At 36.7% G+C, this 144,179-nt stretch overlaps 5 protein-coding genes, 3 long non-coding RNA genes and 2 pseudogenes across 8 annotated transcripts; 3 read left to right on the forward strand and 7 right to left on the reverse strand.

Moving 5' to 3' along the window:
- The first annotated feature begins 34,192 nt into the window (after nt 1-34,192).
- Nucleotides 34,193-35,026, forward strand: LOC126721759 (uncharacterized). The gene has a single exon (XM_050424821.1). The coding sequence runs from the start codon at nt 34,193-34,195 to the stop codon at nt 35,024-35,026; it is 834 nt and encodes a 277-aa protein (XP_050280778.1).
- A 6,419-nt stretch (nt 35,027-41,445) lies between these two features.
- LOC126721760 (uncharacterized) lies at nt 41,446-43,266 on the forward strand. Its single transcript, XM_050424822.1, has one exon. The coding sequence runs from the start codon at nt 41,446-41,448 to the stop codon at nt 43,264-43,266; it is 1,821 nt and encodes a 606-aa protein (XP_050280779.1).
- A 2,184-nt stretch (nt 43,267-45,450) lies between these two features.
- Nucleotides 45,451-47,424, reverse strand: LOC126724426 (SUMO-activating enzyme subunit 2-like). Its single transcript, XM_050428965.1, has 4 exons — nt 47,342-47,424; nt 47,053-47,271; nt 46,490-46,591; nt 45,451-45,711 (listed from the first exon to the last, which is right to left on the reverse strand). The coding sequence occupies exons 1-4, from the start codon at nt 47,417-47,419 to the stop codon at nt 45,466-45,468; spliced, it is 645 nt and encodes a 214-aa protein (XP_050284922.1). The 5' UTR covers nt 47,420-47,424; the 3' UTR covers nt 45,451-45,465.
- A 474-nt stretch (nt 47,425-47,898) lies between these two features.
- Nucleotides 47,899-63,236, reverse strand: LOC126721150 (uncharacterized). The gene is made up of 3 exons (XR_007653850.1): nt 63,006-63,236; nt 50,156-50,222; nt 47,899-48,140 (listed from the first exon to the last, which is right to left on the reverse strand). It is a non-coding gene; the product is annotated as an uncharacterized LOC126721150 (long non-coding RNA).
- A 1,430-nt stretch (nt 63,237-64,666) lies between these two features.
- LOC126721761 (uncharacterized) lies at nt 64,667-66,392 on the reverse strand. Its single transcript, XM_050424824.1, has 3 exons — nt 66,093-66,392; nt 64,874-65,047; nt 64,667-64,784 (listed from the first exon to the last, which is right to left on the reverse strand). Exons 1-3 carry the CDS (start codon nt 66,236-66,238, stop codon nt 64,667-64,669), a joined length of 438 nt encoding a protein of 145 aa, XP_050280781.1. The 5' UTR covers nt 66,239-66,392.
- A 17,487-nt stretch (nt 66,393-83,879) lies between these two features.
- On the forward strand, nt 83,880-87,373 carry LOC126724427 (uncharacterized). The gene is made up of 3 exons (XR_007654980.1): nt 83,880-84,057; nt 86,999-87,056; nt 87,292-87,373. It is a non-coding gene; the product is annotated as an uncharacterized LOC126724427 (long non-coding RNA).
- Nucleotides 87,374-89,429: 2,056 nt separating this feature from the next.
- On the reverse strand, nt 89,430-95,800 carry LOC126721767 (putative protease Do-like 14; annotated as a pseudogene).
- LOC126721151 (uncharacterized) lies at nt 95,790-97,266 on the reverse strand (annotated as a pseudogene).
- Nucleotides 97,267-99,472: 2,206 nt separating this feature from the next.
- LOC126724428 (uncharacterized) lies at nt 99,473-101,932 on the reverse strand. The gene is made up of 5 exons (XR_007654981.1): nt 101,761-101,932; nt 101,534-101,645; nt 101,289-101,425; nt 100,541-100,645; nt 99,473-99,523 (listed from the first exon to the last, which is right to left on the reverse strand). It is a non-coding gene; the product is annotated as an uncharacterized LOC126724428 (long non-coding RNA).
- Nucleotides 101,933-104,200: 2,268 nt separating this feature from the next.
- On the reverse strand, nt 104,201-104,843 carry LOC126724429 (uncharacterized). Its single transcript, XM_050428966.1, has 2 exons — nt 104,620-104,843; nt 104,201-104,352 (listed from the first exon to the last, which is right to left on the reverse strand). The coding sequence occupies exons 1-2, from the start codon at nt 104,800-104,802 to the stop codon at nt 104,233-104,235; spliced, it is 303 nt and encodes a 100-aa protein (XP_050284923.1). The 5' UTR covers nt 104,803-104,843; the 3' UTR covers nt 104,201-104,232.
- Nucleotides 104,844-144,179: the final 39,336 nt, after the last annotated feature.

Consider the following 144,179-nt stretch of genomic DNA (forward strand, 5'->3'; position numbering starts at 1 on the left):
AAGTCATACATAATAACATACATAACATCATACAATAGGATTTAAGGGTACTAATCCTAACACTTGTAGCACTGCCAGGTCTACTCAACACACCTACAAGGGCTGTCGGTCAGCGTTGATCCAATCAACGTTGATTGGTTGATCTTTGACCCCAAAAAAAATACAGTGTTTCTTGCCAAGATCTGAGGACTAAGTCAAAGAATTTTTTTGGATCAACTATAAAAACTCAACCTTGTTAGGTAAAAATGGTTTCAACCCATGAATAGCACAGTTTCCGTATGCAATTTTGGGGCAAAAAAAATGCAAAATCAGGTTCTTTATCTAACACCTCTCATTGCACTAGAGATGTCAGATAAAGAAGGGGCAACTGTAGACACCATATTTTGTCCGCCAAAATTCCAAAAATATTATCTCTTCTCCACTAGGCCACAAAAGTATCTGATTAACATGGCGCAACCCATTCAAGCGATAGAGCACTCGAAGTGCCATTTCAGGTCAAATTGACTAAAAGGCCCTTGGTCAACCCTGGGTTGACCAAAAGTCAAAGTTGGTCAAAATTATTCCAAAATGACATTTTTCATATTTCTACATTAAACCTAAGCTATTCGGTGATTTTCATCAAGTTTGACCCAAGGTTGACTCCTAAGGGCACCAGAAACCCTAATTTTGATCTGAGTGTCAAAATGGGTTAGAACCACCGCCATTACAAAGATTATCGAATTCCCTTTCCAACGACTATTTATGGGTCAAAATCGAAGTTAAGGTTGAGATATCTTGAAAACTGTGAAAAGCGCATCAGCGCGCTTCCCAGAGGCATAACTTTTGATTCGACCATTAGATATTCAATTTCTTTAGTGTTCTAGAAACTAGACATCCAGAGCTTTCCAAGATCATGAATATCAACTCAATCCAAGTCCGAAGACCTTCAAATACACATTAGAAGCTGGACCAAGAAAAGGCCAAAATTGCTTATGTCAGTAGGGTGGCCAACGGCTCTTCAAGATGCCCCAGCAGCTGAAGAGTCACTTTTCCAATATAAATAACCCCAGACCCCTCATTTTTAATATATATATATATATATATATATATAAAATGTTTTGGGCAATTTACCTAGGCAGATTCTTTCTCTCTGCTCTCTAATTTCTCTCCCAAACACATCCAAACACCTTCAAACACCTTAGATTCTCCTCTCTTTTTTTATAATCTTCAAGGTAGTGTTCTTGCACCCAACCTTCCTCTCCTTGGTTCCATACCTTGGATTTGAGGTTTAGGGATGTGGATGTAGCTTTTTTGTTACAATCCACACCCCTTTCTCTTTATAGCTTTTCCTAGCTTTATCTTACTTAATAAAATGCTTTTATTTCCTTTCCTAGCATGTTCTTACTTCCTAGCATGTCTTTATAGTTTTTCAAGCATGTTTTCTTGCTTATGCCATGATATATCACTTTGATGTTGTTGGCCTATCTTTCTTCGGTTAGGATATGTCTAAATTTAATGTTTGCACTTAGATCCACATGATTTTAGGTTCCTTGCCATGCGTATGCTTAGATCAACATGTCTATGTGGTCTTTGCCATGTTTTTCCTTAGATCTACAAGTTAGTGCTTAGATCTGTGTCCCCATGCTTAGATCTATGTGTTTATGTGCTTTGTGCTTAGATCTATGTTGGTTGCTATGCCATGTGCTACTTTAGCCCATTTTTTTCCCTTGATATCTCTCTTTATTGCACTTTGGCCCTTCCGGTAGGGTGTGGATCTAGATCCTATGGTCTAGGCCGACATCCATAAACCTAGGCCTATGTTAAAGGGTTTGGATCATTTCCTTTATATGTCTATGTTTGCTTGCTTGCTGCTATGCTTTATCTCCATGTTAGCCTCTCTAGATCTAGGTTTTTCCATGCTTTGTGCCTTCTGTGGACTTGTGCTTGTATGGTCGCATCTGTCCCTCCTAGACCCTTGGACCAGCTTAGACCCCTGGACCATGCACAAATGCCTGGCTCTCATTAAACCTTAATGCTTCTCTATACCTTAATGCATTTCTTGATGCAGTTAGAGTTTCATTTGTGACAGTCCCCCTCCTTTTCTTCTTTGGATTAAAGGTGTTCCTGCTTGGATTAGTGGTGGTAGCATTGGTGGTTGGAGTATTGATAGTTGGTGGATTGTTGGCTGCAAGGTTGCTACTTGGTATTTACTGGTTGGTTTGTTTGTTGGCTTTCTGGTTGCTACTGGTTTGTTGGCTTGCTAACACACTTATAGCATTTGGTTCATTGGTGGTGGGTCCTCCACTTAGTCCACCAACATGGCCCCTGTCATTTGTCTACAGGCAGCATATATAACTAAGTTAGCATTAATACACTGCATTTTAGAACATACAACTAAGATAGGTTTTACCTTTTTTGGTCTAGATCTCCCTTGGTTGTGGGCACCAGGCAGGGAAGAATTCCCTCCAACCTCACCTTTGTAGCTTCTCTTGTTGTGGCCTATCTTCCGACAGGACTTACACCTCTTAGCAATACCCAAACCCTTGTTGTGACCCCTTCTTGGTTCATTGGGTTCCAAGGCTCTCTTCTTCTTGGGCTTGTTTGGTGGCCTTCTCTTTATAGGAGGATGCATAGGTGGGAGACTAGTTTGGTTCCACATGTTGGCACAATTGATTAGATTAATCATAGGCCCATAGTAGGCTTTGTATGTGCTGACTTTGTAGCAGCCATCAATGTACTTCTGTACAGGCTCTCTATTGAAGAATATGCATGAATTTCCATGGCAGCATGGGGTACCAGTGATATTGTAATGCCCTAGCCCAATAAAGAGGAAAAAAAAAAAAGATCAAATATTTTTTAGGAGCCACACATGCCCATTTACCCCATTCACTTCCGCACCACAAATATCTCTCCTCATTTGGTAGGTCAACTAAGAGTCTTTTACATGTTTCTTTTCTTTTCTTTTTCCTCACAAACTCTCCTTTCTTCACTCCCTTACTCTCCCGCCAATATCCTCACCCCTTCCACCACCATTTTTCAGCAAGATCACCGAAAAACTCCATAGGAAAAAGGTAAGGCTCACTCATCTCTACTATTTGAGGTAAAAAATTTCTAATATTTTTGGTGGGTTTATATGCTTTTGCTTAAGGTTAAGTTCATCTAAGCTTTAGTAATAATACCCATGTGATTTATGAGCATTAGAAGTGATATTTATGTGTTTTTATGTATGGGTTTTGTCTTGGTAGATTTATTTGATGGGTGGGTTTATAGTTATTACTATGGTTGTTAGCTAACTGGTGAAGATTTTGGGGTTTTGGCTTTTTAATGTGAAATAAATGGTGAATATAATTTTTATTGATTATTTGGAGCTAGTTAACTATTCAAATCATTTGTCTTGGAGGATATTATGATATTTGGTATCATGGGTCTCTTGTTGATGTGGTGTAAAGCTTGTGGGAAGTACTTAGAAGGTGTTGAAGTTAATTTTATAAATTGGAGTCTATGCCTTGTGAATGAATTGGTTGAAAAACTTTGGAAGTGGAAAATATTTTTGTGAGGCTAAATACTAGGCTTGCCTAATCAAAGTGCTTATTTGACAATTCCTAATTTCTAGCTAGATACAATTTCAAGCTTTATGCTTATTGTAATAGGTTTGCTTGATATTGTTTAGGTTCTAGCTAATCTCCTTTGGAACTTGGAGAGTTAAGCTTTTTGAGGGTTGCAAGGTAAGTAGCTTTTTAATGGGATATTTTTGAAAATAACCATGTTGCATAAAGCATTTTTTTTGGGTTAAACACATTTTGGGAAATTATTTATGGAAACTATATTTTCCTAGAAAGCTTTATGTTGTAATTTCTAATGTATGTGATTATTTGTGAAAAGGGCATCATATTTGGTGATGTATATGGGGAAATGCATGATTTGTTGGCATGGAAAAGATAAGCATCTTTTATAAAATTCTTGGGAATAAATTTTATTAATTTATTGCATTATTTGCAAATTCTAAAGATGCTTTATCTTAGCTTGTATTATTTAGGAAATTTACGCAAAATATTTATGACAAGAAATAGTTTAGAGGACTTTGAGAATATTTTGGCTATTTGGTTATTGAAATATTTTGTGAAACTACTTGGAAGTGAATTATTTATTTCAAATACATTAACTTGTGAGCTTTTGAAATGGTTTTGTCATTGTGCCATGATATTGGTGATTACTCCGTCTGTGTGATGACCCTGTCTGTGTGACAACCCGTTTGTGTGATGACCCCGTCTATGTGACGACCTTGTCATGTGGCCTTGGGTAAGGTTTCTGGATTTGAAATGGTATTGGATATTTTATGGCTCACAATAAATAATATGTAGTTTCATAGTTACTTTGAGAAGCTTGGTGCTACAATATGTCTATCATTCTTGTCATGATGTCAAGGAAATTTATTTTACAGAATTCAAATGGAAATTCCCAAATTTTAGTATGTTTGTAAAATGTTCATTATCATGAAACTTACATTTCTACTAGCCCCATTAACTATGCTACTTTCTGGGCTCTATCTCATTCTATTATTTTACAAACATTTTTAGAGTAGGCAACTATTGTTTTGAGATAGCTTTTTGGTGGCTACAGTAGTTAGACTAATTGCTGATGGAGGCTAACTTTTGTGATGGAGATAATTGATGATGTATAACTTAGAGTAGGCTTGACCCAATTCTTTTGTATCTAATAGTGGTTATGCCTTTATTTCCACTATTGGGACAAGTTGATGATATGTAATTATTTATTTAGACCTCCATTCTTTTGTGACCAATGGCCATTGTATTTATTGCATTGAGCTCTAACTTACTTTGGGAGTATATTTAATGGAATTATTATGATAATTCTTGATGTTGGTACTTGATATGATTTTATTTGGATTGAATTGCCAAAATGAACAAAATCTACCGGTACCTTTGAGATGTTTTTCTCATGATTTAGACCCTTTTGGGTTTGGGGCGTGACAGTTATGGTATCAGAGCTTAGGTTATGATTTTGTAGACTTTGAAAATAGGAATTGATTCTAATCTAAGTTAGAGCATTAGGGGTTTGATGAATTCTTTATACTGTTCTTTTGTTTCAACTTCCCCCTGCTATTCCTTTTTCCTTATCTGTTTTTATGCTAACCTTCTATGTTTCCTTGTGATTTACTTGCTTGTTTCTTAGGTATAGGTATAAGTACCTTGGTACACTTTGCCTCCTAAAAAGAAAGCACGTAAAGTAAGGCATGTAGATGAGGTTACAGCTCCAGAACATGGCCATAAGCAACGCCAAGAGCATGTGAGATCTGTCACTCCTGATGGTGGTGAGATTGATGAAGTGGCAGATAGGATTTATGCTAGGATTGCTAGAACTGTCCAGGGTGGTGAACGTAGGAAGGAGGGTTGCTCTTTTGGAGAGTTCCATAAGCAAAACCCTCTAACATTTGATGGAGAGCCTGATCCTATGGCAACAGAGAATTGGCTGCTAAAGATGGAAAAATTACTGAGAGCCCTTGAATGCACTGATGCTCAGAAGATGGTGTATGCCACTTTTTCTCTTCAGGGTTCTGCTGAAAGATGGTGGTCATGCACTGAACCATTGTTGAGGATGGAGTTGGGAGGGAACACTCTCATTACTTGGGAGAAGTTTAAGGAAGTTTTTAATGAGACATATTTCCCTGATGTAGTGAGGGACTGAAAGGCAAGAGAATTTTCTGATTTGGTTCAGGGGACTATGATTGTAGAAGAATATGCTGCAAAGTTTGTGGAGCTTTCTCACTTTGCTCCTTACTTGATTCCAGATAAGCCCAAGAAAGTAAGTAAATTTCAGAAAGGTCTTAATGATAGGATTCACCCCCACATTATAACTTCTGGAGTGGGCAATTTTATTGATACTGTGAAGTAGGCAATGAGTCTTGAAGAAGACTTTAAGTGCAACCTTGGCTCCAAGAATAATGAAAAGAAGCAAGAACCCTCTAGTTTTCAACATGGAAAGGGTCAGGGGAAAATTTTCATGAAGGGGTTCTTTAAGAAGTTGGGTAATGGGGATCATTCTAATGGGCAAGACAAAGGTGCCTTTCCTCAGTCAAGTGGAAAGAAGCCTTGCTCCTATTGTGATAGATTTCACAATGGTTATGCTTGTGGTGGAGTTAAGTTGTGCTACAATTGTAAGAAACGGGGTCACTTTGCTAAAGAATGCCCAATTACTAGGGGCTCAAGTTCCTCTTCTTTGCCTCAAACTGTTAAGGGTAATAACAATGGAAAAATGGTGCAAGGTAGAGTGTATGCATTTACTGCTCAAAATGCTCAGGCCATGGATACAATGGTGAAAGGTATACTACCTTTGTTCTCCACAGATATTAGAGTTCTTTTAATATTGGTTCCATGCATTATTTTGTTCCTAGTGCTTTACTAAAAGTTGTGACAAGAGCTTGGAACTACTTGATTTTAAATTATTAACTTCTACCCCAATTGTTGATATTATATGGAATAGTTTCACGCTCAAGTCTTGTATCTTTTATCGGAGGTAGAGAGTTATTAGCTAAAATGGTGTTGCTAGATAATCATGATTTTTATGTTACCCTAGGCATGGATCGGCTGGCTTCTCGTTATGCTTGTATAAATATTTAGGGAGAATGATGGGTCTATAAGGTTATGTACCAACTACCATGATCTAAATTGAGTTACCATTAAGTGTACATATTCCTTGCTTTGCATTGATGACTTGTTGGGCTAGTTGCAAAGAGCACAAGTATTTTCTAAGATTGATCTTGTTTTGGTTACTGCTAATCGAAAATTTGGAAATACCAAAGATAGCCTTTTGGGCTAGGTATGATCATTATGAGTTCTTAATGATGCTATTTGGATTAATTAATGCCCCTACTACCTCTAAGGATTTGATGAATGTGGCATTTCATGATTAACTGGATCAATTTATCATTGTGTTCATTGATAATATTTTGACTTATTCTAAGAGTCTAGAAGAGATGAGGAACACTTGCGGATTATTAATAGAAACTAATAATACTAAGAGAAAATAAGTGGTTTGTTAAATTGAGGAAGTGGGAATTATGGTTGGATCAAGTAGTGTTGTTAAGTTATGTGATCTCTAAGGATGGAATTACATTGGATCTTAGTAGGATGTAAGAATCATAAGAAAGATTTCCCCACATGACTTGGAGTTAGCCGCAGTTGTGTTTGCTTGAAAATTTGGTGACATGATTTGTATGGATCATAAAAGTTTAGAGTATTTATTTAACTACAATGAGCTAAATATGGGACAACAGAGATGGCTTAAATTGTTTAAGGACTATGATTGCTCTATTAACTATCACCTTCGTAAGGCTATGTCATTATTGGTGCACTTAGTAGAAAGTCTCCGGTTATTTTTTAGCTGCTTTGCATACAACCTAAAGGAAAATATTATTGATCTAGAAAGGTTAAGAATTGAGGTTTTATAGGCCATTTAGAGGCCTACTTGGCTAGTTGAGAGTTCAACCAACTCTAGTAAAGAAAATTAAATTGTTGCAAGGCAGTGACTCTTATTTGATATGGATAAGGTGCATAATGGAAAGAGATCTAATGTTACTATGTGCAATTTTGGGGACGAAATTTTTATAAGAGGGGGAGAATGTAACGCCCCAGCCCAATCAAGAGGAGGAAAAAAAAAAAAAAGATTAGATTTTTTTAGGAGCCACATGTGCCCACTTACCCCACTCACTTCCCCACCACACAAATATCTCTCCTTATTTGGCCAGTCAACCAAGGGTCTTTTACATGTTTCTTTTCTTTTCTTTTTCCTCACAAAACTCTCCTCTCTTCACTCCCTTACTCTCCAGCTGGTACAACTCCTCACCACTTCCACCACCATTTTTCAGCAAGATCACTGAAAAACTCCATAGGAAAAAGGTAAGGCTCACTCATCTCTACTATTTGAGGTAAAAAATTTCTAATATTTTGGTGGGTTTATATGCTTTAGCTTGAGGTTAAGTTTATCTAAGCTTTAATAATAATACATATGTGATTTATGAGCATTAGAAGTGATATATATGTGTTTTTATGTATGAGTTTTGTCTTGGTAGATTTATTTGATGAGTGGGTTTATAGTTATTACAATGGTGGTTAGCTAAGTGGTGAAGATTTGGGGGTTTTGGCTTTTTAATGTGAAATAAATGGTGAATATAATTTTTATTGATTATTTGGAGCTAGTTAACTATTCAAATCAATTGTCTTGGAGGATATTATGATATTATGATATTTGGTATCATGGGTCTCTTGTTGATGTGGTGTAAACCTTGTGTTGAGGTTTTGATGTTAGAGATAATACCTTGAATGGGTTAATTTTATAAATTGGAGTCTATGCCTTGTGAATGAATTGGTTGAAAAACTTTGGAAGTGGAAAATATTTTTGTGAGGCTAAATACTAGGCTTGCCTAATCAAAGTGCTTATTTGACAATTTCTAATTTTAAGCTAGATACAATTTTAAGCTTTATCCTTATTGTGATAGGTTTGCCTAATATTGTTTAGGTTCCAGCTAATCTCCTTTGGAGCTTGGAGAGTTAAGCTTTTTGAGGGTTGCAAGGTAAGTAGCTTTTTAATGGGATATTTTTGAAAATAACCATGTTGCATAAAGCATTGTTTTTGGGTTAAACACATTTTGGGAAATTATTTATGGAAACTATATTTTCCTAGAAAGCTTTATGTTGTAATTTTTAATGTATGTGATTATTTGTGAAAAGAGCATCATATTTGGTGATGTATATGGGGAAATGCATGATTTGTTGGCATGGAAAAGATATGCAACTTTTATAAAATTCTTGGGAATGGATTTTATGAATTTATTGCATTATTTGCAAATTCTAAAGATGCTTTATCTTAGCTTGTATTATTTGGGAAATTTACGCAAAATATTTATGACAAGAAATAGTTTAGAGGACTTTGAGAATATTGTGGCTATTTGGTTATTGAAATATTTTATGAAACTACTTGGAAGCGAACTGTGTATTTCAAATACATTAACTTGTGAGCTTTTGACGTGGTTTTGTCATTGTGCCATGATATTGGTGATTACCCTATCTGTGTGACGACCCCGTCTATGTGATGACCTTGTCATGTGGCCTTGGGTGAGGTTTATGGATTGGAAATGGTATTGGATATTTTATGGCTCACAATGAATAATATGTAGTTTCATAGTTACTTTGAGAAACTTGGTGCTACAATGTCTATCATTCTTGTCATGATGTCAAGGAAATTTATTTTGCAGAATTCAAATGGAAATTTCCAAATTTTAGCGTGTCTGTAAAATGTTCATTATCATGAAACTTACATTTCTACCACCTCCATTAATTATGCTACTTACTGGGCTTTATCTCATTCCATTATTTTACAAACTTTTTCGGAGTAGGTAACTATCGTTTTGAGACAGCTTTTTGGTGGCTAGTATTAGTTAAACTAACGGCTGATGGAGGCTGACTTTTGTGATGGAGATAATTGATGATGTATAACTTAGAGTAGGCTTGACCCATTTCTTTTGTATCTAATAGTGGTTATGCCTATATTTCCACTATTGGGACAAGTTGATGATATGTAATTATTTATTTAGACCTCCATTCTTTTGTGACCAATGGCCATTGTATTTATTGCATAGAGCTCTGACTTACTTTGGGAGTATATTTAATGGAATTATTATGATAATTCTTGATGTTGGTACTTGATATGATTTTATTTGGATTGAATTGCCAAAATGAACAAAATCTACAGGTACCTTTGAGATGTTTTTCTCATGCTTTAAACCCTTTTGGGTTCGGGGCGTGACAAATATCCCATTTCCTACAACTACACATTCCTTTAGGCAGGTCCACAATAAAGTTTTGCAATCCATTCTTCACCTCGAATTTTGTGTTAGAAGTCCAACAAGCTAACCACCTACCATGCCAATCTTCTCCCTATGTTTACAAACTTTAGGGCATAGTTCAAACTCAACCCTTAGAATACTGCATCTATTTTGTTGGAATTTGTTCATTAGGTATAATCTGATATCCTCAAGCTGCAAATAGAAAAGGCACACATGTTAGTGCATGAAATAATGTAAACAACAAAGTCAAGCTAACCGAAACTCTTAAAATATGCATACCATGCTAATGATAGCCTTCCCACTAAATTTCAGTATCCTGCTATTGAAACTTTCACACATTTGTTGATGACAATATCACTCAAGCCATCAATTTTGAACATGTGTCTAGCCCATACTGTTTTGGTATGCCCTTTCAACCAATCATGTGCACCCTTATCAATGTCCTTCATCTCATTCATGAGCCTCTCAAATTCATGTGCATATGTTGCTTTGCTACTTTCCAAAACAACTCCCTAATCAGCAAACTAGGATGGTGCTTCCTCAAGTTGTTGTACAAATGCATACAACAAATCCTATGCTCATCCAATTATCTGCAAAAGTCTGCACCAACCCCTACCAAGAAAGACAACAGTGGTTAACATATATATACATGCTTCAGCTAGTTATTGAATGCAATTAAGTTCAAAACCAAAATGTTGGAGATACCTTTTATTGGTTTGATATGAATGTCCACCTCCTCTCATCACCAATGTCTGCCAGCAATAAATTTATAAACCAAGTCCATGAGTCCTTGGTTTCAGCTTCTACCACTACACCTATTAGAGGAAAATATTCCTCATTATGATCTTTGGCAACTACAACAATCAGTTGGCCCCCCACCTTGGTTTTTAGATGGCAAGCATCCAAAACAATTATTGGCCTACAACCTGCCAGAAATCCCTACTTACACCCAAACCAGCAAATGCACAACCTCTCAAAATATGGCACCCCAGCATGTAAGTCCATCTCAACTGCCAAGTCACCTTCATTGAAGGTGTGTGTCTTCATTAGAACTGTACTACCAAGACTAGATCTCCTCAATTCTGCATAGTAATCCCATAGCTAATTGTATTGTTTTAAGTAAGACCCATCAACAAACTCCTAATCCTTTTCCCTAGCCCTGCTGGCCTTTCCTGCACTGATATTTGCCACATACTTCTCATGCACAACATCTTGAATGGCCTTCAGCTTAATATCAAATTGCTCCTCACTTTTTTCTTCAACTTCCTTGCAAGGAACTTAGAAAAACACCTTGGGTTTTTGTAGCTCTTGGTGCATGTGTGCTCCAAGTTCAGAGTCAAGGTAAGTTGGAAACTTGCAGGGAAGTTGGCATTTGACTCTAACCCTAACTTTATCATTCTTCACAAATTTCACCCCCCCCCCCATTCACCATTCACTGCGTACTCAATAATAGCATCCTGGAACTGTGTAGGTGAGCTAAATAACATGTTCTTCTCAAATACTAGGTTTTCAGGATTGGAAACTGGTCTAAACATAGGGAACTTCTTCCTCTTGGGGACATTGTCCACATTGGACCTATATCTCTGATTGATGGTAGCACCACCCTCACTGTCACTATCACCATCCCCCTCAAACTCACTATCAGATGATGACTCAGTTAGACTTAAAAGCTCCTTAGTTGTGTAGTCTGAGTTCATTACACCAACACCCATCTAATCAGGCATGTGCATCACTATAGGACTATCACTCTCTGCACTATCTTCACTCAAATATCTCTCGTTGGTGTTCATTGATCTAGCCCCTTCTACATCACTATCTTTAGAATTCTCATTACTATTAATGGTGACAGCCCCATCTTGTTGTGCTTCCTCAACAATTGGTTCCTTCTCGGGTCTCCTACACCCAAGTACTTTCACTTCTGAGTCACTTTAGTTGTCAAAGGCACTAGTGTAAGTAGCAAGGCCTTCACCAGCATCCCTTGCACCATCCCTTCTAGCCTCATCTCCACCATTATAGCACTCCTCATCCCTACCACTATCCTAACCACTAGAATTACCACCATCCCTACCAACCTTAATCAATTAAAAATGACTATCCTAATCATCATCACCATCATAACACTCCTCATCATTAGAACCACTACTACAAAAATAGCCCTGCCCATTATACTAACTATGATAAGCAAGTTCAAGTTTAGTGGAAATGAATTCATTAGTGGACGTGTACTCATTGCTAACATCCACATGCTCTACATACTCAAGTTCCACAACAAGATCCATAGTCACACAATTACCATCATTAACAAGGATAGGCTCATGTACTAGACGCTCTACATACACATGAATCTATCCATGACCCTTCACCAAATGAGTCAGGAACATTGCATCATGATCATCATTAATTAGATGGAACCTCCTACCCTCCTCATTATCCCTAAGCCTTGTGTACCATAGCTGATTCACAGATGTATACCCAAACTCTTTACAGATTGCCTCAATTTCTACCTTAGACCACTTATCAGGATCACAATCATCTACTCCCCCCACATCACCCCTACATACTTCTTAGGATTTTCATCAAAATACCCACCATGATGCACATACAAAGTAAATAACTTGTCCATTTTGCATGCACGAAATATATAGTCAATATTATTTAATCCAATAAAGACAAAACCAAACCAAATAGTTAAACATGCACTGACACTGACACAATCTTAAACAACCAACATTATTCCTCCAACATGGTGTGAGAGATCGGGAAACTTGGCTCTTAGAAAAGAGTTTAGGCATCGGCACCTTCTCTTTTTAGGATAATATAGAGTCGCCACTTATTTTATAAGAAAAATATACAAAAGATTATAAGATTGTCTTGAATAATACACATTCTCATTAATTTAAATGAATACACTTTGATAGAAGGAACTATACATGGCTTTATATCAAAGAAACTATACATGACTTTGTTTCCTACTTACAATCTAGTAAAAAAGAGTTTACAAGGCCTTGTTTCCTAGTTACAATCTATAAAAAGAAAATAAGACACTATTCTATGAACCAAAAACCTATAGTTGGAGGGCTAGGTTATAAAATGGGAAGGGATTAGACACCCATATTACCCAAACAGAGTCTGGTCTTCTAGACTTTAAATGACCATTTAAATACCCATTAAAAAAAATGACATGCAAACTGTTGTGTTAATATTCCTAGATCTATGGTTGGTTACTATGCAAAAATCATAGATCTGTTGCATTCATGCAAGAAGAAATCATGTCTGAATTTTACTTATAGGAAAAGGATTTTTAAAGAGAAGTTTCAAATCTATTAACAGACAAAATGAATTTTTGATAAAAAAATTCAGATATAATTTTTTTAAAAAAATAAATAAAAAGAATGAATTTTAAAAAAGAGTTTTCAAATCTGATTTTTTAATTAAAGAACAGAATGAACTTCCAAGAGAAAATTCAAATTTGATTGTTTAATTAAAAAACAGAATGGGTTTTGAAAGGAATTTATCATATCTAATTTTTTTTTTATTCAGAAAAAAGTAGAGATTTTGAAAATAATTTTCAGATCTGGTTTTTAATTTAGAAAACGATAGGGATTTGGAAAATAAATTTCAAATCTGATTTTTAGTTTTAGAAAAAGAATGAGATTGTGAAAAAAAATTTCAAATCTGATTTTTGGTTTAGTGAAATAATGAGATTTGGAAAACAAATTTCAGATCTAATTTTTGGTTTAGAAAAAGAATGGGAATTGGAAAAAAAAAATTAGATTTGATTTTTAGTTTTAGAAAAAGATGGGATTTGGAAAATAAATTTCAGATCTAATTTTAGTTTTAGAAAAAGAATGAGATTTTGAGAATAAATTTCAGATCTGATTTTTAGTTTAGAAAATAGTAGTGATTTTAAAAATAGATTTCAGATCTAATTTTTGATTTACATAAAGCAACAGATCTAGGATTTAATCATATGTATTATACATATACATGATCAAACACATGCACATAAACAAACAATCATAATATATTTACTTAACATAAAGAAAAATCCAAAAACAGAAGAAAGATCATGTTAGAAAGGCATGGAGAATTAAATTGGATGCATATATATGTAAATAAAAAAGATAGAAGCTTACCTGCAACAATGCATCAATGAATTCTATAAGGGAATGGCGAAATCACTTCAGAGTTAGAGAGAGGGTAAGTCTCTCTAAGTCCACAAGAAATTATACTTAACAAAAAAAATGTCTTAAAATTGAACTTCCAAAATTTCTTTAATGTTAAGTGCAGAGGGGTGCTGAATTCTAATTTTAGTTTTGTATTTATAGAGGTGTTGTGTTTAAAAAAAATGTTAGGGTTGCTTAGAAAATCAGCAGACACAAGTTAGGTCGAAATTTATCCCTAAAAAATAAAATCTGGTATGTTTTAACCTGATCTAAAAATTTCTAGGCCGGATCTCATCTTGTGCCAATCAGCACTGTGGAAGTGCCAATCGACACTCTATAAGTGCAGATCGGCACATTTGAGTGCTTAGCCCATTTTCCTCTCTTGGTTCGATTTGGACTCTTTTTTAGGCATTTTCTGACTCAAGAATTGCACCTCGACGTTTTTTAAACTTGTATTTCAAATAAAAACCATTTTAATTTAATAATTAAGTCCTCAAAAGAATAATTATTTGAAAGATAATTATTTTTAAAAAGCTTAATTATCCTCAATTCCCTTATTATCTAATTATCCATTTTATTCCTATGCAACCAAGCTTTATTTTGATCAAATCCAACAGCCAATCACATAAATTACTTACTTAATTTTAATTAATGACCAATAAAAATTAATTTCAATTAATAACACGGGATCAACTTCACCCACACAAAATGCATGTAGACTGTGAAAACTTGATCTCGTGATATCTTTCAATCTGATGGTCCAATTTAAGAATCAGGCATATCGTCGCAATCGTTAGAGTCTCAAGATAATTTTTATGATATGTGATGAATAATTTAATGCACAAAATGCAATTATGATTTTTGGGTATTTAGTTCGCTCAATCTGAAAATCTGGAGGCGATTAAGAACTATATCCGCTCAATCTGGCAATATGGAGGTGATTAAGAACTATATCTGCTCAATCTGGAAATTTGGAGGCAACCGAGAACTATATCTGCTTAATTTCAAAAACTTGGGGTGACTGAGAACTATATTCACTCAATCTAGAAATCTAGAAGGGACTGAGAACTATATCTACTCAATCTAACAATCTGGAGGTGACTAAGAACTATCCGCTCAATTTGACAATCTACAGGCAACTGAGAACTATAATCGCTCAATCTAGAAATCTAGAGGTGACTAAGAACTCTATCTACTCAATCTTGTAGACGACTGAGAACTATATCAGCTTAATTTGAAAATCTGGAGGTGACTGAGGACTGTATCTGCTCAATCTGAAAAACTAGGAGTCAATTAAGAACTGTATTCACTCAATCTAAAAATCTGGAGCCCGACTGAAAATTTTATTCACTTAATCTGGACTTTGGGGTGACTGAGAACCGTACTCACTCAATCTAGAAGTCAATTGAGAACTATATTCATTCAATCTGGACTTTAGGGAAACTAAGAACTGTATTCGCTTAATATCGAAATCTGGAAGCCAACTGAGAACTATATTCACTCAATTTGGACTTTGGGGCAACAAAGAACTTTATTCACTCAATTTGGAAATTTGGAAGCCAACTGAGAACTATATTCGCTCAATCTAGACTTTGGGGTGATTGAGAACTGTCTTCGCTCAATCTAAAAATCTGGAAGCTGACTAAGAATTGTATTCGCTTAATCTAGACTTTGGGGTGACTAAGAACTGTATTTGCTCAATCTGAAAATTTAGAAGCTTACTGAGTACTATATTCGCTCAACCTGGACTTCAAGGTAACTGAGAACTATATTCACTCAACCTGGAAATCTAGAAGCCAATTGAGAACTATATCTGCTCAATCTGAAAATCTGGAATCAGACTGAGAACTGTATTTGCTCAATCAGGACTTTGGGGCGATTAAGAACTATATTCGCACAATCAAGAAATCTGGAATCCGACTAAGAACTATATTCACTCAATCTGAAAATCTGAAATTTGACTGAGAACTGTATTTGCTCAATTTGGAAATTTAAAAGCCAATTGAGAACTATATTCGCTTAATCTGGATTTTGGGGTGACTGAGAATTGTATTCACTCAACCTGGAAATTTGGAATCTGACTGTGTAACATGCTATGGTCTCAACGCCCTTACGAGGTAGTGATGAGTTTCACGTGCTCTAAGCCCAGCCCGCGCGCGATTAGGAAGATTGGCCGCAATCTGAGCGGTACCACCCACCCTACCCTACCACCTATAGGCGGCCGTCCGTCCTACAGCCGCCCGAAAAGGAACTGCAGTGATCTTGAATAGGGATCCTACAGCAATAAATAGAATCCTTATAAAAATACCACTAGATCGAGCACCAATAATTTCCTATCCGGTCAAAATCTTGGCTAATTGATTGAAGTGGATAGCTCCAGTGGACCTATAGATCATGGAACAAAAAGGGTGGGTAGGCCCAACCACCACACTACACGTATAGATGCGAACCCCCCTCGTTACCGTACGTACGACTCTCACTATATTCACTCAATCTAGATTTTAGGGTGACTGAGAACTGTATTCGCTTAATCTGGAATTTTGAAAGCCAATTGAGCACTATATCTGCTCAATTTGGAATTTTGGGGCGAATAAGAACTGTATTCACTCAATGTGAAAATTTGGAGGTGATTAAGAACTATATCCACTCAATCTGACAATCTGGAGTTAATTAAGAATTATATTCGCTCAATGGGCGACTAAGAACTGTATTCGCTTAATCTGGACTTTGGGGCTATTTAGAACTATATTCACTCAATCTGGAAATCTGGAAGTTGACTGAGAACTATATTTGCTCAATCTGGACTTTAGGGCGACTGAGAACTGTATTTGCTCAATTTGAAAATTTGGAAGCCGACTAAGAACTGTATTCACTTAATCATGACTTTGGGGTGATTGAGGGCTATTTAGAACTATATTCACTCAATCTGGAAATCTGGAAGTTGACTAAGAACTATATTTGCTCAATCTGGACTTTAGGGCAACTGAGAACTGTATTCGCTCAATTTGAAAATTTGGAAGCCGACTGAGAACTATATTCACTTAATCTGGACTTTGGGGTGATTGAGAACTATGTTCTATCCTGCAATGGACAAAAAAAAAAAATAAATAAATAAAAATCTAATTAGAATTTTGATGATTGAGGCTTTATCTGCTCCATTTTTAGGGACATGGAATTTTCATTTCTTTTTTGTTTCACCAAAATGATCAATTTTATACTTGTGAAACTCTTTCTATTTTCTTTGAAAATCTATCCTTTCCCTTTTTTTTTTTTTTACTTTGAATCGTTTAGTTGATTATTATTTTTTTATTTTTGTTAATGAAATTAATGTCACAAATTTTAGAAACATTTCTGAAAAATTTTAGAAACCCTTTTTTTTTCTTTTCCTTTTTTACTTTTTCTTTCTTTCATCTTTTTTTGCAAAATCAAAAATCTCTTCTCATCTTTCTTTCTTTTCTTTTCTTTTCTTTTCTTTTTTTAATCTTTGAAGAATTCTAAAAATTTTGAAAACAAAATTTGGCCCCCCTTTTTTATTTTTTATTATTTTGCTTTAAATTTTTTGCTTCTCCCTCTTCTCTCTTCCTCTTCCTCCATTTTTACTATCCCAAGCTTCATTTCTCTTGCATTTTCTCTTCTTCCACACCATTTCTTGCTTAGAAAATCACTTCTCTAGACTTCCAAACTTGATTTTTATTATCTCCTTGAAACTTTCTTTAGATCCTTGAGTTTTTTAGTATCCTTGAAAAACCCATTTTTGAAACCCATTTTCATACCTTCATCTTTTTTATCTTCCATAGCACTTCCTCCTGGACCACCTAAGTTCCTCACATTTCATGGGAAGAGGTATGACCCATCAATTGAGTGGAATGATGAGGAAGGACTTCTTCAAGATCCACTTAATCATGCTCCATACCCATCTACCAAAGACCTCAAGGTGAGTTCATTTTTTTTTTTTTTTTGGTTAATTTGTCAATTTATTTTTGGCTTGGTATTTGAGAAATTTATGATGGGCATTGTTATTTTGTTACAATTTGTTCTTTTGGGAATTCTTGAATGTTGTTTCAATCAAAAATTATTGTGTGTAGGCAAGTTGATTTTTTGGGGTATTTTGAATTGTTGAATTTTTTGAGTTTGTCAAGTTTGGACAATGTCGATAATTTATGGAATTTTTCATTGCATGTAGCTTTGGGCATTGTTGGATGAATTTTGATTTTTTTTTTATTCTCAATGGATATGAAAATTATGAGGGTTTGATGTGTAGGCAAGGTTAAGTAAGCTCATTTTTTAAGGGTACGGAAATTTTTGTTTCTTTTTGTTTAGGGATTATTTTTCATGAGTATGGAAAAATGTTCTTGGTTGAGTGAACATTTGAGAAATGATTGAATGAATTTATGGTTATGGAGATTTTTTTTTTTTTTGAACAGTAGATTGGGGGCATTGTTAGACGAATTCATGGATATGGAAAATTTTGAATTGTTGTTTGGGATGTCATTGAACTTTAAGTTGTGAAATTATTTGTTTGACACAATGACATTTTGTCATGGCTAAATTTTTTGTGAGGGGCATTTTCATTTGGTTGCTAGGATTTTTTAATGGACATTTCTTGGAACGAGGCATTTTTGTGATTGTCATGATGACTGATAAATTTTTGGGGTTGATTATATTTTTCACGTGAGGTTTTTTTTTTTTTTTTGTTCATTGTTGAATCTTAAGAGATGGGGTAGTCTTCAGCTATTGAAACAAAGTTGGGACATGTTGTCGCCAAATATTAGAAATGTTATCAATGATGTCGGTTTGGAGACCTTTTTCCAAGCTCTTTCGAATCATGATACCACTGAATATAAAGATCTTCAACTGCTTGTGGCATTGTCTGAACAGTTCTAGGATACCACCTATACCTTCTATTTTTCGAGTATTGGTGAAGTGATGCTAACACCTTATGATTTTTTAGTCATTAATGGCTTAAAACTGGGTGGTGAAAGGATCAAAGTTCACGATACCATTTCACCAACTGAAGTTATGACTTAGGTGTGAACTTGTAGACACCTCATTTTGTACCCGATAAATAAACTTTAATCCCTGATCCCAATGATGAGCTTGACATATCTACAAAAGGTAATTGAAGTCATTTTGATAGTTTGGAAGTAATCACAACTCAAAAGTGCTCAAATCGCTTTGAAAACGATGCTGAAAAATGACCTTTACTCATTATTTTAACCATAACTTTTTATCCACAAAGAAGTTTTGAGTGAGGTTTGTTGCATTGAAAAGTAGACATCCTGTTGAATACAAAATTTACCTAATATGGACTTAAATTGAGTGAGTTATGATCATTTTAAATTGGACCATTAGAGTTGTGCATACGCATGAAACTTCATGCATACACATCCACAAACCTACGTACGCATGCACAAATCTGCATATGCGGGGCCCATTCCAGAACCTCAAAACTTCAGTTTTTAGGGCCCAAAGTCTCCCTCTTTGATGGGGTCTGGCCCCTAGACCCTTTGGAATGTCCAAAACTCTAAAAATAAGCCTGAAAACCATAGTTTAAACATATAAATACATCCTTATGCCTCCAAACTCAAACCCTAGCAAGAGAGAGTTGATGTTTCACCTAAACTTCTCCAAAACTCTTTTCTAACTCTAATTTTTCTGCACATCAAGTAAAGCACGTTTTTGGCTTTTCAAAACCTCTCTCTATTACTTATTAGGTCAGAAACTACTTTCTAATCCAAATCAAAAAAACCTTTTCAAACAATCTTTTCAAGGGCATCATTTATTTTGACTTGTGATTACCTATGAACTATTGAATGTTTTGATTCCCTTGATTATCATTGAATCTTATTGTATAGGCACTGAGGGGCCGGTGAAATATCGAACAAGTTGTGTTCCATAAGTAAGGTAAGTATCTCTTCATGGCTCTTCCTTAATTTTGGTTTTGTATAACTTGTGTTCTTGTTGTTCATATTTGATTTATATATTATATGTTCTTAGAGATATGTTTTGTTTTGTTTAATTTTGTTTTGTTGTGTCTCATTATGTTTCGATTGAAAAGTTGAATGATTTGATATATTGATGAATATGTTTTGATGTGTTAAGTGTTGCTTTCGTTTGTTGTTAGATCCAATGCATGTTAGGAATAGTTTTTGTTTTGTGTATCTTTGATATATTAGTTCTTAGTTTAGGTTGTGTCGTTTTTATGTTTTAAAGCATGATAAGTTGTTAGATTTATTGTTTTGAAGTCTTACTCTATTTTCTGTGTTGCTGTGTTCGTGGCTAGGGTTTCCTGACTAAAACCCACGTGTGCATAATCTTGGTTGCGTAAGCAGGCTGGATTATGCATGCACATGCTTGTTCATGCGCGTGAATACCTCTGCCAAAAAACCTTAGTTTGAGTTTTCTGCTTTGTTTTCTTCATTTGTTTCACATATTATGCCTTTGTTTTGATCCCTTTTTATCGGCATGACTCCTTGTTCTATGTTTGTTGTTTGTTTATCTTTCACATGATTAAATTATGGTTTATCTTGTGTTTCTTTGTTCTGATGCCATGAATACACATTCATATGTTCATGCATTTATGCCATAGGTGCTGAGATCCAGCAAGGTAAGTGAGGTAAGTCATGCATTCACATAAATATGTATCTTTGAATATGATTTTGCCTTGATGATTGAGATAAACATGTTTGTTTGGTTGAGTTCTTCTTGAAGTATAGATGCAATCACATGTTTGCTTGGATCTTTCTATGTATATGTTACAGCCTTGAATATGATATGTATGATAGTAACATGCTAAGGTTTATGTTATGCCATGATAGATGTATGATTAGGTCTTTTTGGGATGATTGATGCCATGTTGTGTGTTTAGATGTAAGCTAGTGTGAGTGTGAGTTAGAATAACTGTAAGGTTGAATTTATTCAACCATCTAATTGTCTTTATTCCGTGCCAAATTTGCTTGTAATTCAGCATTTAGTAACCCTGTATTTAGGTGGGTTTGTTGTAAGGGTAGTGAGTGAGATAGAGTGAAGATTGCTCAAGAGTGTGTAAGAAAACAGAGACTCGCGGCTGCAAGCCGCCAGAAGCAGCACACGTGCCAAGCATGCTGGAAGATGAACAGTCATGCTAGCTGGAGCACTACAGGACAAAACAGGACAACTGGCCATACGGTTAACTCGCGACTGGATCTCGCGACTTAGTCAAGCCGCGAGGTCAAGCCGCGAGCCACCCCTGTTTTGTAAAACTGACGTTTCACATTCCTCTCCCACTCCAGTATAAATACCCCTTTTACCCACGATTGAAAGAGAGCTTCCAGAGAGAATTTTGAGAGAGAAACCCTAAAGAAAAACCAGATTGTTTCACCCACAATCTCTACCTTAGAGTCTCTTCAAATTCCTCAACTCTCTTCCTCTCCATTGTCAAATCCTTGAGAGGCATTATACCAAACCTGGTTCTCACCATCATCATCACTGTGAGACAGTTGTTTGGATTTCTGGGAAGCAGTTAGGAAGGAACCAATCTTCATTGGTTGATGCTACGGTCTAGTAGCGGAATCCGGGAAGCTAGAAAAGAAAAAGGTTCGGCGCAACCTCGTTGGAGCAAGAAGCTTGGAGGGCTTAGGTGCACTGGATAGATTAGGCTTGGAGGGTCTATTGCTGTCCTTGTATCCCAACTGTATTTTCTAGTGGATTGTTCACCGCTTGGAGGGCGGCGGAGAGGTTTTTCGCCGAGGACTTCGGTTTCCTCTTCGATAACACATCGCGTGTTGTCTTTGTGTTTGCATCTTCCTTCCTCTCTATCTTTGCCTTTTTATTATCTGCTGTGGTTTTATTTTGTTATGGCCTAGATAGTATTTAACCAATTTCGTATTATAGCATGTGTTAAGTTTCCGCACACTAGTTGTTTGACATATTGCTTGTATTGGTTAAGTTGTAATTTGGGGGTCTAAACATTCAAAGGTGTTTTGTACACGTTTTTGAACTTTCAATTGGTATCAGAGCGGGTACACTGCTATTGGTTTCATTACCATTGTGTGATCCTTGACCCCTTTTGAGATGGATAGGTCTCAATCCCTAAATGCACCTCCATATTTTGATGGTAGTAATTATGCTTTTTGGAAGGTTCGCATGAGAGCTTTTCTGTGTTCTATTGATGAATCCGTTTGGGATGCTGTTGAGATTGGTTGGACCAAACCTGAGGCAGCCAAATCCACATGGGATAAGGCAGCACTTGTTGCATCTAATGCTAACAGTAAAGCACTCAATGCTATTTTCTGTGGTGTGTCTCCAGATGAATTTCACAGGATTTCTCACATTACCATTGCCAAAGAAGCATGGGAGATTTTGGAAACCACTTATGAAGGCACGAAGAAAGTGAAAGACACCAAGTTACAAATGCTGACCACTCGGTTTGAGGAGCTCAAAATGAGCGAGGATGAGTCTTTTGACTCTTTCTATGGGAAGCTAAATGAGGTGGTTGTTAGTAAGTTCAACTTGGGGGAGAAAACGGAGGACTCAAAGATTGTAAGGAAGATCCTTCGATCATTGCCGGAAAGTTTTCGTGTTAAAGTGACAGCAATTGAAGAGAGCAAGGATCTTGATGACATCAAAGTACAGGAGCTGGTTGGTTCTCTGCAGACTTATGAGATGTTGCTGCCCAATCAACGGAAGAGTAAATCCCTTGCTCTAAAGACCATTAATGAGAAGGTGGAAGATCAAGACTCATTGGGAGAAGATGTGGTTGACAAAGATGTAGCTTACCTTGTCAAAAATTTCAGAAAGTTCTTGAAATTCAAAAATAACGGCAAATTTGATGATAAAAGAAAATTCCAAAGTTCTGGAAGGGAGAAGAGGGATTTCAAAAAGAAAGATGGAAAAGAATCCCAACCCACACAAGGTGTCACTTGTTTCGAATGTAACGGGCATGGACATTTTAAGAAGGAATGTTCGAATTATTTGAAATCGAAAGGTAAAGTGTATGCCACGACCTTGAGTGACTCGGATTCGTCTGACTCAGAATCTGAAGAGAGCTGTGATGGAGAGGGGAACTATTCAGTTTTTATGACTATTGCTCATGTTGAGTCTTCGGATGAGTTAAATCTGCTTGTACGAGACCTTGGAGAACATAGTGATGATGAATCACTGGGAATTGTTGAAGAATCAGATGCTGAAGAAGATGAAAGCACAGCAAATCTTCAAGAGAATTATAACTCACTCTTGGAGAAGTCGGGTGAGTACACAAGGGTGGCCAAGGCTATTGTGAGAAAAATGAAGAAGGCTGAGGAGGACTACAAAAGTCTCCTAATTCGATATAGGGAGGCCAAATGTGAGATAGAAACACTGAATGGTGAGTTGTCCGAAGCTTACACAAAAGTGAGATTTCTTGAGAATGAGGTTGTGCAAGCGAATGTTAAAATAGAGAGGGTCACCACCAAGAAGCTAGATGATGTTATATCATCTCAAAAGAGCTTTTCAGACAAATCCGGATTGGTATATACCGGAGGAAGTAGTTCATCTGGAAATGTCACTAAAGAAGTGAAGTTTGTAAAGGCCAAAGATCCAGTTGTAGCTGACCTTACTGGTGAGAAGCTCGAGGTGGAGGAGAAGAAGAATGTGGTGAACCAACGGATGCTGAATCCCCGAAATAAGTCTGTGGGCAGGTCTGAATCTCGTGCCAAGTCACGTCCACGACCACAAAGAGGTCCTAGAGGAACTTATGTGTGCCATTATTGCGGACTTCAAGGGCATACTCGACCAAACTGCCAAAAGCTGAGAGCAAAGAACAGTGCAACTCCTCAAAGGTCAGGAGGACCCAGAAATGATAGGAGAATTTGGGCAGGTGATCAATCTAGAGATCAAAATGGAGATCCAGGAATGATGAACGTGATGAAGATGATTGGTGCATTCACCAACTGCTTGGAAAGCTTCTCACGAAGGTTTGAAAGCCTTAACTCCCGTACCCAATCCTATAAGGAAATCACCCCAAACGCAAGTGACGTGTGGGTGAAAAAGGGTACTCATGCATAAGCATTACAACATGTCCATGCATTAATACTTCCTATGCTTTGCGACAATGCTTGTTTGGTTTGCTTGTTGTTTTTTATGTTGGTTGTTTGCTTGTCTACTTGTGAATATTTTTAATTTTGTTTTATCAATCTTTTTGTTTCTTGTGTCAAAAATCCAAAAATCACTTAAAAAATTAGAAAATCAAAAAGCTTGATTAACTTTGTTGAATCTTGTCTCAAAACTTGTTTTGCCTTGTACCTTTGTGCTAATGGCTTTGTGCATTTTCGAGCATTACTTGTTTTCTTGCACTCATATCACTGTGGGAAATATCTTGAAATCTATGTGATTGTTGTAAATAGATCTTCAAACTTGTCATGAATGATTAGTGAATGGTTATGTTGATCTTGAGACATGCATAGACTTGTGTCTATATATCTTCCCACTTTTTATTTTTGTTTTGCTAAAAAGAGCTCACCAAATGTAAATCTCCAAATGAAAAGAGATATTGAGCTGCAAAAGCCTGTCGCACATTTTAGTATTCGACTAGGAAAAAGGGTAAGCGACCTTATATTAAAGTGAATGTTTATTCAAAAAGCCAAAGGTTTGTTCATTAAGATGAAATGTCAAATATCACTCTCACAATGAGAGGTGATTGCCTCAAAAAGATCAAAAAAAAAAAAAAAAGATCAAATGTTATGAATAAAAGTGGAGTAAAATGTAAAGCTCCAAGTCATGTTATCAAGTTTTGTGGGAGGTCATATATACATATTTCTATAATTGAGATAGGTCGCATGATCTAGTGCTAATTGTGTATGCCTTGGTTGAATCGATCATTGAAGCTTCACATTAGACGAAGGGCTATCTCATTGTTGATATCCACACACAACACACAAGTTTATGTTCATTAAATGCCATATTCATTTGTGTGATTGTACTTGATGAAATGTGTTTTCACATGTTCAATCTTTGTTAATTCAAGCACAAAAAGATTTTTGAGTGTTTTAGGTGCTTTTGGCAAGTATTTTATTTGAAAAATCTGAAAATTTCAAAAATCCTGTTTTGGCGGCTCAGTCGCGGGTATGTCAAGTCGCGAGCCTCAGTCGCATCTTCGCTGGTCATTTTTGGCGACTTGTTCGCGAGTGGAAGGTCCAGTCGTAAGGTTCACTCAGAGATTTTCGCGGCTCAGCTCGCGACTCACTCACAGGTAGACCTTCCAGTCGCGAAAAACACTTAGAAAATTTTTCAAATTTTTGTTCTTGAGTCCTTTGGCGGCTTGAGCTGGCGACTATGTGGCGACTTAATCAAGTCGCGAAAAACGCGTGTTTTGCATATTGAGGTTTATTTTCAAAGTTGTTTTAAAAAAAAAAAAAATTTTCATTTTTCCCTCCTTCATCATTCTCTTTGTTCTTACCTTCATCTCTTACCCTCGTTTCTCCTTGACCCTTTGTCTATTCCTGACAAAAAGGGGGAGAGTATACTCTAAAGAGTATGTCGGAGTGTTTTGTCATTTCTATATGACTCTTGTGCACATCCTTAGGGGGAGAAATTCTATTTCTCATGTACATTTTTAGGGGGAGAGATATTCCATAGGGGAGATGCATATACCAAGGGGGAGAAGACATTCTCTTTATGTTTGTTTTCTTGTATTGCATCGTGTTTGTGTTTTGGACATGCATATATCCCTATGCTATTGTGCTTCATTAAATGCTTGTTCGGATGATCTTTTGCTTTGCTATGTGATCATTGTAGTCATTTTTATGACTGTTTTGGTGTATGATCAAGTTGCTCACATGTTTCACATCATGTTTACTTGATCGCAATTTACTTATTATATTATACTTGTCCTTCTATTACTTGCTTTACCTTGATGGTCTAATGTGTTTTGTGCAAGTGTTTCAGGTTACAAGTATATATGTTCCAAGTGCATCACAGCTTATCATCATTTTGAACGGGAGAAACTTTATACACTTTTAGTTTATATTGTTTAAGTTTATATTCAGTTATATTGTAGTTTGTACCCATGTGCTTTTGTAAGCTTTTAGGGTTAATGTTTTATGCATAGTTTGTAGGCTTTATGGTATGTACCTTGCTTAATGCAGCCTTTATACTATGTTGAAATCAGTACTTTAATCTAAATGTTCTGCATTATGGTTTATGTACTGTCACTCTTGTGCCCTTGTAGGATTGTTCCTAGATGCATATGCCTTGTGTGTTATGCATTGGTTGAGTGTTGAGCATACAAGTGTCTTGCCTTGTGCTTGTTAACTTGTATGTCCTTGTGTTCATTTCAAGTGTGAATGAGCACTGTGATCACTTCCTTATGGTGTTCACTTGGTTGATCAAGCCATGGTTTGTTTATTAACTCCATCTTTGCTTGATCACATATTGCCTGTTTCATATGCATTTATAATTTTCTGCTTACAATGATCATGGTGTATTGTTGTGTTTCAGGAGTATTATGTTCATATGATTCAAGTGCTTCACAGCTTCTAGAGTTAGGTGTGAGTGAGTTTTGTTCAACTGTTCCCAACTCACATGTTAAGTCTAGAGTCTGTTTTAGGGTTTTGTCACGGAATAGCCAAAGGGGGAGATTGTAAGGTTGAATTTATTCAACCATCTAATTGGCTTTATTCCGTGCCAAATTTGCTTGTAATTCAACATTTAGTAACCCTGTATTTAGGTGGGTTTGTTGTAAGGGTAGTGAGTGAGATAGAGTGAAGATTGCTCAAGAGTGTGCAAGAAAACAGAGACTCGCGGCTGGGACTCGCGGGTGACTCGCGGCTGCAAGCCGCCAGAAGCAGCACACGTGCCAAGCATGCTGGAAGATGAACAGTCATGCTAGCTGGAGCACTACAGGACAAAACAGGACAACTGGCCATACGGTTAACTCGCGACTGGATCTCGCGACTTAGTCAAGCCGCAAGGTCAAGCCGCGAGCCACCCCTGTTTTGTAAAACTGACGTTTCACATTCCTCTCCCACTCCAGTATAAATACCCCTTTTACCCACGATTGAAAGAGAGTTTCCAGAGAGAATTTTGAGAGAGAAACCCTAAAGAAAAACCAGATTGTTTCACCCACAATCTCTACCTTAGAGTCTCTTCAAATTCCTCAACTCTCTTCCTCTCCATTGTCAAATCCTTGAGAGGCATTATACCAAACCTGGTTCTCACCATCATCATCACTGTGAGACAGTTGTTTGGATTTCTGGGAAGCAGTTAGGAAGGAACCAATCTTCATTGGTTGATGCTACGGTCTAGTAGCGGAATCCGGGAAGCTAGAAAAGAAAAAGGTTCGGCGCAACCTCGTTGGAGCAAGAAGCTTGGAGGGCTTAGGTGCACTGGGTAGATTAGGCTTGGAGGGTCTATTGCTGTCCTTGTATCCCAACTGTATTTTCTAGTGGATTGTTCACCGCTTGGAGGGCGGCGGAGAGGTTTTTCGCCGAGGACTTCGGTTTCCTCTTCGATAACACATCGCGTGTTGTCTTTGTGTTTGCATCTTCCTTCCTCTCTATCTTTGCCTTTTTATTATCTGCTGTGGTTTTATTTTGTTATGGCTTAGATAGTATTTAACCAATTTCGTATTATAGCATGTGTTAAGTTTCCGCACACTAGTTGTTTGACATATTGCTTGTATTGGTTAAGTTGTAATTTGGGGGTCTAAACGTTCAAAGGTGTTTTGTACACGTTTTTGAACTTTCAATAACAATATTAAGTGTGCCTTTAATAGCGTTAAGACATAAGATACAATGAGGAGAAGCCAACCTTAGGGTTGGGCGGTTTTGGGTGCCTAATACCTTCCCAAGATTGTACCTTGACTCCGAACCCATATCTTTGGTAGTAAGATCAAAAGGTCCTTCCTTGAAAGGATGCTATATATAGGGTACCTAAACCATTGCAAAAACTAGGTGGCGACTCCCAATTGTGTCCACAAAACCCTCCAGAGTTAGTGGTAGGAATGCGTCTTAAATGTGGTTGTTTTCTAACATTGAATACTGTAAGAGTGTGGAAACTGACACTCAGATGTTTATGCTTCTTTTCATTGGGAATCTTTTATGTCCTGACTTAGGGACTACGATGAGTCTGCATTATTTGTGGAGCTTGAGGAACATCAACTGCATCAAAGATTATGATTGGGGTGACATGGCTTATGCTACTCTATTACATTTTACGACTCAGATGTCCAGGCATAGTCTTTCAAGTCTACGAGGTGCACCATTTGTTTAGCAAGTAAGATTTAAGTTCTTGGTCATGTATATTTTGCGAAGGTTATTTGTGTTGTTGTTAACATTTGTTGATTTTTTATTTTTTTTATAGGTTTGGATGTATGAGTACTTCCAAGTTGGGCCACAACTTTTGGAAGATGTTGCTAATGAATTTCCAAGGTTCCTTTGTTGGATGCCTAAGAACCATCGATCAACGCTTCCTAAGCACTCTTTCTAGGTTTGGTGATTAATGGCTTACACATTGAGGATGTGAGTTTTTTTTTTTTTTTTTTTTTTTTTTTTCTGGTTCATTGTTGGAAGTTTGATTTGATTTTTTGTGGGTATATCTTAACCTTCTTCTTTTTTCGGACTCTTTATGATTTTTAGATGAACTTGGATCCTTGGGCGGGATGCGAGGGTTATGTTGAATGTGCATAGGCTCTGGAGTTGAATAAGCGTCAGGTCTTATTTAAATGTGGCCATGGTTGAGATTGGTATCTTGGAGATTAGGTGCTTCCATAGGTTTACCATATATCCTCCTGAAGTGATCCCTACCCATCCTTGTCCTTCAGTTCAGTTGGCTAACTTTCTAACTAATGAAGAAATAGCTTGTGCAAGGGTTGGTCACACCAATTCTGGGATACCGGGGGATTATCTTGAGTTCTTCAATGCTCATTTGCAGGGCCGCTTTGCTAATGCCTTAGGAGCATCGGTGAGCTTCTTCTCTTCCCAAATTAGTTTGCATCATAATCTGCATCATCATTGCATTTTGTCATTTTTGAAAGTATCTGAATGTTTCATCTTCAAGCTTTATCCCATGGAGCTGGGAGTCCTCCTAGCAATGTTGGTGGTCCTCATGCTTCTTTTGCAGAGACATATCCCAATTTTCTAGCATGGCAATATAAGATAATGAATCTTGATGGGTCTTACAGCTTCGTGAATTTATTCTGGCCAGAATATACTCTGAATGTTCCTTGGAATGGCCCGGTATATTTCTAAACCCTTTGGTCTTTTATCTCATGCTATTTGTCTACTTGGCTATTCCTGAATTTGGGTCTTTATGATCCAGATTGTTGTTGTCCTTGTATAGGAAAGCATGGGCATGATTGAAGGCTTGCAATGAGTTTCATGTACCCAATCCTCTCAATATGTGCTCAATGAAGTTAAATGGGTAAGAGATGATCCTCCCCTACAAACTTTTTCTTGAGATTCATAGCAATCGACTTGACACTTGTCTTTGATGATTTTTCAAAACAACCGAATGGCAAATGCTGGTGCCAACACACGAGCTTTGGAAGTGTTTGTTTGTTTAGACCCCTTAAAACAGATTATTTAACCTAATGAATTAGCCTAATGATTACTTAGGTTAAACAGTGAAAGATCATATCATGCACAACAGCAGAAAAGTAAATAACACATAGATATGATCACCCAGGAAACCAATGAAATGAATAGTTTCAAGGTAAAATCTTAGGGAGGATTTTACCTAACTATCCTCAAGGTAAACAAATCTACTAATAAAGAATTGAAGTTTTTACAAAAGATTTAATCCTAAATATATTACTACCTCCAGTAGTAACTTACTAACACAACCATGTGCAAGCTCTGAATCCACGAACTCTTCTCTCTTAAATTTGTAGCACACAAGCTCCCACACTTATGACTTTGAGATCCCACTCAAAGATTTTAGATCACTAGTTGTTGATCTTGTAGCAACAACTAGATTCCACCAGCACTTGATTATAGATCTTGTTCTGGTAGACACTTACCTCTCAGATCTCATAGGAGTAACTCACAAGTCTTCCAAGAGTCTTTAAAACATAGTTAGGGTTTTTCTTTTAGACTTAGGAGTGTTGGATTGAAACCCTAAACATTTTCTCGAGCTTGGAACTGATTTAAAATTCTGCAGAAACTACTTTACTGTGTTTTCGATTGGTCAAGCCCATTCTTTGATCGGTTGAACTTCACTAAATTTCAATTCCTTTTCCTGTAGCTTGAATGTTCTTGAGACTTGACTTGTATTACCTTGAGCAATGTCTAACACCTAATCTAGATATGTTTTTGTTCTCGGTTTTCCAACATAAACAAAATAGGACTTTAAGCATTTAATTCTAAATCTTTAGAACCTAAAAGGAATAAAGAATCAAGAATCTCAAATTTCAGGATAGGCGATAAGAACCTCAACCTTATACTAATCAAGAGCAACAAAGGGATGCAGAGGGAGGTGCTCCTAGTGGTGGGCCTAGAAGATCTTCCCGCCAACGTACTCGAAGTCTAGATGATGCATGATTGTACTTTTATTTTCCTGCAAAAACAATATATCCCTTAGTCAGATAATTTGTACTAATTCTTAACACTAGCTCTTTGACCTTTGACGACTTTGGTCTTGCAAGGATTTAGATGAGACATGTTTAGAGTTCACCTAACGAAGCTTTGTAGCGCAACAATTTGAAAATTTATCTAACCAATCTTGTCATGAGTATTCTCACCTGAATAAGGCATAGATGAATGCCCCTAGTTTAAAAAAAAAAAGTTTCTTTTAGAAATAGAGATGATTGATTTTTTTAGAAAAGGTGATGAGGCATGGCCGAATGCCCCTTGTTTAGAAATGGATGCATTTTGCAAGAACATTGAATGAAGTGTTATGTGTTAAGTCACACTTCAATTTCCTTGATGGGTAATTGGAGATGGACCATGCAATTTTATTCATATGTAAATTTCGTTTTTTGTTGTTGCCAATTTGCTTAGGACAATACTAATCTTAAAACCCAGGAATGATTTTATTATTATTTTTTTTTTTATGAATGAGCAAATTCATTCAAAAGAAATGACCCACTTTAGGCAAGGATAGGAAAATCTAAACAGTCAAACAAAGTATCCAAGAGCTGAACTAGAGATGACCCAATAGCAACCCTTCCCGTTTAACAAGAAAAAAAAAAAAAAAAAAAGGTCCAACCCGAGACCCGAGACTCGGAAAACCGACCTGATTAGAGACCCGATTTTTCAGGTCAGGTCGGGTTTCAGGCAGCCAAACCCAATTTCTATCGGGTCGGGTTTTGGGTCACAGTAAACCCAACCCAACCCGACCCAATATCAGTCCTAGCTATGGTTTAAGGGTTTTGAGAATTGAGAGAGGCAGAGAAAACGGCTTCAACGCGGAGGAAGCGACTAAGAAGAAGAAAAGGTTTATCGGGAGAGGGTAGGTTTTGGGTTTTATGTTTAAATCAGCCTTTCAAATATTGTAATGATCGGGATTTTGGTTGGATTAAATTGTAAACATTGTAGAATCGATGCAGAGTTCTTCGCCTTCCTCTGTTTCTTTCTCCGTGTCCTAGGCCTCATCCTCTATTTCATTGCCTCTCTACTTCTTTCCCCGTTTCCTCCTCACCTCTCTCTATCTTTCATCGCCTCTCAATTTCTATTTTCGTGTATGCTTTAATTGTAACCGGTTATTTTTTTGTTATTTATAATAATAGGCTTTTAAACGGTGTGTAGCAATACCAAACAATATAATTTATCGCTTTTTAAAGTGAAACATGTCTGAATTTTAGATAGGCAGTTATCCTTTTGTCGGCACCTCCTTAATTGTAGGAATCCACTTTCTCTCAGCTTCTGCTATTAGATATACTGGCCTTTAACCCATGCAATGCGTGAGGTATTCCTAACAAAGCAACTTCTATTATAAAGCCTTTTTTTTGGGGGTTGCTTTTCTTTTTTCTTTATTTTTTTTTTTATAAAAAAAGTCAATACTTTCTATTCAGCCCAATTCAAGTCTGATGTGTTTTCTAGTTACATTTCATTTTATTAAAGTATCAAATTTTCTTTATTTTTTTAATTATTTCTCTTTCTTCATACACAACAACCATCATCTACTTTCTTCCTTCATCCTCAAGATACATAAAGAAAAGAAAAAAAAAAAAATAAATGTAAAATAAATAGTATTGGTGTGAATTTAAAGGTTTGCTATAAATTTACATGGTTATATATGGATTAATGTGAGTCATTTTTGTGCAAAACTATGTAAATTTTACACATTTTTCTATTATACACTCATTGATGTGAGTACTCTAACAATGGAAAAAAAAAAATACCCTTTCTTTATCTCATATATAGGCTTCTTATAACCTTCCTTTTCCTCTATCTAAAACATCAGTAGCACCACCTTTGCAAATAGTTGGATGTCCTGGTTATTGGCTTCTTAGCTTTAGGAGCATCATAATTATAGAATGATTTCTATCCCAACATAGCTAGCTCCTAGTATTCCATCCAAACCTTTCATATCAACTTGGAATGAAGGGCTTCTATTATTAGTTTTTGCATAAGAAGATGAACAAAACTTTAATATTGAAAAGCACAAATTGAATGAAATTATAGAGAGATATTTGAGAGAGAGAGACATGGAAGTTAAGTATAGTACCATGTAACTGTATCTTTTTGGTTCTTTGATTTGGCAAGACCAAACTCCCAACTCTTTAAAATCACCATTTCTCATCAACAATAATTTTCTCAAAGAAAAAATGCAGTCATATTTGCAATGGACATATGCATTCAGATTTATATAAATAAACCCACACTCATACTTAAATTAATAACCAACTCCCTGTTCTCCTCCAAACAAATCATACACAAATAGTGCTTCAAAGGAAATTAATGACCAAAGCCTTAATTATATTTTGCATCCAATTCAAAACCAATGCGAACAAGGGATTGCCACAATGCCTGAAATTGATATAATCCTATACCACGGTGGTCCGCTTAAGAATGCCAATGCGAACAAGGGATTGCCATTTGAAGGGCCGGGTATAAAGACCTATTATACCCAAATTGATCGTAGGTTGAAAACCCTTGATGAATTGAAGAAGACTGTTATGGAAGAGTTGTGTGAGAATCCTGCTGTGCACAACATACAAATTAGTTATCGTATGCCAAATGAAATCCTGAAGCACCGGATTAATTACAAATATATGGCGATAAAAACAGACAAACATGTAAAGATCATGTTTGACAAGTTGGAAAGAATACCTAAAGTAACTAACATTCAGTTGTACATACAGTTGGAGTCGCGTGCAGTCTAGCAAGAGGATATCCAACAAAAAACCACAAACTTACAGGTTATGGTTCCGAATGCTCAATATGAGTATTCTACACATGTAGAGGATGATGATGTTCATGTCGATGGTGATGTTCATGCCGATGGTGATGATGACGACTATGTTGATGAGACTACTGCCATTAACAATGATGATGACGATGATGATGATAATGATGACGACTATGTTGATGAAAATATTGCCATTAACGGTGAAGATTTTGCCGATAGAGATGAGTATGAAGACATGATTGACAGAGGGGACTTTGGGGACTTTGAGAGGGACATTGATGACGATGAAACATTGGACAGTAGTGAACCTTATGCAGACAATGTTATTAGTGTCCAAAACATTGCGAACACAATCCCTGCCTACGCACCTCCTGCATTGTCATTCTCTGCAAATACTTGGGAAAATATGGTTGATCCTTCACATATTGAGATGCCATTTGTGTCTACTTGGAGAGAGGGGATGAATTTGTGCAAAGGGTTGACTTTTTCCAATAAAGAGGAGGTGAAGCGTGTATTAACAATTTGTGCCCTCAAGGAAAACAAACATTTTATGATCACTAGGTCGACGACGAAAAATCTTTTTGCGAAATGCGTGCATGAGTCATGCAAGTGGTATGTCTGCGCAGTTATGAAGCCCAATCTCCACGAACTATGGATGGTCACCATGTATGTGGGTCCTCACACGTGTATACCGATTGGGGTGTGAAATGATGGTAGAATGATGACTTCTCATTTTATTGCATCAGACATCCATCAGAAATTATGTGAGGATCACACTACCCCAGTTAAGCATCTCAGATCTATGATAGAGACGAAATATAATGGCCATAAGCCTTCTTAGTAAAAGGTATGGGATGAGAAACAAAAGGCGATTACGAAGATGTTTGGGAATTGGGAAGAGTCTTACCAAAGGTTGCTAATGGCATATATTGATCAGGACCTAACTACCCAGGTGTTCTATCGTATCACACCCACCAATGAAGATGACACCGTATTGTTGCATTATGTGTTTTGGTCTTTTGGTCCATGCATATCAGGATTCAAATACTGCAAGCCGATTATCAATATTGATGGGACGCATCTGTATGGTAAATATCAGGGAAAGTTGTTGGTCGCAATGGCAATCGATGCTAACAATAAGGTATTCCCTCTCACCTTTGCTGTTGTGGATTGTGAATTAGGGTCCAATTGGAGGTGGTTTTTACAGTGCCTCAAAGAAACGATTGGCCACATGATACCTGACGAAGGCATTTGCATAATTTCTTACCGACATCTCGGTATCAAAAACGCCATTGCAAACTGGCCTAGAGGGGATGATGGAAGAACTAGATATTGCCTTCGACATGTTGCTAGCAACTTCAACACCCATTTTCAGAACTCAACTCTAAAGTCAGCAGCGTTGAAAGCGGGATATGCTAATCAGGTAGTTAAATTTGATACTATAATGGAATCCATTAAGCAGGTGGAAATTAAGGCCATTAGGAATAAGAAGAAGGTGATGGGGAAGGATGGCAAGGAAAAGAATCAAGATTATCTTCCATACACATACCTAATAAGCGAGTCTGTGGATATGTGGACCCAGTCACATGATGGTGGGAGACGTTTTGGGGCAATGACAACCAATATATCAGAGTGCTTCAATGGTGTACTGAAAGGTGCACGGGGCCTTCCTATTGCCGCGTTGGTTGAGTTCACTTGGAACAAACTTGTTTAATATTTCCACGACTGGCGCAAAGAATACCATTATAAGTTGTCAGAGGGTAAGAAATGGAGTGAATATGCCTTATCCATGTGGGATGGAAATAAGTGTAAATTTAAGAAACACTATCTCAAGCCATTTAGCAATGAAGATTTGATATTTCAAGTAGTTTCCCAACTCAACACGTGTAGCGCAGGAGGGGGAAACCACAGTTATGAAGTTCAGTTACAGGAATGAACATGCAGTTGTGGGAAATGGCAAAACATAAGGATCTCGTGTTCACATGCAATTAGAGTATGTGACTATTTACATATTGATTCGACCACATATATTCACCCATGTTATGGTTTGAATAATGCCTTTAACACTTATGAGCATGCATTTGTGGTTCCTAAGTCACAGTCATTGTGGAAGGATCCCATGAGGCCAAAGTGGTTGCCTAATCTAGCATTGTTGCGGGCCAAAGGTCGACCATTGAAGTCAAGAATAAGGAATGAGATGGATGGAGTGAGGAATAAGGATCGAGAACCGGGATGGCAGAGGGAGGATGCAGATTTGATAGAGAGTCAACCCAAGCAGACATGTAGACTGTGTCATGCTTCCGGGCATAACCGCAGAAAATGTCTGTAGTCCCGTGGCGCTTCCACAAGCGGTCATGTTCCACACTAGGTAGGTAGATGGCAAAAAGTTATGCATCGGTTAAATAATTGTTGTTCATTCGATGTTTACCTAATGTTTACTATCTTGTCTCCTAACGTGATTACCCTACGTTTTTCAGGCATGCTTCCATGGATGACATTTTTGTCGTGCGAACCGCCGATCTTAGGAAAAGTGACTACGTTGTATTGGCTCTATGTGAACTTTTTGGTTTTTGTTGAATGTACTTGTAATTCTCTATCCAATGTACCTCTATGAAAATTGCGATTTGAGTAGTATAGTTAGAATTGCAAATTAAGCGTGGTTGGGCATGTTTAGAATGTTGATATATTGAGAATGCCTTTTGCTGCAATGTAAGTGCATTTGCATTGTAAAACCATGTTTATGCAGAGAGCGTAACAGTTTCTATAGTTTGGTGCCTATTGAATTTGCCTTTTGATGTAATTTAAGTGCATTTACATTCTCAGCTTCTTTTCCTCTCGATGAGTGTTTATGGATTACATTCTCAGCTTCTCTATCTCTGTTTCTTAGCAAGTGCATGCACACATTTCAGTTTTTGGTTTTCCTGCATGTATAGGAAAAAAAAAAAAAAATTCCCAGTGAATGGTTTGAGGAATGAGCAGAGCAAAACAGAGCAAAAAAAAAAAAAAAAAAAAATATTCCTAGTGGAACTTGAGTCTATGAAACTTGAGTTCCACTGGAAAAAACAGAGCAAAACAAAGCAATCTCTCGGCCTAAACAGAGCATTGAGCTTTTTTGATCTTGAGAATTAAATACTTGAGTTCTTGTTTGAGAATCTCGAGTTTCAAACACTCGAGTTCTTGTCTTTTTTTTTGTGATTTTTTAATTTTTTTAAATCTCACATTTTTTTTCTTTTGTACAAATGAGCTTTTTTTTCAAATGTAAGTATTGTGAACATAAGTTTGATGGAGGTTATTGATCATGATATTGTTATTTGTAAAAAAACTACTAAAATTGTACAAGAAGAAGCTTATTTTTCTCCCAAAAAAAAAAAAAAAAAAAAGAAAAGAAAATAAGAAGCTTATCTAGCCTTTAAAATTTAGGCGCATACAAAAAGTTAATCTAATTTTAATTTAATTATATTTATAGTATATGTATGTGCTATAGAGTATAGAGAGAAAAAGACATAACATAATTATATAATATTTTTTAAAAATTAGAAAAAGCTTATTCTTTTTCATAAAAAGCTTATTTTTATAATTCTATAGATCCATTTATTTTAAATTATTTGTTATTCTTCTATTGATCCAATTTTACTATCAATTTTCATACTAATATTATATTCTTTATCTATTTATTGTAAGGCAAAAGAATTATGGTTGTATCACTAAAATAAAAAGTAAATAAAAAATTTGTCGTTATAGAAGACGACAGTTTTTAGTAGCAGACATTTTTTGGTAGTAATAATAAATAGGTATGAATAGAACAAAATAGGGGGCTTATATAACTTTGTATAACCTTTTATATACTATCGCCCCCCCCCCCCCCCCCCCGCTCTTTTGTTCTATTCATTAATTGAATTTAATTTGTTGATTAAGGCAAAGTTCCATAAAAACTCCCGCCTTCTTCGAAATATCATGAACAGTTCCCATAGGTTGAGCGCCCCTTTCAAGGAAATATAGAATAGCAGGAACATTTAAATAGGTTTGATTCTTTAGCGGATCATAAAAGCCCACTTTTCAAAGAGCTCTTCATTCTCTTCAGCATCGAGCATCAATTGCAACGATTCGATAAACCACCCATTGGGATAGATGTAGATGAATAATACCCCCCCCTAGAAACATATAAGAGGTTTTCTCCTCATACAGCTCAAGAAAATTCGAAATTATGTCTATGGATCGAATTTGAAATTTTTAATTAGTAATGTCAAATGGATCCATAAAATAATCAAATCAATTAAATAAGAGTTAAGTATTTTTTATTATTCCTTAATAAAATCATTTGTATTCGCATCCTCATAACTCAAGTTGGATAACTTGCTAATAACCCAAGGAAACCCTTTACTTTAGGTATTTCGTTTATTGAGCGATCTCTAACCACGCACCTTTTTTTGTCTTTAGAATCTTATTTGATTCTTAATTAGATTCTATTTATTGAGACAACTGAAAGTGGTATTTCCTTGTTCAGGATTCTTTATCGTTTCTTTATCCTTAAATGGTACGTTAATTAAGAATGAGAGAAGAAAATTGGTTAGGTCGGGTCAAGTTTATTCTTCGAAAACCTAAGATCTGATAACTGTGCACTCTAGTATATTTAACGGCAGGGTGATAGAATTATTTATTTGGCACGTGTATAAAGTTTAGAGAGTAAACTATCCAAAATAAAAGTTAATTTAGGGGGTGTAATGACCACTACCTTATAGTTTAGGAGGTGTCAAGGTATTTTATCCTAAAATGAGAGATGTGTAATTCAAGTGCTAGGAAAAAGAGTTAAGAAAAAAAAAAAGGTGTTGAAGTGAATTTGATTGAGAGCATGTTCACCGCTAGACCACAGGATTTGGATCCTCTCCATGAGGGTGTCCATTTAAAGACCATAATTCAAAATAGAGTAAATTTAGAGTCTAAATTTTGCCAACTTATTAATTTTAGATTAGTTTACCATAGGTAAATTTTTACCACATTGAATGATGACTATTAAACGGACATTTCCCATTTTACTTTGAAAGGCAGAGGATTTGGATCTCGACGACGACGTAGCTCAACAAATTATAAGTTGCTTTTCATTTAGGTATTGCGTCTATTTTTCTCATTATGACCTGTAGTCCACACAGGCTATCGTTATCAAGTGGGGAAAGGGACATAAGTCATAATTAAAACCCATGTTTGAAGGTAAAGGTATATCTCTATTGATATTTATATGAAGTTATGAAGACCTTACACTTATAGCTTTCTAACCAAAAAGAAACAGAAAATAAATAAATAAATTTGATAGGAAGTTGCATACATGCATTATTTCAACTTAATTGTTTCTTTCTAAAATAATAATAATAATAATTAATTGTTTTGTCCTATTAATGAAAATTTATAGTAACGTGTCCTTTGCGGGATACAATTAAATGCTGGACCAAATTTTAGAGGTTGGAGAAGAAGGAAGAACGTGTTAGTTTAACCAATATAAAAGATGATTAGGCATTTGCAATTAGATTAAATTCCTTACACCTTGGTGCAAGTGCTAAGATCACTAAAGGAAAATACAAGAAAGAACAAGTCGTACTCTGAGCACAAAACTCCCACGTTTGCAGGTCTGAGAGAAGGGGACTTATTTAAAAAATAACTATAAAACCTATACTATATTATAAGTTAGGCAACGTTTCAAACTTATTTCATATCTAACAATTCGAGTCCAGTGGACTCAATTTACCCAAAAATCTGAGCTGGACAAGTAGGAAACCGAGTTTATTGAACTCGGTTTCTATACATAGAAATCGAGTTTAATGAACTCGGTTTCCATGTATAGAAACCGAGTTCATTGAACTCGGTTTCTATGTATAGAAATCGAGTTCAATAAACTTGGTTTCTATGTATAGAAACCGAGTTTATTGAAGTCTGTTTCTATACATAGAAACCGAGTTCATTGAACTTGATTTCTATGTCCCATCTCCTCTGACGTTCACGTGTAGTCTGAGCTGGAAATCGAGCCTACTGGACTCAATTTCTATAAATGGTCCCTAGCACTCCACGTGTTGTCGTGGGTCCCAGCTGGGACCTATTTTCCCTCTTTGTCCGTCTCACTACACTCTCAGACACATACACCTCTCAGTTCTTCACTCCACTTTCTCAGTAAGCTCACTCACACTCATCTCACACAAGTTCACAACATCTCAGGTATACTATGATTATTTGCTAGTTTTTTTATTTAAGAAAAATTGACAACATATTAGGAAAAGTTATGTTTTCTTTTTCTTTTTTTTGTTAGTGTAAATATAATTTAGAACATATTAGGAAAAGTTATGTTTTTTTATTTTTTTGTTAGTGTAAATATTGTGATTAATCTATTTGGTAGTATATTGTTATTAGTTTTTTTTTTTTTTTTTTTGAGAGTTTGATTAGTTTATTTGTTAGTATATTTGTTGTAGTGATTAATTTATTTGTTAGTATAGTGATTAATTTATTTGTTAGATATTGTGATTAGTTTATTTGTTAGTGTATTGTGATTAATGTATTTGTTAGTGATTAATTTATTTGTTAGTATATTGTGATTAGTTTATTTGTTAGTATATTGTGATTATTTGCTAGTTTTTTTCTTTTTTTTTGAAATTAATATTATGATTAATTATAAAATGCGTAATCACGTTCATAGTATGACTCATGTTATGTCCAAAAAACTAGTCATATCTTGAAATTGGTTTTGTTTAGTCCTTTTATTTTGATAGCTTGCATTTAATCATGACAAGTGAAGCTTATTTGAGTTTTGACATTAGTGCTCAATTGAATGATGAACTTGATTACTTACCGCCAAACTAATGTCTAAATATTTGGACACATTTATATAAGATCATGAATCTACTTAAGAAAAAATATATATAATGGATATTGTGAGGCCCTTATGGATATGATGGGAACATTTAGTGCTAAATATTGTGATCAATTGTTAGGAATATTTAGTAATTTTAGGTCTTTATCATGGATATGAAATGGATTATGAGTTTGATACCTAAGATATTTGTAGTCTTGTTACCATAAATTATTTCAAGATATATTTATTTAAGATTTGTAACAGAGATTTCAAGGTTGGTATATAATATTTTTGTTCATGAGAACTTATTTGAATGGGTTTTGAAAGTCATGCCCCTAGAATGATTTGGAATTTTAAAAGAATATGAAATTGGTAATGACTATTTTTGTATGTGACCTAAGGTGAGTGTATGCAAATTTGGTTGAGATTAGTATTGTTGGCATTTCATATGCAAAGTTTTGTGATTGATGTTGATTGAGTGGTATAAATTTGTCACTAACACTATTGCACTTGATGATCTATAGGTTGACAATGATCCATATAAATATATACTACGATGGACCCCTTAGCAATGCCAACCCTTATGACGGATTGATGTTTCAAGGTCTGGGTATCCAGTGCTACTATATGATGATACGATGTAAGCTAAAGACCCTGAATGATTTCAAAAGTAAAAATTATGGAAGAGTTGCAAGTGAACCCTACTTTGCATGACATACATATTACTTTCTATTCTCCACATGAAGTTCTTAATCAATGCATTAATTACATATATATGGCGATAACAGAGGACAAACATGTGAAATTCATGTTTAGAAAGATGGAAAAATGGGAAAAGGTAGCAGATTTTGAGTTGTACGTCAGTTTGCAGCCACGTACGGAAGTCGACGTAGAGGAAATTGTACAAACAACTACATCTCTACAGTTTGCAGTCCTAGATGATTGATGCACCACATTGGGAGGCTATACACCCTCTTTTCAAGAGACACCAACAACAATTGAGAGCGAACCTAGAAATAGATATGAAGATCAATTTTGTACACATCGAGGCGAATCCTCTACAGTTCCAGTAGTTGAAGATGAAGACGAAGACTGTATTGGGGAAGATTTTGACGATTGAGAGAGACAACTTTGACAGGAGTGTTGATGACCATGAAATTACTCCCATTCCTCATGTTAATGATATGGCTGAATGTGATGAAGATGATGCAGACGCTACTGTTAGAGTTTAGCATGTTACAAATGCGACCCCCGTTTATGAACCTCCTGCCTCATCATTTTATGAAAATACTTGGGAAAATATGGTTGATCCTGAAGTTGCTCAGCAAGCATTTGGTTCTTCTTGGAATGCGGACATGACTTTTGCGAAAGGGTTGATTTTTGCGAATAAAGAGGCGGTGAAACGTGCACTAACAATTTACGCTATAAAGCATAACAGAAACATTGTGACTAGTAGGTCGACCAAAAGTAGATTGTCTGTGAAATGCGTCGATGAGTCATGCATGTGGTACGTTGGGGCAGTCAAGAAGCCTGAACATGGACTATGGATGGTCACATCTTACAGGGGTCCTCATAGTTGTATACCCCTTGCCACGGCCCTTGATGGTAGAATGATGGATTGTAATTTTCTTGTAGCAGAATTTGTTCCATTGTTGCAAGAAAAACACCCGGCAACAATTTATCACCTCAGAGATTTCGTTAAAGGGAAGTATTATGGGCATAAGCTTTCTTACTATAAGATATGGGATGCGAAACAAAGAGCTATTGCAAAGATATTCGGGGATTGGGAAGAGTCTTGCCAAAAGTTGAGAAAATTATTATTGGCATACTTGGATCAAGAAACTGGCACCCGGTACTGGTGGCACACCATACCCAGGGACGAGTTCGGTGATACAATATTGCGCTATGTATTTTGGGCTTTCGCTCCATGCATTGAAGAATTCAGGCATTGTAAGCCAGTGATCAGTATTGATGGGACTCATTTGTATGGTAAATATCGAGGGGTGTTGTTGATTGCAATGGCCACCGATGCCAACAACAAGGTTTTGCCTCTCGCCTTTGCCATTGTGGACAAAGAGTCAGGGCCTAGTTGGAGGTGGTTTTTAGAACGTCTCAGGATCTCACTGGAAGATGTGATAGCAGATAAGGACATTTGCATAATTTCTGACCGACATAAGGGTATTCAAAACGCAATTGTAAACTGGCCTAGAGATGATGATGGACGACTACGAGTAGTTCACAGATATTGCCTTCGACATGTTACTAGCAACTTTAACACGCATTTTCAAGATGCCACTTTAAAGTCATTGGCCTTGAAAATGGGCTATACTACTCAGGAAGTTAAGTTTGAGTTGTACATGCAACCTATCAAGGAAGCCGAGATTGAGGCCCTTAGGAAGAAACGGAGAACCGAGCGGCAGGAAAGTGAACCCGACTCATCCATCATGCCATACACATATCTAATGAAAGAGGATCTAAACATGTGGACCCAGCTACATGATGGTGGATACCGTTATGGGGCTATGACAACCAATGTCTCGGAATGCTTCAATGGAGTACTAAAAGGTGCCCGTGGCCTATCCATTGCTGCAATTGTTGAATTCACTCATTGCAAACTTGTTGCGTATTTCCATGATCGACACAAAGAAATTACTCATGATCTCTCACAGGGCAAGGTATGGAGTAAATATGCCTTAAAAATCTATGGACAAAACCTACAAAAATCTCTTGGCCACCATATAAATGCGTTTAATTATGTGAATGGTATATATCAAGTAATTACTGCATACAACATCCATAGCTCTGGAGGGAGACACCATAGTCATGAAGTAAACCTAATGGACAGAACATGTCGTTGTGGAAAGTGGCAAAATCGAAAGATCCCTTGTTCACATGCAATTAAAACTCTTCAGCACTTGGGGCAAGATGCGACTACATATATTGACCCATGTTATAGTTTGAACAATGTCATTCGCACCTACTCACATGCATTTGTGGTGCCAAAGTCAGAGTCATTGTGGAGGGATGTGAACGGTCCAAAGTGGGTGCCTAACCCAAACCTGTTACGGGGCAAAGGTCGACCTGTGGTGTCTAGGATACGGAATGAGATGGATGGGGTCTGACGAGAACCAGGAAGCCGGAGGCCAAATTTTGACTTGAGGGAGATTCAACAAAAGCAAAGTTGTGGACTGTGTCATCAACATGGGCATAACTGTAGAAGATGTCCACTTTCTCGTGGGGCTTCGACAAGCAGTAATGATCCAAACTAGGTAAGTGATGCTTTTATATAAAATGCCATGATTGTATCAATTAGCCAAGTTGCATAGATTAGTACGTATATTTTGGCTTTTGGTATCTAACGACAATATTTGAATTTTTGTCAGGCATGTAGATACTTGATTTTGGAATGGCATTGTAGATGTAAATTAGGGTTCTCTTTATTGTGTATTTGAACTTACTACTGGGTTGTATCGACATTGACCTTTATTTTTTTTATCACTGAATGAACTTGTAATCGAAGTATTCTATATCCAATGTACCTGTTCCTAGATTGTGATATTATGAATGTTCAATTAGTTGTTAATTATTTCCATTCTAGCTAGAGACTACATAGATGGCAATCCCAAAGAAACGGACATGTACTTTAACACAAGTAGCTTAAGCTTGAAGGTGCCAGAGGGTTCAAAAGAAGTGTTGGTGAAGAACCTTTACTTACTACACTGATGTGCCCCTTTCCTACTATACTAGACTTCTTGGTAAGTAATTTGCTCATCAATTGGGAAAAAAGTTTATAAGATGGATTTGATTTTCAAGAAAATTAAAGAAACAAAATAAAAAGGATTTTACTTCATAATCTTTTATATGATTGGAATATACAATTCATGGAACTCTGGATTAAAGATGAATTTGATACTTTGCAGTGTAGTTATTCATTTATACTACATAATCTATCTTGTTCATGTCACTCTTTTCTATCCTCTACACCATCTCCTCCTCTGCATATTAGTAACTATAGATATTTTCTTTTAAAAAAAAACATTGATATAGTAAATGCTTCATCTAATTGGATTTACTTTTGCACATAAGTATGCCTGGTATGACTGCTTATGCTGGTTTCTATGAACTTTGCTCACCAAAGAAAGGACAATATGTTTTTGTCTCATCAGTAGTTGGTGCAGTTGGCCAACTAGTTGGGCAATTGGCCAAATTGATGGGTTATTATGTTGTTGGAAGTGCTGGAAGCAAAGAAAAGGTACATCAACCTTAATTGGAATCTTCTTTAAAATATTTGAAGAAGAAAAGTACTAGGTATGCATTGTTCTGATAGGTGCTACCAAGAATATCATTTTTATTCAATAATTCAATTAGATATTTGTGACAACAATAAAGTACACATAAGTTGATCTTCTGATTATATCATCACCAAACTAACATCCAGATTATATCATCACCTTTTACTAACATCCATTTTGAATGAATTTGAAACAATAGTATATATTTTGTTCTTAATTCGAACTGAATTTGCATGTTTGATATTTTTTGTTTTCCTCCTTCAATGAGTTGTTATTTATTTGTCTCTAGTTAGAAATTTAAAGTATTTTAACACAGTACAACCAGGTGCTACCACTAACACCAAAGAAAGAGCCAAGTCTTTTGAGTATGATACACACACATTTATTGGAAGACCAATACTTGCCTACTGTACTGTCCTGTACTGTTATATCGTATTATGGTCCCACTATTTTAACCATAATTCACCACCATTTGTCATTCATGCACCACCTTTCACAAGTTCTTCAGATATTTCAATTTGCATTTTCTAAGAGCTGCAATTGCAATGCCAGCATAGTGTGAATTGGTATTTTTTGTAATGGACAGCATTTTCAATAACTTAATTTCGCTTCAAACTTCAAACACCCACACACACACACAAAAGTACTACTACTATTATAGTTGAACACTAAAACTTGGAAGGGGAGAGAGAGAGAGAGAGAGAGAGATCTAATAGCGGATTTACCCCAATGACCAGCCTTAAAGTAATTGATCCTTAAGCAAACAATTCGATTGTAACAATTAAAACTACTTCCACTTGGAACAACTAATGGAGATAAATGTTTTTATAATATCATACATGTACAACTCGATAAAATATGCAGAGTAACAAAGCCTTAAAAAAGTAAAAACCCCAAGAATAAAAAAAAAAATCAGAATATCTAACAACTGTGTGCCACAAAATTAATATTCCAGCTATCAATCTAGTGTACGTCACCGTTCACAGTGGGCTGACATTCGTATCTAATGAACAACAATGACGCCAAGAACTATCTGACGGTAAAACTGGGGGTACAGGATAAAGCTTCTTCAATGTTATAACCAAACACGTGATCATATATTCTCCTTCCATACTGTTCAATGTCTTCATCTTTTATACGTTTAAATACATCTTCTACATGTTCTGATGAGCTCGTAGCATCAGTAGAACGCACATTTAAATCATTTTCCTGATTTTTGTCTCCAAATAACTTTGTGAAAAGTAAGTCCTTTGCCCATACAATACAGTGAACAAACTGCAAAAGTGAAACAAATATGCCATAGCCTAGGACTTACAGAGCATGAGTTTATCTTGAAAATGATCAAAGCAAGAAGCCTAAATCATTAACCCTTGTGACAAATGATCATTCACACATGATTATGAATGTAATTCCTATAAGCTGTTAGAAACCATATGACATTCTGCATTTTTTAACTGTTCGATCAGAAAACAAATTACAGTTGCAGTTGCAGATAATTATCTACCGAAATCTAAAAAAATGGCAGTCCCAATAACTAGGGAGCCGCAAGTTAAAGTATTTCTGTCCTTTGTAAATGGGTGTAATTTTTCTTGTTATTTTCTTCTTCCATTTTTTGTTTTTTTGTTATTTTTTTGTTTTTTGTTTTTTGTTTTTTTTTTTTTTTTTTGCCACCTCCCAGGTTTCCAAGGTAATTTTTCATTTTTAGAGGTCAACCTCTCACAATATTGCACTTGGTCCCTTCAATGCCTCTTCACTGCAGCTTGTTTTCCTCAACATCATCTTACTACATATCTTCTATTTTCGCATTATTGAAATTGTTATTTAAATACTTACAAGCCTAACCAACATAAGACCTCGACTATTTTATTAAAAACAATTGTCTAGTTAAAAGTATTAAGTAATAATTCATGGCAGACAAAATAATCATCCAAAAAAAAAAAGAATGATTCATGGCAGACAACTGCCAACTAAAGGCTCATGTTTTCCAACTCAAACATACTAAAGCAGTTGATTAAAAACGAAACAATAACAAACCAATAAGCATTTGAAATACCTTTGATGGTGTACTAGTAATAGTGCAAACAGGATAAGTTTTGGGGGCAGGTTTTGGCTGACACTCATAGCACTCCGTTCTTCCCTTCACATGTACAGTTACCTGCTTCCACAAATTAGTAAAAATAAGGAAAAAGATACCATCATCAATGAAGGAGCCACAATCTAGTACTCTAAAAATCAACTGTTCAGAATAATTATCCTATAACTGTTATAGAGAGCACCATCCTTATCAAAATAACAAATGCCATATATAATTTTTTTGATAAGTTACAAATGCCATATATATGGACAAAAAGTGCAACTACTTTCTTGTCAAATCATCTTTGGAAAAACAAACAAGAGTTATGATTTGCAATTATTTTATGAATTAATAAACCTACTTTGTGTGTGTGTGTATGTGTGTGTAGAGATACACAAAATACACTGATCAAGGGAAGGGGATATGACAAACACACATGCGCACAAACAAAGCATAACTGAATAAAGTCCATATTACAGACCTGTTTTAGTATAAGATAAATGATTTCTTTCAAATAAATATAGATACTAAATGTAAATCACCTGCCCAAGTAAGCCAGTAGTCCCACTTTCAACCAAAGGAACTTCAGCAGCCAAGCATAGGCGATTCACATGTCGTCTTGCATCTAAGTTGTCAAGGCCATTCAGAACAACATTAAATTGCTTGAAGAAGTCCACATTAAAGTCAGGATCCTTGACATTGGCATGGTATGGCGTTATGCTTATGTGAGGTCTAAATTTTAAGACAGCATCCCGAGCAACCTGGTTGAAAATTCTATGAGAAGATCATAAAAAAGAAGGTGCCCGTGCAAGATATTGGAAATGTACTAACTTTGGCCTTGGATTGCCCAACATGTGATTTTCGGAATAGAAATTGTCTGTTAAGGTTGTTGACTTCAATAGTGTCCATGTCAATCTGCAAATTAGAAGTAACAAATGCATGAGAAAATTGTTACGAAAACGATAATGTATACCAACAAATCTCCTGCTTAAAACCACTAAAACTTTGAAAAATCATCAGAAAATACAGTATCACCACGGCCACACAAATTGTAGATAGAAAATAGTTTATCAAACAAGAATGACTAATCACTAAATTATCCAGAAAGAATCAAATATCAAGTGGAGACTGGAGAGAGGAGATGGGGTATGGAACATGTCATGATCCAAACCTGTACTTCAGAGTTTAGAGCATGATCGGCATGTTAATATTAAGTTTACCTCATCAGAGACTGAAGGTACTTATCAAGAATTATTTCTTGACTTCCTACTTATTTTATTTCATAAAAGCCAATATATACAAAAATGATGGCAACCTTGAAATATCATTTCCTTCAAACTTGGAAAATACCACCTGACTGAAACTTAAGGTATTCATGGAATATTACATAGCTAAACATTTAGCGGAAACTCTTATTACAAACCTAACCCCAAAGACATACAACTGGGGTTCACAACAAACTAAGGTACCAAATTACATCTGTGCTCAAGGATCAAGTACATCTTGATTCCTTCTATACAACAAAAGAGCTAACTGCTATACAACAAAACTCTACATTCTAACAAAACGAGAAAACACAAAATCCTTGCCACCTCTAATACTCTCGCTGCTTCCAGGAAGAACCTGCGCACTGAAATATAATAGGGTGAGCTGCGAAGCCCAGTAAGGTTTTAAAGCTCCATGGGCCTTTAATAAGAATACATGTAAATCAAATAGTTTATGGATATGCCAAATTTGATAAAATAGCATTCATACTGTTCATATTGTTCTCAAAAATAACTTAAGAACTTTCAAATGAGAATACTTCATTTTTCTTTCATATAATAAATAAAATGACATAATAAGGAACTTAAATATAAGTTCAGTAATCTTATCTTTGAACAGATTATCAAATACTTTATCATAACTTCTCATCAGACTTATAACACATTCAATATATCTTTCTTATAATTTCCAAATAGCTTTATACCTCATTTCTAATACAGATTAGTTAATCCAATTGTAAGTCTGTCACTACTTTGGGAGGTTTCCAGTACAGAGTTGTAAGGTTGAATTTAATCAACCATGTGTTGGCTTTATTCCATGACAAATTTTCTTGTAATATAGCACTTAGAAACCTTGTATTTAGGTGGGAATCATGTAAGGGTAGTGTGTGAGAGAGTGTGAAGAAATGCTCAAGACAGTGAAGTGAAGCAGAGACTCGCGGCTAGGACTCGCGGGTGGCTCGCGGCTTGCAAGCCGCCAAAAGTTGCTCACGTGCAGAGCATGCAGGAGAGCTGAACAGTCACGCCACCTGGAGCACTACACGACAAAAATCCAGACTGGCCATTAAGTTAGCTCGCGACTTGAACTCGCGACTCAGTCAAGTCGCGAGGTCAAGTCGCCAGCCAGCCCTGTTTTTGGAAAAACTGACTCTTCGCATTCCATTCTCACACCAGTATAAATACCCCTCATTCCCACAAAATATGTGTGGCTATTCAGAAAGAAAAACCCTAAGAGAGGTTTCTTCAAAACACCCACCCAATTAGAGAGAGCTACTCATTCTTAGAGAGAAATCTTTGTAGTCTCTTCTCATTCCCTCTCTCATTGTCATACCTATTGAGAGGAGATTTCTATCCAAACACTACCCACACCCATTCAGAGTGTTGAGTGTTTTTGGAGCTTTGGGAAGCATTGGAAGATGCCAAGGATGGCGGATGCTACGGTTTAGTAGCGGAATCCGGTAAGCTAGAAAAGAAAAAGGTTCGGCGCAACCTCGTTGGAGTAAGAAGCTTGGAGAGCTTAGGTACATCAGGTAGATTAGGCTTGGAGGGTCTATTGCTGTTCATGTATCCCAACTACATTTTCTAGTGGATTATTGACCGCTTGGAGGGCGGCGGAGAGGTTTTACGCCGAGGGCTTCGGTTTCCTCTTCGATAACACATCGTGTGTTGTTCTTGTGTTTGCATCTCTCTTCCCTTTATCTTTGCCTTTTATTTTCTGTTGTGGATGTGATTTATAATTGGCTTAGATTGATTTCCAATTCTGTTTATAGCTTATGTTCATTTTTCGCACACTAGTTGTTTGACATAAAGCTTGAATTGGTTATTTTGTATTTGGGGGTCTAAACGTTCAAGGGTGTTTTATACACATATTTGAACTTTCAAGAGTGCCAGGCATTCAACATTCCCCACAATGCCAGGTAATTCCAGAATCATATCATAATACATATTTTCTACCATGGGGGTAGGTTGACATCCTCCACAAGTTGGGTGTTACCAACAAGGGCGGGTACAGCAGAGCCAGTCCCACTTTTAATGGCCAATCAGAATTTCCATGGAAATGCCAGTACTACAACCCCTACTGGCTGAGTTCAGAACATAACAATGGAATAACCCGAAACTACATTTTTCTGATAACTTTGCTTTTACATAAATGTTTCAAAACAGTAGCATATCCACTTCGTTTTTAAATAATATGTTCGTGATATAAATCATAGCATCAATATGCTAAAACTATTATGTATATAATATTGAATAACTCACGAACACGTATTTTACTTAAATCATGCATATACGTAATATCTCTAATTAAAAGCTTTAATACATAATATTTTTCTAAACAATTTTTTATACTTATCAAAAGCACATGTCACAAGTCCCTTACCTGAAAACAGAAGGCGCAAGAGATTGTACACGAGGAGTTCAAGTGTCCGTGTTCTTGTTCTCACCACCTAAACGAAAAACCAAAACTTATTACGGACAAACTCTTCCTAATATATAAACTTATACCTCAATCACAACCTAACTCTCAAACTCAAGAAAATCTTAATTCTCATCACATAAAGTTCCCCAAAACATATGATACAATCATCAAATACATTTTGCAGCCAAACCATAGAGAAACCAATCCATAAAATTTATATATGCTTCAAACATACCAAAGGATGAGCGTATTAAATTATAGCTCAAAACATACACCCTAACTTGAGAATTACATCCACAAAGCCTGGTGTAGCATATGTTGTTCACTACTCATTCCAGCAACATATGCTCCACTTGTAAAATACAAACGGGCTATCCAAACACCTCCAATTGTCATGAAATTTTACAGAACTACTCCCCTTTATGTCCAGTATAAACCATAAAAATTTCGGAGTCAAAGCATTAACCCATCTATATATATCTAAAAGCTAAAGCGTAGCATTTATTATTGCTACGCTCCAGTTGAGCCACATCATCGTCCACCTCATTATCATTTTCTTTCCAATTTTCCTATAATTGTTTTTAACATTTAATTTTTATTTTATTTTAATATTTACACTTTTTCCACACTTTCTCCATCCACACTTTCTCCACCCTTACCTTTTCATCTCCCCATTACCTTCTACATAAATATTATTATTCTTCTTTTCATCTCCCCACTACCCTCCACATAAATATTTTCTTCTTCTTTCTCTTCATCTTCCTTTATTTTGTCTCTTCTTATTCACATTCTCTTACTATAAATTTGTAACTATCTATTCCATTCTATGCATGGTTTTCTCTCACAAAAAAAAAGGTTCTCTCTCTCTCTCTCAATTTTTCGATGAATTTTTTTATACATTCTTCTATTTATGCCAAATTACTAATCTTTGGGAATCCTTTCTTTTCTTTTTATTTTTTTTTTCTACACTAGAATCATTATGCTCATTTTCTCACTTAATTTAATCGGGTAGTTTGCCAGAATTCAAAAAAAGGTTCTCTCTCTTTCTCTCTCAATTTTTGATGAATTTTTTATACATTCTTCTATTTATGCCAAATTACTAATCTTTGGGATTTTTTTTTTGTTCTACACTAGAATCATTATTCTTATTTTCTCCTTAATTTGATTGAGTAGTTTGCCAGAATTCAAGTAAAACCAGACAACAAGGAATTTTATGGCATTGGAAAACGCCTGAATATATACTAGCCAAAATTTGAAAGTCAGCAAATTAGTGGAGCTATGATTAAGCTTTAAATGAGATTGATGGTATTGCCAATGTTCTTTAATTAGCATCCTTATTTCTATTTCTCTATATATGTTTCCTAGAATTAGTATTAGTCTCATTTTTATTTTCTCTATTATATTCTAGGTAGACCAAGAGTTCATTAAAACTCCACATTGGTTAATGCCATTTAGATTTGTTTGTTAAAATTTTTTTTTCTCTTTAATTGTTAAATGTTATCCTATTTTTGTTCTTTCTTATAACTCTAATTAATGTTGATGTTTTTTTTTTTTTGGTTAGTTAAGGTTGATGGTTCTTTCTTACAGAGAAAGAAGAAATTGAAAACAATTGAATTCTATATAAACCTGTACCTAAAGGGGGCAAGAGCCTTTGTTTATTTGATTATAGACAATATATTAAAGGGGCATATCCTTTGGTCATTGCATTGCATTTCTTAGAGGTTAAAAGATAAAGCTTGTCATTATAGGAAAACATTTGGGGTGGATAACATTGTAAGGTTGAATTTATTCAACCATCTAATTGGCTTTATTCCATGCCAAATTTGCTTGTATTTCAGCATTTAGTAACCTTGTATTTAGGTGGGTTTGATGTAAGGGTGGTGAGTGAGATAGAGTGAAGTTTGCTCAAGAGTGTGCAAGAAAACAGAGACTCGAGGCTTGGCCTCGCGAGTGACTCGCGGCTGCAAGCTGCCAGACGCAGCACACGTGCCAAGCATGCTGGAAGGTAAACAGTCATGCAAGCTGGAGCACTACAGGACAAAACAGAACAACTGGCCATACGGTTATCTCGTGACTGGATCTCACGACTTAGTCAAGCCGCGAGGTCAAGCCGCGAGCCACCCCTGTTTTGTAAAACCTGATGTTTCACATTCCTCTACCACTCCAGTATAAATACCCCTTTTACCCACGATTGTAAAAGAGCTTCCAGAGAGAATTTTGAGAAAGAAACCCTAAAGAAAAACAAGATTGATTCACCCACAATCTATACATTAGAGTCTCTTCAAATTCCTCAACTCTCTTCCTCTCCATTGTCAAATCCTTGAGAGGCATTATACCAAACCTGATTCTCACCATTATCATTACTGTGAGAGAGCTGTTTAGATTTCTGGGAAGCAGTTAGGAAGGAACCAATCTTCATTGGTTGATGCTACGGTCTAGTAGCGGAATCCGGGAAGCTAGAAAAGAAAAAGGTTCGGCGCAACCTCGTTGGAGCAAGAAGCTTGGAGGGCTTAGGTGCACTGGGTAGATTAGGCTTGGAAGGTCTATTGCTGTCCATGTATCCCAACTGTATTTTCTAGTGGATTGTTTACCGCTTGGAGGGCGGCGGAGAGGTTTTACGCCGAGGGCTTCGGTTTCCTCTTCGATAACACATCACGTGTTGTCTTTGTGTTTGCATCTTCCTTCCTCTCTATATTTGCCTTTTTATTATCTGCTGTGGATTGTGTTTTGTTTCGGCTTAGATAGTTTTTACCAATTCCATATTATAACTTATGTTAAGTTTCCGCACACTAGTTGTTTGACATATTGCTTGAATTGGTTAAGTTGTATTTTGGGGGTCTAAACGTTCAAAGGTGTTTATACACGTTTTTGAACTTTCAATTGGTATTAGAGCGGGTACACTGTTATTGGTTTCATTACCATTGTGTGATCCTTGACTCCCTTTTGAGATGGATCGGTCTCAATCCCTAAATGCACCTCCATATTTTGATGGTAGTAATTATGCTTTTTGGAAGGTTCGCATAAGAGCTTTTCTGTGTTCTATTGATGAATCCGTTTGGGATGCTGTTGAGATTGGTTGGACCAGACCTGAGGCAGCCAAATCCACTTGGGATAAGGTAGCACTAGCTGCATCTAATGCTAACAGTAAAGCACTCAATGCTATTTTCTGTGGTGTGTCTCCAGATGAATTTCACAGGATTTCTCATATTACCGTTGCCAAAGAAGCATGGGAGATTTTGGAAACCACCTATGAAGGCACGAAGAAAGTGAAAGACACCAAGTTGCAAATGCTGACCACTCGGTTTGAGGAGCTCAAAATGAGTGAGGATAAGTCTTTTGACTCTTTCTATGGGAAGCTAAATGAGGTGGTTGTCAGCAAGTTCAACTTGGGGGAGAAAACGGAGGATTCAAAAATTGTAAGGAAGATCCTTCGATCATTGCCGGAAAGTTTTCGTGCTAAAGTAACGGCGATTGAGGAGAGCAAGGACCTTGATGACATCAAAGTCCAGGAGCTGGTTGGTTCTCTTCAGACTTATGAGATGTCGATGCCCAATCAACGGAAGAGTAAATCTCTTGCTCTTAAGACCATTAATGAGAAGGTGGAAGATCAAGACTCATCGGGAGAAGATGTGGTTGACAAAGATGTTGCATACCTTGTCAAAAATTTCAGAAAGTTATTGAAATTCAAAAATAATGGCAAATTTGATGATAAAAGAAAATTCCAAAGTTCTGGAAGGGAGAAAAGGGAATTCAAAAAGAAAGATGGAAAAGAATCCCAACCTACACAAGGTGTCACTTGCTTCGAATGTAACGGACATGGACACTTTAAGAAGGAATGTCCGAATTATTGAAATCGAAAGGCAAAGTGTATGCCACGACATTGAGTGACTCGGATTCATCTGACTCAGAATCTGAAGAAAGCTGTGATGGAGAGAGGAACTATTCAGCTTTTATGACTATTGCTCATGTTGAGTCTTCAGATGAGTTGAATCTGCTTGTACGAGACCTTGGAGAACATAGTGATGATGAATCACTAGGAATTGTTGAAGAATCAGATGATGAAGAAGATGAAAGCACAGCAAATCTTCAAGAGAATTATAACTCACTCTTGGAGAAGTCGGGTGAGTACACAAGGGTGGCCAAGGCTGCTGTGAGAAAAATGAAGAAGGCAGAGAAGGACTACAAAAGTCTCCTAATCCGATATAGAGAGGCCAAATGTGAGATAGAAACACTGAATGGTGAGCTGTCCGAAACTTACACAAAAGTGAGATTTCTTGAGAATGAGGTTGTGCAAGCAAATGCTAAAATAGAGAGGGTCACCACCAAGAAGCTAGATGATGTTATCTCATCTCAAAAGAACTTTTCAGACAAATCCGGATTGTGATATATCAGAGGAAGTAGTTCATCTGGAAATGTTACTAAAGAAGTGAAGTTTGTAAAGGCCAAAGATCCAGTTATAGTTGACCTTAATAAAGAGAAGCTCAAGATGGAGGAGAAGAAGAATGTGGTGAACCAACAGATGTTGAATCCCCGTAATCAATCTGTGGGCAGGTCTGAATCTCGTGCCAAGTCACGCCCACGACCACAAAGAGGTCCTAGAGCAACTTATGTGTGTCATTATTGCGGACTTCAAGGGCATACTCGACCAAATTGCCAAAAGCTGAGAGCAAAGAATAGTGCAACTCCTCAAAGGTCAGGAGGACCTAGAAATGATAGAAGAAATTGGGCAGGTGATCAATCTAGAGATCTGAATGGTGATCCCGGAATGATGAACGTGATGAAGATGATTGGTGCATTCACCAACTGCTTGGAAAGCTTCTCACGAAGGTTTGAAAGCCCTAACCCCCGTACCCAATCCTATAAGGAAATCACCCCAAACGCAAGTGACGTGTGGGTGAAAAAGGGTACTTATGCATAAGCATTACAACATGTCCGTGCATTAATACTTCCTATACTTTGTGATGATGTTTGTTTGTTTGCTTACTGTTTTTGCTGTTGGTTGTTTGCTTGTCTACTTGTGCATATTTTTAATTTTGTTTTATCAATCTTTTTGCTTTTAGTGTCAAAAATCCAAAAATCACATAAAAATTAGAAAATCAAAAAGCTTGATTGACTTTGTTGAGCTTTTGTCTCAAAACTTGTTTTGCCTTGTACCTTTGTGCTAATGATTTTGTGCATTTTCGAGCATTACTTGTTTTCATGCACTCATATCACTGTGGGGAAAATCTTGAAATCTATGTGATTGTTGTAAATAGATCTTCAAACTTGTCATGAATGATTAGTGAATGGTTATGTTGATCTTGAGACATGCATAGACTTGTGTCTATATATCTTCCCACTATTTATTTATGTTTTTACTAGAAAGAGCTTACCAAATGTAAATCTCCAAATGAAAAGAGATATTGAGCTGCAAAAACCTGTCGCACATTCTAGTATTCGACTAGGAAAAAGGGTAAGCGACTTTATAATAAAGAAAATGTTTATTCAAAAAGCCAAAGGCTTGTTCATTAAAGTAAAATATCAAATATCACTCTCACAATGAGAGGTGATTGCCTTTAAAGATCAAAAAGATCAAATGTTATGATTAAAAGTGGAGTTAAATGTAAAGCTCCAAGTTATGTTATCAAGTTTTCGTGGGAGGTCATATATACATATTTCTATAATTGAGATGGGTCACATGATCTAGTGCTAATTGAGTATGTCTTGGTTGAATTGATCATTAAAGCTTCACATTAGACTAAGGACTATCTCTTTGTTGATATCCACACACAACACACAAGTTTATGTTCAATAAATGTCATATTCATTTGTGTGATTGTACTTGATGAAATGTGTTTTCACATGCTCAATCTTTGTTAATTCAAGCACAAAAAGATTTTTGAGTGTTTTAGGTGTTTTTGGAAAGTATTTTGTTTGAAAAATCTGAAAATTTCAAAAATCCAGTTTTACCCTGTTTTGGCTGCTCAGTCGCAGGTATGTCAAGTCGCGAGCCTCAGTCGCGTCTTCGCGGGTCATTTTTGGCGACTTGTTCGCGAGTGGAAGGTCCAATCGCGAAGGTTACACAGAGATTTTCGCGGCTCAACTCGCGACTAACTTGCGGGTAGACCTTCCAGTCGCGAAAAACACTTAGAAAAATTTTTCAAATTTTTGTCCTTGAGTGTTTTGGCGGCTTGAACTGGCGACTCAATCAAGTCGCGAAAAACGCGTGTTTGGCAGAAATAGGGACAGTTTTTAAATCTTTTTCAGTTTTCCCTCGAACATTTGTGACTGTTCATCTTCTCTCTAAACTATCTCCTTCCCAAACACTCCGTGCTCCCATTTTCAATCTCCATTGTTGCATATTTTCTGCTCAAATTCTTCAAGTCACAGGTATGGGTTTTCAGTTTTGAACTCGTTTCTACTTGACTTTGTGTTTTTCCCCTTGATTTTTCGCATATGTTTATGTTTTAGAGATGGGTTTGTGATTCGGCTATTGCTCTATGTTCATGCTTAGCTTGCAGATGCTGTTGCTAGAGTTTGTTTTGATCTTGGTTGTTTCCCTTTTGGTCTTCATCCTGTGCTTAGCTAAGTGTGTCTTTTTTTTATCTGATCTTGAGCTGTTAAGTTGTTTCAAAATGTTCCGTTTGAGGATGTGAGTTTTACTGTGCTGAATGTGCATGTTCTATTGTGTTAATCTGTTGGGAGCATCTGTTAGTTTCAAAATGCTGATTATGAGTCATATCAGTTTTCCATTATATGTCTCAATGACATATATCTGCCTTTAGGATAGTTTCTATATCTGCTGATTTTATTCTCCTCAGCATTCTCCCTGTTGTTCTTGTGTTTCCTATTTTAGGCTTGTTTATCCATGTGGTTGATCTAAGTAGCTTATTGTTTAAGTGTTCGAGTTCATCTGTGTGGCTGAAATCTCTTTGTTAATTACATGGTACTGACTAGTTCTACACATATATTGTTCTATGCTGTTGTGGCCTCTTCTGATTGTTCACAGATGGCTCCCTCACCTCCGAAGAAGAAAACTCCTGCAAAGAAGGCTGACAAAAGATTGAAAATGGATTCTAAACTGTTTAGGTCAGTTCAACACTTTGAGAGATACAAGGATATCTTCTTGAAAGCAGGAATTATTCAAGAAAGATTTGTAGATTTGGAGGACTTAAGACAATCCTTTATCCCAAGCTGTTTTGAAGGAAGAGGATGGGAAAAGCTTCTGAGTGATCTCCCTGTAGTGTGTGAACCCCTGATTAGGGAGTTTTATTCAAATGCTGTGATAAGGGAGAATGAGTTAAGTTGCTGGGTTAGAGGTAAAGAATTCATTTTGGATGCACATGTCATTGATGATGTGCTAGGGCTTGAAGGATTAGAAGATCAGGAATTTATCAATTACAAGGATAGGAGTGTTTCTATTGAAACAGTTCAACAAAGGATAGGTGGGCAGAGAGAAGGGAAATGTTTGAATACCACTGCCTTTCCAGTGGACATGAGGTGTCTAACAATAATCATGGTGTTTAACCTCTATCCCATAAAGAAGTTGACTACAATCAACTGTGCAAGAGCAATTTTTCTGATGGATCTCAAAGAAAATAATTTCATTGACATAAGTTCCCACATATATGACACCATTGTGGATGAGACAAGAACAACCTCTAGGCCAAAATTGATCTTTCCCAGTTTGCTAATGAGGGTTTTTAGAAGGAAGGGTGTTCCAATCCCTCAAGACATCAGTCCCATGTCCACACCCTCTGCAATTAACAAGCTTACCTGCAAAAGGATAAGTGTTAGGCTTCCAGGAGAAGAAGATGAAGGTGATGAAGGAGAGGGTGTCCCAATGGAGACTGAAGCAGAGGCAGCAGGGCATGCATCAACCTCAACACCCAGGAGGAGTGGCAAAAGGTCTAAAGCATCAACTTCTTCAGATACACCTCCAGATGCTTTCCAAATCATTCTGGAACGACTTGATGGGATCAGAGAAGTCCAGACTGAGCACTCTGAGAGGATGAGAGCCATGCAAGACCAGATTGATGTTTTGTCTGCAAAACTTGACAGCTTCACCACCCAGCATGAACAGTGACCCTTTGGCCATTCCGGTCAAAAAGGGGGAGATGTTTCTTTCTGTTGTTAATGACATTGATGATGAGAAGCAGAAAAGCAGCTCTTAAGGGGGAGTAATGTGTTGAGGGGGAGTTGTCAAAGTTGTCAAAATCAGAGACTTTGTTTATATATGCTTATGTTTTGGGTATTTAATGTTTATATGGGTTTGATACACTGTGGTTTTGGTGTATAATTGTTTCTAACTCTTAACCTATACTCTTAGTTTAAACTTTTATACTATACTCTTAGTTTAAACTTTTATATATTTTGATGATGTTATTCAGGATGTTTTGTGTTTGTACCCATGTGCTTTTGTAAGCTTTTAGGGTAAATGTTTTATGCATAAGTTTGTAGGCTTTATGGTATGTACCTTGCTTAATGCAGCCTTTATGCTATGTTGAAATCAGTACCTTGATCTAAATGTCTTGCATTTTGATTTATGTACTGTCACTCTTGTGCCCTTGTAGGATTGTTCCTAGATGCATATACCTTGTGTATTATGCATTGGCTGAGTGTTGAGCATACAAGTATCTTTCCTTGGGCTTGTTAACTTGTATGTCCTTGTATTCATTCCAAGTGTGAATGAGCACTGTGATCACTACCTTGTGGTGTTCACTTGGTTGGTCAAGCCATGATTTGTTTCTTAACTCCATCTTTGCTTGATCACATATTGCCTGTTTCATATGCATTTTATGATTTTCTGCTTACAATGATCATGGTGTATTGTTGTGTTTCAAGAGTATTATGTTCATATGATTCAAGTGCTTCACAGCTTCTAAAGTTAGGTGTGAGTGAGTTTTGTTCAACTGTTCCCAACTCACATGTTAAGTCTAGAGTCTGTTTTAAGGTTTTGTCACGGAATAGCCAAAGGGGGAGATTGTAAGGTTGAATTTATTCAACCATCTAATTAGCTTTATTCCGGGCCAAATTTGCTTGTATTTCAGCATTTAGTAACCCTGTATTTAGGTGGGTTTGATGTAAGGGTAGTGAGTGAGATAAAGTGAAGTTTGCTCAAGACTGTGCAAGAAAACAGAAACTCACGGCTTGGCCTCGCGGGTGACTCACGGCTGCAAGCCGCCAGACGCAGCACACGTGCCAAGCATACTGGAAGGTGAACAGTCATGCAAGCTGGAGCACTACAGGACAAAACAGGACAACTGGCCATACGGTTATCTCGCGATTGGATCTCGCGACTTAGTCAAGCCGCGAGGTCAAGCCGCGAGCCACCCATTTTTTGTAAAACTTGACGTTTCACATTCCTCTACCACTCCAGTATAAATACCCCTTTTACCCACGATTGTAAGAGAGCTTCCAGAGAGAATTTTGAGAGAGAAACCCTAAAGAAAAACAAGATTGATTCACCCACAATCTATACATTAGAGTCTCTTCAAATTCCTCAACTCTCTTCCTCTCCATTGTCAAATCCTTGAGAGGCATTATACCAAACCTGATTCTCACCATTATCATTATTGTGAGAGAGCTGTTTGGATTTCTGGGAAGCAGTTAGGAAGGAACCAATCTTCATTGGTTGATGCTACGGTCTAGTAGCGGAATCCGGGAAGTTAGAAAAGAAAAAGGTTCGGCGCAACCTCGTTGGAGCAAGAAGCTTGGAGGGCTTAGGTGCACTGGGTAGATTAGGCTTGGAGGGTCTATTGCTGTCCATGTATCCCAACTGTATTTTCTAGTGGATTGTTTACCGTTTGGAGGGCGGCGGAGAGGTTTTATGCCGAGGGCTTCGGTTTCCTCTTCGATAACACATCGCGTGTTGTCTTTGTGTTTGCATCTTCCTTCCTCTCTATCTTTGCCTTTTTATTATCTGCTGTGGATTGTGTTTTGTTTCGGCTTAGATAGTTTTTACCAAATTCATATTATAGCTTATGTTAAGTTTCCGCACACTAGTTGTTTGACATATTGCTTGAATTGGTTAAGTTGTATTTTGGGGGTCTAATCGTTCAAAGGTGTTTATACACGTTTTTGAACTTTCAAACATTATAATATTTTTTTTTTGTGTATTTCATTAATATTTTTTAAGGTGAACCATATTCTTCTAACTTTGTTGTAGTGTGTTACATTTGCTTAATATACAACTCATCTCTTATGGAATAAGGAAATTACCATAATAATAAAAGATCATCACAAAATTACATGGTTAACTTAACCAAAATTAAAATAAAACTAAAGAAATAAAAAATAGATTTTATAATAATTTATTAGTCAAAAATTGGTAGGCATATTCAAATACCTATTTCCAAGAACAACTAAGTATTAATCCAAACCAAAATTCAATGAAAATTATAAAAGGGAAAGAAAAGACTTTCTAATGGGAAATTAAAAAAACGCAATACTAAAACACATATTAAATAAAAAAACCATCAATCTTAATTAGAGTTATAAGAAAGAATAAAAATCTTTTATGTGCAATTGTTCTCTTTATTGGTATTTATTGTTATATATTTTATTTTTACTTTTTTTTCTTCTTATCTTATGTTATTCAACAGTTAAATTCTGTCACATCTATATATATATATATATATATATATATATATATATATAATAATTAAACATGGAATATTTTATTTAAATTTAAATTAATAAAATTATCCTTAAAAAATTGTACTCTTTTTTTTTTCTTTTTCATCTACACTTTGTCCAAGCTTTTTCCTTACCTTTATCTTTTCATCTCCCCACTACCTTCTACCTTAATATCACTATTCGTCTCCCCACATCTTCCATATCATTAAATTATTTATATTTTAATTTCTCTCTTTTTTTATTTAAAAAAATTAAAATTTTAAAATTTTACTTAAATTCAATAAATAAAAGTGTCCTCATAAAGTGGAGTAATACTAGGGACACACTCATTCTCAAACCCAATACATCAAAGAAAAAATATAATACAAAACAAATGCCAATTGGGAAACACTAAATTAAAAATAATAATAATAATAATGAGGATATCAAACCAAATATAATATAAAGAAACTAATAGTTATGGATATACTAACTTAAGGGTAGCAAAATTAAATGAAAAAAAAAAACCTACAATGCATATTTAATGCAATAAAATAATCATCAAGTTTTGGAAAACAATAGGTTGCCTATGGAGAGAGAGAGAGAGAGATGGTAAAGAAAAAAAAAATCAAATGTCAATTAGTAACTATTAATTGGAAAACAAAGAAATTGTAAGGAGAAGTAAAAATAAAAAATAAATATGACCAATATGAAGAACATTAAAAACTTTACAGTGCAATAAAATCAACTGTTATATTCACTTAAAAAATTGAATCAATAATCAATAATTAAATACAATCATAGCAATATATTTAAACTTAAAACTAATCAAACTCTAATTCATAACTAAAAGGAGATGTTCTAATGTAATAATAAAAATTACATAAGAAATGAAATTATGATAATAGTAAAAAAAGTTATAAATGAAATTATGAAAAAAAGTGATAAAACTAATTAACTACTATCATTATGAAGTAGTAGTCTATGATTTTGCACATCTAAAGAAGTGGAATATATAGAGTTTACTTAAGGTATATGTAAAGATTGACATTAAAAAAAAGATATGTAAAGGTTAAAAAAATGTATATTCTATAAATAAATAAAAATGTATATGTAAGGTTTTTATTAACTTAAAAGAAAATAAAAAATCAATTATTAATAACAGCAGCAACAACAACAATAATAATAATATAGAGGTAATTACATTCCTCTTTCTCGAGGTTTGAAGAAATGACACTCAACCTCAAACTTAAAAGGAAAAAATATTTTCACCATTTACATTGGTTTGCCCAAATTTTGTTAAATTAATATTAAAATATTGTGTACTAACTTGCATGTGCTTAAGGTAGGTTCCAAAATTAACCTTAATTTTAAAATTAAATTCTCTTATTTTAAAATTTTAAATTAAAGTGTATTTCAAAATATTAAGTAATGTCTTTTCCTTTTTTTTTTTTTTCCTTTTCTTTTCCCAATGAGTTATGGAGAGATTTGTCATTTCAAATGTTTTGGTATTTTATAAATTTGTATTTTAATTCTAAAATTATGAGTAATGTCTTTACTAACCATGGTTAAACATTTATAAAAAGATTCTTAAATAAAGTTAAAATATTTTGTTATTAATATAAACAGAATGGAAGAGTGTTATTACTTATTACCCCAAATATATTTAATAAGATCACCCTAAAAAAAAAATTATCTTGTGCAATGCGCGGGTCTGCGACTAGTGATTTATTAAAAATCACACAAGATAGTATACTCAAATCTGTTCTGACAGAATTTCTTGCAACTTACAAATTAAACCATTATTTTTATGTTCATCCAAATGTTGTGAGACCACTTCTATAACAACCATGTGTATCTTGGAATTCATAAAAACTACTCCTAGCATCCTAATTCACAGAATATGATTTAATACATATTTTTCTTGTTGTAAACATCAAATCTGTCACAGAGACAGCTTCAATACATAATCTTACAAAATCATCAACAAATAGCAATAGGTCTTAATTTCATTTTGGTATCTTTATACCTATAGTATACATATTAAAATACCCTAATAAGCATTCAATAGACCACAATATCATTAATATTTCAAGTAACTAAAACAGAATCACCAATTCAGCTTCCAAAATCAGAGTAGAGAACAAAGAGGGAAAATAAGCAAACAATTATACTATCCAAATGCACAAAATCAGATAAGGTTTAAATTACTTACCCACACACTTTGAGGATGAAACCTTAAGGCTAATTGTTTAATTTCTTCTTTAAAGAAACTAAAATTTTTGATGAGAAAGGAAGGGAGAGATGTTGCCGTGTAAGGAAGGAAGAAGAAAGAAGAACAAAGAAAGGGGAAAATGAGCTGCTGGACTTCAGATACAGCAAAAGAAAGATAAGGCAATTTGACTTTAGGGGTGGGGTACGTGGGATGCTAGGGAAGAAAATATCCCACCCCTTTTCAACTTTTTTTTTTTTTCTTTGCATTCACACTTATATATATAATTTTTCTTTGCATTCACACTTATCTACAAGAATAGTATTATTTTACACACACACACACACACACACATATATATATATATATATATATATATATATATATCCTTACCTTTATAAAGTTATACCCATCACATTAAAATGGCATACATGTTCTATAATATCACAAAATCAAAGTTTCATGCACTTAAAAGTAATTAAGATAATGACATGCATATAAACCCATAAATTAATTAGGCAATTGGGTTGGGGTGTTACAGAACACATGGACTTCTTTATCTTATAATTATACAAATATGATATACATGGTTAGTTTCAAATTATACTTGGTGTAAATATAGGTTAATGTCAGTTATACCACCCAATATCTTTTTATTGGCCAAGCATTTTGTCAAATTACCCACCAGATTATATGTTTTCCATACCCATCATGCTCATCAAATATCAAGATGAATGGGGATTAAGAGCCATCTCCATCTTTAAGAGTGCTAAAGATTTTTTATTTTTTTAATATTTTAAAATACACTAAATGCATAATTTTATGGATTGGGCAGTAAAGGACACCTGATTGATTTGAAATTTAACATCGATGATTATTGAGCAGTTTAAATTTAAAAAAAGTTACTACAATTTGAACCTAACCCAATACGTACACACACGTTTGAGCACATGCACAAAGACAAATAATTGTCAATATAGATATAGTAGCTAATGTTGCAAATAGTAGCCATATTTCCCACATTAATTGCAAGAATATTACAAAAACTCACACAATCACACAAGGCAATTACATGCTAAGGTTGACATTAGGTTCAACAAAATCATATTTGCACCTTATAGATCACCCAAGAGAGGGTTAGCACAACCAAAACCATAGCTACTCAACTACAATCACCAGAATCTCTTAACTCCAAGACCATGCATATGCTATCACCATGACTACCTATCCTACAACCACCACTAGCCAACACATCAGAGTCTTTGACCACACCTCATCATGACCTTCAAAAGCACCACCACCAAGACAAACATTTTTACTGAGCTCATTACACTACCATTTTAGGCTACTAATCATGATTAATGCAGTAAAGCCACCTCAGGCCCATTTCTAGGAACACCACCACATCCAACAATATTTAAGATTCAATCAGCACATATGCCATTGCTAGGTGCTATTGCTGAACAAATAAAACGGCAAGACCATTCTCATGATCTCCAACAACCCTTCATAAACAGAAACCAACTTTGCCTCCATTACTAAAACCTTCCACGATGACCCAGTAATTATTAACACTTTTGCATTCCAAAACTAGTTAACCTTCACCATCAATACACCCAACACTGACCACCCAAACCCATAGAAACAATTTCCCTTACAGACCTCTAGCATCCATCAGTGCTGTGACCAACAAATGCACCACAGCAGCATGTGTTCCATAACATTTTGATGAATAGTAGCATGTTCCCTATAACAGGTACTAGTTCTACATCTGACAAGTATCTGTGAAAGAAAATTCCAATACAAGTAAATAATAGAATATATCATTCAAAGAACATTATTTATATGAGAAATATATCTTTGATCAATACCCATCACCATCTTTGTCAAGCTGAGCAAACAATTTTTTTGCTGGGGCCTCCATTGAATCATCAAATTGATGTGAAGAATGGTGACCTTCTTCATCATAGTTCCTCACCATGTCAAAAAGCCCATGAAAAAATTCTTTAAAGTTAACCTTCCCGTCTTTGTCGGTGTCTCTTTCCCTAAGGAGGCAAAAGTGCAAAGTGACCAATTAGACAAGGAAAAGCAATGACATTACAACAAAATCAAAGCCCCATTAGAGAAGACATTGAAGAAACAAAGGGTGAAACATTGTAGTAAGGTAATAAAATTAAAAGAGTCATTAATCAAACCAAGGCAAAAGAATCGACTGTGTAATTGTGTATGAAGCAGTTAACTCATCAAATGTAGTTACAAGATTTTGAATAGAATTGGTTACCACTAGATTCATGCACATGTACCCAGAACTTAAAGGAAAGGTCCCTGATCACCAAAGAATTCCCATCTTTTTTTTTTTTTTTTTTAATAAGTATCAAAAAATTCGCATCTTATATACCTATATGGTTAAAATCAGAATTCATAGGTAATTAGCTTCATATGAAACAAAATGAGTTCAGAGCCAAGAAAATAAAAATTTTCAACCAAGTTAGTCAGAATTTTTAGATTTTATAACTCATATGAATATTTATTAAAAAGAGAAACGCAAGTTAGTTAAAGTGTTTACATGAAAGTTTAATGTGAGTGAGAATCAAGTGTCAAGTCCCTTATAAACACAAGTTACTTCCTAAATTGTTTCCTTTGCCTCCTCAGTGAGTCACTATTAACTAAAAGTAATGGAAACTCAAGTGAACTAGCCTTGAAAATTATCAGGACACTAAAAAATCTGAAACATAAACACCGAAAGGCGAAAGTATTTTAGTGCCAGAAAACCACTCACAAGAAAATGGTTTCTTTATTGAAATGTGTCTCTTTATTAAGGTTTTTTAAAGTTGCTTCGATACATATTTTGGTCGTAGAATAGAATCAAATATTCATATGAAGCAAACTTGAAGTCTAAATAGGTTGTAAACACAGATTACATGAATTTCTTTTATTTTTAGTTTAATGAGACATAGTAATGATCAAAATTGCAAAAATTTAATGGCATAAGGTAGGAATTGGTGCAATTGAAAATTTAAGGTTTAAACAGCGAGGTCAAACTTTGGGGGTTTTCATGTAATTATTTCACAAAAATTTCTCAAAACTTACAAGAGGGCATGATCCTCGCAAAAACTGTTGTCCACTTCAATGAACTTGGACCCAGCCAAGAGTTGCATCACTAGCCTAGAAGTCACAATAGGTGTATTTCCAAGCTCCATCACAGTCCCACGGATTGATGCAAGAATAACACGCATCACAATAGGTGTATTTCTGCTACCCCAAGAACCCGCATGATACACTTCATTATTTATTGATTCTCCTCGGACTCTGGAAATTTGAAGGCATTAAATAGGTTGGTCATCAGCTCAACAAAAATATGGAGCAACGTCATGTGCAGTATACCTAGATCTTCCCACCTCATCCTTGGCCAGCAACAGTTTCTCAATACAAGTTGCAGCATAAGAATGAACTAAATTTGATTCCGCAACAAGGAACCAAACCAAACCTTGGAAAATCTGAACTATAACATCCTTTGATATTTGATTCCTGAACATTGTAAAGAATTTTAGTGCACCTGCCTTAAGCATCGGAAACCCATTCACATCCTGACCCTTCAACTCCGGCACAATAACTGAAGCAGAAAAACTCTGAACATCAACAAGATCTGTCGGGACCAAACTACCCCCAGCCTTCTTAGTAGCAAGGGAGACAACTAAGTATATGGCACAGTCCTTATCCTTCCAATTCGTAACTGGGTTTGCAGCAAACGAAGTTAACAAATGCTGAATCTGTGCAGAAACTGTCTCGGTGACCTGTTGCTTATAATTGGTCGCAATCCCTTTAAGAAGCTCACACACAATTCTCATCATAGTATGAAGATCACTACCCTCAATATCCCTCCGAATGAACTCAACATAATTCATTTCAAAGAGTTTCTCGTCCTCCTCCCTCAACCTCACATTCGGTGCACACTTGTGCTCACTGTGGTCAAAAACCTAATCACATTCATATAATGTTGTTTCTACAACTGTTTATATTTTAACTTATACTTTTTCAAATTAGAAGGCCCACATTTTATTTTGTTATTTGTTATAATGAATAACAAGGTCCTTTCGCTTATCAAAGAGGCAGAGGCACATTATTAGGAGCTTGAGAAAAACCGTCTGGTACGTTTGATGCCCTTCCGATGAAATTTAACCACTATATATTTAAAATCATCATTAAAATCACTTACCACTATATCTTTGAAAAGGGCATCAAACGTACCAAACGGTCTTCCTCAAACTCCTGGTAATGTGCTTCTGCCTCTTTCATAAGAGAAAGGACATTGTTATTCATTATAACTTAGTGGGCCTTGGAATTTGAAAAAGAATAATTTAAAATATTAAAAACAGTGGCAGAAACAACATTATATAAAAATAGAACTTCATAGTGGGCTTCTTCAGCATACCAAGTATATTGCAAATCTTACACAATTGATCTATTTCACTGCCCATTCTATCATACTGTTATAAGGTGTCAGTTCATAAGTGATTCTTTTGGTAACCCAAGCGCAGATTCAACACCCCCAAGCATGCCCACCTTCACCCTCTCTACTGTTGCATTTGGGATGTTTTCCTAATAATAAAAATTGTTCAATAAAGTGACCCAAAATAAATCCGCATATACCTACAAATATGGACAGTTGCATACATGATTCAACAAGATACACAAGCATAGAAAAATTTTTACACAATTTCTTGCTTCTAAAATTTTAGAAATATGGTAAACACCATTTAGGCATTTACTGTTTTATTATGCATGGCAAAATTTATAAGACTTGCAAGTGATGTGAAGCAATATATTATAAAATCAATAGTATAAAGCCATTTTATACATATTATGGGAATTTAACTGACAACATTTTAAATGGGTTTATATGTATAAATTGGATCTCCATAAGCATCAATCTCTACAATTTACTTTAAAAGGGGATAATTACAATCACCACTCACAGAGGTACCCCGTGGAGTCTCAGATTTTATTTTCAAAGTTTGAATTTCTGATTTTTCTAGATTTCACTTTGGAATTCTAGTTTGCTCAATTCAGATTTAAGCAACAAAACAAGATTATAACGAAGAAAAGATAATAGGATTAAATTTGTAATAAGCAGACATCAATTTCTAAGCTCAAAGAGCTCAAAAAATTTCAGATATCAAATATCATAAAGTAGATGAGCAAAGGCTGCCTACAATGACTCAAAGAACTGTTAGTAACAATTTGAACCTAATTCCCAAGTCTTTATATTTTATCTAACAATTAAATCATAATCATAATCACATGACCCAAGGAACAAACAGATGTATATTATGAAAAATCCAATCACAGACTTCAATGAGATACATAATCCCAAGGAACTTCCCTAAAATCCAACCAACAAGTATATTACAACATAGGGCCCAATTTATTTTCTAGATGAGTTCGGAGTTGGTGCTAATGGTCCATGAAGACTATATCTCTCCTAAAGTAGCAACAAAATTTCCATTATACATAGGCATATAAAAAACTTGATTCTCATTAAATCATATATGAAATATAACACACAATATCACAAGAACGCAGTGTAAAAATCACTAGAGGGGGAAAAAACCCACAATCCCATAAAATCTGTAAAAGATGGTAATGGTGCAAGAGGAATTACCTCTACTAACGTAGCATCAATATTTTCAGCCTCTTTAGGCATTGCATACAGCTTGATTCTCATTAAATCATATATATACAATAGATAATGTATATCTTCTCTGGCATATCTGTGATCATAAGAAGGCAATTAGATGATGATATAAGTCAAAAAAAAAAAAAAAAAAAAAAACCTTTGCTTGCCTAAAAATATATGATAAAGAAAAGAATTCTAAACTTAGGAAACCACAACCTCTCCCCAACCCCTTTCTTATTGAACAAACACACTCATCACCAAATTATACAAACACAAACTAAACTTTATCACAAAATGGATGTTCAAATTTTACTAAACCCATCAGCTAAACCACCCAATTCATATTCCTAGATCCAAATTATGGCACAACATACCCAATTACCTATAATCCAACTTACCCAAATTATGGCACAACATACCCAAGTCATCCAATATATTACATATAGCCTAAAATAAACAAATTGAAAACCCAATAGCAAAATTCACATACACATTCAGATGGGGTGTTGATCCTAATGCATTTTACGCTTATGTTGTCTCGTATAGTGTCTGGTATGTGGGGGATGGGGTACTGCATCTCCTTGGTGAGGCTTCTCGCGTTGCTGCAAAGATGGAGTTACAACCAAACAATGGATTACATGAATTCCAATTCCAACCGTAACAGTAGTTACTCAATATTCATTACATTAAATGACTTGTCATACCGTGGGGCCAGCCTTGTGTCCTGCTTTGTGACCACCTGTCCCACAAGGAGGTGCTTTTGTTGTGCGTTTAGGTCGACCTTGTGGGGGTGACTGTAACCCAACAACCTGCTCATTCTCAACATGCACAGCTGGCTGTTTTGCTTGACTCCCAACAACTGAAGATCCTACAACTGCGGGGGAGGATGGTGTAGCAAATGAAATGTGAGTGAGGCCCGTAGTCATGGGATCTATATGCAGTCTAGGAGTGGGCATGAATGACATGGAGTGACTATGGGGTGGTACATGGTCTATATGACCAATGCTGTACGAGGGGGATTAAGTATGTATGACAGGAGGGGTTTGACTGAAATTAGGGCCGAGATCAAAGGATGGCGGAGTAAATGAAAGATGACCGGGGTCAAAAAATGTATGTGGAGTGTGTGAAGGGATCTCGGGGTGAAAAGATGCATGAGTAGTGGGTAGAGAGATCTCTAGGTCAGAAACTGCATGAGCAATACATGGAGGGATCTCTGGGGAAGAAGATGCATGTGGAGGTGGAGGGAACTCTAGGGCAAGAGATGCACGTAGGGGTGGAGGGGGATCCGGGTTACTGACAACCTGATGGGATGCAGCACGTTGACCATGGCTATGGCTGGCACGAGTTGAGCTCGTGCTTGGTCGTCCAGTATCTTCTGGTGCTTCTAGATTTGCCCCATTGATCTTTTCCAACGGAAGTTGGGCAGTTATACGGTGAAGGCGTTCCACTGTCTTAAGTACAATTGAAATATGCTTGTACTCAAGACTGCCTACTGTATAACGTCTCAACAGCTGCTTGTGACTGGCAACCTGAAACTAAATAAATACAATTAGTACATCATACTCAAGTTCCTGATATGCAACAAAAATTGAAAAGAAAGGTCGAAGCAATTACCATAATAAGAAGTGAAGCCGAAGTGTGGTCGACGAACCTCCAAGTCACCCTATCGTACCAATCGAAGTATGGATGAGCAGGAGACATATCACCCTCTAGTCGTGCTCCATGACATAGAGATCGTGCTCGACTATTCCATACTTGGATATGGCCATAATGTTTGTCCCTCCAATTCACCTCCATCTTCCCCCTCAGATCTATGGCATGAAGGGCTTCGTCAGTATCAACATTTGGGGGGATTTCTTGTACCATCCCGAACTGACGAACAACACGGTCTAGTGTATGTTTCTCTACTAGCTAGAAACATACAAGCGGTACCCTCGCCATCCATACATTTCTTCCGGCAACACAGAACGTAGGCGGGCGGGCTAATTCAGCTTTATATGGTTGCCACACCACCTGAAATAGTCAAATAAAAGGGCAGCACATTATGCAATGTTCCATATCTCTGAGCTCTTTTACATTTATAAATACAATAGTCATAAACAATAGAAGAAACACAATTTCGGTACCTGCTTCGGATGCATACAATCTAAAAGCTGACGGTACCAGACCAGACAGATTTCAGCGGGGCTATTCAAGGTGCTCACGACCCACACGGTCTTACAATTACAAAAGAGGGAGTCAATACTTGGAATTGAGAATTTGAAGTAATCAACAACAATAAATGATGGGCAATCGAAAATTAAACAGTACATACCACAAAGTTTATACTAATAAATGATTATCTAAACATATGATTAGTGGTGGAGCTAGAAATTAATAACACTTATATTATACATCAATCATAACATATGACCTTAGTGGTTGTAAAACGATATGAAAGTTCAAAAACGTGTATAAACACTCTTTGAACGTTTAGACCCCCAAATTACAACTTAACCAATTCAAACAATATGTCAAACAGCAAGTGTGCGGAAACTTAACATAAGCTATAATATGGAATTGGTAAAAACTATCTAAGCCAAATTAAAACACAATCCACAGCAGATAATGAAAAGGCAAAGATAGAGAGGAAGGAAGATGCAAACACAAAGACAACGCGCGATGTGTTATCGAAGAGGAAACCGAAGCCCTCGGCGTAAAACCTCTCCGCCGCCCTCCAAGCGGTAAACAATCCACTAGAAAATACAATTGGGATACATGGACAGCAATAGACCCTCCAAGCCTAATCTACCCAGTGCACCTAAGCCCTCCAAGCTTCTTGCTCCAACGAGGTTGCGCCGAACCTTTTTCTTTTCTAACTTCCCGGATTCCGCTACTAGACCGTAGCATCAACCAATGAAGATTGGTTCCTTCCTAACTGCTTCCCAGAAATCCAAACAGCTTTCTCACAGTAATGATAATGGTGAGAACCAGGTTTGGTATAATGCCTCTCAAGGATTTGACAATGGAGAGGAAGAGAGTTGAGGAATTTGAAGAGACTCTAATGTATAGATTGTGGGTGAATCAATCTTGTTTTTCTTTAGGGTTTATCTATCAAAATTCTCTCTGGAAGCTCTCTTACAATCGTGGGTAACAGGGGTATTTATACTGGAGTGTGAGAGGAATGTGAAACATCAGGTTTTACAAAACAGGGGTGGCTCGCGGCTTGAACTCGCGGCTTAACTAAGTCGCGAGATCCAGTCGCGAGATAACCGTATGGCCAGTTGTCCTGTTTTGTCCTGTAGTGCTCCAGCTTGCATGACTGTTCACCTTCCAGCATGCTTGGCACGTGTGCTGCGTCTAACGGCTTGCAGCCGCGAGTCACCCGCGAGGCCAAGCCGCGAGTCTCTGTTTTCTTGCACACTCTTGAGCAATCTTCACTCTATCTCACTCACTACCCTTACATCAAACCCACCTAAATACAGGGTTACTAAATGCTGAATTACAAGTAAATTTGGCACGGAATAAAGCCAATTAGATGGTTGAATAAATTCAACCTTACAATCTCCCCCTTTGGCTATTCCATGACAAAACCCTAAAACAGACTCTAGACTTAACATGTGAGTTGGGAACAGTTGAACAAAACTCACTCACACCTAACTCTAGAAGCTGTGAAGCACTTGAATCATATGAACATAAGACTCCTGAAACACAACAATACACCATGATTATTGTTAAGTAGAAAATCATGAAATGCATATGAAACAGGCAATATGAGATCAAGCAAAGATAGAGTTAAGAAACAAACCATGGCTTGATCAACCAAGTGAACATCACAAGGTAGTGATCACAGTGCTCATTCACACTTGGAATGAACACAAGGACATATAAGTTAACAAGCACAAAGCAAGATACTTGTATGAATAACACTCAATCAATGCATAATATACAAGGTATATGCATCTAGGAACAATCCTACAAGGGCACAAGAGTGACAGTACATAAATCAAAATGCAAGACATTTAGATCAAAGTACTGATTTCAACATAGCATAAAGGCTGCATTAAGTAAGGTACATACCATAAAGCCTACAAACTATACATAAAACATTAACCCTAAAAGCTTACAAAAGCACATGGGTACAAATCACATAACAGTTTAAAAAACACAATATATCAACTTAAACTGAAGAAGAATGTAAAGACACTCCCCCTTAGGTAATATCCTCCCCCTCTGATCAGGCCTATCACTCCCCCTTTTTGTCATGGAATAGGCTATTCATCCCTTTCCAGCTTTCTCTGAATTTGATCCAATTGAGTTTGAAGAGACATAAACTTCATATCCCATCGAGTGCTGTGATGGTGTAGAGTAGCTATGAGTCCGGACATCTTCGTATTCAACTCGTGGACAGAGGATACAATGCGATCAAGTTTCTCATCAAGGGAGAGAGTGCTGAAATGAGAGCCACTGTGAGATGCATAAGTTTCTGGTTTGGCTTTCTTCTGACTATGTCCAATGCTTGCATTGAATGTACGCATGTTGATTGGACTTGGTTTTGAGAGAGGAGATTCATCTGCCGTTGGATAAATTCCCTTGAGCTTCAAGATCCGTGAAATGAGACAGCAGAAAGGAATGCATGTCCGAGACTCAGTTCGAAGAACCGTTTTGCGCAGAACATGAAAGATATGAGCATAGATGTCTATTTCCACATCAGAGATTAGATCATGAAGAAACAAAGCACGTCCGAGGTTCATATACCCAGTGCTTGATAAAGGGTACAAATTGTGAAACATCACAATTGTAAGCACTCTCAGTTTTGGAGGAAGAGAGGAAACACTGATGGATTTTCCATTGGGTGAGAACTCCAAGTCTTGACCAAGACTTTCTTTGAGAAGCTCCTCATCAGGACACAGATCATCATAAACCGGTGAATGTCGGAATATTGGTCTGTTGATGTGAAGGATTTCTGCCAGATATGCAGGAGAGACAGAAAAGCTCTTTTTCCGAACCCAGCACTTAAGTTCATCTTCTTCCACAATTGCGTTGGCATAAAATTCTTTTACCAAATCTTCATACGCGTCATCCAGATCAGAGAGAAGGTAATTCCAGTCCTTGTGAGCGAACCATTTCGGAATGTCAGTGTCATAAAGTGAGGACCGATCCATAGTTCTTTCTAGTAATGGTGTAGCATTTTGAAAATAATTCTCATAAGACTGATAGGCTGCATAGGATCTGAACTTGTTGGGATCGAATCTCTTTGATGAAGAGCGAGTCTCTTTTGTTTGAGGTGGGTAATCATCAACATCAATGACGGGTTCCTTCCCTTTGGAACTACCTCCTTTCACAGCTGCTTTCTTGAATGGTGACATGTCTAGTCTGTATTATGAACAAAGGAAATGACAGAACACAATCCAACAGACTTTATTAGCAGTGGGTTAGTGGTAATTTAGGGATAATGAAGAAACCCGCTGGATGGAAATGACCAGAAAATAGCAATGAGGGACACAAATCGCCCAAATTGAACTACACAGTAGAGAGGGTCAAAATAAAACCACACAATCAGCTGAGGAAAAAAAAACACACATTCAACACAGGATCATTTTGAATCAACACATCAACAGCGGATCAGACAAGATGAGAAACCAACAAATAGCAAACCCTAGCTAAGCACATGATGAAGAACAAAACCAACAATTTAAAATAGCTCAAAACAGAAACAAAAGCTTGCATAAGCTAAGCATGGACAAAGAGTAATAGCTGAGCTAAATACCCATCTCAAAATCACAATCAAATGCGAATAATCTAGAGGGAAAACCACAACAACAAGTAGAATAGAGTTCAAGACAGAAAAACCATACCTGTTACTCGATGATTTTGAGCTGAAAAGAGGCAAAAATGGAGATCGAAAATGGAGGCACGGTGTGAATGGGTAAGAGCAGATGAGAGAGACAATGAACAGTCACAAAATGATCGAGGGAAAACAAAAAGTTTAAAAACTGCCCCTATATTTCCAAAACACGCGTTTTTCGCGACTGAAATGAGTCGCCAAAAAGTCGCCAGATCAAGCCGCCAAAACACTCAAGGACAAAAGTTTGAAAATTTTTCTAAGTGTTTTTCGCAACTGGAAGGTCTACCTGCGAATGAGTCGCGAGCTGAGCCACGAAAATCTCTGAGTAAACCTCGCGACTGGACCTTCCACTCACGAACAAGTCGCCAAAAATGATCTGCGAAGACGCGACTGAGGCTCGCGACTTGACACACCCGCAACTGAGCCGCCAAAACAGGGCAAAACTGGATTTTTGAAATTTTCAGATTTTTCAAACAAAATACTTTCCAAAAACACCTAAAACACTCAAAAAAAAAAAATTTGTACTTGAATTAACAAAGATTGAGCATGTGAAAACACATTTCATCAAGTACAATCACACAAATAAATATGGCATTTATTGAACATAAACTTGTGTGTTGTGTGTGGATATCAACAATGAGATAGTCCTCAGTCTAATGTGAAATTTCAATGATCAATTCAACCAAGGCATACACAATTAGCACTAGATCATGTGACCCATCTCAATTATAGAAATATGTATATATGACCTCCCACAAAACTTGATAACATATCTTGGAGCTTTACATTTGACTCCACTTTCAAACATAACATTTGATCATTTTGATCTTTTGAGACAATCATCTCTCATTGTGAGAGTGATATATGACATTTCACTTTAAAGAACAAGCTTTTGGCTTTTTGAATAAACATTCACTTTAATATAAGGTCACTTACCCTTTTTCCTAGTCGAATACTAGAATGTGCGACAGGCTTTTGTAGCTCAATATCTCTTTTCATTTGGAGATTTACATTTGGTGAGCTTTTTTTAGCAAAACAAAAATAAAGAGTGGGAAGATATATAGACACAAGTCTATGCATGTCTCAAGATCAACATAACCATTCACTAATCATTCATGACAAGTTTGAAGATCTATTTACAACAATCACATAGATTTCAAGATTTCTCCCACAGAGATATGAGTGCAAAGAAACAAGCAATGCTCGAAAATGCACAAAGCCATTAGCACAAAGGTACAAGGCAAAACAAGTTTTGAGACAAAAACTCAACAATGTCAATCAAACTTTTTGATTTTCTAATTTTTATGTGATTTTTGGATTTTTGACATAAAAGAAGAAAAAAAAATTGAACAAACATAGGAAGAAGCAATAGTATTCACAAATGGACAAACAAACAATAAACATGCTGCACAAAGAGCTAACAAAGTAGTGTGTGCCCCAACACAAACAAGCTTATCATATAATAAATATGTGCAGCACACAACACACAAGAGAGTCAAGGAATTGTACCAACACCAATGGTCTTACGGAGTGATTCAAACCGTGGACCATCGAGAGGTTTGGTGAAGATGTCCGCCTTTTGATTGTCGATGTGTATGAACTCAAGACACACAACTCTTTCCTCTACCAGATCCCGAATGAAATGGTAACGTATCTCTATGTGTTTAGATTTTGAATGCTGGACAGGATTCTTGGAAAGATTGATGGCACTGGTGTTGTCACAAAAGACACACATCGTTTCTTGAGGAATTCCATAGTCATGAAGTAATTTCTTCATCCAAAGAAGTTGAGTGCAGCAACTTCCAACAGCGATGTATTCTGCTTCAACAGTAGATAGAGACACGAAATTCTGTTTCTTGCTCATCCACGAGACAAGATTGTTACCAAGGTAGAAACAGCCGCCTGAAGTACTTTTCCGATCGTCTACACTGCCAGCCTAATCAGCATCTGAATACCCAGCAAGACAAGCATTTGAGTCTTTTGAATACCACAGACCATAGTTTGAAGTACCATTCACATATCGAATGATTCGCTTAGCAGCAGTCAGGTGAGATTCCTTCGGATTAGCTTGGTATCTGGCACAAACTCCAACACTGAATGCAATGTCCGGTCTACTGGCTGTAAGATAGAGCAAACTCCCTATGATGCTCCTATATAATGTAGGACTTACTTCTACTCCAGAAGAATCAACATTCAGTTTAGTGGATGAGCTCATGGGAGTGGAGGCATGTTTTTTGGAGTCTAGTCCAAACTTCTTGACAATGTTTCTAGCATACTTCTCTTGAGATACAAATATACCCTCCTTCTGTTGTTTGACTTAAAGACCCAAGAAAAATGTGAGTTCCCTCACCATACTCATCTCAAATTCCTTCTTCATCTCCTCAGAAAATTCAGTAGCACGATCTTCGATGGTTGCTCCAAACACTATGTCATCAACATAGACTTGTGCCACAAGGAGATAATCTTCATCATTTTTGACGAACAGAGTTCGGTCGGCATACCCTCTTTTGAATCCTCTATCTAGAAGGTAATGTGTAAGACGATCGTACCAGGCTTTAGGCGCTTGTTTTAAGCCATAAAGGGCTTTCTTCAATCTTAATACATGATCTGGAAAGTGAGGGTCCTCAAATCCTTTTGGTTGCTCAACAAACACCTCTTCATTTAGATATCCATTCAGAAATGCGCACTTTACATCCATTTGATAGAGTTTGAAATTCAAAGTGCATGCAATGGACATGAGGATTCGAATGGATTCGGGTCTTGCCACAGGAGCGAAAGATTCATCAAAATCTACTCCTTCTACTTGAGTGTATCCTTGAGCTACTAACCGAGATTTGTTTCGAATTATCTCTCCATCTTCATCAGTTTTGTTTTTAAAAATCCATTTTGTGCCTATAACATGAACGTTTTCAGGCCTTGGAGCAAGTTCCCACACATCATTCCTCACAAACTGATTCAGCTCTTCATGCATTGACTCAACCCAATTCTCATCTTGAAGAGCCTCTTCAACCCTTTTTGGTTCAAATTGTGCAAGATAGCAGTGATATGTTACATGATTGGCTAACAGAATGTTTCCTTTTCTGAGGCGAAGACCTTCATCTAGAGATCCTATGATGTTGCTTTCCGGATGGTTCTTAATAACTCTTGAAGATGGCTTCTTTGATGTGGAGACTTCATTACTTCGAGAGATAGGAGGATGAACTTCCGGAGGAGTAAGAGGACTTGATGTTCTAGACATCGATCTCGTTCCCATTCTTGGGTTGATGGGAGTCGATTCTACTTCTGGTATAGGTTCTTCACCTTCAATATCCAAAGCTTCTACCTCAACATCGGGCTCTTTGGTGCTTGGCCCTTCTACATCATCAATCATCTCCACCTTAGATAAGGCATCATGAATCTTGACATTTATGGACTCCATCACAGTCTTTGTTCTCTGGTTAAACACTCTATACGCTCGACTCGAAGTAGAGTACCCAAGAAAAATACCCTCATCACTTCTCGCATCAAACTTCCCAAGATTCTCCCGATCATTTAGGATATAGCATTTACTTCCAAACACCCAGAAATGCTTCACTCTAGGCTTCTTCCCATTCCAAATCTCATAGGCGGTCTTCTTTGTACCAACTTGGAAAAAAATTCTATTGCCAATGTGACACGAGGTGTTGACAGCTTCTCCCCAAAATTTTTGAGGTATTTGCTTGTTAAGCAACATGACTCTTGCCATCTCCTGAATCACACGATTTTTTCTCTCTACCACTCCATTTTGTTGTGGAGTTTTGGGGGCTGAGAATTCTCTTTTGATTCCATTCTTTTCACAGAAGGACTCGAATCTTGCATTCTCAAATTCCCTCCCATGATCACTTCTAATTTTGGCAATAGGGGCCCCTTTTTCGTTTTGTAGTTTCTTGCACAGAATCTCCAACCTCTCACATGCTTCTGATTTTTCTCTAAGGAATTCAACCTAAGTGTATCTTGAGTAGTCATCCACAATGACCATAATGTATCTCTTCCCCCCTAGGCTGTCAGTTCTGGTAGGCCCCATTAGATCAACATGAAGTAACTCCAAACACCGAGAAGTGGCAATCACATTCACCTTATGATGACTTGCCTTTGTTTGCTTCCCCATTTGACATGCACCACAAACGGTCTTCTTCACCTTTCCAAACTTAGGAAGTCCCTCAACTGCTTCAAGTTTGGACACTTTTGCTACTTTTTTGAAGTTGGCATGCCCAAATCTGTGATGCCACAGCTCCAACATATCCATACGAGCACTTCTACACGATATGGGTGCCGTGGGAACTATTCCATAACAATTATCTGTAGTCCGATTTCCCTCCAAAACCTGAATCCCATCTTCATTGATGATCAAGCATCCCTTCTTAGAGAATTGTACCAGGAAATTATCATCACAAATTTGAGTGATGCTCAGCAGATTTGCCTTCAGCCCTTTTATGTACAGCACATCTTTCAATAGCGGAAACCAGGTATCTCAATGGTTCCTTTGCCTAGGACTTGAGCATGGCTTCCATCACCAAAGGTCACATAGTCACCAACCTTTTCTTTGAGTGTCTTAAACAGTGACTTATCCCCTGTCATATGGCGAGAACACCCACTGTCAAGATACCACAAACATGCATTGAACACCTTCAATGAGGTATGCACAAATAGGTTCACATGTGACAAACATTCTTGACCTTCAAACACAAACTCATCATCAGTTTTCATGCTTCTTTCAGATTGACTTTTCATTTTCAAACTCTCAATCATCTCACACAACATTCTATTCTTTCTTTTATATTTCTTAATCAATGATTTAGATTCAGATATGCTACTGTGTAAGACATGATTCTAATTCTCAAGATATTCCAGCATGTGAACAAATACTCTAGCATGTTTCTTAGTTTTTAACAACTCTACGAGATTATTAGTAAAACACCCTTCAGACATATGCATAGAGTCATTTTCACAAATACTTAAACTACAATTCAGCATGGTATTTTCCATAACAGCTATCATAACATAGGGGTCTAGGATCACACTTAGGTAATAAAACCACAACAAGTGTACCCGCTCTGATACCAATTGAAAGTTCAAAAACGTGTATAAACACTCTTTGAACATTTAGACCCCCAAATTACAACTTAACCAATTCAAGCAATATGTCAAACAACAAGTGTGCGGAAACTTAACATAAGCTATAATATGGAATTGGTAAAAACTATCTAAACCAAATTAAAACACAATCCATAGCAGATAATGAAAAGGCAAAGATAGAGAGGAAGGAAGATGCAAACACAAAGACAACACGCGATGTGTTATCGAAGAGGAAACCGAAGCCCTCGGCGTAAAACCTCTCCGCCGCCCTCCAAGCGGTAAACAATCCACTAGAAAATACAGTTGGGATACATGGACAGCAATAGACCCTCCAAGCCTAATCTACCCAGTGCACCTAAGCCCTCCAAGCTTCTTACTCCAACGAGGTTGCGCCGAACCTTTTTTCTTTTCTAGCTTCCCGGATTCCGCTACTAGACCGTAGCATCAACCAATGAAGATTGGTTCCTTCCTAACTGCTTCCCAGAAATCCAAACAGCTTTCTCACAGTAATGATAATGGTGAGAACCAGGTTTGGTATAATGCCTCTCAAGGATTTGACAATGGAGAGGAAGAGAGTTGAGGAATTTGAAGAGACTCTAATGTATAGATTGTGGGTGAATCAATCTTGTTTTTCTTTAGGGTTTATCTCTCAAAATTCTCTCTGGAAGCTCTCTTACAATCGTGGGTAAAAGGGGTATTTATACTGGAGTGTGAGAGGAATGTGAAACGTCAGGTTTTACAAAACAGGGGTGGATTGCGGCTTGAACTCGCGGCTTGACTAAGTCGCGAGATCCAATCGCGAGATAACCGTATGGCCAGTTGTCCTGTTTTGTCCTGTAGTGCTCCAGCTTGCATGACTGTTCACCTTCCAGCATGCTTGGCACGTGTGCTGCATCTGGCGGCTTGCAGCCGCGAGTCACCCGCGAGGCCAAGCCGCGAGTCTCTGTTTTCTTGCACACTCTTGAGCAATCTTCACTCTATCTCACTCACTACCCTTACATCAAACCCACCTAAATACAAGGTTACTAAATGCTGAATTACAAGCAAATTTGACACGGAATAAAGCCAATTAGATGGTTGAATAAATTCAACCTTACACGATATATAAAAAAATAAATAAAAATCCTATTAATGAGTCAAAATTTTAAGAATATCAAGGTTAAAATTTTATTTTCTATGTCTAACAATGTGTTTAAAATTATGGATCTATTTCCAATAGAGAGAATCAGTCAAGGAAGAGACTTATTTAATGGACAGTGGAGAAGGTGCAAATGGTGGCCATATGCACCATCTGGTGGGAGGTCCATCCTTGGGCACAAAAAAAGGAATCTGACCCATGCCCAATACTGAACCAGCAACAAGGCCCCACCAATCTAACTAGCACCTCTGTCGGTTGCCCTGCATAACTCTCTGTACAACCATGCAAGGCAAGCGCTCCCCCAACTGTACTGAGGTGGATTGCGAAGGTCCCTCAACATCTGCAACCACATCGTATGCACCCTATCGCCAAACTTGTTGGTGAAAATTATGTCTGCCAGGAGTGCTAGGATATAACACCATGCATATTGATGCACAACCACCTCTGCTGCACCATCGGGCAACCCTTCGTCAATTTTTTCTAGTAGCTTCTTAATTTGGATCCTTTGTCCTTTAAGCACATTACCATTAGTAGCAATTCCAAGCATACTCTGACATTCAGTAGCCCATGTCAAGTCAGTTGTTCCAACAATTGCCTCACCATCGATTGGAATCCCCAAAAGAACCTCCACATCTTGTAATGTGATCGTTGTCTCACCATGTGGCAGGTCGAAGGTGTGGGTTTCAGGCCACCATCACTCAACGAAGGCCGTTATCAAGTTATGATCAATCTCTCTACATGGGGTCCTATACAGCCCCTCTAATCCAACTCTCTTGACAATGTCGACGATACGATCATCCACCACTATCCGGCGTCATTTTCGGAACTCGTCATTACGACCGCGGCATTTCAGTGGCCCCAGATCCTACACATGATAGAACTATGGTGATGAGATGCAATATGCCATAACCTTTGTATATATGATTGTAGTTATTGATCCCAAAAAACAAAAATAAAGCGGTTATCAACGGAAATTAAAATATCATCCCCAAAAAGAAAAAAAAAAAAAAAAAAAAAGTAACAACGAGAGAAAAATAAAAGGATGCAATGCACTTGATACATTTGTCTAGTAATGAAAGGCTTCCCATGCGAACAGCCTATTGTTGCCTCTGAACCAGGAAAAGTTAGATGGAAAATAAACAACCTAAATAGGGGAAAGTAAAAGAAACTAGATGCAAAGGCTAGCATTCTCAATAATAACAAGAAAAATTACTATAACAACCACAACTTGAACAACTTCTTGCCAAGCAACAATAAAATTATCACAGGTCACATTGCTTCAAACAAAAATAACTCTTATGAACCTAGGATTGTTTTGTTCATGTATGCACAGACATCGAGTTCATGTACACAACACATTTAAACATCCTCTTAGTCAGTAGTGAAAAGAGTTTTAAATTATTTAATGCTGCAACTTCCACAAGAAACAAGTGAGTACTCTCTATTTAATAAAAATAAGAGAAAATTCTTAACTCTTAGTTTAGACTATTATCTTTAATATAATGTAGGCCTAAAAGAATTATATGAATGGATTTAACCATAATCATTATAACGTATAAATGAGTAGGCAATTTATGTTATGTTAGCTGTGTGAAATTGTGTCTGAATTGTGTTCTTGCAATAGTAATAATAAGGCATTTTGAGTGATAGCAGGTTGTGTTAAACTGTGGAGCAGTTCAAGCAGATGCTTTGACAGTTGATCCTATTGCCTCCTTGGAAATGGTATGATGTAAATTTCAGACTTAGTTAGCAATTGCTAAACTTTTCTCTTAAAATTATTGTTGATTTCATGTTAATGGAACATCAGTGATCATTCCCATGTCCATACTTGGCATTGGTATTGTTTCCTTTTATATTTAATTTTTTATCACTTGATTTGCTGGCTATATTACCATAACTTTTCTTTTGTTGGTTGACTTTTTTTATTGACTCATTTAATGTGATCAAGTATTCCCAAATGTCAGTACTACCCCGGCCATCAGTTTTAGCAACCGAAGTTCAGTGGCTGAACTCTATCAAGGCTGACTTAGTGGTTCTTGAACTGTTTCTTTTTTGGATTTTTATTTATGAGGTTGGATTTTCTGAAATGTGAGATAAGGAATCAAAATGAGATCAATTTTTTTTTTTTTTTTTTTTTTTGGGTTGTGTCTACACAAATTACACCTTGATCTTTCCATCATTATGAATGGCCTTCAGTCATGCTAACATTTTTATAAAGCAGATTTCACATGTTGTTCCTATTGCATGCCGAGCAGCTGCAGATGCTGGAATTCGTTCTGTTTGCGTCACCAACTTCAGGGAACTTGCTTGCACTGTTGTTCGTATGACTGAAACTTCTAATCTGAAGCTGTAAATTCTTCTATTTATATGATCTTTGCTACAAAAACAAAATTTAAGACTTACATAGAAGATGCTTGTAATCTTCAAATGCAGCTTTGAAATCTGACCTAATGTTTTAGAATTTAAATACTGGTGATGTATTGTGGCATGTTGGTATTAGTTAAATATTGGCGATACATCTGGACAATATTTCACCAAAAATTACATTATAATAGTGTATTTGGTAATTGCATTGAAATTTTATAACAATTTCAACATTGTTCTTATGCGATAATATCTGTATTTCCCTGTATTATGGCCAAGATTTTTTTGTTCAAAAATTTTCCCCTAATATTTTGAAGTACAAAATTATCCTTTATCAAAATAATGTTACATATTTTGTGTAATCAGGTTTTTGTGGACCCTAGAGATTTCTCATTTGTTTTGAGAATTAGATATAAGGTGTTAATTATATGATAATGTTTCTACTTTCTTGGGAGGAAACTGATTGAACATACATGTTTAAACCATAAAACAATAATGGACTTGTCAAGAAAAGTGATATGAAAGTTGTAGCTTTGGATGCATACTTTCTCAAATGAAGGACATTTTACAAAACCCTGGTATTATTTATCAAAGACTATAGGTTAATGTTGGAATAAGATGCAGTTGCGCAAGGGGAAGAACCAAATGACTGATTTTAGTAATGATTTTTATTTTAATTTATTATTATTATTTTGGAATGATGATGCTTGATTTTTACTAGTAATAATATTTTTTCCGTTTGTTGTTTGACCAAGGCTCTGTTTATATATTCTTACATTTGGAGCTCTTCTCCTCTCTTAATTTTGATTTATTAAGTCTATAGAATTCTTGCAGTATGTCTTAAACCCCAATTTCAACCTTTTTTTACTCCTTTTGAAACCTGGGCAGTTGGGATTTTATCTATGCGGAATATGTGATGGTGGCTGGATCTCACTATCGATCAGTCCTTCAGCAGGTAACCTTCAATATTTTTTGCATCTAAAAGTAATATGCATCTGAGTTGTTCAGAGCACAAGTAATTTCCATTTAAGTGATATTAAGAACAATATATTATAGACAAGGGATTTTTCTAGATGAATCAGAAGATCTTTGGATTGCAGATATTTTGTTATCTTGCTTCCCACCTTCGTGTTTTTCATTAAATTATATATTTCCTTTAACAATGCAACAAATTTTTTTTGAAGTTGGTTGAAGGGGAAACTAGACACCCATTTTAGCATGCTAACTAATAAAACAAAAGGCACCAAGCATTCAGTTTGTAACTGAAGTAAGAGTTCTCAATCGAGTTCACCAACTTTATGTCTATCTTTACTATGCCTATGTCTTTTTGTACATATAAAATAAAACACAAAGACTTCCTTTTGGGTAGGTTCTTAGATGATTTTAAGTGGTACTTGTTTATTGGGAGGTCATATGGTTCCCTAGCCAATCAAAGGGAGTGGGAGTTTGGCACTTGACTATCTATGACTAGTGTCTAGGGAATGTGATTGTCATGGTTCGTCAAGGGAAGGAATATTAATTTTGAAGTGAGAATATATTACTTGGCCAGTCTTTGGGATATGTTCTACGCTAATAACTGGTCCTAGTGTTAGACTGGTGATAGAGTTTTACCCAAGGCTGAAATTTGCCTGTGTAGAATTGTTGAGTGTTTCTCCTTTTCTGCTTTCCTAATAACATTGGACAGCTGCCAAGGATGGGATACTTACCATTGATAATCTTGTTACGAGAGGTCAATCCCTTGTTAATTGGTATTGCATGTGTTGGTGTGATGGGGAATCTGTGGACCATCTCTTACGTCACTATAAGTTGGCTTATGCTTTGTGGTGTGAAGTTTTTCATGTGCTTGGAGTCCTTTGGGTAATGCCGAAGACGGTTAATTCTCTTTTTTTTTTTGGTTGTTTGGGAGAATTGGTTTGGTAAGCATCAATTAACTATCTGGAATATGATACTAGGTTGTCTATTCTGGTTAGTTTGGCAAGAACGAAATGACCGTATCTTTGAAGATAATGAGAGATACTTAAATCTTTTAAAACAACTTCTTTTTGGTACTTTATTTCAGTGGGCTCGTATTTGGGGTCTTACACAATGTATTTCAATTATAGCCTTCTGCAATTTGTTAGCTGTTGTGCTTTTTGTATTTTCTTCATGTCCAAAGTGTTCATCATCATGAACATGATGTTCATTTTTTCAAAAAAAATTGTATTACCTAAAAAAAAAAAAAAAAAAAAAACATTGTTCCTAGTATTGGACTGGTGGTACAGTTCATGTGGGTCCTAAAATCTGCCAATGTAAAATTGCAAAGTTTATTTACTATTATTTTTGTCAATTAGCATGCCCTCTTTTAGTTTATTGTTCTGGTAGGTCAAGTTTTTTTGTTGTTGATTAGAGAGCCTACACCTTTTTAGTTTCGTTTATATGTTTGATTTGACAAGAGTTACTATGGGGTCAATAGATAATATCCATCCTGATTATATGTTGTCTCCTAATATGCTCTCTATTACCTCCATTCACCTTAGTGGGAGTAATTATGCTCAATGGTTCAAATTGTTGAGATCAGAAGAAAAAAATTTCACTTTCTTATTGATGATATTCCCTTCTATGGATCCTAAATATGATGATTAGGGAGTAGAAGATGCATAGCTTAGGAGTTCTTCTGGAACTATACGGACTCTAAGTTAAATTGTAGTATGGTTTTTCTTGGCTAACTACCAAACTTGAGTGGGAACAGGCTTACAATAATCTTAGACATATTTATGATCTCCATCAAAATTATTTCTCCCTTGGTCTAAATATTTTCCCTTTAGAAGATTATTATGCAAAATTTAATTGTATATATGAAGAACTCAACTTTACCTGCCCATCTCCTCTGATGTTTGCACAATGCAAAAACAGAGAGACCTATATGAATGTTGCCCTATTTCTCTTGACTTGCCTTCCAACTTTGATATGGTGAAATCACAAATTTTGGGTAGCAAAGACCTCTATTCTCTGAGTGAATTTTTTTGTAGACTTAGATAAGCTTCCTTATCTGATTTTGGTACCATTACATCACATTAAGTCTACTTTTGTCACCCATGTGATTGTATTGTAAAATGCATTTTCATATATGATTAAGTATAGTAAAACTGAGTTCTTTGGTTTTTTTTTTTTTTTTTACACCTAACACTTAATTTCTCCAATAATTCAATAACAACACATTACCAAACATATTTGTATTAACGTTGACATTGAGGCAATTGTATAGGAATTTTTATCATTATCTTTATGTTCATTCTCTGAAACTAGTTGATTTCCCTGGTGGGTAACTTTTTCTACTGTATTCTATATTGTGTTTTTCTCACTAATTTGATTCACCAAATGCGGCTATGTGCTAATTATTTGAGTATATATGTACACACATAGGTTGAAGTTATACCTAATATAACTTTTGGTTAATGTTTACCACCTACTCTTTTTTATCAGCTCCATATTTTGTCAAACCCATTGTAGGATTATGTCTTCCCTAAACCCATAATACTTGTCAATATAAGACGATTGGAGATTAAGAACCATCTCATCTATATTAAGATAATTACACCACCTACTGTTATTTATTTATTTATTTTTATAATAAATTGAATACGCGAATTTACAGGTTGGATAGTCATTAGATCTAATTGGTGTTAAATGTGGCATGCATGATAAGCATGGATAGAACATGTGATCTCATGGTGGATTGACAAAGCATCAATCTCATGTAAGGTCGTTAAGTGGTGTAACTTGAACCTAACTCATATATAGGTCAATGTGTGTATGCATGCCCTCAATCTTATACTTGCACTTTTTTCTTTTCTTAATTTAATATTGCAGATGAAATAACTGATATTGCTGTGCCAAACCTAAATGGTCTTATGCAGATTGCTGAAGATTATTCCCATAGCGAGTTTGTAATCCGTCTACCTGGGTACAGCCCAAGTATGTTTGTTGAAGCACATTAGTGGTTGTTTTCTTTAAAGTTAATATTTAAGTAATTTTTTTTTCTTTACTCTTGGTTGCTAATCTGATTATAAGGATTATGATCTTCAGGTTGTATTTTTGTCTTTATGTTTGTCTGTGGCTCTATACATACCTGCCTTTGCTCTTTTGGCAATGAATAAGTTGTAGGGTATTTATTCTAGTTGGTATTTGAATATTCCTTTTCATTTTTTAGTGCCTGCATTTTATGGTGTTATTGATGTACCCCTTGTCATGACGAGATTACACAAATCTAGAGAAGAGGTGTGATTTAGAACTCTCAAAAATTCAATGTTTATGAATTAATGTATTATGCTTGCTATCAAACATTTCCTTGCAATGCAGGTGAGGAAAGATCTTGGAGTTTCGAATGATGTGAAGCTAGTAATTTTTAATTTTGGTGGGCAAGTGAGGTATAATTTAGGCTATCATGATATATTGGTATATTTCTTTCAATTTTTCTTGCTTACATTCCAAAAATTTTGAATCCCTTAACATCTTACAATGACCAAGATTGGTGAAAGTACCTTGAATTTAAATGGTTTGGAGAATTTCCAAGTTTCTTTCTTCCAAGTTTTCAAAATTGATTCTCTGGGTAGAAATTCTAGTGTTTATTTGGTAATTGGTTATAAGATTTTTTTTTTTTTTTTTCCTTTTCTTGATATTTGTTTTTCTTTAGCCTTTTGAAAAATAATATATGTATTAGAATGAATCCCTTCTCCAAATTGTTAGAAGAGAATAACTTATTTTGTTGGTAAACAAATATCATAAAGTAATGAAACATAGAAGATTAATTACATCCTAATTCTTGGATTCAATAGCTTGTTTGAATATGAGGACTACCCAAATGGGGAGAGAGAACAATTGTTCTCAAAATGCTAATACCTTACAATGTTCTAAAGTTGGTCATCATATCATCACAGACAAGTGCAACTTGCATGAAATTTTATTAGACATAGAGATAACAATTTCTTGAGAAAGAATGTTGCAGGCTGTTCTCTATTCTTCTCTATTAAGTCTGTTAAATTTCCGATTGTCCCAAAAGTTTAAACTATTAAGAAATGGTAAGTTTAATCACTTAACCATAAATCTAACACTCCCTCTCACTTTTGGGCCTAAACTTCTCCTTATTAAGTGGGGGCCCAACAAGTGGGAATTCAGCACTGCAATAGATTTCTTGACGAGTTCTTAAAGGGTTCTTAAATAAGGATTGATGTTTGAGGGTGGGTTTTAGATTAGAAAAGATTATATCTTGATGGCTGTTTGGGGCTGAGACAGGGAATAGAACAAAAAATAAGATAAATAAAACACTAGTCAATCATACCTAGGCTTTCCTAAGCAATCACACTTGGGGTAGGAGAAGGCAATCATTCCCACAAATCTTAAAATAAGCTGCTGGAATTTTACCAGAATCAATCTCACCATGAATATTATTGACTAAAATAAAGCCTTTATATAGGCTATTGTTAATCCTTTCCTAGAAGGACTAGGACTCCAAAAAACCTATTCCTAGAAGAGTGGTGATAGTTATACACTGTGTACGGGACACACAATGCCATGCCATCTGAAATCCTATTTTCAGTTAAAATTGTGAAATTGTGTTTTTAAAACTTTATTTCACCATTCACAATTTTAACTGAAATTATGTTTTCAAAACATGATTTCAAAGGTGTGTGTGCTACAATGAGTGTTATATAACAAAGAATTAACCTTCCTATAATGTCTAGTTTTAATAATAACAAACAAAAAGGATTTAATAACTCCGAAACCAAATAGGAAAAGGAGTCAAAACATAAAATAAGATTCATGGGCTTTAATTTCTTCCTTGTACTTGTACTTGTACTCTTACTAGAAAATAGAAAAAAAAAATTAACAATTTTGTGTCATAGTTAACTGGTATTTGGTGATTGATTTCAGGTGTTAAGGTTCCCATTGCAGTACTAGGAGTTGAGATTGACAACATTGCTCCACCCGAACTCTTAAAACAATATGATGAGGCCTTAACTTCTCAATCTAAGTTAGGAAGATCAAATCCTTGTCTAGTTTTGTTTTTAATTTTTTTATATCCATTTTTATATGCTTCTTTATAGTGCTTAGCTGTTACATTATTTTATTATATATCTCAACCTTTTCTGGTTATGATTTTTTCTTCTTCTTAGATAATAAGTAATAACATTCTGGTAATAATGCTGGTTCATCATTCTTCTATTGAGGGTTGCCTAGCTGCATTTAATTTTTTACGTATTGGAATATTTGGAACATAACTATGATCCTTTTAGCCTAAATTTCATACTTTTAGCATTAGTTTCATCTCAAAGTATTTTTCTTGGTTTTCTAGATGAAAGAGTGAATGGTAGCAAAGTGTACACCCACACTAATAGTCAACCAATCTAACTTATCCCAACTAATGGGCATGACCATGTATTCAAAGCTAGTAATACCATTGACAAACTTAGAATTTCAGAAATGGGAAGAAAAAAAAAATCAACATAATGTAAAAGGATAAGAAGAGAATATTCAGCTGGTGGTCGGTTTTAATTTTTACCTTGCCTTCCCAAACAGCGCACGCTCGATGTTTTTTTACGAACCTTAATACCGAATCCTCAATGGGCCCAGGACCAAACTCATCAGGGATCTGAGCAGGAACAGCAGCCATACTGCACGAAGTTTAGGGAGTCAAGAGTAATATAAGCACATGTTAAATTGGCAAGGATCTCAATGTATAGCCCAATTTCTTGCACAAACGATAAGTATGACAATCAACCACAGGGAATAAACATACATATAAAAAACTCAATATGCTGCCAAAAACTCAGTATGAGCTAATTAATTACGCCTTCTACATTTCTCCATTTTCATTCAAATGTGTTCTAAGGAGTTAGAGCAATGCTCCGACAAATCAGAACATTACAGTTTTTTGGTTTTCATAACAATCTGTATTTAAAACCACTTCATAGAAAGGAGAAAGTAAAATGGTAATGTGGATAGAGTCTAGGGAGGGGAACAAAAAAAAGAAAAAAGAAGAGTATGTTTAAACTTTAAGGTGCTTCTATGTACATTTTAATAAATTTTGCATAGATTGCAAAATTTTCAAAATTACACTTAAGACTTGATTTCCAAATAATATTTTAAAAATTGGAAATTATGTTTTATACACTTAAATCATGTTTTGAAAACGCAATCTAAAGACTAAATGTGGTATCATGTTTTTAATGAGTTTAGTAGTTATTGATTTAGGTGGGTGTAACATTAAATAATTTTCCATAGATTTCAAAATTTGCACTGAACTTTTATGTGGATATACAAGTTAGTGCAACATTTGAAATTTAGAAATTTTGTGTTTTACGTTTAAATCGTGTTTTGGAAAAATGAGTTTAGTGTAAATTTTGAAACACAAACTTTCAAAATTTGCAGTAAACTTTCAAGGCAAATGTGTTTACACTAGACTTGTGCCAAGAGCCTTAATAGTTTAATTGGTACCTTTTAGTGTTTATAACGAAGATATTTAGGATCCAGTTATTTTTCACCCTCAACTTTCGATATATTTAAAAAAGAAATTATGTTTTCAAACACAATATCAATGCAAAATGTAAATGTATATAGAAACCATGCATGGGTATATAGATTTTAATATAGATGATCATAGGGAAGACTATTACCATATGCAAATATATAGTTATGTTCACTGTTTGTGTTGCTATCAAGTACAATGCATACCAATAGAAAATCATCCATTACCAATAAACCCAGAAAAAAGGAGTAATCAAAGCAAACCCATACATCAGTTGCAAGGAATAGAGAGAGAGAGTCCTTACTTTTGTGATAGACTACCAGCGGAGCCAACCCAAAAAGTTGTTAATCCAACTCAGACAAGAGATTGAAATTAATTTCTGTATGAAAGCAAAAAAAAATATTCAGATACCACCTATATTAAAAATTACATAACAAAACCCAGAAACTCTACTCAATACCACCATCAACAAGTACCAAAATATAATTCAGACGATCAATTGAAAATGAGAATTCTGCTCATACCAATTTCTTTCTTCTTAAAAAAGCATACCATTCCAAATTTTCTTCCTATAAAGAAAATGGATATAACAGTATCAATGCTAATACCTATTTACTGGTAAGCATAACTTGTGCATAGTCATACTCAATTCAAATCACAGAAATATATAATATTAATATTAATAATAATAAACATTTTATAAAAATAGAAATCCAAAAACCCATTAATCTCAACTCAATTCACATTTACCCAAAAAAAAAAAAAAAAAAGAACATAAGAAACAGAAAATAAGCAAAAATCATACAATGATATAAAACCGAAAAACCACATAGAAGAGATCAAATGAGAATGATACCCTGCGGTTGTTGGGACGGCGACGGCAACGGAGAAGCTAACGGCGACGGTGACGGAGCTGCAGGAGAGGGAATGAGAGTGAGATAGATGGACGGCGATGGAGCGGGAATGAGAGTGAGAGACCGGAGCTGAGACTGAGACAGAGCGAGATGGAGGGGCGACGGCGACGAAGAAGGTGACAGCAATGGAGCTGCAGGAGAGGGAATGAGAGTGAGAGAGACGGAAGGGGATGGAGCGGGAATGAGAGTGAGAGACCGGAGCTGAGCCTGAGACAGAGCGAGATGGAATGGAGTGAGAGTGAGAGAGAGACTGAGAGAGACTATGAGTTTTTTGAGTGAGAGGACTGTGAGTGAGGGTGGGAGGGAATGAGAGAGTTTTTTAAGTTCTAACTAAAGAGTTTTTTTAGAGACACGTTTTCAATTTATGACAACGCGTGGCAGAAAAGAAAAGAAATCGAGTCCAAGGACTCGATTTCAATCTATAAAAAACGAATCCATTGGACTCGGTTTATATGTAAAAAAACCGAGTCCAATAGACTCGGTTTGTATGTACATAAAACGAGTCCAATGAACTCGATTTCTGTGCATACGTGGACACTTTGTCCACCTCAGCTACTGGCAAAAAGAAACTCGAGCACAATATACTCGATTTTACAACCCAAAAATCGAGTCCCCTGAACTCGAATTGTTAGAAACCAAATTAGTTTGAAACGTTTATTATTTGGATTTTATAGTTATTTTCTAAAAAAAACCCTGAGAGAAGTGATTGATAAAGAATGGATTTATTACAGTTCGGTTTTTGCAATACAGTGCCATATAGCTAAGTAGTCCCAAATATTCCACATAAATGATACATTATCGGATTTGAATTCCTCTGGAATTACCGTCAAAGTGACCAAATTATCCTTAACTCTTTCACAGCCACTTTCATGGGTACTCTAACTCTGTCCCCCATTATTTCAATAATCTGCCACAATTCACAAATCATATAGACCATCAGAATCATAATCATAAAACTACTACGCAACAAACTCAATTAGGCAAAAGCATGAGTTTTCTGAACCCAAACTCAATTAAATTGGAAATTTTTGCACACCACATGTATCATCGTACATGGTTCACTAGAAAGCACAGCATACTACCCTCAAAAGTCAGGCCCCATCCAGACCCTAAATCTAACCTAAGCCTCTATCAAAACAAAGCAAAGTCAGTAAAAATATTTGGTCACAGACCCAATACCATCTTTCCCATCCTAGTGTGACAGACAAGGTTAATATCTACGAAAGAGGGGGTGGGGGGAGGGGAAGCAGTTCACTATATTCATCCCAGTTTCTACAAACCAATGATTGTAAACCCTACATGTAGCCAGCAAAACTCCATTGAGATAAGAATCTAAAGAGTAAGTTTGCAAATAAGTATAGAAATTAATAAAACATGCATCACCCAAAAAGAACAAATTATTGTGATCTTAGATATATTTTCAAGTATAACATATAACCCTTCATAAAACATGGCCAAGTACATTATAATATAAAAGGGTATCTCATGGGACCACCCTCTCATAGCATATGGGACCCACACATGTTATGAGAGGGGGGTTTCATAAAACCGTCTCATAAAATACTTTTTTCATTTTGTTTTATAAAATAAGATTGGGGGAGGAAACAATTAGAGGACATACCATAGGTACGAGAACACCCTTATTGACATTTGGAAACGTATTCCCTCTTACTTTATGTTGTGCAATGATCATCTCGTTAACATCAACCACTCTCAGTCCAAGCCAAGGTCGAACCACCCTTCTGCACAAGATTACCATCTATTAGGTGCGCACATACAGTTGTGATGCTTTCAAATGAATCTTTTTTTTCTTTTTCTTTTTTGGGGATAAGTAGATGCTTTCAAATGAATCTTAAAAAGACTTTTGGGATCATACAAGAAACCTAGAATAATATCCTTCCTTTTGTGCACCCATACATTTTGAAACCACAATTTTTTATTTACCTAAAACCCAAAAAAAGTATTTTGAAACCAACAACCTCCCCCTCCACTCATTTTTGTGAGAAAGTGTCATTTCAGCTAGTGCTCTTTCGCAAAGTAAGTGAATAAACAACATGAGAAGAAGCTTAGAATAAAACCTTAAAGGGGGTTTAAGCCTACCAATATGTAGCTCATAGGCCAATGCTCTAATAACCACAAAGAGAGAGAGAGAGAGAGAGAGATTGTCATGTATAGAAATTTCATCAATACCTCTTGTGACAGAAGCATCTATGAAATTTTAAGCACAAGTAGCTCCTATTGACTGGGGGAAGAATCAGAGTTGTCTATCGTTTACTCATCAATTGGGAGCTACAGGTATGTACTAAGCAACTTAATCCACACTTTTTCTTCTTCATTTTTTTCCTTCAGAAATTTACTCACACACAAGGGAAACACAAACCCCCAACCCCACCCATACCAAACTTAAGGGAGGTGAAGACACCACTGATCCATAGGACAGTGGCAAAACTTAATCCAAATGTATAAATTGGAAGTATCTTGACACACAATGAGAAAATGAAGGGTTTGATATAATGTGGACAATATTTCATCAAACAAACTTTTGCAAGCACGCTCACTCAAGATATAAAATCTGACAGTAAATGAATTATTCCATGTTAAGACTACAAACTGAATTTCCAATTAAGTATCTAATTTTATGCTTAAAATAAGTAGTCCCATGCAAAAATATAAGAACATACCCACTTTTCTTGAAATACTGTATAATTTTAGAGACCGAATCAACCGGTACAGCAAAACTCACTCCATCAACAGCAGCCAATCCCTTACTAATTACACCAATAATTTCTCCATCAACATTGACAAGGGGCCCCCAAGAATTTCCCTACGCCATATTAAGTAGAAAAAATAAATGTCAAGTATGTAACAAAGCCTCCAAGCTACACACACACACATATTCATTTTATGAGGCACGATCCCTAACTGATCGTGCATCCCCTTAGGGTCATAAATTTAAATGAAAACCACTTCAACCATCTCAACTTTAAATCCTCTTAAGGACACGTGTGCGTGCACACCCAGTCTTACCCCATTAGTTGCACAATCCATCTGTAAATACTCTCTATGTATTCCAAGCAGGCCTATGTCACTACTTTTACGGTCAACACAACTACATCCAGAGGGAACAATATGACGGAAGGCATTAAGAATCAGTAACTTATAGTTTCATTAACACACACACACACATATAATGGATAAAAGTACATAGAAATTTTGTAATGTGAATTTATTCTGAATACCTTACAATACCAGCTGTAATGGTATTCTGAAGAGAGAATGGACATCCCATAGCAACAACCCAGTCCCCAGGACGAAGCTTACTGGAAGAACCAAGTGTTGCAGTCGGAAGCGGGGATTTTGAATGTATCTTTACAATTGCAACATCAGAAGGTAAATCAGCACTCACAATTGTACCCACAAATGCCTGACCATCTTGCAAAGTCACACAAACCTGCAACAATTGTTCAGACATCAATATGAGGTGTATACCTCAGTACTAAAACTATTCAATGATATCTTAAAATTCTAAACAACTTAAATAAACAGAGAAATGATGAGTCCTATATATAAAGAAACTGATAAAGCAACAGCATGCATCGTACTGAAAGTTCAAAACTTAACTTTTTCCCTACTTATACACTCAGGGATAACATAGGCAAAGACAAACAATCAATGCATGCACTATCCACACATCTACTTATCCATCAGATTTCAACTGTCAACCATTTGCATCGCTGAATGCTGAACCAAAACTACTAGAAAAAATCATTATTACAAGTTATTAAGGGAGACAAGACATACAAAGCGCCAAAGACACTGACCTTTCCTTTGACTGCACCCCCCATGCCTTGAATATCATTCACAACATGAGCGCATGTTAAAATTGTACCATCCTCATCAATTATAGTTCCTGACCCTATTCTCTGATTAGTAATGCCATAGAACCCTAACCCTATCAAACACAAAGATCACAAACAACTGTTAGATCCTATTTTTAAACAAATTAACTAAATCTCAAACATATACAAACACCCAAAATATATACCATGTGCAACCCAAAGATTGACTACAGCAGGACCAACCCAAGCAGCAGCATTTGCAATTGTATCTCTCCCCAAACAATTGTAACATGGTTTGGGGTCACCTCCAACCGCCTCAGAGTTGCCATTCTTTATATCCGATGATGGAACTGAACCAACTCTAGAAGAAAATAATGGAAGTGCTCCTACAATTTCAAGCTCGAATTGAATCCAAAAACATATATATACATAAATAGGACACAATCTATTGCCAAATAAAATTTAAGAGAAAACCAGGTTGCCATTGATCCGATGATAGTGATTCCTGCAGAGCCGCAGGAACCTTCACTGCTACATTTGCTCCTAACTTGTGGAATTCAGTTTGAATGGTCTTCATGATCTCGGTGTCTTCTGGGTTTGGCTCTGGAAAATCTACATGCATTGACCCCTGAGTTGGAATGGTGAAGTTGACTCTTTAGACAAAGCTTGCTGATTGATATAATTATAGAGTTGTTGATGGAATGCATGGTCCAATGAGAAACAGTTGTCAGTGCCCTCATTTCTATAATGCTTGGACGATCCAGAGCCCTCTCTTCTACAAAAATGCGGGAGTGATCCATAATCCATTATCTGAATTCAAGTGAACAATGTTCTTGTCAAATAAATGGAACATACATATTGCATACACTAGTGCGGGCAGAAAAAAAAAAAAAAAAAAAAAAACAGTAAAGAATTCCATCTATGCTGGTGAGGCAACATGAGAAAGAGAGATTAAATGTTGAGACCGTTACATTGCTCGGGGGGGGGGGGGGGGGGGGGGAGGTTGCTCGTTAACATTACAAGAGTACCAACCAACAATTAATAAGTTGGGTGCAGAAACTGGAAAAATCCAAATTCACCATACAGATTGACTAGAGGACCTAAAAATAACTGCCTTGACCTATAAAATTTGACACAACTTGATTTGAAGACAAGACGCAATATAGAGATTAAATTTGCTATCAAAACTTAGACCTACCTAAGAAGCTAAGCCATAGCATGTGTTAATTAGGGGTGAAGCAATATTGTAAGACATATATCACGTATTGCATAAACTATCAAACACCCCCCAATTCCTACTGTCTTTGGGAAGGTAGTTTCTGCCTAGTTTAATCAAAAGTGCAGTTTGTTATCCTTCTTGGGAGAGTTTTTGTAATTTTCTTTAGCTTGATCAGGCTTTGTCCTTGTTTGTATTCAAACTGGGTTAGTACTATTTAGCTTTCTGTTTGTTGTAGTTTTTCAGCTTATTTCAATAAAATTCACCGTCTTGATTATCAAAAAAGAGAGGCCAAATCCATGTATAGAACCGCTTACTAAGAAATAACTTAATGGCAATTGAAATAATGATACTATGTTTCTGCCAGCATTAGCAGTTGTAAAAGAAAATTTCTAAATACAAATGGAAACCATGCTTACCTTCAGTAACAAATCTCTTCCACAACCTTGCAGAACCTGGATTTTCCGCCTTGTTCTTTCTTGCAAAAGAGGCTTTACAACCTGCCAACGATTGACCATTAAGCATTTTGTTGCAAAAGAAGTAAACTTTTTTAAAAGTAAAGTATTGACACAAACCTTCCAACATGCTGAAAATATATAGGGTGCATTTACAATATAATACGTATCTGTCTTCTCAGGATAGTTCAAGTCATCAATTGTAGATATAGCAGTCAAAAGCTGCATTAAGATTGAACAGAGAGTGAAGAAAAGTGTCAAATATACAGTCCACAGAGTGAGGGTTGGCAAAATATTAGATTAATTGATACTGAAATAGAAATCACCTTTTTTTCACAACTAAATAAGTCATTGAAAAAGCACAAAAGGCAACCCAAGTACAAGGAAAGCATACAAGAGAAACATCACAATTATGAACGGAGATATTGAAATTGAATACACTTGTCTACTTATGATGTATAAAGAAACTAATACATGCCCTTATCACAGAAACATAGAATAAATTAAACCTGTAGCAACAAAAATGTACACAGGTAACTCCAAGAAAAATATACACAAAAATTATCCTTGTATTCATATAGATATCAAATAGTAGTCATGCTTCATCCAAAAACTATATTAATAGACATGCTTTACAGTGTCAATATTTCAATACGATATAATGGTTCATCACTGGAAAGCGAACAATTTAACTAAATTCAGTCAAGCCATAATCCCAACTAATTTGGGCTACCAACTTGGATCCTATTATGCCAAATAATTCTGTTTAGGGCACCCATTTATCTCTATAACCGAGCATTCCAATCTAAAAACATAGGCTATTAGGTAAGATTCTCAGTTAGTACATAAATTCATAAGTCATAACTACGCACACACCTATTATTATTAGACTCCCTTTTGCCCTTTTTTGTAAATCAATATAATCAGTTTTTTGTACCTAAAATTTTCATCACATCTTATAAACATAGATCCTGATTTGCTGTAGTATATTGGCAATTCCTATGGTTATAATTAGTGGAAAGAGAATGAAAAATAAATGGTCAACATATTTTCACTTAATTTGAAGCATACATGCGTTTTAAAGGCTCATGCTAAAACACATTCATGCAAGCACTGAAAAATACATGCTTATATGGCTAATAGATTGCACGTACTTCATCTTTTTTTCTTTTGAGGGGGGGGGGGGGGGGGGGAGGAGAGAGAGAGAAAAAAGAGAAGCAGGAGATCCATTAGGCCTCAAAGGCAATTGGAAATGACCCCTTGTCTGAAAAACCCTCTTTTCTGTTAATTTCGTATGCATAATGATCACAACATGGAATAGATAAAAGGAAAATACTCATGGGAATCCATATAACATCCTTTCTTGTCCATCCTAGAGGATTGTAGACAACAATCACCTAGAAAAGTTATTATATCAGGAAGTAATCAGTCTTAAATGGAGTGGCATTCTCATTTTCCAAATAACTGCATAAACACTCCAACTATAATAACAAGTTAAAGAATTCTTCTCACCAGGTTTTTCCCATTTGACAGATCAACTTCTGATGGAGGACAGTAACTTATATTCAGCAGTGGACACTGAAATAAAAAGGGGACAAGAATAGTGGATCAAATAATAATATATTAGCACACTGAGAATAAAGGGTTGAAGTATACAATTACATGATGATAACAAACCAAAATGTTTAATGTTAGCAAGAACATCTAGATATGAAGTAAACTCTACCAACTAGTATGGAATAAAGAGTTTTTATTATTTGCTTGATGAAACTTAGTCTGCGGATTCCAACCAGTTTTTGATGTCAAGTTTGCAATGCCAGCAAGTGATTCTGCAACCACATTCTCTGCCTGCAAGACATGATATTTCAGATATTTGATCCAAAGCATAAGGAACGCAACTACAAGAAGAATTGACAGATTTTCCTTACCTCCTTGTAACCTATTGCAAGTCGTAGTGCATAATCATATGCCACATGCTGCTTCTCTGTACCAGTAACTCCATCATGATGGTTAGCAATTGCTATAGCTTCAGCCAAAGAGTCTGTGTTGGGCCCCGATTTATTCCTCCCCTTAATTTGTGTTAACCAGTCACTGATTAAGCATAAATATCTCTTTCAAAACAAAAGAAAACAAAACTTCATTTCTAGACTTTCCCATGCTAGTCAGGAATAAAAGAAAAACAAATCCACAAACCGAATGAATTAACATTGTCATTTTGCTACAATATGGTCATCTACTTGCTTCTTAGTCTCACCTCCTAGCAGAATAAATAACAAAAACATCAGCCCTTACATTAATGATACATGAAGGCTTCCTGTACTCCTAATGTCTTTCTTCCTGCAAACTGCCAGAATAACATATTCAGTCACACACATAATTACACAGAAAAAGAAACGCAAGAGAGACAGACCTTTTTCACTGCCGTGTCAATATTCATTCTCTGTCATAACCAACGGTGAAGGTTACAAGGTACCGTGGTTTGCTTTTTAAGTCCTGTAAATGCCAACTTGATCACTCCATGTTTTTAAAATGTTCTAATATACCAACATCAGATGTCTTTCAGTTACAGGGGGTAAAAAAAAAAATCAACAGAGGCGTTAAAGCATCAGTGTCACAACATCAGTGGCAAATTTTAGGATTCCTCAGAACCGGGGAGAGAGAGAGAGAGAGAGAAATTTTTTTTATTATTGTCTGTTAGAGTTTTCACTGGAACAATAAGTATTAGAATTATACTGGACATGAATGAATGCATTTTATCATCATGTATGAAATTATAACATAAAATCATTCTCTTCATTTTTTTTTTAATATAAGTAATATCATTCTCTTCACTTACGAAGTCCTACATATTTCTTTGTGTGTACTCAACTCAATTCTCTAAATGATCAAAATTCATGTAATGCGACTAAATTTTATGCTGGCCCTTGACCTAAATAGTCCTCCTTTCTTCAGATTTGAGACCAGCTTTGTGAAATCTAAAAACATTATGACACCAAACACTGACATGGGGAGAGTTATATATGATAAAGCATTGATGAAGAAAGATTATAGCTTCTACGTTATGGTCATACATAACACCATTAACACTTCTCACATGTAAAACAACTTCTCCACTTCATCCCAAGTCACAAATCCTAGTAAAACATTTGTTCACAAAAACACCATATTTTAATCAGTTTTCAATAATTTAATTTAGTTGGTCCAAACTAAATGACATTCTAAAGGTCGAGCCTTGTTGCGATAGCAAGTGCCTTCCATTAAAAAGCGACAGGTCACAGATTCGAGTCTAGGAATCAGCCTCTCCAATATATTGGGGGGGGTAAGACTGGCTACCATGACCTTTCCTAGACCCGACAAAAGTGAGAGCTTTGTGCACTAGGTATAACCTCTAAACTAAATGGTATTCTGAAATTCTTAATTGCATCATATTCACATATGAATAAAAAAGTTGTAGGCATTGTACAAATTTTGTAACTACAAGGAATATTTAAGTTGCAGAAAAATACACACCGCACTAGGGTTACCCCACAATCTTCGCAGGTAGAAATCTGACTCAGCTGCAACAATTTGAGGAGGTAGTCTTTCGGCACCTCTAGGATTAGATGGAACCCAAATCTACAGCAGAATAATAAATGAAGCAGGAAAAGTAAGTACAAAAGTATAGAAATGACTTATTTCTATTTCTTAAGAATTTGCAACGTGCATTATTTCTAATTTCGCCATGATCATACTTAACATGCATGTATTCAATAATGTAAAGCACACCGAATGATAAAAGTCATGGAAGCATGACCCTTTTTATAAGGTATCTTTTCCCTTAGAAGTGATTCCCTATTTTTCTCTTCTAGACTATTTCACCATTATATCCACTATCTTCACCTGGCCAGCCCTCAAAATCCAAAAGTTTTTTCTACTGCACTACTTGTTGATCAATAGTTGAAAGATGTCAACAGAGAAGAAAAAATTGGATGTTTGCATCATATAAATTACGATACCATATTATTCCAAGCAGTAAAGTTAAAAAGGTGTCACTTTAACATTCACAACAAATGGGTTCTTTGAGTTCTTTCCAGAAAACTCAGATCTCTTCAACTAAAATGCATTCCCAAGAAAGTAGGAAAGTGCAAGAATCTCAAATGCGCTTATGGATCTGGTTCCAAAAAATATTGGATTACCTGTTAATTTCAGCCAAGTTCAAAACCAAGTAAAACCTGTAACCCCAGAAATTTTTGATAATGCTAGTATGAGAGGATGTTACCTTTGATGTATTGGTTACATTTTGAGCTTCAGTTGAGCGGCTACTAATACTATTCACAGGTAGCCAAGTCTTTTCATGGCCTGATTCCTCACATGTAAGAGATCCATGGAAGGAAGAATGCTGGGCGGGAGATTCAGCTGCAAAATTTACACAGTGAAAAATGTCCCATCATCTTGATAATAATAAATAAAAAAAAGCTGAAGCACATGAATATATACCAGACAAAGAATTCTAAGTCTGTGTACCTTAGTTAATGACAATGTAGGAAATGATACTCCTATGAAGAAACCGAAAACTACACCAACAAAAGTAGTTACGATAAGCCTCATCGTCTCGTTTGGCTTTCTGCTAACTGCACTGCAGTGAAGAAGATTCATATATTATACAAAGAAACTTCTTATCATAACTTAAAACGCCTCTTAAATTTCTCAAAATATCTTTCCAGTGATATATGCCAGCAGTAATACTGAACCTGCGTGAAAGGATTCCCATTTTATTTACAATCTTCTGACTGTATATTCACCAAAAAAACAGCTGCAACAAAGAAAGCAGGGCAGCTGATCTGCATTATCTAACAAGTTTTGAGTTGCCAGTCCTCCATGAAAGTAACAGAGACCCTCATCAAAGGAACCAATACCTGCCATACATTTTTTTATAAAAAGGAACATAAGTTTAAGTATTGCACCATATGAGTACAAACACTCTGAAAGATAAAACAAAATAATAGCAGCAGTAAAATTTCATCTAAGTGTGAATTAATTACGTAGCATTTAATGGAGAAAAAAAAGCATATAAGAATACATACTTTTAGGTTGAAAAAATCTTATGAATTTTTGGGTGGTACTCACAAGTGACAACCCAAAGTTGTTATCTAATGTAATTATATCACAAAGTTTGGAAGCTCGTTTAAAGTGCTCTTCTCACAACCCAGAGTTGCTACAGAACATAATTTTATCACAAACTTCAGATGCTTATATAAGAAGCTCTCTCTCTCTCTCTCTCTGGGGTCTTGGTGTTGTATAATCCCAAAACCTGAATAAGAAACATTAAAGAGCAGCACAGCACTGCAGCACGGGTGCAAAACACTTCTCTTTGGACGCAAAAAAAGCAAATTCTACACTCAAGCCCAGCAAGTAGCACTTGTTCAAACATAATATGAGTGAAACCATGAGCAAGTAACCATGTGTTTCTTCCTTATGACCCTCTACAAGCTACTCTACCAATCAAGCAACCATGTGCTGCCCTAGACAAAAAGCCTATAACCCAGGAACAAACAATAATTAAGCCATGCCATTACTCGACAAATTATGTAACCTTGTGCCCATTTTGACTTATACCCAAATCTCTTAATTAAATCACAGAAACCCATTATCCCAGGTAATTGTATCCTCATTAAGACAAAAAATATAAATAAATAAATAAATAAATAATAAATAATAAATAAAAACTGGGGCTTGCTTACAATGAAAGACAGTACAAAATGACCAACAACAAAATACTCAACCATTAAGTTAGGTCAAAAATTATAAAAAATAAAAATAAAAAATCCAATCATTATTTTTGTCTTAGTAATTACCTATACTATTATAGCTTCAATTTTAAAGTAGATACTTGAGAAACAAACTCATGTCACAAGAACCCAACAGCAACTTTAATTCAAAAACCAAAAAATAAAATAAAATAAAATCTCAAACCACTTATAACCCAGCAGGCAAATTTTTTTTTTTTTAAATCTAATCTTTATTTTTACTTCAATAATAAATAATTTGAAGAACTCAATAAGTGACAGCTTCTTATAGATTGTAGAGAAAACTAACAAACAAACAAAACAAAAGAGTAAACTTGGAACCCAAATCAAAGCAAAACAGTAGTACCAAGAATATACCTCAACTGAGTAAAGGTTTTTCACTTTCTTTGTTGGGTTTCAAGCAAGGAAAACAAATTCCATGACTTTAGCACTTACTCAAGGTTCACCAATTTTGCGTGTTTTAATCCTCGTGTAATGTTTGGGCGGGGGAGGAGGCTGCGAGGCATCATCCTTAGGCTCATCATCGTGCTGCAAATTCCATTAGATGCATGCAATCAATATTTGGTGTAATGATAAGAATAAAGTGAACTACAAAATATATCATTACATTGTAATTAATGTTATCATACCATAGAGCTGCCTCAGTGTCCTATTTTGTGTCCACCTGTCCCACAAGTGGGTGCTCTTCTAGTGCGTTGCGGTCTACCTCATGGCGGTGAGGGCTGATGAGGGGAATGCTCGTCCGATACATCAGTATATGGCTGTAGAGTGTCAATCCCAATCGGAGGTCCTAGAGGGTCAGATGAGGATGAGGTAGGTGGGTAATGATGCTCTGTGTAGAGGCCAGGAATGGGTGCACTGGAGCTGGTGGGTGGGCACGAGGGTGTCTCGAGGAGTATAGGAGGGGTCAAATTTTGATCAATACCAAGATCAAAATTAGGCTACGAAGGTGGGGTGGGTGAAGGGCCCTCAGGCTGAGGGAATGCATCTACCACGGGTGCAGAGACCTCGGACTGAGGAGATGCATCTGGGATGGGTGGAGGGACCTCGAGCTGAGGAGATGCGTGCGGGATGGGTGCAAGCATCTCAAGACTAGTTACAACCCGAGGGGTTATTGCATGCCGACCACGGCCCCTGGCTGCACTTGTGCTTAGGCTTACTGTAGCAGGCTAGCCATAACCCCTAGCTGCACTTGTGCTTATTGTAGCAAGTCGACCACGGCCCCTAGTTGCACTTGTGCTGGCCCCTAGTTGCACTTGTGCTTAGGCTTGCTGTAGCAGGCCGACCACGGCCCCTAGCTGCGCATGTGCTTGGGCTTGCAGTAACACGCTGACCACGGGTCAATGTACTTACAGGTGCTACGCTTGTGCTTGGGGTTGCAGTAGTTGCTGGTTCAGTCTCATGCCCATTGTTTGCCTACCCATTTGCTGCAGGACCACCACTAAGCCCAGCCACATTATTTAGGACGCGCCGGACATGGTTGTGAGCTCGGCTGCCTTCAGGAAGCATCTCCAACAGCGCTAAATGGCTTTCAATCTGAAATGAAGAAAGAACTAGTACAATCAGATTTGAGACATTTATGTATCAATTAATGAATTGATAATATAGTACTTATTAATCTACTCAAACACTCAACTAAGAACTAACAGTTTTATTAGAATACTATATGTAACAGAAAGTCTTTAATTGGATGTCAGTCAAATCAAACCAAATTTGCTAAAAAAAGAAATCAATTGATTCTACGTTCGTACATGTATTAAAGAAAAATGAAGCAAGCAATAAAATCTAATTAGAACACATTACCATTATATCTAATTTAGCGTTGTTGCGGTCAACATACTTTCGAGTGACCGGACGGTACCAGCGGTAATAGGCATGATAGCGAGGCATCTCACCAGTCTGAGGAGGTGCATGACAAAGTTGTTGTTGTCTCATATCCCATGAAAGGATATACGGTCCATGCTCCTCCCTCCAATTCTTTTCCATCTTCCCACGTAAGTCTATTCTATGCAGTCTATCATCGTACACAACATCGTCAGACGGCTCCTATGCCAACCCAAACTGTCGAAGGACACGGTCTGGGTGGTGTCTCTCTACTATGCAGAAACACACAAGCGGCACCCTTGTTGTCCACGTATCCCTCCCTGCAACGCAGAACTCAGGAAGGTGGCCAAAGCAGTGGCGACTCCAAGAAATTTTTTCAGGGTGTTCTTCGAGAAGCATAAATTACAGAATCTAATAAAAAGAAAATTTTATATATTGACGATAACAACAACAACAACAATAAAAAAATATGCAAATGCATAAAGTTTTACAACATAAAACTTGTGGAGTTCAATTATGGTTGTTCTTAGTGTTGCTGAACAGGGCGTAACAAGGAACACGTACTTGGGGGGGCCAAATTGCAATATTGATAGAAAAATCATAATTCATAAATTTATAAATAAAAAATTATCAACTTTGATATATTGTCATATTTTTAATTATTAATGGAAGTACAAAAGGTAGTCTATTTTACAATACACATACAAAAATTTGAATACTATTATTTTAAGCACCATCAACCCATCATTATCCATAATATTGAAAATTTTCTTATTTTTTAATGAATTATTCAGCTCCTAATTTCAAATTAAAAAAAAAAATGATGATATGGAAAGAGATATAATATATTATCATATAGCAATACAACAAATTGAACAACTTAATAAACAAAGCATATTCATAAAACTAAATGACCATTATCATATATATAAAAAGCATAAATCTAAATACCCATATGATGTTGAAGAAACAAACAAACCAGACACAAGAAGAAGCTAGAACTGAAAGCAAATATGGATAGTTTTTTTTTTAGATGAAAGGAGTTTATTTGATTTCTACCCTTGTTAAGAAGAGAGTTAATGTGTTTAGAGCAATCAACAATGAGACTAAAGAAACGTAAGGCACTGTGGGCTTGTATCAGCAGGAGAAAAAGTAGTAGGGATTACTTCTATTTTCTTTGAGAATCATCTAGGTGGCTGAAAGTTCAAAAACGTGTATAAACACCCTTGAACGTTTAGACCCTCAAATTACAACTTAACCAATTCAAGCAATATGTCAAACAACAAGTGTGCGGAAACTTAACACAAGCTATAATATGGAATTGGTTAAAAACTATCTAAGTCAAAACAAAACACAATCCACAGCAAATAATAAAAAGGCAAAGATAGAGAGGAAGGAAGATGCAAACACAAAGACACCACGTGATGTGTTATCGAAGAGGAAACCGAAGCCCTCGGCGTAAAACCTTTCCGCCGCCCTCCAAGTGGTAAACAATCCACTAGAAAATACAGTTGGGATACATGGACAACAATAGACCCTCCAAGCCTAATCTACCCAGTGCACCTAAGCCCTCCAAGCTTCTTGCTCCAACGAGGTTGCGCCGAACCTTTTTCTTTTCTAGCTTCCCAGATTCCGCTATTAGACCGTAGCATCAACCAATGAAGATTGGTTCCTTCCTAACTGCTTCCTAGAAATCCAAACAGCTCTCTCACAGTAATGATAATGGTGAGAATCAGGTTTGGTATAATGCCTCTCAAGGATTTGACAATGGAGAGGAAGAGAGTTGAGGAATTTGAAGAGACTCTAATGTATAGATTGTGGGTGAATCAATCTTGTTTTTCTTTAAGGTTTCTCTCTCAAAATTCTCTCTGGAAGCTCTCTTACAATCATGGGTAAAAGGGGTATTTATACTCGAGTGGGAGGGAAATGTGAAACGTCAGGTTTTACAAAATAGGGGTGGCTCGCGGCTTGACCTCACGGCTTGACTAAGTCGCGAGATAACCGTATGGCCAGTTGTCCTGTTTTGTCCTGTAGTGCTCCAGCTTGCATGACTGTTCACCTTCCAGCATGCTTGGCACATGTGCTGCGTTTGGCGGCTTGCAGCCGCGAGTCACCCGCGAGGCCAAGCCGCAAGTCTCTGTTTTCTTGCACACTCTTGAGCAATCTTCACTCTATCTCACTCACTACCCTTACATCAAACCCACCTAAATACAAGGTTACTAAATGCTGAATTACAAGCAAATTTGGCATTGAATAAAGCCAATTAGATGGTTGAATAAATTCAACCTTACAGTGGCTTCTTGAGATTGAGAATGATGAAAAAAAAAAGTAAATTTTTGTTTGAAAATGAGTGGTAAAAGACGGTATTTTGAGGGTGTGGATTATTGTCTATTGGATATTTGGATTGACAACAAACCATTTGGACAATTGGGAGAGCTAACTAGTATTTTATTTGAGGACTTTGGGTTATCTATTGGACTAAGTAGAGATCCTAGAAAGAATTGGGGACCGGTCATTATTTTCTAGGGGGCATAGCCTTTTACTTAAAGCAAAAATTAAAAAAATTGAAAGACTCTAATATATTGTTAAGTTGCTCAAATTATGAATCAAAATTTAATTTTATTGACATAAAAAAAATTCAGGGTGTTCCTAAAATTTTTTTTAAAGGTAGATAAATATAAAATTTTAAATTATTATGTATAATTTTTTTCTTTTTTTCAAGTCAGGGTGGTCCTGGGACCACCCTGACCATAAGGTGGCGCCGCCCCTGGGCCGAAGTCTTCCTCGTATGGCTGCCACACAATCTACAATAGAAACAAAAAACAATTATCATAGCATCTTAAAATGTGAAACAAGGGAGAATACATAGATAAAGGGAAAAACAAAAGATATGTTAAAGGATGAAGCAATCATATTCTTAAGGAAAATTAACATAACCAAACAGAATTTTTGAATATTATTACTTGGTTTGGCTGCATTCTAACTAATTGCTTGCGATAATGGATCAAGGCCGTGTTGGATGGCCTACTCTTCGGGCTTGGCACCCGCACCCACCTACAGTTACAAGCGAATAACATAAGAAAAGATAATATCACTTAGTTAGTAAGAAGAGTACATTGCATAACACACTAAATATCAAGAAAATACTTAGTTAAATGCAAGTGGAGCATTTGGCCATGGGCCATAATCACATCCAGGTGGGGGGCTTTATCCTCAGGCAGAAGAATGGCAACCTTGCCCATGCCCAATACTGGACCAAGGTGCACCCCCCACCAATCTGTGATGCCCCTTTCTCGCTTGCCCCACACAACTCTCTGTACAACTAGGCCAGGCAACCACTACCCCAACTATACTGTGGCGGATTACGAAGGTTCCGCAGGAACTCCAAAAACATCAAATGCACCCTATCTCCCGACTTGTCCATGAAAAGCTTATCCCCTAGTGGTATACTGGTGTATCTGAATCTTCGTCGCGTCATGAGGTAGTGGCTCTGCAATGGCGTCAACAAGGCGGCTGATGAGAATTCTTTGCCCCACCAAAGTTTTGTTGTCATTCGCCGGAGTAAAACCAAGCAACTCCATGCACAATTGACTCCAATCCCCATCCACCACAGCAGTCAGCCCAACCAAGACCTCACCGTCTATAGGAAGTCCGAAAATGACCTCCACATCTTGTAGGGTGATTGACATCTCACCATGTGGAAGGTGGAACGTATGAGTCTCCGACTGCCATCGCTCAACTAGGGCCGATATTAGACAATGATCTATCTCTCTGGAAAGGGCCCTAAACAATCCTTCCAGCCTTACCAACTTGATAATGTCAATCACCTGATTATCTTGCATCTGAATGTGTGCCATCTCCTTAGTGCAACCACAGCACGTAAGTGGGCCCGAGTCCTGCAAAATCGATACAAGATTATTTTGGTTGTTAGAACTAGATATACAACTTTGAAAGAACTTGCTAAGTAAAAGCCAAAGACAACGTAAAAATTAAAGCGGTTGTTAGAAGATATTTCACCTTGCCATTTCAAATGTCCTCTGATCGATGATATCGTTGTCATGTCAAAATTGACTAATTTTGGGGACCAGGGTGCACGATCTCTAGCTCCTCATCGATCCGAGGCTCCATACTACAAAGAGTATAGACAATTAAAAAGGTTATGAAAACCCCAATTTTTCTGTGCCAACGTCTGATAAGACTACATATATTTTCATTCCATCACCTTCAAAATTATATATATGCGCACCTGAAATGAGACTGTTGGGCTCAACCTCACTTGGGCTCACAATTTATTTATAAAGTGCGCTTCAGGATTTCCTACTTTGGGTCGTTCTCGGCACAGAGACTCAAAGTAATATTCCTACTCTCTTCCTAAATGACTGTTTTTTCTCTCTTTTTTCTGAACCCCTTCTTCTTCCCCAACTTCTTCTATTTATAGCTTCAAGTTAGTGGGAAGATCATGATTACTGCCATTGTTAGTGCAATTGAAGGTCCAATATTATCTGTTATAAGTGAATGTTTTAGGTGAGGGTGGAATGTAACGATTATGGCCTTGGAACTTGGTTCCAACTCAGGTGAATTTGCTCGGTAGTGATGCTCCCCGAGCATCCTATGGTACGCCCGGACAAGGTTTCACTGATTGTTCGGGAAGTTTTATGCCGAGCATAGTTCAGGAACTGAGGCCCAAAACTCGTATTTTTTTAAGGCAGTTTCAAGAAGAGCTTAAGGCGATGGGGCCGTGCTATTGGGCCTGAGCCCAGGGCCTATCTGGGTCTTGGGACCTCGGTGCCGTACAATATATATATACAAGATTAAAAAGGCAGTTAAACATTACAAGTGCATACAAACTAGATAAGAACATGTAGGTAAATAAAAGTTTACACTTGTTGGAACCATAAATTTGAAATGAAAAGAAAGAGTTACAGAAACATTCAAGCTTCAAGAGCATCAGCAAAATGTGACCAACTAACCATGCAAGAGGATGGCCCTTAACAGAAAATTTTTAGGCCTTCTACATTCCTATTCTAAACTTATTTTCGTAAGTAAATAAGATTATATTTTTTAACATTATTCTTTCTTTTGTGCATTTCCTAACTCCTTTCAATCTCTACATTGGTTGCCACCAAACATTCGTAGGCCACAAGACCATTTTTATATTCTTCCAAGTGCAGAAATTAGCTGCCAAAAGCAATTTTCAATCATATTTTAGATATCAACCTGTACGCAGATCAAATATTTAATTTTTCTAACAAGTAAACGTGATCAAATCCAAAGTTCTATTGGCCACCAAAGTTCCTCCATTAATCTTTCATGTACTCTGACTAAAATAAAGATGATTTTCATAGTAAATTTCATGGTAGTTTCCACTAAAGGAAACCACTATATTCAGTATTCCAATTCAGATTATTGAGTAATTTGGTTTTACTCAAATAAACCATACAGCTTGATGTTAGTTAGTTTTTTTTTTTTTTTTTTTTTTTTTTTTTTTTTTTCTTTTTTAAGGTAAAACAAATAAATAACAGCTTGATGTTAGTCCAAAGACACAAGTTTGTACAACCTAATTTTAGTACCCCAAATAAAGTCACTAAACCCAATTAAAAGCCCAAATTATCCAAATATACACCCACAGACCCACTAACAACTAAACCCATGCAAGGAACCAACAACAAGCTCTCTCTTCTTCTTTTTCCCACTTTTCTTCCTTTTCTGTGTACAATGCGCACTTGCTCAAACACACAAGCATATTCCCATAACATATTTTTGTGATTTTAAAAATCCCAACTATTGAACAAGAATCCAACATATTTTTGGACAGTCATCTTTAGTTTAGTTACTAAATCCAAGAACAAGGATCCAAATTCAGAAATCACAAACAAAACCCAAGATCTAAAAGCCAAAATCAAAAACAAATTCAGCCATTAATACCCCCATATAGCAACCACCACAATTGAAGAAGCCCAAAAAGGAAATCACCAAGGCATATTCAGCTACTAAATTTAACAACCCAGAAAGCAACCCATCACAACAAATTCAATTCAGCCACTAATTCCCAAAACCCAAACAAAAACACAAAAGACAAAGTTCAGCCACTAAACTGAGCTACAAAAACCCAAAATTTCAAGAACCCAAAACAGAAAAGAACTCAAATTTACAATAACCCATCACACAAATCCAAAAAAAGCATAAAGAAAAAAAAAGAAAAAGAGAACCCAGAACCTGAAAAGAGAGAGTACGAATGGCGGGCTACAAACGGTGGGCTACGAACGGCTTGAGAGTGAGTGAGTGAGTGAGTGAGTGACTTTGAGAGTGAGTTTGAGAGGGCGGAGTTTGAGAGTGAGTTTGAGGGAGTGAGTTTGAAAGGGTTCATGTTTAGGTGTTTGAACTTTGAGGATTTTGTAATGAGCCGTTTGAAAGTGCTGTGGATTTGTGTTTTAATGGTGGGCAAAGTTCGAGTCTTATAAACTCGATTTTACATGGCTCCACGTGAAAAATTTGTCCACGTAAGGGTATTACCAAAACAATGAACTCGAGCTTTAGAAACTCGAGTTCTAATTAAATCTCGAGTTTTAAAAACTCGAGATGCTAGTTTCACACATACTTTCAAAACCGGGCAACTAACGAAATTGTTAGAAATCCTTTGTTATTTGGAAAGGGTGTCCCCAAAAAGACTACTGTACGAGACGTTTTAAATATTATATTAAAGTAGCAAAAGTAATTTTTGGTTTGTTAAAATAAATTTTTTTTGCAATAGCGGATAATCTTAAGAAACAATATTATTATTATTATTATTTTGTCATCATTAGTAGATGATTGCATCTTAATGTATTAAGAAACAATGATTTTGTATATTTATCTTAATTGATAGTTTGTTAATATTGTATAAATACCTATTTGGTTTTTTTTTTTCTTATACTTCGCCCCCTAACTTGAAATCCTAGATCCGTACCTGTATAACAATATTTTGAAAAAGAGTCTCCTCCTCTGCCTTTCCTTCAATTGCTTTTCGTTATTACCAATTATATATTTATATCTATTAAAAAAGGGGCCAGCATTTAGTATTGTATTATCTAACTATAATATCCGGCATTTCCTCTACTCTGTCTTTAGCATTCCCAATTACAGTGTCTATCTTACTTTGCAATACTTTTAGACTTCTTAGTTCCAACTGTTATACCCATAAACTCTAATAAATACGTGTTATTCCATTGTTGGATTGGCTAACTCTAATTTCACTTTTCTTATTTCTATTTTTTCCTACTCTTTCACTTTCTTGTCACTTTTCATTCCTCAAATTTGTGATTCTCGCAATTCCCTAAGTAGAGCATCACTTGAGATAATCTGGCTTTGATTCTTCTTTATTACATTTGCTATAATGTTTTAGTTGTTACTGCTCTCAAACTACACGATTTGGTTTTGATTCCGTAAAGCATCCATTAGCATATAACAATGACAAGTGTTTTCATTCCATTTGTTGAAAAGCTGTAGTACGAAGTAAATGCATTTATTTAAATTATTATTTTGTGACCATTTATTTTAAATTTGTCTAATCAGTTTTCTTTACTATTCCTCTTTAGTTAAGAAAAAGAGGAATAGCTTTTTGAAGATAAAAGATAGATATATTATTGGAGTAAAGTATAACAAGAGTATCCCTGGGGGAACCGGATCCTCTCCATTTCCCTTTGAAATGGAGAGGCTTCAGTTCACGGTGGGGATTGAGTCCAAAATGATCCACGCTCAAAAATTGGACACATCATTTAAAATGTGTCCACCACACTTAACTGGAGTTCAGTTGACTTAACTGGGGTTTAACTCAACCGGACAAAAAAAACTTGAGTTAAACTCTTAACTCTCATCAGCCGTTCAAACTCTCTCTCTCTCAAATTTCAAAGTTCAAACTCTCTCAACCTCCACTTCTAGCATACTCAACTCAAACCCATCAGCAAAAACAAAGGAAAAACCTTAGCTCACCAGAGATCCCGACACCCATACACGCATCCTTTTTTAACCCAGATCAGAGAGAGAGTAAGGGTTGGGGTTTGGAGAGAATCGGGTGTAGAGAGAGACATTGATGCTTTTCAGACCCAAATCAGAGAAGGTTAGGGTTTGGGTTTGGAGAAAATCGGGAAAGAGAGAAGTTGATGATCTTTCAGGTTTGATCTATGGAGGGAAATGAGATTGAGACACAGAGAAAGAGATTTTGGTCGAAGGAGAGAAAAAGCCACCATCGGAGGTGGTGGTTGCGGTGAGCCAGCCTTGCCGATTTGGTTCAGACCCAAATCAGAGAAGGTTAGGGTTTGGGTTTGGGGAAAATTGGGAAAGAGGGAAGTTGATGCTCAATCTCCATGGCTATCGCTAGCAGCCACCGTGTTCCGCTCCACCAATTCCGGCCGTGGTTCCAGTAAAGTTCCTCTATCTCCCTCTTTGATTTTTCCTTCTTTTAATTTTCTCAACAAAAAAAAAAAAGATTTTTTAATTTTTAGTATTGTATTAGGATTTCGTTTTCTTTTGATAAAGAAATTGAATTCCCTGTTGTACTTGTGAAAAATATAATGTGGAATTTGTGTTATTGGATACAGATTGTTCTTGGCTGAGCTTCATCTTGCAACCACCCTACTGCCGGCAGCGGTGCATATAGACGGTGTTTACACCATAGGTGGCCGCTGGTACCCTTCTTTTTCTCTTTATTTTCTCTTCTCTTTTTATTTGCTTTTTAGATATGATCGAAACCCCCATTTTGTTTCAGTTTTTATTAATGACTAGGTTTCCTTTTGCATAAAACAATGGAGGTTTTTGGGTACAGCCAAATGTGTTGTGATTGAAGGGAAAGTGGCCTACTTGTAGTTGTTGTGTGTTGTTGTCTTTGACATCAGTAAAGTAATTGTGTTGCTTGGTATATGCTAAAAAAATCATTATGAAATTTCTCTTTTTGTCCTAATTTTTCTTAGGTACCTGTTATTTTCCTAAATTGCAGATGGGTATTTTACGTGTTGTAGTTCATTTTAAAGGTATAAAATGTGGCTCTTGATAGGCTAACTTGAGGGGAAAATTTTTGCTTGCTTGAATTGTTACCAATCAGACTTAACAAGTTTAGCCCAAATTTTAAGTAGTCAATTTAGATTTTTATATGTTAAGGCTTCCCTCAAACATTCTGGGTTTTTGGTTCAAAAGAATGTTTGAAAATTTGGTGACGTGTTTTTTTCTTTTAATAAATCTTCAAATTTTTCTAGATGAACTTTAATTCTTGGGCATTTCAATGTTATACAGATATGTTACTGATTTATGAACTCTAATTATAATTGGGCATTTCTAAGTTATACAAATATGGTACTGATCTATACAATAAAGTAGAAATTGCATTTAAATTTAGGCACAATTGAGCTTATGAACAAGAGTTTGTTTTATGAATTTTCCCCATTTATTGTGGCCAAAGCTTAAATGGATTAATAGCTATATGTCCCTTGTTTTCTTGTTAACAGAATCTATATGTATAAATGGTGGTTTACCTACTTGTTTTCCTTTTAAATAAACAAGCATATATCTTTTGTCATTTTTCACCATGAGAGGACTAAATCCCAAACTTTTGCGAAGTTTTGCTTTGCTGATTTAAAGTTGTTATATATTCATCATAATCTTTAAGTTGATGAATGGGTTTTACCATTGTCAAACTAATTCATGAATTTTTCTAATTCATGTTTCATGTTTTTCTTGATTAGCTATAAACTGAAAATTACTTCAAATAATGATATTTTTAAATTGCTTAATAGTGAGCGAGTATTTGCTCTAGCAGACCTTTGAAATGAATTCCTCAAAAGTTAGGAATTTTTTTTTTTGTCCAAATTGGAGTATTTCTTGATCTGTTTTTTTTTTTTTTTTTTTTCATGTGTATGACAGTATGATGAGTTTAAGTGTTTATAGTCTAGTTGCTTGTGCAGACTGTGAGCAAAGTAACATTAAGACTAAACATGCCTTTGCAGGTATGGTTTTCTTTTTTGGAACTGTCATAAATACTGAATTGTTCAAGGTTGATGCATTGTTTCTTTTTTATTCTACTCGTGATGGGTGCATTGTTCTTTTAAATGTCAATGTCAAGTTTGCCTTGTAAAAGTGCAATGTTGGCATGCTTTGACTTGAAATGCTACTATTTGCTAATCTTGGTCCCATATTCTGTTTAGGGTAAAAATTATGGACAATATGGACAAAGTGATGGGTGCATTGTTCTTTTTTCTTACATATGATTAATGATGCCATATACAAACAATAGTGAAAAACAAGTAACAATAATTTTGTGTATCATGGTGCAGGGCTTCGAGTAACAATTGATTGCAAGCCAAAAAATGGACACTTAAAGACAAGAGGGGTAGGGAAACTCGATGAAGAAGGAAAGTTCAAAGTATCTATTCATCGTAAGATTGTATAAGATGGCAAACTGAATGAAGAATGCTATGCACAGCTTCACAGTGCATCAGCTGCACCATGCCCTGCACATAATGGCCTAGAGTCTTCAAAAGTAGTATTGTGACAGTTGTTATTGTAATTTTGATTGTAAGGATTGTGACAATTGTTATTGTAAGGATTGTAAGGATTGAATTTTGATTGTAAGGATTGTGACAATTGTTTTGTAATTTTGATTGTAAGGATTGTGACAATTGTTATTGTAAGGATTGTAAGGATTGAATTTTGATTGTAAGGATTGTGACAATTGTTATTGTAAGGATTGTAAGGATTGAATTTTGATGGTAAGGATTGTGACAGTTGTTATTGTAAGGATTGAATTTTAATTGTAAGGATTGTGACAGGTGGAATGTGGATATTTACAGATATTTGTAAATAAAGACTGTGACAGTTGTGGGCTATTGATATTTGTAGATATTTTTAAGTAGGTGTAAGGGTATGCTGCACAGGTGGTGTGGGTAAAGCTGCTGTGTGTGTAAGGGTGTGTAGGGGACTCTGCATGTGGGTGTGCACAGGTGGTGTGGGTATAGCTGCTGCGTGTGTGCCTGCTTGTGTGCCTGCATGTGGGTGTGTGGGAGTGTACAGTCTAGATAAATTGTACTGCCATTATGGGTTGTTAGTTGGTTGGGCCATGGTGTGTAGTTAGTTGGTTATGTGGAGTGCTTATAAGGAGAGGAAAAGGATAGTAAAACTCATGCAGATAAGGATTGTAAACTCATGCAAAAGAAAAATTGACACACCAATTAACATGCATAGAGCTCAAAACTTGTCTTATTTATCACCTGCTAGTAACCATATAAATCTTGATCTCTGTCTCCAAAATAGCCCATCCTGGAATAAAAGGGAATTGATCTCATCCTTCACTTTCTGTATTTGAGTTAAATTGGCTGCATCATTCAAAGCTGTGAGGGCCTCATGTTTTGCTTGTTTATCATCAATCTTAATTAGATTTTGAATTTCCCAGTGTTCGGCTCCAGCCCACCAAAGCCATCCTACAACATCTTATTTTGGAGAATAACCATAACATATTGCTGCCCATTGGAGTTTCTATATTCCATGCCTGCTAAATGATATTTTCACCCTAATTAGAAAAATTTTAAACAAATGGCCACAAAATAATAATTTATATACTCTTTCTCAAAAAAAAAATAATAATAATCCTCTTTGAAAGGTTATCTAAAAAGTTTGCTTCTTAAAAAAAATAATAATAATAAAATAAAATAAAAATAAAAATAAGCTAAAATACATAAATTGGTTGTTGCGTTTATTGTTGTAATTCTACAAATTCAAAATGTCATTTTCAAATTACTTCCAAGGGGCACAATGGATTTGGGACCTGGAATTTTATAAGGAGAGTTCATGAAACAAAAGGAGTAGAAAAGCTCCTAAGAAAAAGATAAAGAAATAATTAGAATGTCAAATATAAGAACGAAATATACATGTATACCTAATAAAATAAAATAATAATCAATAGGCATGTCGTGAAATTTTTAGAGTCTAATTAATTATGTAGGGTCACAATTTCGGGCCCAGGCCCAATAGGTGTGGGATTCTGGTCCAAGGAGCCCAGAAACAATGAATTTGTAAAGAGTAAGCTATAAAACTAGGCCTTAACGAAGTGTACACTGGCTAAAGTTGGGCTATACAACAATTAATAGTAAGCAAATCCTCTTATTGCCCATAGATTCTCAGTCTGAGGAGATGAGATGAATGTATACGGGTCCCTGTTCAAAAACTATAGTTATTTTTCCTGTTCTTCTATTCTACCTCCCTTTTTCTTCATTTTCTCCTCGTGAGGACTCCCTCTCTTATATAGTCTTCTTGAAGCCATCAAGGCCTTACACTTGTTGATTATCTGAACCCTCACTTAAGTGTTTGTCCCATCAGACATCCCCTCCATCTTTCTGTGAGTTGTGGTAGCCAAGGCAGCACTGTTCATAGGTCTTCTCTACATCAATGTGGCCAAAAAAGTAGTTGCAATGCATTTAATGTGGCAGCTGCAGCCTCTCCTTGGATATCTTACGTTTCCTTCTTTGCCGCGGGTCTATGGGACTCGTCCTTGTTACTAATGTCCGTTGTGGCGGGTCCTCCTAGTAGGCAGAGTGCATGTTTGAGCTATATTCGTCACGTTCGAGGAGACATTTCTCCTCAGACCGCCCTTTAAACATCTTTAGGCCCACGAGAACTGGGCTGGGAGCCTTTTGGCGCCCACGTCTTCTCTTCAGACATGGTTAATCTTCCCGTATGGGGCCCAAGGCCCATTGTATGATTTTTGGCCTTTGCCCCTACAATAGCCCCTCAAAATTCCGGTTTTTCCCTCTTATTCGAGGAGAAAATGTGGGATTTTGATATTTATTGGATAAATTATCACAATTCTTTGATTCACGCGTGTAGGGGTACAGTCTCACATGACTCATTATTGCTACTGGCGTTTCGTAGCCCACGAGGCGCCATTAATTGCACCAGGCAGCTCTATGTTCCCTTGCATCCAATGGTGGGGCGCTTAATCAACAGTGGATGCTCCTCCAATTCTTTGGGAGGGAGTAATCCCTTTTATTTTTTCCTTGCTATATAAGGCTTTCTGAGGGAGATTACTTCCCTTTTTTAGAAAAGACACTCAAGCGTTCCAGAGTACTTCAGCACTTTCTCTCACAAAACACTCAAAAGTCCATAGCCATTTCTGTAAGGATTCCCGGCGGATCCTTTGAAAGCTCAGAAGATTTAGAATTTGCGCTTCCCGTAAGTGTTCATTTCCCCCTATTCCCTAACTCTCCTTCATTGTTGTTCTCCTCGGCTTCCTTTCATTAGCAAACCCTTTCCCGTGCCACCTAGGGTTAATAGGATGGGTAAGTTTCAGAACCTAGTAGATTCTCCCGCCGGCATGGAAGGTTTTAGGGCCAAATACCGTATCTCGCAAGGAGTGGGTCTAGAATATTGCTCCTCGGACCAAATCCTAACCAAGAGAGAAACGGGGCAGGTCGTCATTCCTATGATCGCTTTCATAGAAGGAGGAATGACGATTCCCATGGGGAGGATAACTAGGGATTACTTGCGCGGCCATAGGTTGGCCCCCCACCAGTGCACCGCTAACATGTTCCGGATTCTAGGGTGCGTAGACGCTCTAAACGAACAGATGAACATCGGCCTCTTATGGCACAATATAGTTCACTTGTACGAGTGTCATTGCCTTAATGAGTCGTATTACCTGAAATCCAAGTCCAATGAGGTGAGGCTGATATCTTGCCTTCCAAAGTCTAACAAAGGCTTGAAGGACAATTATTTGATAGTTTTCGGAGCATGGCACGCTGGTCTTCGCTGCCCAGTTAGGGCGGGAGCACCAGGTGGGGCACTCTAGGATCAAGTCCCACAGCGGGGATCTTAGTTTTGAGTTTACCTTACACTTGTTTTGGTCTCGGTTTTGATTATTTGCCTTCTCGGACTGACATAAATTTCCCTTTGGATATTTTGCAGACAAAGCACACACTACTCCGAGAATAAGTTTGGTGAACGTCCAAGCTCTCAACTACCTCCTACGGTCTGAGATCTTTGTGAACGAGGACGGGCAATTGCGCACTGCTCACCTCATCTTGGACTACGAGCCTCTCTCTCGTGCTTTTGTGGACGTGGGTTAGGCGATAAGGGCTGGGAGTCCCCGATTAGCCCGTATTGACGTTTCTAAGCCAGGCTTCCTCGCTCGGAGGGACCTACCCCCAGTCCAACCGCCCACTCAGCGCGTACTCCAAGAGGTAGCCATTCTGGGAGAGGGAATCGACTCCTCGTATTCGTCCCTTGAAGTTGAAATCGATCACTTCCATTTCAATGAGGAGGGCGAGGTATCAACAAGGCTCGTAGAGCTTTCAGATTTCGGCTCGGATCTTGATCGCTTTTCGGCGGCTTACTCTCCTGGACTGGTAGTTGCTCGGATTGACACAAGCCAAAAAGTTGAAGAGGAGGGTATGGACTTGAAGCTGAGATCTGACCTGAGAGGGCTATTGTCCAATAGGAACAAGGGGCAATCTTCCAAGGATGCCCCTAAAGAATAGGTTTCAGCTAAACTTCCTCCTCCTCCTTCCACTGACCCCGCGCTACAACCCATTCCTAACTTGAGGCGGAAAAGGCCAGTGGAAGAACTGGAGGAGGCTAAGGTCGGCCCCCAAAAGGCCAAACAACAGAAAAAAGGCAAGGAGCTCAAGGACAAGAGGACAAAGTCCATCGATAGTTGAGAGGAGGCTGCCATTACGAGGAGGCTGCGCACTTGGTCTCCCCGCCTAAAGTTGGACGGCGCCCCCATCCCGTGGGATGCAACCCTTTGGGAGTCCCAGCGGGGGCAGGCATTTTACCTCGCCGAGGCCCTGAAACAGCCCCTCCTTTTGCCACATGACATGGATGGGCTCCGAGCCACCAGGCAACCGAACCTCTTCATGTCATTGAAGAGAGACATTGCTATGGTAAAATGAAAACTCTCCCCTATTCAGGTTCATTATTCCGTGCTCTTCTATCTGTTGTTTCATTTTAATGATTCTTCCGTTATTCCTGTGCAGGTCACCCAACAAATCTTCATGGCCGAAAAGTGGGCGAAGAATTCTTGGGAGGAGGTGAACGCTGAAATTTAGTCCCGCCTCGCCGCAGAGAAGGCTGCGGGTGCCCTTAAGCTGGAAAAAGAGCGCTTAAGCGAGAAGATTAAAGAGGCATTCAAGGTCCGGGACAGTGATGAGGCGGGCCTTAAGACCACAATGAAGCAGGCCGAGGACATGCGCCAGCAGCTTCACTTATCAGAAATAAACCTTGCGATCGAGAAGCAAATGGTCTCGGACCTTAAGGCGCAGCTGCTACAGGCGAAGGAGGCGGCTCATTTGGCCAGGGAGGCGGCTGAGGCTACAGTGGCAGCCTCTTATGAGCGCGGGGTGAAGGACACCGAAGCTAGGTTGACCGAGGAGGTGGCTACGGTTTGCAGGGACTACGTCACCGAGTCCTAGGGGGTAGCCATGGACTGAGCGGTCGTTCCTGTGGACTCCGAACTTAGGAGGATCGAGAATATCTTCTTCCCCAAGGATATTCGTGAGATTCCTGGTTCGAATCCTCCTGAGGAGCTCCTTTCCGGCCCGATCACTGCTCCCAATTCCATCACTCCTGAAGGGAAAAGTGGGGACGAGGAGGCACAGCCACCAGCCAAAGATAAGTCACTTGAGGACGCCCTCACAATAAGAGACATTGTCGCGCAGGCCAAGGATGCCGAACCCAAACCTACAGCAGGAGGTGATCGTCCCGAGTCTGAGGATCCTGCAAAGAGCTCAACCCAAGATAAAGTCTAAGGCATTAGTGTAGGGCTTGTCTTGTAGTTGTTTTGTTCTGTTTTCCGTTTCCTTAGTTTTTGCTAATGTTTGTAAGATGACACATCTTGGAGCTTAATGAATGATATGATTTCTTCTTTGAACTTTACTTTACTGCTTCCATTTTTGTCTTCATTGTGAATGAATTTCGACTGTGTTACTAGATTTCCGATGATAATCCATTATTCGCAGCTTAAGTAATACAGCTAAGTATGAATGAGAGAATAAGACTCTTCCCCCATGATTTTGCACCATTTTAAGTGATTAATTTCCCCCAAGCCTGGGGTCCGAGGAGCCACGCAGGACTTGGGTTCTGTTTAATACTTGGATAAAAACGCACAGTGATTAATTTCCCCCAAGCCTGTGGTCTGAGGAGTCATGCAGGACTTGGTTCTGTTTAATACTTGGATAAAAATGCACAGTGATTAATTTCCCCCAAGCCTGTGGTCCGAGGAGCCACACAAGACTTGGGTTCTGTTCAATACTTGGATAAAGATGCGTAGTAGGTAACACAAAGGCTTTTGCAATTGAAGGGTATATCAAGAGTAGGAACTTTCATTAATAATAGTACCTTTTCAAGTTGTTTACATTCCAAGGACGTGGTACTACATGCCTATCCAAATCTTCCAAAAAGTAAGCCCCTATGCCGACCACCGAAGTGATTCGATATGGCCCTTCCCTATTTGGTCTAAGCTTTCCCCATGCTGGGTTTTTTACATTGCCCAAAACTTTTCTTAACACCAGGTCCCCAGGTGCTAGTGGCCTTAGCTTTACCTTGGTGTCATAACCTTGTTTAAGCTTGTGTTGGTAGTAGGCCAGCTAGACTACTACCCTTTCCCTTCTTTCCTCGATAAGGTCTAAACTCCTTTCCAGCAGCTCATTGTTGCCGTTAGGGCAAAATGAGCTAGTTTTTAGTGTCGGAAAGTTTGTTTCTAGTGGAATAACAGTCTCGGCCCCATAGGTCATCGAGAAAGAAGTCTCCCCTGTTGATTTACGGGGTGTGGTTCGATACGTCCACAGGACGTGTGACAGCTCTTCCACCCATCTTCCCTTTGCATCGTCTAGCCTCTTCTTCAGTCCGTTTACTATAACCTTGTTAACGGCTTGGACTTGCCCATTCCCCTGGGGGTAAGCCAGTGTGGAGTATCTATTGGCAATTCCCAATTCGCTACAGTATCTTCTGAAAACTTTACTATCGAATTAAAGGTCGTTTTCCGAGATTAGGGTATGAGGGACCCCGGACCTGGTGACAATACTTTTCCAGACAAACCTATTGGCGTCCACATCTTTGATATTCGCAAGTGGTTTGGCCTCGACCTATTTAGTGAAATAATCAGCGCCAATGAGCAGATATCTCTTGTTCCCTGCCGCTTTTGGAAATGGTTTGACGATATCCAAGCCCCACTGTGCGAACGGCCAAGGGCTGAACAGCGGATTGAGGGTCCCTCCTAGTTGATGTATATTTAAGGTGAACCTCTGGCATTGGTCGCACTTCTTCATGTATTCATGCGCCTCTTTTTGCATGCTCGGCCACCAGTAACCTTGGGTTATGGCTCTATGGGATAAAGACCTGCCCCCCATATGGCTCCCACAAATTCCTTCATGCAATTCCTCTAGGATAAGCTCCCTGGCGTCAAGGTGTACGCATAACAAGTACGGTCCTAAGAATGAGCGCTTATACAGTTTCAAGTCCTCGGACAGCCAAAATCGTGAAGCTTTTCTTCTAATCTTGTCAGCCTCGCTATTCTCTTCGGGTAAGACGTCCTCCTTTAAAAACAGTATCAAAGGGTCCATCCAGCTAGGCCCCACTCTAACGCTGTGGACATGCATCAACTCGGCCTTCACCACCAAGGGCTTGTATAGATCTTCCACCAGTATAACCCGAGGTAAACATTAAGCCGAGGAGGTAGCCAGCGTGGCAAGAGAATCGGCATGGGTGTTTCCGCTTCTGGATACATGCAGAAGGCTAAAAGAGTTAAAATGCGACCGTGAGCGTTTAGCTTAGACCAGGTACTCTTGCATTCTTTCATCCCTTGCCTCCAATTCACCATTCACCATTCACTTGACCTACAACAAGTCTTGAGTCTGAGAACATGTTTACGAACTTCCTGCCTAACTTCTGGACCATAGACATTCCTTCCAACAGGGCTTCATATTCTGCCTCATTATTCGTAGTCGAAAAACCTAACCTTAGCAATTTTTCAATGGTAATTCCTCGAGAGAAATCAAGACGAGTCCTACCCTAGAGCCCCTTTGATTTGCTACGCTGTCAACGTATGCCTTCCAAGAGGTAGACCCCTGCGGAGAGACTGTGCCAACCAATTTTTCGTCCATGCTCGACATTCCTTCCCCTTCTTCTAGTGAGGGCTCAGCAAACTCAGCCACCAGATTCGCAAGGATTTGGCCCTTCACGGCATTGCGAGGCATGTACTTGATGTCGAAGGCACCAAGAATGGTACCCCACTTAGCAATTCTCCCTGTGTAATTGGCATTTTGGAGTATAGATCTGAGCGGGAGTTGGGTTAAAATGACGATTGTGTGTGCCTGAAAATAGTGGGGGAGTTTCCGCATGGCCTGGATGATAGCCAGGATGGCCTTTTCTAGGGGGAGGTTACAGATTTCAACCTCGTGCAATGACTTGCTCACGTAATAGACAGGCCGTTGTACGCCATTGTCCATTCGAATCAACACCAAACTCACTGCGTGGGGGGCCACGGCGACGTAGGCGATTAAAACCCCGTCGGCTTCAAGACTAGACATGACCGGCGGTCGAGATAGATACTCTTTGAGCTGCTGGAAGGCAAAGGCGCATTCTTCAGTCCACTCGAACCCTTTCCACTTGTTTAACAGGAGAAAGAAAGGCCTACACCTATCCGCCGAACGAGAAATAAAACGATTCAAAGCGGCGATCATGCAGGTGAGCTTTTGGACCTCCTTGGGGTTCCGAGGAGGCTGCATGCTGTGGATAGCTCTAATTTGATCAGGGTTGACTTCGATGCCCCTGTGGGTCACCATATAGCCCAAGAACTTTCCTGATCCCACTCTAAATGAACACTTAGACGCGTTTAGGCGCAGCCTGTGTCTCCTCAGGACTTCAAAGATATCTTCGAGGTCCCTCACATGCTCGGACACCAATTTACTCTTTACTACCATGTCATCTATGTAGACTTTGATGCTCTTACCCATTTGCAGCTCAAACATCTTGGTCATCATCCTCTGATAAGTGGAGTCGGCATTCTTCAAACCGAAAGGCATCACTTTATACTGGTAGTTTCCGATAGGAGTGACAAAAGCGGTCTTTTCTTGGTCATCTGTAGCTAGGGGTATTTGATGATATCCTTGAAAGGCGTCTAAAAAGCTCATTCGAGGATGTCCCATGGTTGAGTCCACCAGCCGATCTATCCGAGGCATAGGTAAGGGATCTTTCGGACAGGCTTTATTCAGGTTCGTGAAGTCCACACAGACTCGCCATTTCCCACTCTTCTTTTTACCATGACTGTATTGGCCAGCCATTCAGGGTAGAAGACCTCTTTGATAGCCCCTACTCTCTTAAGTTTCATCACCTCCTCCTTGACCACATCAGCATGCTCTTTCGACGGTGCCGAGAGGGTTCTTTCTTGGGCGTAACAGCCAGGTTAACATTAAGATGATGGCATATGAAGTTTGGATCGACCCCCGGGGCCTCGTAAGCGTCCCATGCAAACACATCCACATTTTCCCTAAGGAAATCAATTAGCTCTTCTTTCTCTTGGGGTGGTAGCTTTGAGCCGACCTGAAAGAATCTCTCTGGATCACTGCCCACAAGAACCTTTTCCAAGTTCTTGCAACTCACCTCCTTAGCTGATCCCTCACCAATTGTGGCCGGGGTCGTTAACTGCTATAAGGGATTCTCGGTAGGGGTTGGGGGCTCAGCACTTGGCCTTTGTGAGACGGCGGATACCATGCATTGCCGAGCCATGGCTTGATCTCCTACTATTTCTTTGACTTGACCCTCCGACGGGTACTTCACCCTTTGGTGCAAGGTAGAGGAAACAGCCCCTAGGGCATGAAGCCAAGGTCTAGCTACAATGGCGGTGTAGGGCGAATATGCATCCACCACAATGAAGTCCACCTCCACTATGTCCGAGCTAGTTTGTATGGGCAGTCTAATTTGGCCTCTCGGAAAAACAGTTTTCCCTTCGAAGCTTACTTAAGGGGAGTCGTATGTCATCAGGTCTTCAAGCCTTAGTTTCAGCCCCTTGTATAGGTCAGGGTACATCACCTCCACAGCGCTGCCTTGATCGACTAACACCCTCTTGACGTCATATCCCCCAATCCTGAGCATAATGACTAGAGCATCGTCATGGGGTTGGATAGTTCTAATCTTGTCCTCATCCGAGAATCCTAGTACAAGTGAAGCCATCCCCTTGGCTCTCTTAGACTCACGGCCGTCATTCATAGCGGGGAGTCGGGCCACCGACATTACCCTGGAAGGATGGGAGCTCGTTCTTCCTAGAGCGACGAGAATGACACTTATCATGCCAATGGGCAAACTCAGGGTCCCCTGCCGCGTCTCAACATTCGTCCGTTCTTGTTGGCCATTTGTATGATACAAGAGATGACTTAACTTTCCCTCTCAGACCAGCTGGTCCAAGTGGTTTTTCAGGTTCCTGCATTCATCGGTGGTGTGCCCCGGTTCTTGGTGGTATTGACAGTATAGGTTCTAGTTGCGTTTTGTGGGGTCGCCTGCCATCCTATTTGGCCATTTGAAGAACGACTCGTTCTTGACTTTCTCCAAGATCTGATGTAACGGATTCCGGAACACAGCGTGGACTGCCTGCCCCCAAGCGGATCTAGGCTGCTTCGTGTAATCTCTTCTCAGCCGGTTGTTACTGCTAAATCGGTCCAACCTGAAGTCCCTCCTCTCCTGAGGGACAACCTTCGCTTTATCCTTACCCATTTGCTGGTCCTCTTCAACCCTCTTGTACTTGTCGATTCGGTCCATGAGCTGGCGCATGCTGGTGACCAGTTTCCCGGTCATTGATTTCCTTAAACCGTGCTCTGTCGGCAGGCCTCTCTTGAAGGTGCTGATGGCAACCTCATCATAATTGCCCTCTATCTCGTTATACATCTCCTAGTACCTACCTGAGTAGGCCTTCAGGGTCTCTCCTTCTCACATGGATAAGGACAGGAGGGAATCCAAAGGTCGAGGAACCCTACTACTCGTGATGAAGCTAGAGCCGAAAGCCTGGGTTAACTGCTTAAAGGAATTTACGGAGTTTAGCTTGAGGCCATCAAACCACCTCATCGCCATGGATCCCAAACTGGATGAAAATACTTTGCATATCAAGGCCTCGTCTTTGGAGTTGATGGCCATCCTCTGGTTAAACTAACTTACGTGCTCCACAGGGTCCGTCCGACCATTATATATGGTGAAAGTGGGTTGGTGGAACGACTGAGAAAGTTCAACCCCCTCTATCTTGCATGTGTAGGGTGACTGGGAGATTCGGTCCAAAGCTTTGCTCATAGCGTCGTTTGCTAGGCCCTTGTAGGACGGACTCATGTGGCTGCGTTTCTAACAGTCGCACTTGCTGAGGCACAAATTCTCCCCACAAACGGCACCAATTGTAGGGTCACAATTTGGGACCCAGACCCAACAAGTGTGGGATTCTGGTCCAAGGAGCCCAGAAATAATGAATTTGTAGAGAGTGGGCTATAGAACTAGGCCTTAACAAAGTGTACACTGGCTAAAGTTGGGCTATACAACAATTAAAAGTAAGCAAATCCTCTTATTGCCCATAGATTCTTAGTCCGAGGAGATGAGATGAATGTATACGGGTCCCTGTTCAAAGACTATGGTTATTTTTCCTGTTCTTCTGTTCTACCTCCCTTTTTCTTCCTTTTCTCCTCATGAGGACTCCCTCTCTTATATAGTCTTCTTGAAGCCATCAGGGCCTTACACTTGTTGATTATCTAGACCCTCACTTGAATGCTTGTCCCATCGGACATCCCCTCTATCTTTCTGTGAGTTGTGGTAGCCAAAGCAACACTGTTCACAAGTCTTCTCCACATTAATGTGGCTAGAAAAGTATCTGCAACGCATTTAATGTGGCAGCTGCAGCCTCTCCTTGGACATCTTACGTTTTCTTCTTTGCCACAAGTCTGTGGGACTCGTCCTTGTTACTAATGTCCGTTGGGGCGGGTCCTTCTAGTAGGTAGAGTGCATGTTTAAGCTATATTCGTCACGTCCGAGGAGACATTTCTCCTCGGACCGCCCTTTAAACATCTTTAGGCCCACGAGAACTGGGCTGGGAGCCTTTTGGCACCCACGTCTTCTCCTCAGACGTGGTTGATCTTCCCGTATCCTATTGTATGATTTTGGGCCTTTGCCCCTACAAATTATAATTACTTATGGTTGGACTGGATTATATTTTTTTTCTTCATTATTTTAATGACATTAATACATAATCGAAATTGATTTTCCAAAAATTAAAACATATATATAAGTATTATAAAATAACTAATAATGAACACACGTATCACATGAGACATCCACTAGTTTTCTCAATTAGTTCCATTATTCTCATTAGAAGAAAAATCAATCTATACATATGCTAGGCATATGGTTGAATTTTATTTTTTATTTTAGACTAACATAGTGTCATATGCTTTCAACAAACCCAATCCTCTTATGTTTGGAACAATAGCCATAATTTTTTTTAGAACAATAGCAGGAGCTCTATCATATTCATTTCCAAATAACACAAAAAAAGGGGCAAAATTACCCCCTTCCATTAAAAATTTAAAACCACTTCTACTACTACATCTAAAATTACCCTCTCTTCCTTGCTTCATCATTCTCTCTTTTCCTTTTTTAGATTATTCTAATATGGAGTAGTGTAAAATAGAGAATGGGATGTAAAGTGGATTGTTAAAGTATTAATGTAAATAAAATACTAAATTTTTGTTGATGCAAATGCAAAATGCTTCTTCTTCACTTTCTTTTTCTTTTCTTTTTTTTTTCTTTTTTTTGCATTATAGGAATATAGCTACAGTCTTACCAAGTATTTTTTTTCTCAGGGGCCAGTCTTGCCAAGTAAGTAATTATAAATATGAAGTGTAAGATATATGGATGTATGTATTTATGCACTTCTTATTTGAAAAGAACATTTGTAGACTGTATATAAATTACATTAAAAACATCCACTTCATTTGAAGCTCAAAACAAATTTCTCTGACATAACATCAAACAAGCATTCCTTTTGTTTTTGAAAAACCAAGACTTCGAACATCTAACATTTTCATAATACTATTTGGTATATTACAAACCACCAACATCAATTTTTTTTAAGATCCCAGAGAGCTACAAATTCACCAATTGCTAATGTCTAAGTGAATTCAAAATATCATATATGTTGCAGAGAGGAGATGGGGGAAGAGCACAAACACAAACAACAGATGCTGCAGAGAGGAGATAGGGGCAAAGCATGAACCCACCTGTTAGACTCAAATTTGTTAGTCGTTTATTTATTTATTTTTATCAATAAGCAATCTTCTTAGTCCTTCCCATGGTTTAAGCACCCTCAAATTTCACAGTAGTATTCATTATTAGTGCAATAATCAGTTTTACCATTAAATTAATTGTGAAAACTAGTTCCTAGAAAGCAAATCCCCCTACCTTTCAAAGGCAGCATAGCAATGAAAAATAACCCACTATTTGCCTATTAGATTCAACAATCAATAGATCATCTTGGATGACAATGAAGTCTTAGGGAATATGCTTCAAAAATTGTACATTTTTAGATCCCTTAAAACATAAGTTGTTTAACCTAGTTATTTAGCCAAGTGAATACTTAGATAAATTATTCAGTTCTAGGTTAACACATTCAAATCATATCATGTAAATAATGCAGAAATATAAAGAACACACGATATGATAACCCAAGAAAACCAAACCGGTAAAAAACCTATGGAGGATTTAATCTAGCTATCCTCAAGGTAAAACAGATCCATTACGAAAGAATTGAAATTTTTACAATAGAACTTAGACCACTAACATCCTATTACTACCTCGAGTAGAAAACTTACTACCACGACCACGTGACAACTCTGAGTCTACGGACTACTTCTTTCCTTCATCCACTACAATCATAAGTTCTCCTACTTGTGACTTTGAGACTCCACTCAAAGGTTTCAAATCTTCTTTAAGTTCTTTATGTAGCAACTGAAGTTCTTGACATGAATCTTGACCTTGATAACTCTAAGTGTGTATGAAAGTAAACACATCTAGATCTCACAAGAGATTCAACACACAGCATTTAAAAGACTTCTAAAACGTAGCTAGGGTTTTTCCTTTTATACTTGGAGTAAAACATAAAACCCTACACATCATATGGGCTTGGGTTGAATTAGAAATTCTGCAGAAAAATAAATCTGCACAAGATTCGATCAATCGAGTCTAATTTTCGATCGATCGAGCCTTGCAGATTTAGTCCAATAAATTCTGCAATCACTCGATTCCAATTGTACAAATAAACACACATTGAGCAGCCTAAACCTAGACTCTATGTTTTGAACATGGTTTGCCAACACATTACAAATTGAAGTTCTAATACATTTAGTTCCTAAAGTCTTAGAACCTAACAAAAATATATATAGAAGAAGGAAAAACACAGCTCTACCTTTTCACTTGGCTATTGCTAGAATTTGCAAACAACTTCTAAACTCTATAGATTTGGTCTTTCGCTGTGCATGGCAGAAAGCAAAAAATAATCTGTGGGTTATTGAAGGAGAACATTGGAAAAGAAGCTGGGGTCTGTAAACAAACAAAGAATCAAACAAAACCCCTCAAAAATATAGATGCTACTCTTAAAGAAGATTCTGATCAAATTAAAATACAATAACATGATTCTTTGATTGAACCAAGCTTGAGATAACCTATAGACTAAACATAAAACCAAAGCTCGATATAACGTAGAAACTTTTAATTAAATCAAAACACAAACAAACAAACAAAAAAGGGTCTCATATTAATACAAATAGAGCATAAACTGAGAATTATTATGGTAGAGGACATCAAATACCAAAACTACACAATTAAAAATTTGCTAAAAACCCCTTTTTAATGCCGTTGAACCAAAGGCCAACGATTCAACCATGGCAGCCCAAAAACCAAAAGTAGATCAAAAGAAATATTTCAATTGCTAGAAATATTTTTTTTTAATCCAAAGAGAACTCTATTTAGCTACTGGAAAAAGGTGGGATAAAATTAATGAAATCATAACAATTTTATAGGTTAATTTGCTCTAAGAACAAAACAGCACTAATGTGTTGATTGTGTTTTAGAATCAAAGAAAAGTTATTTTCTTCATATAAAAAAATTATGCAGTAAATTTTTCTGCATAATTTTGTATTAGATTTATTCACGTGTGCTATGATTAATATATTAGATATATTGGTTTTTATTGAATTAGAACTTGATTCGTAAAAGGCCATGATTATCTTATCTTTGTTGTAGTGCTGCGCGTCCTTATCATGAACTTGGATAAACATAAGAGCATCTACAGCAGTAATCTTTATCCATGCCAAAAAAAAAAAAAAAAGAGGAGAAATTTTTAAAGTTTGCCAAAGGAACAACATGCCCATATTAACATATATGCCCATAAGATTAACACAATGCAACGCCCATATATTAGAATTGAATAATACCAAAATTGGAACACATATATTACAATTAAACACACACACACACTAAGGAGAGAAATCCCATAGATCATTTACTCAAAAAATCAGATGTTAGAAGCTCAAACATGCAAAAGCAGCAAAAAAAAAATCACAAATTTACGCATAAAGCCATGCCTATATAACTTTTAAATCATCCAAATGCAGCAATATTAGAGGCAATTTTACGGATTCTTTACCACTTGTAATGGCTTTTGCAACATAAAAATCACAATCAACATGTATACATCTCATAAAGAACAAATATCAAATTGGTTAATGTTCTACTTCCAATTTTCTTAAAGAGATAATTAATTTAAGATTTTGAGCCGAGATAGTACCAGTGTTCAATCCTAACCAATTTAAACTATAAGCTTTAGCAATTTGGAACTAGAAAATATAGATTAAATAGTGTCATTATGAAAAAGAATTAAACTAAAATTGAATATGTAATAACTACTAAGTAAAATTAAACCAAAAGGACCAAAGAAAATTGACGATATAAAGAGTTCTATAGTCTAAAAAATTACGTCAGAAAATATGGTAGTAAACTCTATACTCTAATGAAACTAAAGATAGAAATATTAAAGATGAAACATATCAACCTCTAACGATGAAGAAAATAATAACACAGGGAAACATTAAGTAAAATTGTACCTAGACTCAACTATTCAATGTATCTTATAGCATTAGACTCACGTCCACCTATCAGTTTGATCCAGCAACTCTTCTTGCAAAACACCAGTGTCATATCCAATAAAGAATGTTATAAATCTAGGTTTAAACAAAAGGACAGACAAAAAAATTATTTTAACATTATATGAAAAAAAATGAAAGAGAGACTACAAAAGGAAGTTGAAGCAATCATTGTAAGGAATTTGATCACAAAGCATAGCCAAAAAAAAAATCAAAATAGTTTTGCAGTTTAATTGAATACAAAATAAGAATTTGTTGAATTAAAAAAAATGAAGAAAAAAGCAGACTAAAATATGGAATTCAAAGCCAAATCAAACCTAAAAATATCAATGGACAAAATTTAATTCAATTTTTGATATAAATAAAGGGGAAATCAGGCTATCCTAACCTCTCAATTTGATGCAGAAACTCTTCTTGCAAATTACCCAAGTGTTGTACCTGGCAAAGAACTTAGTAAATCTATATTTCAACAAAATGACAAGGTAAGAAGGTTTTTTAAATCACAACAAAGAAAGATGAAAGAGGGACTACAAAAGAAGTGGAAGCAAACATTGTAATATGGTTTGAGTTGTAAAAATATGAAAAATTGTTCCCATATCAAAGGTAATTTATTAGTCCCACAAAAATACTTAAGCATTAATGTGTAAACATACAACCATATTTAGTGAATAATCTACACAATGTTTAACATTTTGTTGGTTATTGTTTAACAATTTGTTGGTTATTTCCCATATGATGATGGCTAAGGATTTGGCTTTTGTTGGCCAAGGATATATAAAATAAATGCATAAATCAAGATTAACATCGAACAGTGACCCTTTTTGGCACAAACTTGAATTGGAAAGTTTGTTTTCGTCTTATACATAAAGGTTTTAAACAAGAGAAATGATATATCTACAACATTTTTACAACAAATCCTAAGTGGCAAGTTGTTACTAGTTGTTATTGTTAGGGTAAAAAAGTAATCTTAGTGTTAGTTTCAAATTTGAACCAATAACAACTAACCAACTATGATTTATTGTAAAAATGTTGTAGATGTAGCATCTCTCTTTAAACAATCCAAGGTGAAATTTGACTTTTAACCACAATAAGTCAAAGGAAAAATCCCTAATGTTACCAAAAACAAAAACCAAACCAAAGCATCCAGAAAAAGAGAATCAACCCATCTACTTTTAAAAAGAGTAAAAGAAGAACCCTAGACAATTAAGCAGGGAAAAAAAAATATAGATATATTGAAGAGGATAGATAGTAATATAAGTAGTATAAGCATCAGGTTTTAAAATAAAACATAGATATATTGAAGATTAAAGATGTTAATTCGAAACGGTGAGATGATGCTAAGCTTTTATAGATATTGCAAAAAGGAGATGGGGGCAGACCACGAACACAAACAGCAGATGCCACAGAGAGTAGTTGGGGGCAGAGCATGAACCCATCTATTAGAATAAGTCTGTTTAACTCTTCTTTTGGCTTAGAATTGTGCCATAATACATTGTGGCAATAAAGATGAAGCAAACAACAGACACACATTAATTTCAATGCTCCCAAAAAAAAAAAAAAAATCAAATCTGACTAAAATATGCAAAACAGTGGCAGTAGTCTAGTGGTATATCTCTTTGCGTCTCACTGAATATGGAACCTCTGTTCTCTCTTAGTGTATTTTGTATTTTCATATTGTTTTGTTTGTGTTTTATTAATATTGAAAAGGTTTAAAACCAAGCAATTCCTTTTCTTCAAACGGTATTTTAACTTTATTAAAAAAATTAAAAATTAAAAAGCACCCCCACACTGCCACAATTCTACACTTCCACATTTAGATTAAAAAGAAACACTCCCACCCAAAAAACACAATCCCTAATTTAGGGAAAAAAAAAAAAAAAAAAGAAAACCCAATCCCTAATTTAACTTGAATACCCTAAACTAAAGCATTCTTACCCAGATTCCTTAATCAAAATTAAATTTAATCCAAACACCTAAATCAATTTCAATCCGACCAAAATATCCAAATCTAAATAACAATTAATCCATAAATTTTAACAATGAAAAAAAAAAAACAAACAAACAAACTTTACCGAGTCTGATGGTGGTGTGAGATCGGACTTTGGCAGGCATACAGCCTAGTGAACTCCCTCTCCCAATCCCAGTCTATTTTTCTTTGGGTTTGTACCAAAACGATTATCTCTCTTACGAAACCTAAATTACTTTCAATTCCCAGATTTGAAAACAAAAAGGAAAAAAACAATAACTTTACCGGTTATGGGTACACGGCATGTCTCTCTGGTGGTTGCAGATTTTTCTTTGTCTATAGGCTTGCAGTTCCGGTGGTCTACGTCTGGTGAGGAATCGGACGGGTATCGCGATTTTTTTTTTTTTCCATCTCAAGTTGTTTTGGGAGCATTGTAAGTCTTCTATTTTAACCAGTTATTTTTTATTTATATACGGAGAGGCTCTCAAACAGTGTTTTTACGTGAAACAATCACTTTTTAAGTGTGAACGTGGAATTTTAGATGGACATTTTTCCTACATGGCAGCACCTCCTTAATTGCAGGAAAATGCTTCTACTATTATATATAGTATATGATATATTATATGATATGATATATGATATAGATTAGTGCCAATAACAACTTACTACCTATAACTTGTTGTAAAAATATTTTGGAATTAACACTTCTCGAATATAAAACGGGGCAAATATTTGCAACATTATCACACGTACATCACTATATATATTTACAAAAGAAAATTTATATACTAAACTATCTTATTTTAATCACCTTAATAAAAATGCTAAACACTATGACTTGATAATCACAAGAATTTGGGTTTAATAAAAGTAAGAGTAATGTTACATCTATAACATTTTCATAATAATTTCATAACAAATCCCATGTGGTAAGCTGTTACTAATTTTAATTTAGACCCAACATTGTCATTACTTTTTTACCCACTAATAACAACTTGTCACATACCACATTAGGTCTTGTCTAGATTAGCACAGAAAATATATGTATGTTATGATGTTTATTGTATGATTTGATATAATTGAATGATAATATCTAAGGAATATAAAAATATACATTGTAATGCAAATTTGGTGCATCAAATTATAGTTATGAAAACATGTTTTAATTTTTTTTTTTTTTAAAGCATAATAAGTGTAGCAAAACTATAAAGGGTAATGTTTCCTGGTCAATAAGAAAGTTATCTCTAGCTTCTCTTAGGAAGTAGAATTGCAGCCCCTTCCTTTGAACATGGTTTTTTTCTTCAAAGAAATAACAAGTTTATTTTTCTGACTTGTTGGGTTATTCTCCACGAGTGTTGGGAATCAGTTTGTTTGTCCTATCCTACTATCAAAATCTTCTTCTCTTTTGTCCTCTACCTCCACAAACTCTTTTTTCCTAATGGATGATTTTACAAAAAGATAGGATTGTCTTACACTGTCTGACAAGAAGGGTCCCGGGTCCTGCCTAGATGAGGACTTTAGCTCGGAAGAACACTTTATTGCCTCACATTTCCTTACTAAGTGTGCCTTAAACATCAATTTCATTGCAAAAACCTTCACCCCTATTTGGCGATCACGTAATGGCTTTCGGGTTCACAACATGGGTAATCTCAAAGTTTTGTTCGTTTTTGACAACAAGGATGAAGCTGATAAGGTCCTCTTGAATGAATCATGGAGCTTTGATAAGCATTTGGTGGTAATGCAACGCTATGATAACGTTCTGATGAGAATCAACAAGCATTAAAGGATCCATTGCATGTTCTAGTTGGGCCTATTACTTTAGCAAGATCCAAGAAGATCAAAGAAGCCCTTAATGGGTTGATTCAGAGATTTGAGCTAATCCTAACATAGGACATTCCAAACTTGGCCTAAAAGAATATGAAGGCGTAATAAATTTAATCCAAGCTATTGAGGGATAATCTGGCTTAATTGGGCATGATTTATGGTGTGAATTAATGGCTAATTGACTTTTCAGCTCCATATCAATTAATAGATATTTTTCCTATTCTTAAGCTGCTAATTTCAGACCAAATCTACCTTAATTTTAGGCTTCTATTATTTAGAATGTTTTTTTTAGCTATTTTCCTATTTTGGAGCTACTAATTTTAGACCAAATCAACTTTATAATTTAGGCTTTTATTATTTAATACGTTTTTTATATTTTCTATTTTTAGTCATGTCTTATAAATCGCATGCACTCATTGTAATAGAGGATTTATTGAATAAAAATCAGAAAAAGATGAGGCTTTGCTCTTCTTTTGGTTCTTTAAGAACTGTGAACTTATCAGGGATTCTTCCTTGTAGCATTCAAATTTTATACCTTCAGTTCGTGATTTAGTTATAATCATTGGGTCAAGATCTGTTACTTATACCTTTGGTTCGCGTTTCATTTATAAACGTTGGGTTGGGGTTTCTATCAAAATCTGAATTTTAGCTTTCTTAGGTAAGTATTCCAATATTATTTGTTGGGTCTCAAAGCCTGTCGATTGAGGTTCGCATCATTTGGTATCAGATCACAGGTTCTAAAATCAGTTTTACTATCCCTTTATCTTTTGTTTCCTATTATCATCCTATCTTGTTCCTTTTTTGTTCTTTATTCCTTGTTCTTATTTTGTGATGTGCACTAAGTTAAAATCTTGCACCAAGCTCCACAAAAAAAAAATAAATAAAAAAGTAAAAAAAAAAAAAACGTGAAAAAAAAAGAAACTTCAAAAAAGAAATAGAAAATAGAAAAAAAATATTGTTTGTAGTTTCAGTTCTCTCAGACCAAAATATTAATTTCTTTTGCCCTCTTCCTTTGATTTATTGTTTCTGTAATATTTTCTTGCCGTTGGTATTAGTTTAAATACTACAAGTTGAATTTCTTGATCAAGTTTATTAGTTTAATGAAGAACGGAAAAGGGGAAGCTACGAGTGGAGAAAGGCAAGAGAGTGTTAGACTAATATCAGGAAAAAGCCAATTTAAGAGTGAAACACGAGTGTGAGTAACATAATTTGAGTGCAAACACGTGAGGGAGTATTGTGAGGAATTATTTCTAACATTTTTTTGTAGTTTCAAAAGTATGTGTTCCAAGAGTGAAACATCAAATAAGGAGGGGAGGAGTGTCCTTCATGTTGTAGGCTATGCAACAATAGTTTGAGCACATGAACATGGTATTTAATGAGAATCAAGATCGGATGGATAGGCAAGACGCTGTTATTACTACTTTGCGTGAGGAGCGCCCCTGAAGAGCCCTTAATGCTAGAAGGCAAGAAAGGCGTGCACGCATGGATGATTCTGATGACGACCACAAGGATGAGTTCGAAGATGAAAAGGATCAAGCTTCATTGAACCATGAGGGCAGGTTCATGCCAAGGGGAGAAAGGCATGGTAGAGGTTTCCAAAGAGTTTCGAGATGGCAGGATGGGACTGACAGAAACCTAGGAAACATCAAAATGAAGATACCATTGTTCCAAGGGAAAAACGATCTTGAAGTGTACTTGGAATAGGAGAAGAAGGTGGAGTTGATCTTTGAGTGCCACAACTACTCCGAGGAGAAAAAGGTAAAACTCGCTGTCATTGAGTTTACTAACTGTGCTATTATATGGTGGGATCAACTTGTGACGAACAGAAGGAGAAACCATGAAAGGCCTATTGAGACTTGGGAGGAAATGAAAGCCAGCATGAGGAGGCAGTTTGTCCCTATTCACTACTATATGGACTTATATCAGAAATTACAGAGTCTTACTCAAGTAGATGGATGACTACCATAAGTAGATGACTACCATAAGTAGATGGAGATTGCCATGATTTGGGCTAATGTAGAGAAGGATAGAGAAGCTACCATCTTGAATAGGATGAATCGGGACATTGCCAACGTGGTGGAGTTATAACACTATGTGGAGTTGGAGGACATGGTGCACATGGCAATAAAGGTGGAATGATAGCTTAAAAGGAAAGGAATTTAGTCATTTCAAAATCTGGGCTCCTCTACTTCATGGAGGTTGAATGGGAGGAAAGACAAAGGGGCTATTTTTAAGTCCAAAACCGAACCACCAAAAAGGAGAAATGAAGTCCCTAGTGTCAACAAAGGTAAAAATGAATCCCAAACTCATAATCGTGATATTAAGTGATTTCGTTGTTTGGGAGTAGGTCATATAGCTTCACAATGCCCAAATAAGAGGACCATGACTGCACGTATTGATGGAGAGGTGGAAACTGAAAGCGAGGGCGATGATGACCAGATTCCATCACTTGATGATGCTTGTGACAATGATGTGGAGTATCCAGTGGAGGGTGAGTCACTTGTGGCTAGGCGTACTTTAAGTGCCCAAGTCAAAGAGGATGACATGAAACAACAAAGGGAGAACATTTTTCATACTAGATTCCACATCAACAATAAGGTATGTAATATGATCATTGATGAGGGGAGTTGTACTAATGTGGCTAGCACTACTTTAGTTGAAAATTTGAATTTACTTACCTTGAAACACCCTAGACCGTACAGGTTGCAGTGATTGAATGATTTTGGAGAGATTAAGGTAAATAAGCAAGTACTGGTTTTTTTTTTCAATTGGGAGGTACAAGGATGAAGTACTTTGCGATGTTGTTCCAATGCATGCGTGTCACATATTATCGGGTAAGCTATGGCAGTTTGACAGGAAGGTCAATCATGACGGGTTCAAGAATAGACATTCTTTTGTAAAAGAAAATAAAACCATTACTCTTGTACCGTTAACTCCAAGACAAGTGTATGAAGATCAAATGAAATTAAAAAGAATGAATGACTTGAAAAAAAATTTTGAGACTGAGAGTGAAAGGAAAAAAGAGAGTGAAAAGAAAATAGAGAGTGAAAAAAAATGAGAGAAAAACAAAAAAAAAAAAACAAGAGAGTTTTTATGCTAAGGGTGAGTGCTATCAAGAGTTCTTTTTATACAAACCAACCTATATTTGTACTCTTGTACAAAGAGGCATGTTTTAATACTAACGAACTTGATGAATCTTTGCCTAGTGTTGTTGTCTCTTTATTGCAAGAATATGAGGACGTGTTTCCTAATGATGTGCCTAGTGAATTGCCACCTATTAGAGGAATAGAGCATTAAATTGATTTTGTGCCAAGTGCAACAATTCCTAACCGACCAACCTATAGGAGTAATTCAGAGGAAACAAGGAACTTCAAAGGCTAATTGAGGAGTTGCTAACCAAAGGACACGTGAGAGAGAGCATGAGTCCCTACACGATGCCGGTACTGCTTGTGCCTAAGAAGGATGGAACATAGAGAATGTGTGTTGATTGCAGGGTTATCAACAAAATTATGATAAACTATAGACATCCCATCCCTAGGTTGGATGACATGTTGGATGAATTGCATGGATCATGTATTTTTACAAAAATTGATTTGAAAAGTGGGTATCATCAAATTAGGATGAAAGAGGGTGATGAATGGAAAATTGCCTTTAAAACTAAATATGGATTGTATGAATGGTTGGTAATACTTTTTGGTCTAACTAATGCACCAAGTATATTCATGAGGTTAATGAATCATGCATTGCATGCGTTTATAGGCAGATTTCTTGTGGTCTATTTTGATGATATTTTGGTGTATAGTAAGAACTTAGTATATCGATTATTTGCATTGTGTGCTTATTGTTTTGAGAAAAGAAAAACTATATGTCAATTTAAAGAAATGTTCATTTTGCATGGATACAGTTGTGTTTCTTGATTATGTTGTTAGCGTGAAAGGTGTTGGGTTCGAAGGAATTAGGAACTAATGTATTAGAACTTCATTTTGTAATGTTGGCAAATCATGATCAAAACGTTTTTGTCTTGTTTAGACTTGCTCAAAGTATGTGGTTATATGTAAAGTTGGAATCGAGTAGCTGCAAGATTTACTGTGTAAATCTACCTGGCTCGATCGATCGAGAATTAGACTCGATCGATCGAAAGTCGTGCAGATTGTTTGTTTATGTAGAATTTCCAACTTAGCCTAAGCCCGTTTGACGTGTAGGGTTTTATGTTTTGTCTTAAGTATAAAATGGAAAACCCTAGCCACGTTTTAGAGTTGCTCTTTATGCTATGTGTGTGAATCTTTTGTGAGATCTAGAGGTGGTTACCTTCACATACACTTAGAATTTTCAAGATTCAAGATTATGTCAAGAACTTGGTAATCAATTCAGTTGCTGATTCAAGAGCTTAAAGATACATAAGCGGGAGTGCTTGTACTTGTTGGGAATCCAAGAAAGAAGTAGTCCGTGGACTCGAAGCTGTCACGTGGTCGTGGTAGTAAGTTTCCTACTCAAAGTAGCAATAGGATGTTAGTGGTCTAAGTCGCTATTGTGTAAACTTAAATTCTTTCATAGTAGATTCAGTTTACCTTGAGGAAAGCTAAGTTAAATCCTCCTCGGGTTTTTTTTACCGGTTTGGTTTTCCTGGGTTATTATATTGTTGTGTTCTTTATTTTCCGCACTTTACAATAATATGATGTTTGTGTTAACCTAGACTTGATAATTTGACTAAGTAATCACTCGGTTTATTAACTAGGTTAATCTAGTTATGTTTTAAGGGGTCTAAAAACAAACAAGTGATATCAAAGCGGGTTGCTCTCTTGTTGTAAATCATTTTATCTAAGAGCTGATCCTTGACCCCTGTTGTCTGGAACACGGACACTCTGTTATCATTCTACCTCACTTTGATGGGAATAATTATGCTTATTGGAAAGTAAGGATGAAAGCATTCCTAAAATCAATTGATGAGAGAGTTTGGAACTCCGTTGAATACTGATGGGAGAAGCCCACTACTCCTATTAGTGAATGACAAACTTCTCAAAAAGAAGCAGCCGCTTTCAATAGTAAAGTTATAAATGCTATCTTTAATGCTGTTTCTATGGAGGAATTCAAAAGAATCTCTAATGTTGAGGTTGCTCATACTGCTTGGAATATCCTCCAGACTGTGTATGAAGGCACAAAGACTGTTAAAATTAATAAGTTGCAGCAATTAACAACTAGAGCATTAGGATGTCTGATGATGAATCTTTTGATGAATTCTATGCTAAGGTTAATGATATTGTTAATTCTGCATATAATCTGGGTGAAATCTATGATCAACCTAAAATTGTTAGAAAGATTTTTAGATCTTTAACTAAGGATTTTAGACCCAAAGTGATTGCCATCACTGAAAGTAAGGATACGGACTCTATCCCTATTGATGAACTTGTAAGATCTCTTCAGTCCTATGAGTTGGACCTATCTAAGACCAGCAAATCCAAATCAATGGCTCTCAAGTCTGTTAATGATGTTGATGTGAGTGGATTTGATGATGAGCTCTCTACTACAGAGATTGCTTACCTTGTCAAGAACTTTAGAAATTTTCTTAGGAACAATAACAGAAGGGCAAGAGGTAAGAACACTGCTGAACCTAGAAATTTTAGGAGGAATGATCTCACCAAGGTTAATAACAATGAAAAACCTAAAGAAAAAGTAGGTCAACCTTCTAATAATTTTATGGGTCAACAATGTTTTGGGTGTCAAGGGTATAGTCATATGAAATCTGAATGTCCTACATTCTTGTGGTCTAAGGGTAAAGCTATGGCTGTAACCCTTAGTGATGATGAAGTTTTTAACAATGAGTCTGGTAGTGATGAGGATGAAAATTTCATTGCTTTCACTGCTACTGCTATAGTTGATGAAAGTGTTGCTGTTGAGGAGAACCCTTCTGATGGGGAACTCTCTGAGGATGCAAATTTACAAGAAACCTACAATAAATTTTGCAAAGTTACTGCTAAGAATGCTATGAGCGTTGATTTAGGCTTAAAGAAAATTGCATCTCTTAAACTTGAAAAGAAAATTTTGCTTGTGAAACTGTTTGATGCTAATGAGTTGTTGAATAATGTGAAGACTAAGAACATACTTTTGCTTGATAAATTTTAGAATTTGGAACTTAAATTATCTGTTACTAGAGAACAAACTAATAGGTCTGCAAGCTCCAAACTTAATCACATGCTGAGTGTTCAAAAGTCGCTCTTTGACAAAACTGGTTTAGGTTTTGTAGAAAGCATCTCTGTGCCTGAACCCCATTCCATAAACTTTGTTCCTTCTTCTGAACCCCTTATGAGTGAGGTTGTCAAATCCTTTGTGAGTGAGGCTGCTAAATCTATAGAGGTTACACATCCTAGGAAGATTAGAGTTGATCTTCAAGAGTCTAAACCTAAGGCTCCTAACCCTTCTAAGGGCAAGTTGCATGATAAGCCTGCATGGATTTGTCATTTTTGTGGAAAGTCTAGGCACATACGTCCAAACTGTTTCAAGTTGCAAGCTGCTAAGCGAGCAAACAAACCAAAAGTACCTGTGCCACAAGCACAAGATCCGATGGTATTTATTAGTGAATTGGTAAAGGCTATAAACCTTTATCTAATCTTGGAGTTGGAAATCATTCTAATGTAAAAAAGAACTCCAATGCTTGAGGTGCATCTAAAAATTTTTGGATACAGAAAGCTCAATCTAATTGAGTCTTTCTGACATGGTCCTTATGCTTCATCGCTCTACTCTTTGTGACCTTTGTTTTTTGCTGGTTTTTTGTTTTCTTTTTGTTTCTAGGACTTGCATTGCATAACATTCCTACATTTTATTCTAAGAGTGTTTTTGTTTCTTCTTTTAAAAAAACAAAAAAAAATTAAAAATTAAAAAAAAGGAAGGAAAAGGAAAGCAAAATGTGTTTTGCATTATTTGTCTTGGATTTGAAATCAAGGTTAACCAATTTATCTTTACATAACATGCTTTTGTACCTTGTTTAGCTTGGATGAGCTTATTTATTGCACTTTAATAGTTGAAGCCTTATAGTGCATGTTGTGTGAGAAGATGTTTATAGTTTTTGATCATATGATCTTAATCTTGAAGTCACATGCTTTTGATTGTCGGACTTGAACTTATTGAGAAAGGCATAAATAACCATCTCACCACTGTTTACTAGCCAATCATGAACACATTAGTGCATATCATATGATTCTGTGCTCGAGAAAGTGTAGCACATACACAAAAAGAACATAAGGTATAGCCTCAGTTTAAATGCTAAAATTGGTATGTACATTATTGGGCTTTAATGACTTCACAATCAAATAAAATTGGTGTATACAATATCCTGGCCATTTTAATAAGTTTATAATCAAATAAAATTGGTATGTATATTATGAGGCAAATCAAGAAACTTACATGATTGCAAGCTTTTATTCTAGGAAATGTGAGAGTTATATGATGTAACTCTTTAAGTGATAGTTTCTCTCAAATTTATGTGATGAATTTTGTAGAAATTGTGATTGATTTCTATCTACATATTACCTTACATGTCTCTCAAGCTTCTGCTAGTTGCACACACTACACAAGTTATTCTTTGCTAAACTTTGTACATGTTATTGTGTATGATTTTGTTTTGGCCAACCAAGTTTGAGAATTCCTTGAGTTTTGTGCAAAACATGTTTGCTATTTGAGAATTTCATGATAATTGATTGAAAATCTTATTTTTGGGAGATCTAGGTTCAATACACGTGTTTTTTGAAGAGCATTTCATCTCATACTCATGCAATTTATTCATTAAATACTATGCTTTGAGGAGTTTCTGCATAATATTGCTCTGTTTTACAAAAACATTGTGTTTTCCAAATTTTCGATCGATCGAATCTGATTTCGATCAATCGAAAATGCGATTAAGATTTTGTTTTGAATTTGACCCACTCGATCGGTGTTGGATCAATCGAAAGTGATTTTCGATCGATCAAATCTAATTTTCAATTAATCAAAAATCGTATATAGAGTTTTTAAAAAAAAGCTTTGCTTCTCACGTGTTTAAACATTTTTTCAAAACTTTTAAAAGCTCTTCTCTCTCCTTTCGATCGGTCTAAGATTCCAAGCAAGATTTTTGTCGTTTTTAGCCAAATTTCTTAAAGGGTTTTTGTCATCTAAGGCCGGTAAGATCTTTATACCCCTCCTTTTTTATTTATTTTCATGTTTCATGCATTTTAGGGAGAATGTCAAATCTATGAAAATTTGGGATTTTTGTTGATTTAAGCCTTTTCTTTATAAATTGATCAATGGGATTTTGTTGTGGGACAATATAAAACTAATCTTTGTGAATTAATTTGATCAATTTGATGTTTTGTGAAAATTTGGAATTTCTAGGGCTTGAAACTACCCGATTTAGGGGTTTTGTTCAATTGTGCTTAATTTGATAAAATTGGCTTGTTAGATCGAATCATTTGATCATTATAATGTGTTTTCTCTCTTAGGTAATGATCAATTTGTTAGGTTTTGTGAAAATGATTTATCAAATTTTGGGATTTTTGGTGTAAACTCTATGCTCAAGCCAATTTTGTGATTTTGGAGTAAAATTGAACTTATTCTCACTACATTAGAGCATGCATCATGTGTTGATATTGTTCGTGCATCATATAGAATTGTTTTTTCTATATTTTTTTGTGCTAACTTGCAGTCTGCCCTTGATTTTTCTATTTTTTTCTCTCTTTCTTCTATGTCTGTCTTTCTGATCTTTAGCATCATGTCTAGGAAGACTAGAGCTAATAGGAAATCCTCTTCTTCTTCTTCCCCCTTTGATAGTGAGAGGTTCTTGAGTGAGAAAAACCAGGAAGCGTATGAGAAGCTTAACCTTAAGAGGAACATTTGGGCTGAGAGAAAGGTTCTATTAGATGAGCTACATGGTGAGATTAGGACAAACTTTGACCGTCGAGGTTGGTTACCTTTGTTGGATGTTGATCATCCTCTTCCAGCTACCTTGATTAGAGAGTTCTATTCGAACCTCTCTATCCACTCCTATGATTCCAACACTCTTGTGAGAAGTTGGATACGGGGTGATGAGTACACCATTACTCCTTCGGTAGTGGCTGCTGCTCTTGAGGTACCAATGGTCCAGCATCCTATCTACCCGTATGATGAGTCTCCGCCCCTTGATGACGTTATGTCATTTATTACTGGTACTTCTATCCAGTGCGGTTCTAACCCTCGAATCACCTCTCACGGGTTGACCGAGATTCACTATCTTTTCTTTCAGATTTCTTATCATTCGATCTGACCTATCTTTCATCTGCACACAATTCCTTTGGAAAGATGTGAGTTTTTGTATGCCCTTGTTTCTGTTGCTCCTATAAGCTTTCCTCATCTTTTCATTCATTCTTTGATTGAGGTATATAGGAGTAGTTCTCCTACTCATGCTCTTTTCTTCCCTGTTTTTATTCACCAGATTTTGTTTCATCTAGGTTTAGATGAGTTTCCGGCGTCTAAGCTTGTCCATATTATCGCTCCTATAGGTGCCACCTTTCTTAGGCGGAGGACTGCTCAGATGAGAGCAAGCTCTAAACATCCTAGGGTTGGGTCTT

This window comes from Quercus robur, chromosome 4, assembly GCF_932294415.1.
Source record: "Quercus robur chromosome 4, dhQueRobu3.1, whole genome shotgun sequence".
NCBI lineage: Eukaryota > Viridiplantae > Streptophyta > Magnoliopsida > Fagales > Fagaceae > Quercus > Quercus robur.

Excerpts from the sequence above, each read along its gene's own strand:
- LOC126721759 (XM_050424821.1), top strand. The coding sequence starts at position 34,193 with ATGTTTGGGAATTGGGAAGAGTCTTACCAAAGGTTGCTAATGGCATAT.
- LOC126721760 (XM_050424822.1), top strand. The coding sequence starts at position 41,446 with ATGGTTGATCCTGAAGTTGCTCAGCAAGCATTTGGTTCTTCTTGGAAT.
- LOC126724426 (XM_050428965.1), bottom strand. The coding sequence starts at position 47,419 with ATGGACACTATTGAAGTCAACAACCTTAACAGACAATTTCTATTCCGA. Across the intron at positions 46,592-47,052 it reads CTACTGGCTTACTTGGGCAG|GTAACTGTACATGTGAAGGG; the intron begins GTGATTTACATT and ends TTGTGGAAGCAG. Across the intron at positions 45,712-46,489 it reads TTACTAGTACACCATCAAAG|TTTGTTCACTGTATTGTATG; the intron begins GTATTTCAAATG and ends TCACTTTTGCAG.
- LOC126721761 (XM_050424824.1), bottom strand. The coding sequence starts at position 66,238 with ATGCGTGTTATTCTTGCATCAATCCGTGGGACTGTGATGGAGCTTGGA. Across the intron at positions 65,048-66,092 it reads TGCGAGGATCATGCCCTCTT|GGAAAGAGACACCGACAAAG; the intron begins GTAAGTTTTGAG and ends TTGCCTCCTTAG. Across the intron at positions 64,785-64,873 it reads CTTGACAAAGATGGTGATGG|ATACTTGTCAGATGTAGAAC; the intron begins GTATTGATCAAA and ends TTTCTTTCACAG.
- LOC126724429 (XM_050428966.1), bottom strand. The coding sequence starts at position 104,802 with ATGGAAAAGAATTGGAGGGAGGAGCATGGACCGTATATCCTTTCATGG. Across the intron at positions 104,353-104,619 it reads ACGCTAAATTAGATATAATG|ATTGAAAGCCATTTAGCGCT; the intron begins GTAATGTGTTCT and ends TCTTCATTTCAG.